This window comes from Chanos chanos, chromosome 3 (genome assembly GCF_902362185.1).
Source record: "Chanos chanos chromosome 3, fChaCha1.1, whole genome shotgun sequence".
Classification (NCBI taxonomy): Eukaryota; Metazoa; Chordata; class Actinopteri; order Gonorynchiformes; family Chanidae; genus Chanos; species Chanos chanos.
Genome location: NC_044497.1, coordinates 44751392 through 44885275, shown reverse-complemented (window position 1 = coordinate 44885275; position 133884 = coordinate 44751392). Strand labels below are relative to the sequence as shown.

The following is a 133884-nucleotide window of genomic DNA, read 5'->3' as shown; positions in this document are numbered from 1 at the left end:
TTTTTAAAAGTTATGTCTCGAAGGAAACGTTTTATTTATTTTTTGGAGGTTTTTTCCTCTCACTGATTGCGTGTTCTGAATGTCATTACAGGTTTGCCTCAGCAGGTGACGATGGACTTATACTGGTGTGGAATGTTGATGTGAGTGGGTTTCTGGAGCGTACCATGTTGTTTCACAGTTTTCTGAGTTGTGCAGTGTCTTTTTTTGCTGTACAGAAGGATTGACTGTGTATACTTTAGACAGGGGAGCGTCTGTTGGAACTGCGGAGTCGCTCTCAGCAGATCACTGCCATGATGGCCTACACCTTCATCAGAGGAGGAGGAGACCCACACACTTCACTCATCACTGCTTCCTCAGACAGATCTCTGAGTGTATCCTTACAAGCACAAACACAAACACACACACACACACAAACACACACACACACACACACACACACACACACACACACTCTCTCTCTATTTGCCATACGTGTGTCAGATGTGTGTGCAATTGTTCATATAATGTTTGGTTGATGTCATTGTTGAGTAGGACTAAACTGGTTGTCTTACAGTTGTGAATTGGACAAAGTTTTCTTAAATTGAATTCTGTAGCTCTGGGATCCAGACACAGGGAATCGTGTGCATACAGTGTCAGATCTACAGTCTTCTGTAAAGGTACTGATAGTCTTCCGTGCTGCATTGGCTGTCATAGGGTTGTGTGGTCTGCAACTGTGTTTTGTTTTACATATTGTGTGTATTTGTGTGTGTGTGTGTATATATTTATATATATGTATGTGTGTGTATATATGTATAGCTTGCGCGTATACTTGTGTATAAATGAATTGGTGAGTTGTGTGTATAAACGAATTTGTTTGTGTGTGTGTCAGCACTGACTGAGCTGTGCTTTCTCTCACAGTGCCTGCTGGCGTTGGAGTATTTGGATGTATGGTTGTCTGGAGGGAATGAGTTGTGTGTCTGGAACAAAGATTTCCAGCTGCAGTGTAAGACTGAGCACTACAGTGATGCAGGTAAACTAACATACATATGCTCCCAGAGTAAGTAACACAGACGCACCTGTGGCACAGAGCAACAATTCAGATCACATGACACACAGTCCCACGTGGAGCTGCTCTGTTTGGTATCACAGAGCCTCACACAATTACAGAACGGTTTGCGGTATATTAACTCAGACAGATTTAGTGTATTGATTTACTGAAGAGTGTTTTGATCAGCTGTGCATTGTACAACTTACTGCATCACTGAGGATGCGATGAGTTTTAAACTCATCAGAGGATCTGCTCAGCTCATGTTCGATTTCAGATCAGTTTGTCAAGAAAATAAAGGTGAAAGCCAGTCGACCTTAACCTATTAAAAAAGTGATGATTTTCACATTTAAAAATAATATAGTGGCAAAGATGAAAGAGTTTTTAAAAGGATGGTTTCACTCTCTCTCTCTTCTCTCTCAGGAATCACTGCTATGGTGGAATTACCGAAGAGCTGTATTGCTGCAGCGAAGGACAGAGAGATCGGTGAGCTGGTGTGACTTTGTTCCTCTTTGTTCAGTTGGTATAGGGAGAAAAATCAAAATTGACATTTTTAGTATCATATTTTTGCCTTTGACTGGGATTGAATCCCCTCATGTAAACTTAACCAGTGAACTTATGAATGAGTGTCTTTGTCATATCTGCTTCTATCGGTGCGAGTCTAAGGTCTCAGCATGGTGACTTTTGGTGGTTTTGTATGTTTTTAGTGATATTTAAAATCATTTCGACTGATTTGGACATGACAGTTGTGACTGTCAGATATCTTGCCGATCATCAGGACAGTATTCACGCCCTCATCAGAGTCAACGGTGAGATTTTTCACCCTCTCAGACAGAACACAACACACACACAAACACAAATGTCATAATTATTGGTCGTAAGTGATTTTCACTAAGGGAAAGAGAAACGTTGATCTTTTATTTTTCATGTATCTGTTCCACTAGAATAAATACATCAAAGGGTTATTTCAAATTTGCATGAATCAATGTCAATTTATTTGTGTTCAGGATGATAAAAAAAATAAATAAAAATGCTTACTTGATTTTTTTTTATTCAGATTGGTGTTAGTGAGGAATTACCTTTGCTTTCCCCATTGCTGTTTTGGATTTCATGAAGTTTCATTTTTTTTATTTTTTTTTGAAAAAACTAATCTTATCTGAATCATCACATGACTGTTCTTAATGTACTTAGCCCAGTCCTCTGACATGAAGATACTGGATACAAACCTTTTTTTTCCCCTCACACGGTTTGTCAAACAGTTATTAGCGATTGCCCCCTCCCAATCAGCCAGTCTCTTCATTTCATGACCACAGACTATTCACTTTAACTGTTAAGAACCAAAGACAGTGGGAGTGTGAGGAGGTGTGTTCATTTTTAATGAAATGTTAGTCTGTTGTCTTCTCTGTGTGATTTACTGAGACCTAGTGAGCACTGCTAGACTTCCTCCTTGAGGATGTTGTAGATGTACTTTGTAAGTCTTACACCTGCTTCCTGCAGTCCACGTTATTATGTTTAAAAACACCTCAATAAGTTGTACTACATAATTGTGACAAAATGGGATAACATCGATGTATTCTTATATTCTTCTTCTTCTTCTTTTCATTTATGTTTTAACCAGAGGAGCTGTTTGCCAGTGGCTCTCATGTTGGTGAGCTGATTCTGTGGGACTCGGCTGATTGGACAATCCGGGCATATGAACACATCTTGTGGGAGGAACGACCTGCTGACGGACAGGCAGAGATTCGAATGAGCATGCAGAAACAGAGTGAGATGTCTATTCAACACCTGACCTCAGATGGAGAGGTATATCTCTCTCTTAAATATGTTTTTACGCACCGTGTACAGTGAAAATAAATAAATAAACAAACAAATAGCCATGGCATGGCTAGCACTTGACTGACTGAAAGAGAGGCATTTTGCATTTAAGAGTCCGATGTTTACAGATACATCCACTGCTTAATATTGTTCTTAGTGCTCGGTGCATAAGGGTTCTGTTAATATCATTTTTTTTATCTCAGAACAGGTCTTTTGTCATTGTCCTTTTTCTATTCTCTCTCTCTCTCTCTCTCTCTCTCTCTCTCTCTCTGTGTCAGCTGGTTGTGGTTGCAGTGGGTAGTGGGTTGTATGTCTATCATGTGATGAGGAGGAGTGTGGTGGCATATCGGAAGCATGCCCATGACTCTGACATCCTACAGACCATGCTGCTGGACGATGGGTAAGGACACGTGTGCGTTGGTGTGTGAGGAGGTGTGTTAGAGCAGTTTGTGTCGGCGATGTACAGTACATATTGAGAGGTCGGACATGCTGTTGTGACATGGTTTATTAGGACAGTCTTTGTTTGCTGCATCCTTGTTCTGGAATGTTCTGTATTTTTGTGTTTATATAGTATGTTATCCATAGGGTGTAGGTGATAGGTATTTGCATGTCCTCGAGGGACAAAAGTATCTGTATGTGTTGATAAGAGGTTCTTGTGTGTTGTTATGTCCTTCAGTCAGTTGATGTCGTGTTCAGAGGATGGCAGTGTGAGGATTTGGGAGTTACAAGACCTACCTTTACCTGCTGAACCCGCCTCCTCAGGTAAATAGGACATACACATTCAAACAGCCACACCCACTGTAACCATGACGACACCTTTAGTACTTGGCATCCTCAGTAGAGAGAGAGAGAGAGGGAATGACAGCATAGCTTCTAACACTGAGAGGAATGATAACAGAGAAATAGTCATATATATATTCTTATGTTTAACAAGATTAGGTCTCCTCTGTCATTTTCCCCCACATTTCTCCTGCCCTTCCTCTTTCTTTTGCTCTTTCTCTGTTTCTGTCTCTCTTACTTTCTCCTCCAGCCCTGACCTCACGCTGTGTCTCCCTCCCTGTTTGTCTGTCTGTAAACGATCTGCTCTTGGCTTTTCCACTCCCTCTTCATCCATCACACAGCCTGAGAGCTAAGCTTGTGTGTGTGTGTGTGTGTGTGTGTGTGCGTGTGTGTGTGTGCGTGTGTGTGTGTGCGTGTGTGTGTGTGCGTGTGTGTGTGTGTGTGCGTGTGTGTGCGTGTGTGTGCGTGTGTGTGTGTGTGTGTGTGTGCGTGTGCGTGTGTGTGTGTGTGTGTGTGTGCGTGTGTGTGTGTGTGTGTGTGTATAATGTCCTGTGTGTAAAGTGTTCTCATATGTCAGACAAAGGTCTAGTCGTGTTGGCTCGTTTTGAACACTCTGGCACCAAATCATGTTACCTCAGACGAGTCCTTTCTAAACACCACAGCTATTTACGCTAAAAGGGAAAATATCTTTCATTTCTGATTCTTAGTGTTGTTTTATAGTTTGACAGAGTTTGACAGTCTGAGGACTACTTTTCTCTTCAGGAATGGGTCTGTGAGCGAAATTCTTACATTCACTGGCAAATCGCCAAACCCAGAGTTAGTGTGGGGTAGGATGATGTCATCTTTGGTCAGTTTACAGAATTTATGAGTTCACTTGCAGTGAATGTTAAGTGTGTTTTATTCATTTGTCTCTCTCTCTTTCTCTCTCTCTCTCTCTCTTTCTCTCTCTCTCTCTTTCTCTCTGTCTTCTCTCTTTGTTTTTCAGGGTTCTTTGGGATATGGTCGTTTGGAAGGTCCAGTAAGCCAACAGGTCCTCCAGCAAAGAAAGTCCTCGACGTTCCCAACCTTCGCACACTAGAGCTAATAGGCGATCTGATTGGCCACTCTGGTGCAGTGCAGGTGCTGTTTATTGATCATGTGACCAGATCCTAAGAAGTTTTGATGGTTTGAAATAATGAACTTAACTTTTTTTTTTTTTTGCCTCTGTCATCCGGCCTATTGTTAGTTGGTTACTGTAGATTAGGAAAGAATGTTTTTTTTTTCTCTATCAGGCAAAAAAGGTCTCTCCTTCCCCTCTTTATCTGCCACTAATGTTACTGTCTTTTTCTTTATTCATCCTCTTCTGTCATTTATTTTCTCTCTGTCACTCTGTCTATCGGTCAGATAGATCTTTTGTCTGAATTTCGGATCGTGTTCTTTTTATAGACAGTATTTTTAATTAATTTTAGCTGTGTCAAAAATAGTGATTTAAATATGAGATATTGATTTGTATGAGAGATGGCAGTCATGTAAATATTGATGTTTTTAACATCTTTTAAATTTAGGAGCCTGTCAATGTTCAACATGCCAGTCAAATTCACTATTGATTGTCTGACAGTAGCTAACTATTATTTTCACCAATGAGAGTTTTGGTCGTTGACAAGTATGAGAGTTTTGCAGGCAAGCACTTGAACTAAAAGCAGTTTTTGTACTTAATACCACTACAACTCCTTTACATAGCATTTACTGTCTGTATTGTTCAATTAGTAGGAATGCTAACATAACTAAATTATTTTAATTCAGATTATGCGGATTGGGACCAAGTGGTATGAAAAAAGAAGATATGTCCACCTAGGAACATGAGGCAAACATTTTTTCTCTCCATACTCTCAGAAAATGAAGTGAAAGTTCACCTCTTTGGCCTCTCTGTTCCTTTTCCCAGATGTTTCTTAACTTCCCGTTTAAAGGCCTGCTGACATGTTCCACGGATCACCTGATTATCCTGTGGAGAGATGGGGAGCGACAGTCTCAACTCCGAAGTCTTGCCCTTTTCCAGAAGCTGGATGAGAACCAGGGACTCTGATCATACCCAGTCAAGATAACTGCACACCCCTGCCGGTTCAGTCTTTCCACCTGTATGTCACTGGAGGCCCTGGTTTGTCTCTGCATTGCCATATTGAACCTATTCTGTTACACGGTGTATGAGTAATCCTCTCACCTGGGGAGACTCAAACCATCCAGGCTTACAAATGTATGTATGCAAGCTTGCATGCACACACACACACACACATGCACACACAGGTACATTTTAAGGTCCTGATGGATACCTGAAACAGTGGAATCAGGAGTGTTCAGAACATGGGTTTGAAGTCCTAGTCACCCCTTCTCATGTTTTTACTCACACACACACACACACACACAAACACACACACACACACACAGATTGTATGATTTCAGTGTGGTGGTGTGTCCTCATTTGTTCTTATGTGATGTTGGCAAGTGTTTTATGTGTCTTTTACTTGAATGACTTGAGTTATTTTATTGCTGACAAAAGTAATTGAAATTTGTGAACTGAAGTGGTCTTTTGTTCTATTACCCATGTTGATTACTAAGCTTGCCTGCAGTTGTTTGTTCTTGTTAGTCTGGGAAATCATTTGCAGAGATATGAGAGAATTTTAATTTTAGTTTAAAACTGAATTCATGTTGATGGTACATTTTATCCCATACTTGAATGTATGTCTTCTTTTAAATGCCTTTTTTTAAAGGTTTTTACTTATTGATCAGAACTGTTAAAGATGAGAGAGCAATCAGTGAATAAACTGCAACAAACAAGTTTATTGCAAGTTTTGTTTATTGTGTTTGCACAAATACAACAGTTTAAAAGTAGGAGTTTCCTCTCTACTCTCCATAAAGAACCAGCGGACAGAGTCTCAGAAACAGAACATGTACCCAAAATCAGATTTCAGTCCAAATCAGGAGGCGCTTTTATGTTCCATCCACACATACTTTTTAAACAACTGACATTAACAATTAAAACCCTTCAAAAAATACACAAAAACTGTCTAAATGGCCACATGGCCTTTTTTTCGCTCTCAGTGATAACATAGATTCTGTTTTTTTAAAAAATAGAGCTTATGTACATTTCTGCTTGCACTACCTTTATTGGTTGCTTTGCTCATAAAGTGAAGTTTAAAAGTACAGTAATTGGCACGGTCTCTGAGCCCTCCCCACGTGATTGGCTGTCAATGACAAGAGTCAAAGATTTGACCATATATGGAAAAGTATACATGAATGAAGTCTCATGTTTTTTGAACCATGAGTTCAGTCTTAGGAATCTCACATTAGCTCTGCCAGACATTACCACCCAACTTATAGCAAAACACCTGGAGCAGATTAAAGAAAAAAGAAATTAAAAAAAAAAAAGAGTAAAAAGAAAAAGAAATACTGATGGACAAATAGATCCCACATTACATGAAATGTCTCCAATGTACATTTGTATTTTAATGTTTATCTACAGAAAGATTACAAAAATGCAATGTACTGACATATAAGTGTACAGTATTGGTTTTTGCTCTTCAAAGTTCACTGTCAGATTTGTAACTTATTACACTGTACATTTGGAATACAATATAATATTAAACACCTCACTCTCAAGTTGTTCTGAAATTAGTCTGTCGATAGATAAACACAGTTTTTGGAGACATTTGTTGTATGATCCCACCAAAAACTGAATCAAGTAACAAACTCATTTCAAAATATTATCATGAACAATAAATGTCTTCTGAAATTAGGATGTTTTGGGATGAAAAATATGAGAGCTGAGACTCAAGGCCCTTGCACTCTCAGAGAGAGAGAAAGAGAGAAAAAGAGATTTTTTTTTAAAAAACCGGGAATGCATTCACACATACTTGCTTGGGTCCCATCCAGATTAAGAGGAACAAAGCAAAGGTGATATGAGTTGATAGGGTGATAAGAATCCAGTAGAGGTCAGTATACAGAGATTTCTGTCAGACACTTTGAAAGGGCAGTAGGTAGATTGTGTTCTGTAGCAGACCTGGAGTACAGCCACTTTATACAGTGTTTAAAACAGAGGAAGAGATTAAGGCATGTACCTTATCACGGTTATCATTATCATCAGCATCATTATCATATTAATATACTTTACAGTTAGAATCACATGGAAAATACAGCATCGGTAGAAACGCACATACACGCTCATACACTACTCACTAGCCTTGAAAAGAATGGACCTTAAAAAAAAATGCAGAATGACATTTTGCTGATGGTTCTGATTTCAGGACCACAATCCTCTGAAATGATTAAAAAGCATATTCAATGATAAATACAATAACACTTATAATCAGCTATAGATTCTGTGCAGACAACTCTAAGGTCCTGCCTCCATTCTGACTATACTACAGAGTACAGCATGACACCTGCTTGGAACAGACCATGCAGGACGCAAGGAGAGAAAACTAGCGAGGAGGAATTGAACAGGGCCCACTGAGTCTGCACTCATCAAACTCCATTATTTCCATTATGGCTTATTCCATTGGCCCTGTGCTGTGCCGCATGGGACCCAAAACAAACCCTGTCTGAGGAGCTGAGCTAAGTAAGGCACCTTTACGAAAGGTTACTGTGCCTTTGGTCAAAAAACATGATAGGAGAATGGAGCTTGGTCTAACGAATGCATACGCGCATACATACACTCACACACATATACACACACACACACACACACACAAACACACTGAACTTGCTGGCTGGGAAGCTGTCATAGCCAAAATCACAAAACTAGGAATGAACATTTACATAGGAAACGTTTATAATGTACAATTATCTATGGTTTCTATTTCTTTATAATCACACCATAAAAATGACAAAGCAGACAAACAAATCTCATGGAACATTATAATGTTCTGTTCATTACTTGTAAAACTGTATAAACTACATGTAGTTTGAAAAGTCCATTATTCGTAAAATTGTATTAACTACATGTAGGAAGAAACTGTTGGTGTAAAGTAATTAAAAAAAAGTCTGAGAGCATCAGTTGAAATTTAAACTTGTTAAAACACACATTCATAGTTTTCTGACTTTAAGGAGTGCCTGCAGTACTCAAATTCAACCTGTGGGGGGAGACAGTTAACCAATACTTTTCCATTGGCCTATACATTTTCCCAGGGACGTTACATATCAGTGTTTCTAGGCCTGTACTGGTCAAAAGCAAAACATGACTCTAGACAAAATCCTGTCAGTGAACTGTACTTAAAATAAGAACTGCATTCGTAGTTTAATAAACTGAATTAACCTACAAGTTCATCTCAATGGAACATTTTTTCCATAACGGACACAAACAGAGCTTGTAAGAAAGCCAAGGAAGGATTTGAGACTTACACTGCTTGTCTAGGACACAATATGCAGCGAGTTTTTAAGAGGGAGAGAGAGAAAGAGAAAAAGAGAGAGCAAGAGAGAGAGAGAGAGGGAAGAGTGTGAGAGAAAAACCTCACACAACACATGAGCCCACATTGAGTTGTCTCTCTCAGTAGCTCTGTCCTCGTCCACTTGCATCACAGGTAAATTGTGTAGCTGCTTCTAACCCTCACTGGTTCTGGAGCTCATATACTTAAAAAAAAAAATCAGACAGTGATAATATTTCAACACAATTCAGCACAGTCAAACACAAATACCTGACATTTCAGTTAAACATTATATTGCTAAGTGACCTAGTTCTGACACTGGTCCTAACTGTACTTCATTCTGTGCCCTAATCAACCCAAAACCGCATGACTATAAAACAAATCAAACTACACTCGCTCTCTCTTTTAGGTGGTCCAACAGTATTCTCAGTGGAAAAAAAAATAAATATGATTGGTACATTAACTTTAGCTTAGAGTTCATACACTGATTCAAAACACAATCACACCAACAGGGAAATACTGAAATCATTTTGGCTCTGTTTCTATTCAGCAATATGCACCACTGACTCTGTATTCCAAGCCTTTCAGTGCTCTCTTTACCAGCATCACAGCCAACAATAACCAACATACATCAGATCATGTTCAGATGTGTAACAGAACATTTTCCCCCTGAATGCTGAGTGCTGAATGCTTTGTCTTCAGAGAGTTCTGGAAAACTTGCGATAGAGCGTTTAGAAAAACGGTGATTTACACATGCAAAGTCGAAAACAAAATGAAAATACCTCTTAACAAACCAATAAAACATTTTTTTTTTCAGAGTTGCAAGCTAACCATGAAATGTTTTAAAAAACATAAATTTTCATTTCTTTGTTTCTCTACAGAAAAGTTCTAACACAAATCTGAGAACATTTAGGTTTCATTTAGGTTAGCTTTGAATACCTTCAGTTTCAAAACCGGAAATGTAGCACTTAGCTTTTGAAACTTTGAGTTCATACTGTCCCCATACTTTCTCTTTTTTACAGCCAATTCAAACATCAGAAAATTAACATCAGCAAACACCAACCCATCTTTCCTCAGATACATTCAACAGTCTTCTGAACAGAGGAGGAGTGTCACACACTGAGGTTGAAGGTGTCTGTATTAAAAAAATAAATTCTATCCATTCAATTTGAATACACACATTTTTACACCCCAACTCTCCACTTCCATGGTTACAGTTTGTGTCTTAAATACAGTTTGTCTGAAAAGTGTGCAAATATTTATACATTTTTTTTTTTTTTTTTTGAGTTCAACTCTGTTTTTACATATCTGTTGTGTCATTACTGCAGTCCATCCAGATTCAAAGTTGAGCTCACACTCAGAAAATGCTGGAATGATTACGTGCGTGAGTGTGCGGAAAAAAAAAGATCCATCATAACACCCTCTGATATCTTCATTACTGCCAATACTATACACTCTTCACCAATTCAGACAAAACCTCTCTCAGTATTCTCGTCCTTTTACATAAATGATAATAGTTTACGGTTAAAATTTGCCCCCTTTATAAAGGACTTAAAGCTCGGTAATTTTTGAATTCATCCTTTTCTGGATAAATGTTTAGAGAAAGAATAGCTTGCATGAAGCGATCAGCATTATGAGGTATGGAATAACGGCCTGTGAAGTTCTGTGACATATCTGTTCACCACAAATAAGATACTTTCTGATTTTCCAAAAGCAACTTATAATCCGTTTAGGAACATCTGTTCGGACTGATCGATTTTGTGAAGCAGCGACAGGAGAGACAGACTGAATCAATTGTCTGTCAGTGATATTATTTTGGAACGTTGAGAGGCAGTCCTAGGAATATTGTCCTTTAAACGATATTCCAAGGACTAAACAATGTCACCACATATTCAGGCACAATCCCATCATTAGTATGCATTTCCACCAATGTGTGTAAGAGCTGTAAGAGCATATTTTACTTGATCGAATCCCAAAGCTGACCGTCATACCCACAATGCTGCTCTCCCTCCCTCACACACACACACGCACACTCATGCACACGCACGCACACACACACACACACACACACACACACACACACACACACACACAGAGTCATCTGTTGATGTAGCAAGACTTCAAGCTGTCTGCGAGCCCTTTCCGTTGGACATATAATGTTATGTTGGTCCCACTCTGTTTTATGTGTCTCTGACAACTGTGCATTTTAACAATAAATGCTATCACAGAGTCACCTCAGTACAGATGGACGGATTCTGTCACGTCCAAACTGGAGCTTCAGGCTCAAATGAATGGGTGGTTACATATAGTATGGTAAGCACGTTACCTGCATCTACAGGTTAGTTTGTTAACGTTTAACTGGAGCCTATATGGATATACACTGTTATGAGGGACACCACAGATAGAGTGAGACCTTACATTTTTTTAAAGAGAGAGCTAGGCAGTTCTAACACTGGAGTCTATTTGTCAGAAAGCATACAATTCTTCCAAAGGTAAAACCTATACACAAACTCACAGGTTTGCTTACAGTGTCTTACACACTAACACTCACACGCTCCCAACACACGACAGAACCTCATGAGGAGCTCCTTCCCTCGGCTGGGCTAAGATAGGAGTCTCAAACAGCACGGGGAGTGTCAGGGGAGAGACTACCCAGGAAAGTGTGACTGAGACTGGTTGCCAAGCATGTCTGCTGTCCCTGGGTCTGGGCCGTGTGAAGCTCTCCTGTGGTTAACTAAATGAGAATAATCTGGACTCGTCAGAGCCAGAAACATTCCCCATTCTGACACTTCTAAAACCTGGCTTATCAGAGTTCATATACAAACTTCTGCCTAGCTCTTTCATACTCACAGTTCGCTTGGGTTTTCTTCTGAAATGTATGTGTGTGTGTGTGTGTGTGTGTGTTTCTTCAGTCCTCTGTCGAATAGAGTTTAGTCATTTGTATCCACTCTTCATGAGTCTTTATCCTATTACAGAACTTTATGAAAAAGAATATTAAAAACAGTCCAGACAACTTTTTAAAAAATGGCAGAAAAAAGAGAAAAAAAGAGACAAACCAGATTGGAAAAAAACACAGAAAGAGAGAAAGAAAAAAGAGAGGATGAGGTCTTTCTGCAGATAAAGTGCTCCGTCTCTCTGGTATGGTACCCTCAGAATCGGGGCAGATTGTCGAACAGGACCGGCCAGGGGACCCGGAACCTTTGAGGCCTGGGTTTTTGAGTAGTATCACAGTGGGGAGGCAATTAAGAGTGACACGCTACATTCATACTTCCTTTCCCTGACCCCTTGACCTGAGCGGGAGCAGGGTCACAGGGAGGGTCAAGGAGAGGGGTCACACAACATCACAGGAGGTCAGGGTGGAGGAGGAGGTCGTAGGGTCTTGCATTTCATCTCATCCAAAGTCTTCCAGTACTTATAGTTCTCTGACAGGTGCTCCATCAGACCAGGCAAACTGGCAAAGGCTGTGAGAGAAAGACAGAGAGAGAGAGAGAGAGAGAGAGAGAGAGAGACAGAGAGAGAGAGAGAGAAATGGAGAGAGAGAGAGAGAGAGAAATGGAGAGAGAGAGAGAGAGAGAGAGAAAGAGAGGAAGAGAGAAACAGAGAGAGAGAGAAAGAGAGGAAGAGAGGAAGAGAGGAAAAGAGAAAGAGGATGTACTGTCATGCACTGAGGATTTTTTTATTAAGACAATGCCATAATGTCATGTGGTGGAACTGCGTCCTACAAATCTTCTGCTCTCTGCCTCACACACATTCCTCCCTTCCACCCTCTCATAGACTGATTAGAAATGCCTGTCTAGTGGCGTGATACTCTAGGACCAGATACGGAGGATAGAGGAAGTGTGTGTGTGGTTGTGATAGAGAGAATGAAAGAAAGAGCGATGGAGAGAGCGAGAGAGAGAGATAGAGAGAGAGAGAGAGAGAGAATGAGGGAGAGACAGAAGTTCTGTGTATATAAAACTGTTTGTTTATGTGTACGTGTGTTATGGTTACTAGAAGGTTCTTTGGCATAGCCAGTTGAGCCCCCGCTGTGCGTGTTTACTATCTCTGTTTCCGACAAAAACTCCTACCCCTTCATCCAACCCTCCCATCCCCCCCATCCTGCGCCTCACCCTCTCTGCCTGTTAGCCCTCTCCATAATGACATGAGCCGGTGATGACCCTCTCGCGACCTCGAGAATTCAAACTTGTACAGGCCTCTATGCAAGTCTGCTGCTTCACTGCCTTCTGAACTGCAATCATGAACCCACTCCCCCCTAGATACACACACACACACACACATACACACACACACACACACACACACACTCACACACTGACACAACCCCTGTGGTCTTGTTCTCTGTTTTTTCTAATTTTCCGTGACATCATCAGGTCTCTGTGTTGACAGTAAACATGTTTGCTCTTGGGGTTCTACATACAGTGGGAAAAGGGGAACTAGTGACCTCACCCCCCACCCCCAAAAAACATTCATTCCACCAAATTCCAGACAAACCCCAGATGCACTTCTGCTCTCTCCTCACAACATTCTCATAACTGTCCTACAGTACAACCGCAAACTCTACACAACGCAACCGTGACCTCTCTACCACGCAGCCGCAAGCTCTACGCAGCGCAGCCGCAACAAGACCAAAACACGATGAAAACCCCTCCACAATGCTTTGTCACTACACTGCCCTCACAATCTCTTAACAACCTCATCTTAACATTTTTCTCACAATGTTTTAACAACGCATTCACAACATTGTCTTAACCTCCTCACAACGCTTACAACCTCTCAGTAATCCTCCAATGTGTGTCTCCACTTTCTGATCTCAGATCAGAATCCTGTGCAACTGACTTATCAGACCAGTTCATTACCCGCTCCCTCTTTCTCTTTCTCTTTCTGTCAGACACATCTCTTTTCTTGTTTCTTACTCTTCTCATATTACAATAATCACAAACTATTTGAGAGTGAACTTGGCCATGCGCTTTAAGAGCAGGAGTGAGTGTGGAACTCCTACCATCCCAGGCATCAAACATGTCTGTAATGAAGTAATCAATGAAGGAGATCTGGGATTTGGGAACGCTGCAGGTATTCCGGTCAAATACAGGCATGACCACGGGAAGACCCTGTCTTTTCTCCTCATCCGTCTGCAGAAAACACACACACACAATAGTACAGATAGAGAAACAGTTGAAAAGGCAAACACATGCACAAGCAAACACAAAAGTGTGTGTGTGTGTGTGTGTGGGCGCGTGCATGTGTGTGTGTGTGTGTGTGCGCGTGTGGGGATGTGTATGTGTGTGTGTGTGTGTGGGGGTGTGTGTATACCTGGGCAAAATACTCTTCAGAGATTCGTCCAGCCCACTCTATACACAGCTCCAAAGGCCTGCAGGGATTGGCCACATCCGCACATTTAATCATCATGCGTTTGATCAGCAGCCTGTTCTCTGGAGAATTCCTTATGTTGGCAGAGCCCTCACAGTCACTGCCTTCACTCTGTTCATCACACACACACATATAGATGCATGGCTTACAGATTACATTCAATCAGTCAAATAACGTGAAACTATCAAGGCTTCTTGGCTATTAAGGGTCATACACATTCATAACACACACACCAGGGTTATTATAGTTAACGAAAACTAAGACCAAAACTAAAACTAGCAGTAAAAAAAAAAGATTTTTTTTACTGAAATAAAAATGAAAAACAACAGTTTTCCAAAACACAAAAACGAAATAAAAACTACAATGAACAATGCAACACATACTAAAATGAAATAGAATTGCAGGTAAAATCAGCTTCGTTTTTGTTTCCCCCGTAGATGATTTGCACTGTGGTTGCAGTGCGTACCTTAAAATTTATTCCTTCAGGCGCCCCTCCAACCAATCACAGCAGAGCGTCCCTCCCCCTCAATCTAGCATCAACCACGTGCCAATGAGATTTTCTGAAAATGGCTAAAGTTGCAGGCAGAAAGCGGCACAGTCCAATATGGGAATACGTTGACCACAATCCCATAGTAGACAAAAGTAAATGTGTCGTGATGAAAAGCGACGGTAACATTTGTGGGATACCGTATTGGAAATCGGAGCGTATCAGGCGGAGCAAGGCAAAAATGAGATGGCGAATCCCCAACTTTATGCAAATAAGAACCACGCGAGAACCAATCAGTACAGCATGTGACCAAAGCAGGGACTTTAAAGATACTGCCCAGCTTCTTATATTCATTCAAGGGATCAATGACAATTAATAAGATGGAGGGTAATGTAAAAGTTGATACTGCATTGAAGTGGATGGTTTTATGAAAGTAAATCTTTTTATTGTAACCTCAGGGTACACCAGATTGACATAAAGTCGTAAAAAATGTCAGGCCTTCGAGTAGGCTGGCATACAGGCTACTGTAAAGTAATCTCTCATGTATATCAAATTCATATCATTTAACATAGCAGCACTATGTGTTTTACGTTTCATTTCAATTGTCCAATATGTGGCCGTCAGCTTACTTTATGAAAGTAAATATGGCCCTCTGGAAAAAAAAAGTTGTCCACCCCTGGTTCATGGTGTACAAGAATAAAAATTTTATGACTGTTTATTAAAGGTCCTATATTATGCAAAGCCATTTAATGGCTTTGTACAATATGGGACCTTTCATAAACAAGGGTTGTGTAAATCATATTTGATGTCATACATTCTTTCGTCCTGCCTTTTGCAGCTTCTATAAATCATGGCCTTCATAATATTTGAAAAACTAAAACTAACACTAAAACTAATTAAAAACTAAACTAAAACTAGTCAATTCCTCAAAATAAAAATAAAACTAAAACTACTTATGCATAAGTAAAACTTACTAAAACTAAACTGAAATCAAAAACCAAACTGAAAAACTAAATAAAAAATTAAAATTTCAAAACTATAATAACCCTGACACACACACCCACACACACAGCAGAGCTATGCCAGGTAGAGAGCCCTGTATATGTGTGCACAACTCACATTTGAGCTGGTTTCTTCGATGGCTGCCATGGGTTTGTTGATACTGTTGACAAACTTGTTGACATGTTCAAAATGTCGCGTCATCTCAGTAGCCAACACCATGTCTATGATCGCCTGCCGCAATGTCCGAAACTGAGTCCTGGAAACACGCACACACTCCCATTTGAAGGTTATCATTAGTGTATGCGTGTGTGTGTATGTGTGTGTGCACGCATGTGTATCTGTCCATGTTCTTGATGATATTGCTGTCTGAAGAGTGTGTCTTGGCATGACCACATTTGTGAGAACCTCTTCATGGTTTTGAGACCGTTCATTTATACAGTCAGTTCAGTGGTGTGCGTGTGTGTGTGTGTGTGTGTGTGTGTGTGTGTGTGCATACCTCTCCATGTTTTTGAAGATGTTACACTTGCTGTCTCGCACGGTGAGCTGAAAAGCGAGAGCAGCGTGATGACTCTCTAACACGGCTGTGTCGTTGTACAGAATGGCCAGCTCACTTCCTGCGTTACACAGGAAGGAGTTCGTACGACCCGGGTGATCCACGTCGTGCACCGTTGCTGCGATCAGTGCTGCCACCTCATCCAGCTGATCAAGGCTAGCCTAAACACACATCCACCCACCCACCCACACACACACACACACACACACACACACACACACACACACACACAGAGTTCAGTTCAGTTCAGTTCAATTCCTTTAAATGACTCAGTATAACTCTGGTTTTATTGAGATTAAATCACTGTAAATCCTTCGTTCAATTTTGAAATGATAATTTGCAGTGAAGAAAAATGTGGGTCTCTGTTAAACCCATGAGCCAAAAATAGATCTGTTGAGAAAAATACTGTCATTTACCACACCATTATTCATTTTTTCACCACGCAGCCATTCTAATATGATAATACGAAACTCAAATCATAATAAACATGCCAGAGAGAGAGAGAGAAAGAGAGAGAGAGAGAGAAAGACAGAGACAGAGACAGAGAGACAGAGACAGAGACAGACAGAGAAGGACAGAGTTCAAACAAAGCCTTCTTCCCATTCTGAAGAACATGTTATTTTATTTAACTCTACCTTGACTCTGTCCTTACGGAGGAAGAAGGCAGTGGCATGCAGGACGTCCGCAGCATGGGTGGAGTTATGGTAGGAGTTGGAGGCATGGTAATTTGCCTCCATCACCTGCAGCCAAGACCTGAGTGTAGCCTCTGAACAGTTCAGAAACTCACATACACCAAAACGCGCAAAAACCTTCAAGCCCAAGTAGGTTAACGGCCTGCAGATAAACACACACACACACACACACACAAACAAATGCACGCATATACACACACACAGACAAATGTCTGGTTGATAAACAGTTGACAGATTTACATATTTACCATTTTTCCCATTTTAAATCGTTACATTCTTATATTGATCTATGCTTTTGATCTACTTTCTTGTATTCTTTCATCCTATCCCTCTCCCCTTTTTTTTCCTTTCTCTCACTCTTTCTCCAACCTCCCACCTGCCCCAACCTGCCACCTGCCCCAACCTGCCAACTGCCCCAACCTCCCACCCACCCCAACCTCCCACCTGCCCCAACCTGCCACCTGCCCCAACCTGCCACCTGCTCCAACCTCCCACCTGCCCCAACCTGCCACCTGCCCCAACCTCCCACCTGCCCCAACCTCCCACCAGCCCGAACCTGCCACCTGCCCCAACCTCCCACCTGCCCCAACCTGCCACCTGCCCCAACCTCCCACCTGCCCCAACCTCCCACCTGCCCGAACCTGCCACCTGCCCCAACCTCCCACCTGCCCCAACCTGCCAACTGCCCCCATACCTCTTGTGTGTGACAGCCTCCAGTTCGAGGATGTTAAACTCCCAGCTTTCCTCATCGTCCAGCAGCTGAGCAATGGATGGAGGGACGTCGTTAAGTGTGACTGGAATGGCCAGATGAGTCTGACTGATGTCTGAGGAACCATCACAGGTTAGAGGTCACAAACAGAACTGAGGTTACATTTAGTCCCTAAACTGCTATTTATTTATATCTATCTATCTATTTATTTATTTATTTATACAGGAGAACTCACAGGCCCTGACCCCTCACAACAAAGATTTCAAGGGTGAGAACAAAGGTTAGTTTAATGAGATGAAAGTGAAGACAGTTTATTGGCCAGAAGGTTAGAGTAGAGACAGTTCATGGGATGGGAGACCATTTAGGATGTTAGACAGGGTAGAGCAGGTAAAGTGTATTGGGTTATAAAGCTGAAACAATGTCAGTTCACTTGGCATAAGCCTACACTGAGGACAGTTTACTGGGTGGGTGGTTGCAGTAAAGGCAGTGCACTGAGTACACGGAGTGAGAACAGTGTATTGGTTGTATGGGTAGATTAAGTTTAATTTGGGAAGAGAAATAAAAGTCTATCAGGCATAGAGTTAAAGCCTCCTGTTCTGGATGGTACAATAAATATGAAGAGAATATTAAGTTTGTCTGCTTAGGAAATATAAGTTCAGTACATGGTTCATTACATCACACACTGTGCCTCTACTTAGCATCCAGAGGCAGAAAGGTTTGATCTTTGAGAGAGGCTTGCTATCAATGAGTAGAACATTTACCAGATTACGCGATTAGAGAGCATGACTTGAACAAATGTAACTTCATTTATGCAATTATACATAATGTGCTTTCCGATTCAGATCGGTAACGTTATGCAAGAGATCATCCGGCAATTGGACGAAAAGTGTATTCTATCCCACTTTACATGTCTCAATTTCATGTAAGCAATAAAATGTCTGCTATTAAAAAAAAACAACACAACTCTTTTTTTCCAAGAATCTTGTTTATCAAGCCATTCATTGAATGTAAGAGAGTGTTTTACTAAGATATTAAAGTCATTTTGAAGCTAATGCTGTGCACTTACTTTGAAAGGAGCTTTTCGAGAAGACATACTCATTCCCTGACAGTCTTCTCAGACCATCCTAAGGGAAAGAAAGACGGTAGGAGAGAAAGAGCGTAATAAGAACTTCACATATTCATTTCATGCCAATGCAATCATTACTTTATCACATCATAAAGAGGTCTTGCATAGTTATTTTACCCACAATTCAACAGCTTACATGTCTGTTTGTCGTCTCTCTGCGGAAGAGATAAAACACTCCAGAAACCAGAGCCAAACTCTAATAACCACAAACAGCCCATAATTTAAACCAAGACCTGCATTAGACAGACCAGGCTTCAACTAATGGGACTTTAGATATACAAACATCTATTTACAGGGGTTACAATCACCACTCTGGCTAAAGGGTCTCATTCCTGGTAGATCACAACAAGCTCATAAGCTTTTGACCTTGTTCCAAAACCCTCTGAACATCTTCCAGAAAAAAATACGGCTGTCTAAAACCCCCAAGAAGTCAAACCAGTGTTCCCACACATAAAAGCGATGGTCATTCCCAATGTGATAAGGTTATAAATAAATGTCATTTAAGTTAAAAAAAAAATACACATGTTAAAAAGCTAAATGTGAATGAAGTAGGTTCCCAGACAAGATCCTACTGTCTGATGTAAACCTGCTTGGAGAAGCTGAATGTAATTTGAGATGTGATCCTTGGCTGGGGATCAGCTTTGATTGCAAACACGCAGCACAGACCAGCAGCTCTACACATTTGGCACCCATTGATGTCCAGACGTAGGTTTGGCTTTGGTTCAAAGCTTTCTCTCTCTCTCTCTCTCTCTCTCTCTCCCTCTCTCTTTTCTCTTCTCTCTCTCTTTTCTCTTCTCTCTCTCTCTCTCTCTCTTTTCTCTTCTCTCTCTCTCTCTCTTTTCTCTTCTCTCTCTCTCTCTGGGCCTTTTGTCTACGGCTTATTGCTATTCATATGCAATAAAAGACTGGTAATAATAATGCTGAGAACCAAAGTGAATAACTAGACACTACCCCTCTATTCCGACCAATCACAGATGTGATGCTGACAGACAGACAGGCAGGCACTGACACATACACACTTCATCGATTCTCAGTCATTAGAGTCAAGTCTGCTCTTCAAGTTTAGGAATTTTTCTGGTTCTTGTTTTAACAAACTGTTATATGAGTATGACTACGGCTCTGACTACCACACACTTTTTAGGGATTTACTTTATTCTGTCCCAAAAGAGAAATTTGTCTTGTATCACAGAGTCCTGCTGAAATCACACAATCACTAAGTCAAAACAGATGATAATTACACATATGATTTATTCCACACAAGGGGTGAGTCAGAGTAGTCGGTAACTAGATTGATTGTTCTGGAAAATCAAAGCTGAGGCTTGAAACAATTAATAATTTACCTGACCACACTTGATGATACAATTTGACTACCTCAATGCTGTGATTTATAGTTGAAGCTCGTATAATATGTATTCAGAAGATATTCAACTAAAATATCTTTTGCTTACCAGCATCTGTAAAAATCACAAAACAGGATACAACATGAAGCTTTCAGAAAGTAGTCAGCCATTGGATCCATATATGGTTTTGTGCTTGCCTCCATCAGCCCCTAATAAATAACTATTTGTTCACACCAGCCACCAGCCTATCTCCACTTTAACCCTCTGACTCACACTCATGAGCCCCCCGACGAGGTCGTTGGTGTGTGGGTCGTCCTCTTTGGAGGCCAGCTGTGGGGAGTATAGTTCGGTAGTACGGAGGATCTCCAGCACACGGTCCAGAGCTTCAGCCACGGTGACTGGACTGCTCTCCTGAGCAGCGTTAATGATGTTTATAACCTGTGCATGAGTGTACACACACACACACACACGCACGCACGCATACACACACACACGCACGCACGCAAAGGGACAATACAGACTTACTATAGCTTAGAGTCCTTTGAGACAGAAACAGGAATCAGTTTACACTACTCATTTAATGCAACTAAAAACGTTGAGCTAAGGATAGAGAGCTATGCTAACAACTTTGAACTGAGGGTAGAGGCCTGTGGTAAGAACTTTGAACTGAGGATAGAGAGCTGTGCTAAGAACTTTGAACTGAGGGTAGAGGCCTGTGGTAAGAACTTTGAACTGAGGGTAGAGGCCTGTGGTAAGAACTTTGAACTGAGGGTAGAGGCCTGTGGTAAGAACTTTGAACTGAGGGTAGAGAACTGTGCTAAGAACTTTGAACTGAGGATAGAGAGCTGTGCTAAGAACTTTGAACTGAGGGTAGAGAGCTGTGCTAAGAACTTTGAACTGAGGGTAGAGGCCTGTGGTAAGAACTTTGAACTGAGGGTAGAGGCCTGTGGTAAGAACTTTGAACTGAGGGTAGAGGCCTGTGGTAAGAACTTTGAACTGAGGGTAGAGGCCTGTGGTAAGAACTTTGAACTGAGGGTAGAGGCCTGTGGTAAGAACTTTGCGTGACTGAGCCCAGTGCACAGCCCAAACTAGATATAATGGAAAAGAACATTCCTGTAAGAATGATCATCATTGTATGATAATCCCTCATTAAATTAGAGTCCAACTGAATGCAATCATGTCTCTCATCTCACTTGTTTATACAAATACCCAGAAACAAAAAATTCCTTCAAAGGTCAAGCAAGGCTCTGGGTATGAGTTTGATTCTCACACAAATGATCTGTGGGCTTCATTCTAATTGAAAAATTTTGACTTGAACTGAACCATGTGAAGGAGAGTAAAAATGGTACAGATTGACAAGAAACAACAGCAAGTTTTGTCATTTACATTTTACTGGTGTCTACAAAGAGCTGGAAGTTATTTAAATGGTATAACCAGTAGGTGATTTGCTATTTTTTAACAGGGGGGCGGCCCAATGGTCACTGACACTACTCTATAGAGTATATAGGGGGATGGCAGGTTAACAGGAGGGATGCATTTTGGTCATTTTGTTAACAAGGGGGATTGCATCCCCCCTCATCCCCCTACAAATCGCCTACTGGATATAACATAACTACAAATCATATTACACATGATGCCATCACTAGCTTCAAAGTATCTTACAGTGAGAGATACTTTGAGATGACAAAGTATCTCTCACTGAATACAGTGAGATGAACTAAGAAAGTAATAGTGTTTTGTAATGTCTTCATCAGACATAAATCATTTGCAGTGGTAATACAGGTCCACTGGTACAGATTCACTATATCTATGGGTGAGATAAAGTTAGATATTTGAAATGAAAAGTGTTAAGTCCAATTTAAAGATGTAATTAAAAGTTGCACATCTTTACGTGCAGTTTGAGTATCTACGTCAGAGAAGTCTGTTACTACTCTATAACTATTACTAATCTATAACTATTACATACCTTATGGCAATAGGATTGTTCACTGTAGGGACAAACTGTGTTGACTGGACCTAATTTGCCAAAAACCAGTCTATTCATGTCATACAGGAGTAATTTCCAGACAAATCATCCATGCGTTACAGACTACAGACTGTAATATCTGGAGAGTGTGTGCGTGTGTGTGTGTGTGTGTAGTGCAGCATAAGCCTACCTTTGTTATGGGAGCCTCTATTGTCATGGAGTGGATTCTGGCCATGGAAGAGTACCTGCGGTTCTGTAGACTGGCTGCTAAGGAGACGGATACACAGAGGAGTGCTCCAGTCAAGAACTATAATGTTTCAGCTCAGAACTATTAGAGAAATGTCCCAAATCAGAATCATTACACAAACATTTAAATCAGGAACTACTAATGATTCCAGTTTAAAACTAGTAAAGAAACTGTTCCTGTTTCCTGTTCAAAATGTTTTGAGAATTTTTCCCATTAAGATTTGGCAAAGACATGTTCTCACTGAGGAATGTCAGTGAAGCGGGTCAGTTCAGATAGCTGAGGTCTGGACTCTGGAGAGATTGTCAGTGTCCCAGTGTTGAGACACTTAACATTGTCTTCACATGACAGGTGTTTTTAAAGTTTTAGGTGAAAAATTTATTAAAATAACACTTCTGAACCACTCAAGAACCATACATTCTCATTTTCTCTCTCAAAATCTCTCTATTCATACCTCCTCTTCACATCAATTTTCCTATTGGTTGGAAAACTCTTCATCATTTAAATGTTTTACACACTGCACAATGCACAATTAATCTCCAAAACAATTCATCATTAATTGCAAATGTTCATAACCCGGTTTTTATTATAAATATCACAGATGTAAAAAAACAAACAAACCTGTTTTTATATACATATAAGTCAAAATCAAACACAGGCAAATGCAAGGTGTTTGATATGCGGATAGATGTGAACTATTAGACTGAGAGAGAAAGAGACAGACAGACAGACAGAGAAAGAGAGTGAGGGAGAGAGGCAGGGCAGAGAGTGAGAGCGAGAAAAGAGTGTCTAAAAATAGCAGCAACTGCGTCAGACTGCACTGGGGCAGCGGGAGTGCTGATGTCATCAGTGACCGACGCGTCACACTGAGGTCTCTTCAGCTCAAGCACATCCCATCATGCAATCTAACTCAATGACTCATTCAACCCCCCCCCCCCCCCCCTCCATAATTCCCTCGTCTCCTCCCCATCACTCAAGCTACATTTTCATCACATTTACTCTCTTTTCTTTATTTATGTCACCTGTCCACTCTCTATATATTACATTCTGTGAGAACATGATTTATTATATCTGCTTATCTTTCTTCTCTCCTTCCTCTTTCTACAGCTATATTCACATGACCTTATCCTTCAATCCCTCTGTCTCTACCTGTGACCAGCACACTGTCTGCCCTGCATCTATCTCTGTCTCTCTCTCTCTCTCACATGCATATGTGTACAATCACACGTTCTCATTTTCTCCCTCAAAATCTCTCTACTTACATCTCCTCTTTTTACCAGTCTTCCTCTTACCCTTAGGCTGCATTTCATGATCATAAAATAAACAAACACACACACACACACACGGATATACAATAAACATACACGCGCGCGCACTCAAAAGCACACACACACACACACACACACACACACACACTCACCGTCACTGCTGCGTGAGCTGATTGACCTGACGTCCACTGACTCTTTCCTTCTGTCTTTGTGACGCAAAGAATGGCATTCTGAGGAAGAGTGTGTGTGTGTGTGTGTGTGTGTGAGAGAGAGAGAGAGAGAGAGAGAGAAAGAATGATATATTTATATATATATATAGGGAGAGAAAGAGAGAGAGAGAGAGAGAGAGAGAGAAAGAAAAATGGGTATTAATATCTCTCAGCTCCTGCAGGAGAAGGTTTACATTCTGACCTAAACAAAGTGCCATTAGTAGAGAAAAGCAGCTGTCACCAAACTCAGTTTCAAATGAACTGCATACAGAAAACCATAACCTAATAATTCATGTTGAAGTAGTTCATTTTTTTCTCTATGAGACAGATGGAACATTTATTAGTAGAAAGTGTCTTTCAAGGAAAGGTTCGCTCAGTTTTCATCTTTCCACCATCATGTTTGTTCTTTAAGTAGCCAAATCTTGTAGCAGAATTTATTCAAATGCAACCCTGCACAGTTAAGCAGGTCAACCAATAACATTCTCTCATTGTACTCCCACACACAGCCACATGCACACACACAAACACATACACAGACATGTGCATACCACCCCACACAGCACAAGCACACACTGTTACCCTGGTTAGTGTAAAAGTGACTTACTTAGTGAGCAGTGTCTCTATAAATGCTGCTTTACAGGACTGTATATCCAGTGTATTCAACAAATACAAATAACTCAAGCAATGTTAAGTTTTAAATTCAATTTGAGTTTCAGTTGGATTGTGTAAACAGATTTCAGGTAGTAAAGCAGCAAGCTACAGTTTCAAATATTCCCTCTGCACCATATTTTGTCCACAATGCTACTGCAAGCAATGCATTGTTTTACAACCTGCTTATGGTTATGTTACTGGGAGAGAATGGGCAGAATCTAAAGCAAAGGTGAAGCAATGATGATGTGGACTGTGGACTGTAACAAATAATAAAGATTATGAAGACCACCTGTCTGAGAGTGCTCTCCACAACACCGCTCCTCTCGACTGATCTTATGGACCTGTAAAAAACACATGCACACACACATGCACACACACACACACGCACGCGCACGCACGCATGCACGCGCACACACACACACACACACACACACACACACACACACAAAATCAATATGAAGGGAAAAAAAATACAGATACAAATTCATTTGAATACAACCCAGAAATAGACAGCATGGAAGCATGTCATGCTGTGTTGTGAAAATTAGACTAAGGATGTGCCATGCAATCACAAATTTTACACTTGTGAAAATACATAAATTGCGTTGACCATTCTAGCATGATCAGAGTGTGTAGTCTCAGTTGTTCAGACACTACTCAAATATTCAAATGGCATTTTGCCATGGTCACGCTCTAGTTCAATACATTTTTCAATGAGTAAATTGTTCTGGTATTTAAGCACAAATAATTCTCAAAATGCATGTAGAACCGGCCTTTTGAAATGCATGTAGAACTGGACTATGAGAGCATATCCGCAAAATTCGTGACTTGTACAAGTAACAGAGGGAAACCAACAAAACACTGCACAATATACACAGGTGATACTGTGACCATATATTTAACTGACTAGCTATCAGTATTTCAACCAGCAGTAATTAGTGACTTTCCACTTATCTACCCACAAATTATTAAGTGCCTTGAAATCTGTTCACCAATCAAATCATTTTTAAATCTATTTAGCCCTCCCCTGCACTCCACTCCTCTTTTTATGTCTATTTGAATGAGAAAACACTTGCACGAAGAGATTACTGAAAAAGTCTCTCCAAATAGGGCACTGGGTTATATTTGGGATTCAACATTTCAATCCAACTGTGCCAACCTACAGTTGGGAGTCCAAGGGAACTGTGTTCATTTGTACAGGTATATCAACAAAGGGTCACTTTCCCTGATATTGCTACATGGTTGTAAGGGTTGTCCCATGAATAGTACTTTCTTCTGAGCTCATTACATAACTTGACAACGCCACACAGCTCACAGCTGGACAAGACACCATGTGTTGTGAAGGATACATCTGTAAGTATCACTCACTATGTCTTATGTTTGGGGTGGGGTGGGGGAGGGGGGGGGTCTAGAGGATCATATGTGATTGTGTCCTTAAAATAAGAGAAAAAGGGAATTCTCAAAAAAGAGAGAAAATCTCTTGCGGTGCAATAGTAATGTCATCTCATGTCTTGACCCATTAATTCAAATGCTACACAGTCTCTCCTGAATACCCCTCAAACTTGTCCGTCAGGCACTAGTCCACAGTAAGGCAAGATGCGGCTGGATATTTGCCTGACACACAGGGCAGAGTATTCCAACCCAACACACACTTCCATATTCCATAAAGCCAGCGCCACAGACTCATGAGGGACACAGATGACATGATAACCACAGTGGACTGTGGGAATGCATTCCTGGGGGGGTGGGTTCCATTGAGAGAGCAGAGATGAGGAGAGAGGAGAAAGGCACAGAGGAAGAGAGACAGGAGGAGGAGTGAGAGATTCAGCCAATCCCAGAGGAGATATATGACCTTTAATCCAGCTAGTGAGCCTTCACATGGGGCATGTGGGATTACAGCTGTTCTCTCTATCTCTGTCTGCATCCCTCTGGCTGTATTAGTCTCTCTCTTTTTTCTCTCTCTTTGACCCTCTTTCATTTTGACGCACATCAAGAATCTGATCTTTCACAAAATTCAAACTCTATTTGTCTAACATCCAATCAAAAGCTGAACAGCACCATAACACCCAGTCAAAAATGTGGAAAACATTCTGTTTGACATCACACAACAAGAAGCTGCAATTCATCAATATGGCAACATTTCCTTTAAAGGACCATGTTGAAACAAGAAGACTCGTTCAGAAACAATACAACTGACTAAATCTCTGTACTTCAGAGAGACACAAGAGTAAACCATATGACCTCAACCAGGTCAAAGGCAGTCTTCTTCCAATCTGTGTACTGGAGACCGTGATCAGTAAATAGGATTGCAAAACAGTAAACATGAGTGATGGGACACAGCCGTGCATAGCATGCTCTTTCTGAGTTGAATTAAGTTCTGTATATAACCACTGACAGGACAAAGTATCCATGTTTACCCTCTTCAGCTTGGAAACATTATGAATTATTGTTAAACTGAGAGAACTGTGACCAAGCTTGTTTAATATTAAAAGAGTGCTTTTAACATCTGATTAGTTTTAGTCACAGTCAAAAATATCAGAAGTTGAGTTTAGAACACCACAAAACATTGCTTTGAACCACCCAATCAGATAAACAATCTATATTAAGCGGACTTGCCTGTTTAGCTTTTAAAGACGTGTCCACTAGAAAACAGTACATATCGACAGCTATCTTAGTGTTGCCAAAATGGAGATTTGTTAACTGTCTTTATTTAAATTTTATTGGGAAACAGAAAGATTAACTTTGGGACACAGGGAATGCTGCTACATTTTGTGAGGAGATTCCAAAGTTTATCTAACTCACTAAAAGTGCACTTAGGATGAAAGGAACTACTGTATGTGCTAAGACTAGGCCTATATCCCTCCATTATTCACACAAGAATAAACTCATTTTAAACCACTCATTTACACACAGGATGAATTCAGGAATGTGCTAACGCTAAATTTGTAACTTACAAAGGATGAAAGCTGTTACATGCTAATTCTGAACCAGCGACTTGCACACACCGGATGAAAGCTGCTATGCGCTAACGCTTAATGCTAAAGCTAACAGCATCTTTGTGCTGATATAAATAGTCCTGACGCCTGGCTGCCTGCCCTCTACTGTCTTAGCAGGGTCTTCTGCTGCTGCATAGCTTAGATAGCATTTCTCTCGTCCTGTCACCCTGTACACATCTTTAGAAGACTGGCGAATGACGAATTCAGTTACACTGCTCAGCATGACAAAGACTTTGAGGTCTGTGTAACACAGACTGAACTGCATGGATCTGAATTGAACTAAACAGAACAAAATGAAAACAAAACAAATGAAGCAAACTGAAAGCATGACACCAAGCTGGCAGTAAACAAAATTATACTAACAAAATGAAAGTCAAAGCCAGCACACAACATACTGACTGGAGGGCCTAACACATGTGTCAGGTCAAAGCTACTGATACCATTAAGTACACCAAAATTGCTGACAGCTCTCTCCAAACCAAGTGTTTCGTTTGAAAAGCTTATCACAGTCTGGTATATGTTATTAGCTGAGATACATGCTAAAAAATTTAAACATTTTAGCACCGTGCTAAGCTGGTCAGACACTCACCTGTCTGTTGTTGTCACTGTAAGGCCTCTTTATGGACACAAAATGGCGAATTTTTCTGTGAGATGGAATATTTTAAAGCATTAATCAGGGATTCACACATCCTTCCGTATGTCCTAACATAATTGTGCTTATCAATGTTTACATGTTTTCAGTTACGCCGGATTCACATGAATTTACATATTTGAACAAAACACACCTGTTTACATATTTCAAACAAAAAACAAACCAATATACAAAGGGTATAAGGTTTAAGATTTTGTTTGTGTAAATGAGCCTTACCAGACAGTATAACAGTGTCAAAGCGACAAACAGAACCGCAGATGGTCTTACCCTCCCTGGCCAATGACTGGCATGATTTTCACATGTTGCTGAATGCTGTCGCCAGATTTCCTCCTCGCATAGTAGATCCCCTGCCATTCCTGCAGAGAACACAGTTCCATACAAATGTATCAACATTTGTGTCAATGTATCAACACCTACATACAACCAAACATACCATTCATTGGCGAACAATCTGACACGGTCATTAACAATCAGGCTGCTCTGCTTGGCTCACCTTTCCTTTTTTGATGCAGGTATTGATGGTGTCCAGCAGGTCAGCTCTGTTCTTCTCACTCTTGGGCAATTCTGTCAGCTCTTTGCCAATAAGTTCACCCTTGTGGTAGCCCATCATTCTCTCAAACGCAGGGTTCACATACTACAACACATACACACACAGGCGTACGCATTAAAGACCATTTGTGCCTACTGTGACCAGATCCAAACAGGACAGGACACATTAGCCGAGCCACGACAGATGACTAAAATAAAACTGTCCAGTGTACCTGAATAACATGATCTTCACTGGTTATCTCCACAGCATCTTGACAATGTTCCAGTGCAGTGAAGACAGCGTTACATGCCCTGAAACACACATGACCGTCAATAAGCCCGAGATCCAGTAATAAAAGAGAGAATTCATATTCGCAAGTGTTGAGGTGGGATGAGGTCACAGTCGGGGTCAGGGGTTAGAGACACTCACCGCAGTTTAAACTGGGAGCGAATCTCACCATGCTCTATCTGAATCAGCTCATTATAGCAGGCTGACACACTGTTATTCTCCAGATACCTCTGAGAGAGAGAGAGAGAGAGAGAGAGAGAGAGAGAGAGAGAGAGAGAGAGATGAGGGGCAGGGTTGGGGGTAAGGGAAAATTAAGTCATCAGAAATCAGTGGGTTTGGCTCTGCGTACCATTACAGCACTAGATTCTGAGGAGGAATAAGATCGGTTCTTGTCTATCTTTGGCAGCCACTCTACAGGATTACACTTTGAACTCTCAATTCTATCACATAGAGCACCATACACACACAAACACTCATACAGATACTAACTCATACATTACTATGGTGTTGACAATTGTTCTCTCTTCATTTTTATGAGATTCTTCACCATGTGAAGATACAGACATGTTTTACTAGGCTCTCCTCCACTTTCACAAATTGAAACCAAGATCAAGCCTACATGCCAGAGAATAAATCTTTAATAAAGCAAATCTTTAATAAAGCAAAAGTTTTGTAGCCTAGACTGGTACATGTGCTTAAAATGGACTCTCATCAAATCTGAGGATCAGTAATGACCTTCTGCATATACTCTGTTGTTCTAATAATGTACTAATAGTCTTTCCTCACATGTCAGGCAACCTTTTCTTAACTGCCCTCTGTCTCGTATCGGAAAAGCTTAGACAGCATTTTATTCTCTCGTTCTGCCTAGGCTGGGTCATGGGAAAGAACAGCAAAACATAGCAAAATAACAGAACAGCCTAGACACAACATAGCCGAGCCAATTAAAGTGCCCCATAGCAGTGACAACAAGAACACTGTAAGGAACAGCTCAAGTCAGCCAGGGAGAGCAAAGCAGTTACTACCAACAGCAAAGAGCATATCAACACACATCAGAGTTACAAAATGCATATTTCTATCTGCACTTCAGGAGAATTCCAATTTGTATTTGAGGTCTATAATTGCAGATTATGGATGGACATTGAAAGCCCTTGAACACAGTTGAACAGGACAACACAACACAAGAAAGGACAGCACAACATAATGAGGAACAGCAGCGCACAGCAGCACAGAGAAATAGAGGACAAAACAGGAAAGGGAAAGCACAGCAAAGAAAAGAGTCATAAGCAGCAAAGGGTCACAACACAGCAAAGTAAAGAACGAGAAGAATCAAAAGAAACACAGCACAGTGGCAAACAGTACCTACCCTAGAGAATCCAGCACAGAGAAGAGGAAGGACAGAAGGCTCCTCTTGATCTGAGGTGCTGATGAGAAATAAAAACCAAAGCGGAGGATATGTCTTAATTAAAACATGACATCATTTTCACAAATTTCACATCATCTGAGTGAATTTCAAAGAAGAAAGATGGATGGAGGAATGGATGGATGGATGGATGGATTGAGGAATGGATAGATGGATGGATGGATAGACGAGGTAGGAACAGGAATGGATGGACGATTTAGAGCAGTGGAAAAGAGAGAGAAGGATAGATGGAGCAGAATAGAGAGACTTACTGTTGTGGTACAACAGCCAAAATGACTGTGTGTTCTGAGGGCTTTGTGGCTCGAATCAACCTAAAGAAAGAGAGAGGGATGAGTTGGGAGGGAGGGGAAAAAAAGAAAAACAGTCAGTTATCGCTTAAATAAACTACGAAACAAAATGTTCCCATACAATCAAATTAAGTGTTGACACAAAAGTGTACTCGTGCATTTATCAAATCACACAGCTGATGAAACTACTTTTGGCAGTTGGGAGTTTTAAGTCCTTATTTCACATTTTGAATAACTGTAGTGAGCACAAGTAAAGCAGCTCTGAAAATCAAGCCCTATTTAAACATGTGGATAGTGGGAGAGTGATGTAATAACCACATCAGAGGAGGGAAAAAAATTCTCTCTGCCCCACACTCACAGACACATATACACACGTGCTTATTCAAAGTTCAGTTGTTCCCAGCCAATCCCTCTCCTCAGTCTCTGCCAAGTGTGTGTGTGTGTGTGCATGTGTGTTTGTGTGTGTGTGTGTGTGTGTAAAGCAGCAAACAGAGTTGAAACTCTACACTAACTTTAAGGTCCTATATATGGGATTAATGTGCAATCATGTAATGTTTTTGATGGTCAACAAAAGCCAATCAGCACATATAAACCCGATATATTTTGCGGTGTCAAAGTCAAAACACAGCCCTACTAAGTATGTTACTGTAACATTCACTCAAGAATAAGTCCACACAAATCTTTGTGTTAATTGTTTTATTTGGTTATGCTACGAATGTTTCATTCTTACCGGCAAACAGCCTCGGCCTCAAAGTAACGTGAGTGTCTTCCATCGATCACCACAATCTCGTGATGTTTGTCCAGGAAACACTCAACAGCTGACTCAGGCGTACGTGCAATGTTACACCTGAAGCCAGCGCGGTCACACGCCCACCAGAACGCATCACTCTGGGAATCCTCTTTCGCAAACACCAACAGCACCTGACAAAGCAAGAGAACAAACACAGATTGTGTACTTCATGGCTTTTGTACTTCATGGTATACGTAATGGACAAAACTTCTCTTAAAACAAAGTGAGTTTAAACTCGGATGTTTTAAAGTGATGCTTGACAGAATGATTTCAAAGACTTTTAGGTTAGAGACCAGGGCAGCTCTATTGTGTGTTTCAACGCGTTCCCACCCACACACACACAATAATTCCTCCTATGCATGCAATTGTGTGACACAGTTGAACGTAAATCAAGGCTGCACTTCTATTCCGAAACATTACATGTCAGCATCATTAAAACATAACGTTTTCCAGACACTCTCTCTTTCCATATGGCACAATATACCCACACTAAATCAGGCAGAGTTTACAGTAAGACTCATGATTGGGCAGAGGCCAGGCTGTACATCAGCCAATCAGAGCTGTACGTTAGGCCGTGCCTTTGGGTTGGGGGAAAAAAAGAATAAATAAGAGAATAGGGAGAGACGGAGAAAAAGCGAGAGAGAGAGAGAGAGAGAGGGAGAGAGAGAGAGAGAGAGAGAGAGAGAGACAGGTGAAATAGAGAATGGTTGAGAAAGTGAAGCTTTTTAGGAATGCTTGAGTCAGAGAGAGAGAGAGAGAGTAGATGCAGTTGAACTTGCTCATAACGTGTTATGGGAGCTCTGTAGAAATTAGTGCTAGTCTGAAGCAGCAGCAGCTGCAGCCACTGCTAAACCAAAAGGCCCAGTATATTTTCCCTCTAACACTCACAGAGCAAAGCTTTGGAGAATTTCTGCAGACAGTAGGAGCGTGGGAAGCAGAGGAAATGCAGGATACTTGTTAATCTTTTTCAGAAGTTTGTTTCCAGAATAGTACAGGGGTGGGACACTTCTGAAACCGCTGACCAATAGCGAGAGGCTCTGAGGTTTGTTGGGGATAGTTTGTCATGATAGACTAGTTTTCCACCATGATTGGAATGGTCCCATCCATCCCCCACCCCCCAAAAATTGGCAAACATTTTACCTAAATTGGCTACATTGACAAAATTTTACCAAAAACTAATAAAACTTCCCAGCACATGTCACAAATTCATATTACCATGAGTTGGACATCAATGATAACTGACATCATGACTTCAGTATTTGACAGGCAGTTTACAGTCACAAAAGGTGTTGTAAAACAGGCTTGTATAACAATGATAATATGGAAGCCATCAAGAGTGTTAATGCATGTCTTAAATTAACACATTTGTTCAGTTTACACTGTGAGGTAAAGCTCTCCTGAAGTGGTCAGATGCATGTTTAGATCTGAGCTAACTGGAGCTGAAAAAACAAACAAACAAAAAAAACCAAGTGAAAATAAATTCATAGAATCAGATATTAATTACCCATTCTGACCTAACACATGGGCAGACAAGAACCTCCCAGGTCCAGTGGTCCAGTAATTAAAGTCACAGTTAGTGGTAGACCTTATCTGACAGTTGGCCTTAAATCCCGTCTCATAGTCCGTATTAGCCTTGGTGTCACAGTTGATATTGGTCTGAAATTTAAATCTTGTCTCATAGTCCGTATTAGCCTTGGAGTCACAGCTGATATTGATCTGAAATTTGCTCAGAGCTGAGTCAAAGCACAGATTAACTTAACATGGATGACAGGGGCTTAGTGATGCAGGAAACAGCCCAGGGTTGTGGGTTCAAAAATCCTGAGCATGAAGCATCCCTGCCTTCAGAGAGAAATTTATCCCAATGACTGTGCCTGAGGTTTGACCACTAAGAGAAACCAAATGCACGTGGCTCACTGTAAGCACATGAGCTAGAGGAGTAAATGTATATGTAACTGACTTTGATTGATTTACTAACTTGAAGCACTAACCGAGAGCTTTAACAGATATTAGACTTAAGCCTTATGAGGAACATCTGCTGTCTCTCAGTGGTTAGAAAAGGAGACAGCTCATCTCCTTCTTCTTTACACAGAGAGTGAGAGAGAGAGAGAGAGAGAGAGTGAGAGAGAGAGAGAGAGAGAGAGAAAGAGAGAGTGAGAGAGAGAGAGAGACAGAGAGAGAGAGAGTGAGAGGACAGGAAATGATGGAGGGAATATAAAGGTCTAAAAGTGTTTGGCCTGTTCCCAGAGTTAACAGATGGACACTGTCCCTCAGCACTATGGGTTGTGTGTGTGTGTGTGTGTGTGTGTGTATGAGTGTGTGTGCACGCATAATAGAGAAAAACGCTTTCCAAATATAACTCTTTGAAATGTGTATAAAATAAACAACCTCTACCAAAACCAGATTACATGCAGTCAGATAGAGTATAACCCTGTGTGTGTGTGGAGTGGCTGTGTGTGAGTGACTCTGTGTGTACTGTGTATATGTGTGGTCACTGTTCATCCATCTTATCAAACGTTCCTCAGGATCTCTTATGAAGCTTTGTTAGAAAAAAAAATCCACCATCTCTCTCCTTATGACACACACCACACTGCTTGTCTGCCACAGGCATAAAGGGAGGAGAGGAAAGACAGAGAGAGAGAGAGAGAGAGAGAGACATGGCATTGGTGGGTGTGTGTGAAAGGTCAACACTCTTTCATCCTTTACAGGGTTGTGTAACCATGGAGCTAGAGTGTGAAATTCTACATGGACCCTGTCGCACAGGTCCAGGTTCCCAAATCCACCTCACCAAAGAGGCCCACCATGCAGTACTACACAGGCACCTAGAGGGGGCATCCAGAACCCACCCCAACCTGAGAGGAGCTGGCAAAGATAATAACCAAAACCTCAGGGTCAACATTAGAAAAATGCAAGCTCGACGTTGATCTAACATTGAAACAACATTGCCATAATGCAAAGATTCAGCGTTGACTAGAAAAACAAAATAAACACTGAAACACCATACACAAAAAAAAGCTCACAACACAAGGCCCTATGTATATCTCCCTATCTATTATGCATTTATTGTATTTTAAGGTATTTCAGACAGATTTCCAGAACGTCTCATTGTATCTGGAACTAAAGCTCAATAATAAAACAAACAAACAAACAAACAAGCAATAAAAACCCCAAAAATCCTCAAATCCTGGCCCTTTTCAGTCACACACGCATGCATACATGCAGGCGCATACGCGTGCGCGCACACACACACACACACACACACAAAGATTTTTAAGAGTAAGTCATTTTCAAATCCCAATTCATCATTAACCAAACAGGGAGACAAACACAAACAAAACCATACACAAGCACCTCAGCCACATCCATAGCTACTGACACAGTTCATTCTTAGCTCACACATGTCCATACCAGCTAACACACTCCAGTACCAGCAAACTAACATTCTGCCACACCAGTTGAAATCCAGTTAACCAGCTAGCGTACACCAACACTATTTCAGTTCCACTGTGACCTCCAAACTACACCCTCAACCTTGACCCTTCATGTGAGAACAAAACAGAACCACACTCTAAAGGAAACCGCCCTGTGATCACAGAGATGTGAGCTTGATTTCTGAACATGTTGGCATTAATAGGGTCCACTCTTTTCCTTGACACTTTTATTCTAAGTGTGTGTGCGTGTGTGTGTGTGTGTATTGATAAGCTCTTTATCCAGGGTAGTGTCTCCTGTGTAGAGAGATTTATCCCCCGTTTGTCTCTGCCAAGTCTGACTCAGCAAGTCTGAAAGGTTAACCTGACCTGTTCGCACTTACACACACACACACACACACACACACACACACACACACACACACACACAGATATACGAATATGCACAGTGACACTGACACACATACAGGTCATATGCACCCACACACAGGCGCACAGACACTTATAGACAGACCAATATGCATATACACACACACACACCTCTCTCTTCCGCTTTCTCTCATACATCCTCCAAAGTTGGATAATTCCCAAAAATAGAGAAGCTGGTGTCAGTGAGTTGAGTGACTGTTTAAATGTATTAATCCAGACATGAAATGTCTGTGTGTGAGAGAGTGTGAGTATATGTATGCATGCTTGTTCTTTCATGTGTGCGTGTGTCTCTGAGTGTGTACAGGAATAGCCGTTAATATAGGAGAGAGAAGACAGAGGTGTCAAACCTAAACACACACATGCTCTCACACACAAATACACACACTGCCATAGTAACCATCACAATCATCAACAAACTCAAGCTCCTGCTGCAATGAGTCTTAGTTACAAAGGGTCAATTCACTTAAGGTCACACACACACACACACACACACACACACACACACACACACACACACACACACACGCACACACAATTCCTGTCCTTTGTTAATCATGTAAGCTAGTTTAAGCTAGGGTGAGATCTTGGCACTGCATAATGCACTACCCATACCATGATAAAGAAATGGAACAGAATTCCATTCAGGTCTGTTTAGAGTACAAAACAGTGTTTAAGTCATACAGTACAACTTTACATCCTTCTCTCTACATTTATATACATCTCTCACACACACACACACACACACACACATAGCTTTCACCCCCTGCCCCCTCATCTCATTCTGTCTTTCACATACCCTGAGCTCTCTCCCCTGTATCTGTTTTACACATCTCTGTTTTCCTCCACGCAGAATCTCTGTGTTTGATCAGAACAACTTCACTTGGGAGGAATGTTGCATCGTGGGTACTGAGGAGAAAAGGATCCTAGACGGTCTTACAGCACTCTTCATTTTTGAGTAAAATGAGTGTGTTTCCTCATGTCTTTATGAGGAGTGTTTTCTTTCCTTGCAGTTCAGTTTGTCCCTCTGTCTGTCATCCTAAATATTTGAAAGTGGATGTAATGTTACCACAAACCACAGAGTGGCAGTCTCTTAAGAAAAGCCTTTTAGTACATAACAGAACATCCTCTCTCTCTCTCTCTCTCTCTCTCTCTCTCCCTCCCTCCCTCTCTGGGCTTGTTGAGTAAGAACTAGGCCATCACATCCTCAGCATCTTGCTGTATTCCTCTGTAAATGGCATGATTTTCTCCCTCATAATATGGCTGGATTTTTAGAGACACTTCTCGTATTCCCTCTACCTGTGCATGACACCACCACAGAGAAGAATGACTTTTCATCCTTGGCTTCACATTGGACTAGAAGAGCAAAGAAACCCCAGAGAGAGCGAGAAAATCAGGAAAGACAGACAGACAGACAGACATATAGATAGATAGATAGATAGATAGATAGATAGATAGATAGATAGATAGATAGATAGATAGATAGATAGATAGATAGACAGACAGACATAACTCCCTTCATGTTCACACTGGAGCTGTGCCACATTGCGTGGATAAGCTGGATGATGAGGGCAGGGAAGGAGTAATCACTCTTATGATAATATTCAGAGCTCCAGGTACCAGACCGCAGGCCAACCTCAGACTTTCCAGGTTTAAATTATAAATGTAACATCAAATCTGTAAAAGCAACATACTACAATATCATAAGGCTTATTCAGGGTAAAGCTTATTTCCATGTTATGAAATGTCGCAAATGTGTTTCTAGCCCTGCACTGACACAAAGATGTATTGGTTGGAACAGAAATGTAACCAGCGGTAGAGGCCTGATCCAAATGATGAGCAGAATTTTTTTTACCCTCAATATTCTGACTATTTTCATTTTAACATGTAACGCACTGCTGAGCCTTTGGGTAAGTGAACCAGGTGTGCTAAAATTGGCAATGGACTAAAATGCATCAGAACTGGACAGGACTTCAAAAACAGACACTACCTTTGAAAAACAAATCAGGATTCACTGAAAGAAGTTCATGGAGAAATGCTAAAATATGACATTTTAGTCAACTTTGAGATCTCCCAATACAACTGGACATTAAGATCTCTCAAGATTCACTTCACAGTTATCAAAAAAAAGAAAGAAAGAAAGAAAGAAAGAAAGAAAAACATTTTTCATGCCTATACAACTGGGGATTTGAGAGTCAGGCTTTGACTTTTTCCCCTCATCTCTTCCTGATTTGAAAATGCCCAATTACCCATGATGTCTTGTAAGTCTTCCTTTCATAAGGTATTCACCTCAATCAAGGTGACTGAGGCTATCATTCAGTACCTCCATTTGAAGACAGCCATTCCATTTTCTCACACAATGAGCTGACCAGCATTCTTCAGCAATACAATGCAAAGGAGACTGCAATTTGAACAGAAATACCCACAACCACATACGGGCTTGACCCACAGTGAGGTCGTACGGCGAGTGCGGACAAGAGTGACCCTGGCCGCCACATCTGCTCAAAGGAACAAGGCCATGTGCTTACCCCTGGACTTCCAATCACAATTGGCAAACAGGGTACAAACCGCGAATTCGAGATGTTGGAAATGTTTTTCTCACTGTCAGATACTGTCTTACATGATTGTACAAAAGGCTACAAAGTTGTCCTTTCTCTGGCCACGAATCTCTGACAGGCATAGTAAACAACCCATTACCTATCCTCTTTGAGGAACACACTCTGCTGAGACAGTAAGACATAACTGTGCACACTGGCATATGTAATCTGGGCTTTTCCTTGTGCTCTCTCTGCCCTGTTATACAAGCATACTCCAAGTTAATTATAATAATGCCGGCTAATCTCACATCACTACAAAGAGTTCGTTCTGAGATTAAGCCCAGTCCAAGAGACGGCCACCCATAATCCAGGGTCCTCAGTCAGGTAGCGTCAGAAGATAATGGGTGGCTGTCCAATTTGCCTGATTAAAATACTAAGGAACGAAAGAAGCTGAGAAGAATGTTTTGTTCCTAAAGAATACTTTAAGCATTATATTTTAATAGCAGTTTTAACTACAGTTTTACTTTAACTGGAAACTAACTAAAAAAAAAATTGTAATGACAAATTTCAACTTTTGAATGATCTTGACAATGACAAAAGAAAAGCCCCTGAAATATTTGGGATGGATTTTTATGATAAACACACAAACAAACCCTGTATTCCTTTCCCACACACGTCAAACATGGCTCACTACTTTTCAGAGCAATAAAATGGAATTCAAGCCAAACGTCAAACAAATTGCTATTTTTATTTAGTCAAAAAGGCTTAACTGAAACCACTACTGTTGGGATAATCACCAGTGTAAAACAACAAACTCAAAGGTACGTTCCTTTGTGACTAAACTCTTCCTAAAGTGATATTGTGCTAAAGAGAAAATGACAGTCACCAACTTTTTTGAGCAATATCAAAATGGCCACCATTTCATTTCAACCATAGAGCTTCCACTACACTTTGACCGAATTAGTCTAGACCTCAGGAGCAACAGTGGTGCTCTAACTTAACCACTAGTACAAACTGACATGTCATTTCATAATTGAAAAAGAATTCAACAACACAGCTTGGACTTTTCAGTCTCTGAGGTGATATTTTAATCATTTTAAGCTACTTAATCAAATGTCTAGCAGCAGACATCAGACGTCTCTGGATAAGAAAAAGAAAAAAAACTTAGATGGCCTTTTCACAAGCACTACTGTATCACACTTCTGGAAGAAAGGATGATACGAAAGAACTAAAGAAAAAAAGAAAGAAAAGACAAGAAGGGATTTTCTGGTTACCTGAATAGGCTCTAGGGTTAGTCGCATTGGCCCAACGCATTCCTCTGTAGCAGACACCTGAAGAGAAGAATACAGAGGTTAGAGGAGCAGAGAGAAAGAAAGAAAGAAAGAAAGAAAGAAAGAAAGAAAGAAGGAAAGAGGAGAGTGTGAGTGAGAGAGAGAAATGGAGCCAGCATTTTTATTTACCCGCTCTGATCTTTGGAGGAGCATCTCCACACATTTGTCCTGTTTGTGTGTGTCGTGTGTTTGTGCAAGTTCGCAGAGTTATGAATGTTACCAAAGTCCCATCCTCGCCTTCAAGTCCTTATAAGTATTTCCCATGACAGACAGCACAGCGCAGAAGAGGAGAAACCATCAAAGTTCCTACAGTGACAGGTCTGTGTGTTGTCTTAGTGTTGCCAAAGCATTGTGAGGTAACCGGTGATGTTATCCTTCAGTGAAGTAATAAGATGGTCTTGAAGGTTGTATTAATATTATTCTGATGTGGAAAATTTGTCACAGGTAAACAAGCAGCCTTGTATTGTTGCAAACACAGGTTGTCCCAGTGTTATTCTGATGTTGTGGAAATGTTATAAGTAGGAAAGATGATCTGCCAGTTGCCCTGATGTGGTAGCAGTGTTTCTGCTGTGTTCTGTACAGAAGGCAGTGAGCTGAAAGCCTCCTTACCTGCCTGCGTCACTAAGACTACACTTAATCTCCTCAGCAAGGGATCCAAAAGACTCACTGCACACACACACACACACACACACACACACACACACACACACACACACACACAAAACCATTTCCTTATATACACAGAGGCACAGAAAGCCAATGCATACCAGACGTAAAGGTCACCGTCCTTAACAAATACACTTTAAAACGCAACAATACAATATCATAATCATCATAATCATGAGATAAAGGTAGCATACGTATATATTAGTCATGTGTGTTATACGTGTCATAATTGTTTATTAGTTACGTGTGATATAGGTCACAGAGCATTACTATGCTAAAACACACCCAGATCAAAATGATAGTATATGCTAACTGAGCTTTTGTCTTTCTGCCCCGAGGACAGAGAGTGCCTGAGTAAACAGGAGCTCAGTGTCGATCTCATAAGCGACTGTTTGGTACAGGTCATCAGCATTCTAAACTATCCACGTTAATTCATCCAAACAGCAGGACAGCAATGTAAGAATGGTGCTTCCACTCTTGAGATTTCTGAGTGCCAGTACAGCGGAGGATAAAATAACAAAAGAGAAACCCGAACCTGGCACATGTCTGTAGGTAAGTAGCCATCTCTGTCAGTGACAATTTCAGGAGCACACCGAATTTAAAGAGACTTCTGAGAAGACAAGATGCAACTTTCAGTAAGTCAGTCATTATAGAGTAGGCACAATACCAGAAACTTCAGCCCTCTCTCTCAACTGTGTCGTCTGTTGTCTGGAGTATCCCAGGGACTACAGTTCTTGCCGTAAAGAAGTCAAACAGATCATGAAAAAGCAAGATTTATCACTGATTATAACACACCAGGACATTTCAAGACAGAGCAGCTTCACATTTTTACCACAACTCTAAATGACTTTTTCACCCAAAAAAAAAAGGAGAAAGGAGAAAGAGAGACTAGATGTAGACTCTTCCCATTTTATCATTCAACAGAAATACACCAACTACCAGGTGCTATTTTGTGTTTTCATACACCACTCTATAAAAACCCCTCTCCCTGTCCTCCCTCATGTTCCTCTCTCTCTCTGGAAAATGAAGAACAGGGTATGAGGTCCTATGGGCTACAGCTGAATTTCTCGTGTGTGATGCCCATCATAGATAGAGACAATAGGCCGTCTGTTAGTGTTGCCTTTGAAGTCACAGCGCATACACTCAGAGTAAGGACAACAAGACGACTGCTCCCGCACCATGTGCCCCCCTCTCTCTCTCTCTCTCTCTCTCTCTCTCTCTCTCTCTCTCTGTCTTTCTCTCTGTTAGCTTTGTAACTCTCAAAGGGTAACATTTAGGTTTGAGCTTGTATTATGCTGGTTTCAGACTTAATGACTCCCTTTGATACAAGGAAAGCTTTCACACAGTACTCAGATCCTAACACACACAGACATACACACATGCACGCACATACACACACACACAAAAACACGCGCGCACGCACACATATGCGCACGCATGCACTCACACACACACACACACACACACACACACAACCACATAATATCAACTGTATATTTTAAGAGATGGTTGATTTAGTGGATCAGTCTCACAATATTTTATCAAAACAAAACAGAAATCCACAGCTCTGTCCTGCAGTGAGTGTTTTTCCTTAAGGGCGGGATTTTCTGTGTTTTTCATTCATTTAAATTTGGAATCTGTTTTGCTTTTGTTTAAAGACAGAAACTCAGTTTTTCCCTTGTTTTGAAATCAGAGTTCTTCCTCTCTGTCTGGTGCTGAGCCAGTTTCCTCTGGTTTTTCAGCGCTTTACATGCAGACCTTCTACGATTTCTACTTGTTTGAAGCGTCTCTGTTTCTTTTCATCTCTTTGTATTTTCAGTTCGAGATAGTCAGTTTCACTTTAAGACAATTTCTCTATTTTTCACTTGTTCAGCGCTGGAATTGGACAATTTTCACTCGTCTAGCATCCGAGTTTGGCTGTTACTCTTCTCTTCTAAGGCCCACTGTTGGTCTTTTTTGCTCTTGGGTAGAACATGGACGCTGTGTGTGACTGCTTAGTCATGTGTTTTAACAGGGGAACAGAACAGGACAGGGAACAAAGCCCCATCATAGAGCTACGAAAACAAGGGCCTCACAGAACGCTGGGTCACGGTATACCAGAGGGAAGTAACCATATTACCTCTGTATTGGATGAATATTTAGTTATCGTTTGTTACACAAGACGACACAAAGATACTGTATACACATCGAGTTACTCATGCGCACAAATGATTTCACCCCACTGTCGGAGAATGAAGTTGATTTATTGTCGTAAAGCAAACACGCAAAAAGCTACATAACATATGTGTGTTGCGTAATGTCACACCATTAACAATACTTACTGCTGTTCCTTACTTGTGTGTTTGTGTATTGCACTCAAATCAATGGCAATTCAATCAAAAGCACTGTGCAGATTTCTGACACAGATAACACGCCACAGCAATGCACCACCACACTGAATGGGGATCACAAAGAAAACATAGACTATAAACAGGTAAATAAACAGGTAAAAATATGCATACAATTTTGATCTTCCACTGTGAACAAATTATGTGTCCATACGATAGACTGTATCAAGTTTACGCTGTCAAGTTTAGTTTTGAAACAAGCATGCTAGACAATGGCATAGACTCACTGGAGTTGACATCACACAGTCCAGATAAATACAACATGTTTTTCTGGTGAATATCTGTCTTGAAATATCTTTTTTTCTATTACTAAAACATTTAGTATTAAGAAAATTGCACAGAATAAAAGTTTCACTTTTTACAGATCAGATTTATGTGTTAGAAAGATTAATGTGTTAGAAAACACCATGGACATTCTTCCTATTCCAGTCACTATTACAAAAATGCACGTCTCTTCTCAAAGGAGTCAAAAGTACAACCAGTCAAGGCTGTTAAACTCACTCTTAAATGAGTTAAACTCTTCAAATAGTAGCGTAAACTTTACTGATCCCCAACAAAAATTCAGTTTCCACCAGCAACGACACAACGCTGAAAAGGCACAAGACAACTACCCAGTCACAGTCTGTGTCACAAAGGGAACTGGCTGTGGGCGGGAAGCTGTTCTTTAACTGGCTACTTTTACAAGTAGACATCAGAAACTGACCACTGACAGCGCTGTGCTGATTCTGAATAGCACAGGAAAGTGGGAGAAGCTACCGGATGTTTCAGCATGGGCTTTGACTAAAGCTCCAAAATCCATGTCTCATCTTAAAGGAGTCAAAAGTAGAACCGGTTGAGGTGTCTGGTAATAACAGATAAAAGTCCTGCTAGATTAAACTTGCCACCCGTGATTGGGTGTCTGAGGGTTTTTGCTTTTGGCCTCTTGTTCTTTTGGGTGGGAGTGCCGGCCAGAGGTCGCACAGACAGCGTCAGACACTTCAATAATTGCAAGTATTATCACCCAAGTGGGTGCTTTCATCTGAGTGTGCTTTGCCACTAAATGATGCTACACAGCTTACAATGGGAAAACATGCCTTATCTAGCTTCACATGTCTTGGAGGAAGTGTGTACTAGCTTTGGAGTAATCGGAGAAAAATACATACATATATATATATATATATATATATATATATATATATATATTTTTTTTTTTTTTAAATGCAAAGTATAAAACTGACCTTCATTAACATCCATTTGTTAATACAATTGGCATGGTCCTTTTAAATGTTCAGAACCAAGACCAATGCACAGAACCAAACATCATGCAATAGTAGCCTACATTAGCTAAAATATGCATTAGAAAAACAACAACAACAACAACAACAACATACTAAATCTGTTGGCACAGTCATTTCCTTTGACAGGTAAATGGAGCATACACACCCACTGGTACACAACTGAGTTACTATCAACATTTTTATCAAATCCCCTGTCTTATGAATGCAGTGTATGAGGTCAGATCTTATCAGTAAGTTTATGATCCAAAGTTTATGTCCGAAAGACACTCAGAGTAGGGCAATGGTGAAACCAATCAACTTATCAATATAACACACCTCATCCAAACATAGCTTAACTAATACTCCCACGCAACAGGGACAAGATATACATCTGCCCTAATTTAGCAAGACAGAGTCTCCTTCATCTAATACGATACACCCATAAATTCAGAGTGGTTGCCAGAGCTAAATAGTAAAAAATGACAGCAGAGAAAAGAGACAACATTGTTTATTGAGTTCTGCATACAAACCCTTATCAACCAGAACCATCATGACTTAGATAAAGCAAAGGCTTGGACACACACTCTCAGTTCTCCTCTGTGTGTGTGTGTGTGTCTCTCTCTCTCTCTCTTTCTGTCTGTGATGTTGCAAGACGTGGTTTTATTCTATTCCATAATAAGCATCTCATTTGCCTCTTTTATTTCTGTGCGTATGCGCTGCAGTACATTTCACTAGATTTGTGTCATTCAACAAACTTTTTCACCTCCTGAATAACATGCTATGACTAATCAAAAACATGTGTAAATGTTACTGCTAATGTTTCAGAAATAACTTCAAGTTAGTTCATAAGGCTGTCCAATGCAAAACTCTTCAAAGGTCCTCAATACCGCAGCTAGTCGGTTTTGACAAGGTGAAAACTGTGAGTATGCTAATAAGTTGATTTTTTTCTCCCTTCTTTTCCAATAAATGCTGTATTCAATGCGTAGAGTATTTTTCCTTTTCTTCAGGTAAACAACGAAAGTTATTTTACCCAGAATGAAGACATTTTCTCTACACAGGCTAGCTGTCTCTCCTCTGGCCCAGACTGAGGTCGTTTCTGATAAGTGGAGGACACACAGAGGGTTTTGTGGGTTCAGTTTGCCCCAAGGCTGGAGCTGGTGATGGTCAGGTTTCCAAGAATGCCAGTTTGTTCCCATTCTATTAATAAACACCCTTGTGATGGGGTGCCTTTGTGTGGCAGATAAGCACTCACACACACACACACACACACACAGAGGTGGGTACAGTAGTTAAAAACCATATTTGTGTTAAGGCATGGTTACTTTTTTAGAAACAACAGCAGAAGCTAAAGCATAAGAAGACCCTCAAAAACAAACTTGAATGAGAATAATAAACTATGATTTTGAAAGTAAATTTTACTACTTGGGGACACAGATTTTTCTCTTTTACATTGAACTGTTCATTGTCTCCATGGAGACGTATGATTGATTTCTCCATATCTTACAAAGCCTGACGGATGCTCATTGAAAGGTACCCTTTTCTCGTAGTGACGTGTAGGTATCTCGTTGCGACGAGTTGGCAACAGGCAAATCTGAGTAGCGGGGAACTTGGTTTATGAGTTGAAACCCATTTTTACACTCATCTTTTGATGACAGAATATTCATATTTAGTGTGATAAACTGCTGGGAAATCTGATCAATTCTGAACACAGATATCATAGAGCACTCTGCAAAGGTCAGTACAGCAGTATCACCACTTTTGTGTCAAAACTAAAACAATTAAAAAAAAATTCACTAAAAGTCTGACAAAAAAAGATAGGTTAAACATTTGCCAACATATTGACAAATGACAACACATCTGTAACATCTGCAGAATGTCTGATGTTATTTTCTCACAGTTTAAAAGAAGCCTTACTCTCAAAAGTTGAACTGATAGTTTGATTGGGGGGGGGGGGGGGGGGGGGGGGGGGGCAGCTGATAAGTGATAACTGAAACAACACCACGGCCAAAGCCAGTGAGTGATCCAGTCATAACAGAGCCTTTGTACCTCAGGACAACAAACAGGGGGACTGTACCAGGGCCAAAGACAGACCAATAAATGAACATTAGTAGGACTTATAGAGTAAAACAAAACTGAAAAATAAAACTGGAATGAAGCTTTCTCAATATGGGAAACAAAAAGCTACCGCTCCATCAACCGAGTGCTGCAGTTAATACTAGCGGCATTGGTAAAATAGTTCATACATAAATAATAATTAATAAATCGATCAACTGCTGCCCCTCCCCCCATGTTATTCAAACCATGTGAAAAGAGATTTTAAACCTCTCAGCTTCCTCTCTTACACTGACTTTTACCACCAAGCTTGCAACTGGATTTGCACCTGCTTATTTCAGCAGAATCAGGTCTGTTTGCTGGAGTTTCTGATAGCAGGGGTGGTAAATTTATCTTTTTTATTTCTAGTCTGACAGGCTGCAACTGAGATACACAACAAGCGTATTTCTGCTTCAGGAAAAAAAAAATGTGTAGCCTACTGCTAGCTGTTCTTCAGATGTAACGGCAAAAAAAACATCCCCACTCCCCGATGGAGCAACATCTCCTTGGTCTATAGTCAATACCTGACTGGTTAACAGAAGAGATGTGACTGACAGCCAGAGAGAAATTACACAAAATAAAACATATATTTCAGAAAAAAAAACCCATAATAATAGGAGAGCGACAAAACATCAATGATTAAAAAAAACAACAGAATTCTTTATTTTTGCACGTCTACCTGAATAAATGAAAAGTGTTGTGTAGAAATAAGAAACACACAAAATCTTCAATAGTTTACTCATGTGAAATAGAATCAATGTACCATCTTGCTGCTCACTTCAACACACATGAATGAAGAGAGCATGGGAGGGAGTAGGGGAAAGGAAAGAGAGATATTCACAGGGAGAAGCTGAGAATAAAGGAGAGCGAGAGAGAGAGAAGGGGAGGGGGAGGGGGATTGGGTGGTATGGGGCTGTTTAGGACTGTGAGATCTGAAGGTCTTGAATAGGTATGTTATTTCTTTGCCCTGCTAGTGACCCTCTCTCCTCTGAGCTCACTGAGTCATGTCTGTCAGCCCAAGCTCTCTGTTAGATGGAGTGATATAGATACACAGCCAGATAGGAATCTATATAACTGCCCCATTACAAGGCAGAACCGGGGTAACCTGTCTAATTGTGAAACACTTTCGCTGAAGTCTTTACAGGCATGTGTTTTGACTGGGTGTTTTGTCAAAGACAAGACATCAGAAGGATGATGCAGACTAAAAATAACTTATTCTCAACTGTTTTTAGCTAGCAGTATTAGTTTCAGTTATTTTCTGCTTCTACTAGTGGATCAGAAATCAGCCTTTTACAGCTTGTTTCCTCACAGAGACAACAAAAAAAGAAAGAGAGAAAAAAACCCCGGATGAGCAATCTGATACATTAATGTGTCCATCCACTCTGTCCCTGAACACAATACAGAGAGAACGCAGAGATGGAATCGTGAAACAGAATGTTGAGATGGAACAATGAGTCACTGAAGAAAAAAAAAAACCTGCCCCATTATGACATCATCACATTACAGTGTAAAAATCACATGTCACAGATGACTGGCATGGAGACAGCTGGGCCGTGAACAACTTTGAACTGAGAGAGAGAGAGAGAGAGAGAGAGAAAGAGAGAGAGAGAGAGAAAGAGAGCTATGAAAACCTACCAGAGAAGTCCTTTGGACTTTCAATACGTACTGTCGACTAACAGCGTAATATAGGGAGCCTGCCGACATGCATAATGCTAAGAGATAAGTGTGAAAAATATGACAGCAGACTCTAATCGCTAGACATTTCAATGAGACTCTTTTTCTGGTCAGCTCTCAGGCCTTTAGCTTTATATGTACAAAGAACAATCCTACATTTACAAGTCCGTTTAATGTGGGTATTTTGATAGAATATGAGAACAACATTTGAAACGGTCCATAAATCAAACTCCAGATCCACATTAGCTCAGAAGCATAACTTTTATTGTAATAAAACTTACTGGCATCAAAAGTGGTTTTCTTTCATCAGAATATTATTATTTCAAAAGGAATACACAGCTCAAATACGAGCAGGCCTCGCGCTAGCTTGTTTGGCATTGCATCTATCAACGACATGGAGTTGCACATGCAATTTTATCTTGACCAATCTAGATATAAACATGTTTCAAACAAAACATCTGTTTTCTTTCAGTCAAAACATACATGCCTCAAAAAGCCTCTACAGCAAAGTTTATTTTACTGTGCCAGTTTAGGTCAACCTTATTATGCCAGAGAATTATATACAAACTTTAATATAACTGCTTATGAAATCCTCACGAGTGATAAACAACCAAACACTACCCCTCTTTCATATGAACCTTCTTTATAACTTGTCTTTTTCAGTAAAAGCTATGTATCTAAGTGCAGTGTTACTCAGCTGTAGGTAGACACTAAGTTGTCCTCCTACCACAAAAGAAAACGTCACTGGTAATTAGACATTACATTAGTGCCTGTCATAAAACTGTGTGAAAATGAGCAGCAGTTACCCCACGTCTGTGTTGCTTAAATGTAAATCGTTGAGGGAAAATGACCCTAACACAGCATTCAAACTCATAAATTCAAGCTGACATGCATCTGAAATGGTTGTTGGTCTGGTCAGAATACTGTATATAAGTGATCGCCTCACAGTAACGGCACTCCACTGACCTCCTCTTGTACATGGCAAAAAAAGAGAGTCAAAATCAATAATAATCAACCAAGGGACAAAATCCGGTTTTGTGTTGTCCCGCTGTTCAAATAGCTTTAATGTATCTTGACACAAAGTTTAATCCAATAAATATCTTCTGCATATAATTGCCTGGAAACCAGAGGTAAGAGTGAAGGTGAAAGAGAGAGAGAGAGAGAGAGCGAGAGAGAGAGAGAGAGAGAGAGTCCTCTATGTCATTTTGTCACTTCACAATTATCAGAAAAAAAAAAGATCACAACCAACTGCCCTGTGTGGTCTGAGTGCTATGAGGACGACACAGCGGATACCATTTAAGGGCATTCAAAACACACACACACGCTAACATGTGAGCGCACAGCTGTTTTTGTACTAACATATACACACCCAATTGGAAACCATGGTAACAGACACAGGTGTCACTCTTTCATCTTCATCAAGCTGCTCCATTCCACTTCACAAACAAACACACCACACTCTCTCTCTCTCTCTCTCTCTCTCGCTCTCTCTCTCTCTCTCACACACACAGTACGTGTGTGTGTGTGCGTGTGTATTTATAAATAGACAAACATAAATAAGGAATACATGATGACAACTACTGTGTAGAACAGATTCACACTACTGTGTCAACTCAGGTTGACAGATCAGACCCCCCTGAATACACACACAAATCAAACCTCTCCAACTATACACACACATACATAAACATATACACACCAGATCTCTCCAATTATACACACACACATACATAAACATACACATATCAGACCCCTCCAACTATACACACACGCATGCACACACACACAAACACATAAACACATAAACACTATATCCAAGGACACTCACCACACACAAACACAGAGACCAAATCTCTCTGATATACACGCACACAAATCCAACCTCTCTGAATATGTACTCACACAAACACAGAACTCAAAGACGCAGCAAAATACTACAGCAGGACCCCCAGGCAAGCTCTGACAGACAGATTCAGCTTAGGAATAGTCAGTAACCACCCCATTCTGTCAAACACTCTCTTAATTTCCTATGCGTTGTGTGTGCATGTCTGTGTGTCTGTGTGCACATTCTCAAATTTCCACAAGCAGAGGTGCACTAATGTGAGTGTTTATGTGTGCTGTAATGTTACTAAGTTTAGCATCGTGTGGAAACTCTGTACGAGAGAGTATCTGTTTCAGAATGCTTAGAAAGAGTTCTGCTTTCAGTATCAGCATGTGCGAGTATGTTTATTACTTTTGATCTCCACTAACCTTCAGCTCGACAGAAGTCTCACTCAGGAGCTTTCGTAGATGTGTCTTAGCAACCTGTGCGTGCATGTGTTACTGAAGGACACACTAACAGGTAGTATAACTGCACTCAGTGAGCCAACAGTTCGTATTCTGTATACCTATGAGCGCAATAAAACACATTAATGATGTCATTTCCTCTCTCCATTTCGCTAAATAAAGGTCACTTAAAGTCCTAAAATGTTGATATATATCACATTAATATCAATAATTAATCAGTCAATGATGTAACCATCTTTAAGGGAAAGATGCACAACCACACACAGACATCCGTTGTTAACCCAGTGCTATATCATATTTCCACTTGGTTTACATTAGGACATCTCAACTCATATACACAGGAGCAAAGGTCAGCATTGCTGACCCTTACTGCCTTAATGCACTGGAAGAACACCAGCATGCATGCCAAACCAGTGATCGGCACCGGCAATCCTCATTATCGACATGGTTTTCACAAACAGCCTGAATCTTGCTCAAGTCATATTAATTTAAATCCAACTATCACAGAATTATAGCCAATATATTCAGGACATGAACAGACAGAGTCACACCCTTCCCTCCTATTGATATTACATAACATGCAAGTCAAATAGTCTATATTTATGTCATCTTCCCTCAGGAGGAGATTTCATCTAATCCTTGACAAACATGTGGCTTTTCCTTTCCAACACACATATTAAGAGAGCAAAAATTCCAAAACACGTTTACTAGCAAAACATATTTACATAAAATCATCAAAGTTGTGTTAAAATATCAAATACATATTGAGACAATTTTCTAACTTTCTAAAAATGACAAGGTTTAAATGAACAAGTGAACATAGAATTGTCCAATGCTCTACTGGACTGGACTGGATTCTGATGAAGTTCTGTCTCCTGAGATTTGACTACTGATTATTTTCGTGGTACAAGGAATATGTCTCATAGGTTTTTGTCTCCTACACCATAAATCTGCTGTGTTACTCATGTTTAAACTCACAGGTGAGAAAGCAGACCCCCCCCCCCCCCATCTTGTCATCAACAAGACAATCAATAGCCATATTACATATATGGCTATAAATATCTGTGTGTGTGTGTGTGTGTGTGTGTGTGTGTGTGTGTGTGTGTGTGTGCACGTGCGCATATATATATATATATATAAGGTGATAGATAGATAGATAGATAGATAGATAGATAGATAGATAGATAGACAGATAGATAGATAATACCCAGACATTCTCTCTCTCTCTCTCTCTCTCTCTCTCTCTCTAACCTTCTCTAAGAAAAAAGAAGCAAACCATATGGATAGCTTTATCCTGTAAAAATCTGTAGGAGTGTATTGAACACATAATCCTCTCCACCAGCTTCTGCTTATTAACCCTTGTTGTTAAACAAGGGTGGATGTTAAAAACTACCAAATAATGTCTGGATGTTAAAAACTACAAACCTTTTTAAAAATTTGAAACTGGTCAGTAAATGTTGAATTAACATTTAAAGAAACCAACACTACTTATTAAATTTTGAATGTTGAATCCTGAAATATGAGCAGCAGGCAATCAAATTAAAGACAAAATCTGTTAATTTCACTACCAAGATGGAACCCTCACAGCTCATTACAGGCAACTCCTTCTCACAGACTGCTTTGCTAAAGGGAAAAAAAACCTACTTATTGGTACCCTTGATAAACTCTTAATCTTAAGTTATTGGATAGGCTACTCCATTGACCAGTTCCTCATGTGAGAAAAGTGGCTAACTTTGATAAACAAGAATGGCTTCCATCTAGTTTAGACTGACATTCATAATTCTGGGTTCATTAAATAATGATAATAATAATAATAATAATAATAATAATAATAATAATAATAACGCCCTCAAATTAATAAGCAATGCTTGGGGAATCATCCAATGGATGGTGGAGGAGATGCAGAGACTGGATCGAATGACACGGAACCTGATGACCATGTGTGGAGCCCTCCATCCCAAGACAGATACCACTGGCAACGAGGAAGAGGTCTCCGAAACATCAAAACAGCCATCAGAGTAGAGGAACTCAGTCTGGTTGAGTACATATAGTCCCCCAAGCAAGATCAGGACACAGTCTTCCAGGCTATCCGCCTGGGAGAAGTGTACCAGAAACCAAACAAAAGGAGACAAGGCCTGGAGGAGAGATCAAAGAAGACACCACCAGGACTTGGAGAGACAAGACCTGGCACAGGCAGTTCTGACTCCTGGTAGAGGAGCAAAACACTGTGGAAGAGGTGTACGGATGGATGAGGGAAACTGGTCTAAAGGCATCAACAGAAGCTCTCACAGCTGGGGTGCTGGACCAGGCACTGAACGCCACATTCATGAGGCAAGAATACCGAAGGTTACCCTTCAGCCAAAATGTAGACTGTGCAAGGAACAGGATGAGACAGTCACCCGTCTGCTGACTGGATCCCAGAAGACAACAATGTCACAGCACCGGTGCATAGGACTGTTAGGACTAATCCTAACACAATCCAGTGCATTAGAAGCCACGGCTGTATAAACCTGAACAAGTGACAGAGGATGACAAGGTACAAATCCCGTGGGACATCAGAAGTGACAGGAAGACCCCCACAAGGCAACTGACATTACAGTGTTTGATGAGGAAACCACAAGAGCAATGATCATCGACTCCTCAATTCTAGATGACAAAACAAGGAACAAGGAACTGGAGAAAATCAGCAAACACCAGGATCTGCAACTTGGTGTACAAAATATCTGGAACATGAAGGCACCAAGTCATCCCAGTAGTCATCTGAGCCCTGGGTAGCCATTACCCTGAGCTGAACCAACACCTAAGATGTATACCAGGAGCTCAAGGCAGCAGCCCTCATCAAACCAACACTGCATGGAAGTGGATACATCCTTAGCAAGGTCTGGATCTCCCAGAGGATTGTCAGGAACTGTGAGATCCACAAGAACAACAACCAACCCATGGAAGAGTTGTGATGAACAAACAACAACAACAACAACGATAACAACAACAACAATACCACCAACAATACTACTACTACTAGTACTACTACTACTAATAATGTTTATGGTTTTCTAAAAATTGACCAACTCTAAATAATTTAACTGTTTGGGCTATAAATTTTCAGATCCCTACACAAGAGACTGCAAATTCAGCAGAATTTTGACATGCTTATCAGGAATATTCACTCTACTTTCTGTCTGCACGCCAAGACAAGCGTCACATGTCTCTGTAAGCAGACAGGCTATTTAACCCCACTCTGACCTGCCACACTCTGTAATAAAAGGTCATGAGGATGGGGTGAAAAGACATTGGCTCCTCTTGTCTCTTATGTTTGGTTACCACGCTATATTTGGTACACATGCACACACACATACGTGCACACACACAGAAGCGAACACATGCACAAACGCATGATGAAACAGAGACATAACCTCACAGAAACATACGTCATCACACAAATCAACAGACACTCAAGGTCACACACACACTCATAGTTACACACACACACACACACACAAATGATAACACAGACACCCATTATCCCCATCGTCATCATCAGCTCAGCCATTTCATCTGACACCTGACCTCCACTCTCTTAAAACACACTCACATAACACACACTCCTTTGTGACTGGTCAAAAGTAGCTAGACAGCACGGGTATCATCCAGGTCTCAGCATCAGCCCTGCTGCATGTGATAACCCTCTGCTCCTCCTTCACCCAGAGGGGTAAACAATCCCTCTTTCCTTCCTCCTCTTAGAACCCCCCCCCCCTCCCCTGCAGTTCGGTACATCTCAGCTCAGTGATTGCCATGTCCATGGGGAGGGAACAAAGAGGGTGAGGGAGGAGGCTGTGGTGTCCCACCAACTGTTAGATAGTTAGATACTCAAAGGCATCGTTGAATTCCTCCATCTATCTCAGAGAGAGAGAGAGAAGAGAGGGAGAAAGAGAAAGAGACAGAGAGACAGCTGACCGCTCCCTGGTGCACAGAGACCACTGTCTAGTCCTCTCTGAACGTGCAAAAGTCACAAGCACATACAGACATACACATACAAAACAAAACTCTATAACAAACTCCATCTTTTCAAGTCATGATTCGAATTTGTGAATCGTCTTTAATCTGCCACGCTAAAATGTCGATATATTGCACAAAACTTTGCTGCATGGGCAAATAACCAGCACCTTTGTGACAACGGGATTACTTCTTCCAACCAAATGACAGACCCAGAATGACTGACAGGAGATACAGCCAGTGACACAAATTTGTTGATATTAGGGTTAAGAGAAGTGTGGGGCTATCAGAGATTGGGAAACTTCATTCAGTACTACATTCAGCATATTTAACTGGGTATAACAATCTAAAATAGCTCTTTTAGATTGTCTGTATCTATGTTTGTCACAGTTGTGAACCATTTTACAACTCAAAAATAATTATAGTCCATTTAAAGCTGATGTTCTGCCTGACAGGTATTACTGAGGTATCAGAATTTTTTAAGTCAACACAAACATGTGCATGTGTGTGTGCACACTGGCACACACACACACACACACATACATGCACCCTTTTTCTCTGTCTTACACACACGCAAACACGCATACACATGCACACACACATGCACACATGCATGCGTGCACGCACACACACTGAAGCACACACTCAAGGTAGTGCTATAACGGTCAGTTGCAAAGCCATTGTCTTTGAAAATAATAAAGTTTTTGATTTGTGGATTAATATTTCTATAAGGGCAGTGTTTTCTTTCTGCCTGCACACAGTTATGTGTGAATTTCACATTCTCACCCTCACTACAACGTTCCACCTACACGCATTTCAAAAACATGTGTCCTCGAAAGAATGTATTTTATGATAAGGCTGTGTGTTACATTGTGGATAATCTCCTCTAACATGTTAAACTGTTTCTTTTGCAACAACACTAAGACCATTACATAGATTAACACGTTTTATAATAAAAGTACTCATATTTTTTTAAAATGCATGGTGTTAATCTCTCTTCTTGTGTTCTGGTCTCTTCCTCTATGTGCATATGTATCCATCTATCCATTCAACTATTTAAGAGCTAAGATGAATCTGTTCCAACATGACATGTTATCTAAGGGTACAGGTGATGATGAGTGCCGGCCTGTTATGCAGCTCTGTGAGCATCTTAACAAGGCTCAGAGGAGCAATGGGCTACTTCCTTGAACTTTCAAGCAAGAAAACTTCAACCACAAAGTGACAACAAGTTATGCAAATTAGACCTAAACCACCCATATTACGACAAGTAAACAGAACAAAACGAAACTATACTTTGTTGGTTTATTTCAGATGCGAACAATTCTCACGAAAACCCCGCCAGCTTAGAAGTGATGCTTTACTGTAGGACTTCGAATTAACTCTGACATGAAAAAAAGATACTAATAATTTTAAAAAAACGGACGGCCAAGCTAAGTGTTTGTCGACAGAAATCAAACGGATTAAAACGTCACTGATTTGAGTTAACTCTGAATATCCCTTTACCCCAGGCCCTGGCTCGGCCCGGTACATACCTTAACGCTCGTGTGGCTGGTCTGCGTCTCCGCCTCAATGCAGATGTGGCCACCGCTGTTCTCTCTCTTTTCTCGGTGGGAATTGGTCCGTGTGTGCCTGCTCTGGTAAGCAATTACTGAGGGGATAGTGTCTGCCGCGTCGGTCTTAATAAAGAGACCGTGAAGAGTGGCCGCTGTTCCCTGGGAGATGGTGGTGGTCTGATGGGGAGAGTTTGACTCGTCCGAGTCCCTACAGTAGATCACGCCGCTCTGAGAGACGTGGATACTGGGCGCGCAACCCATGCCGCCCGCTGCGCAAAGGCCGATGGTGGTCAAGATAATCAACCTCTCTCTCACGGTCCCCTCTCTGTCCCCCGGTACCACCGCAGCCGTTGCCTGGCTGTTCTTACGCCGTCGTTCTCCGCGCACATCGGTTGTTAGCCACTGTTACTGCACCTCCTCCGCCTCTCCGTCGTTGTCCGTTTGAACACATCAAGAAGAAACCGCGAAATGTTTCATCACTTCATTTCGGAGCTTGTCCCGTTAATTCACACGCGAGGTGATCTCCAGACACATATCTTCCTCTCGGTTTCCACAGACTGAACTAGCATCCCGCTCTATCTACGACAAATGATGATTAAGATTTTAGTCAGTGACACTTCGGTAGTCCAACCACAGACGCGATCCGCTTGTGCCATTTCATGTTTGGGAAAAAATAAACCGCATAGCTCGAAAAAAAAATATATATAAGGACAAAACAATTAGCCTGCATCAAAAAACGAAGATACTAAGCTTGGTCCTGATGCTCCGTACCATGGTACTGCCAGATAGTCCAACCCTCCAGATGCATTATTTGGCATAAAACATATTGAACAGATTGTGGTAAAACAATCTAAACGGAGAGAGCACAATTCTGTTCAGGGTCAGCCCGCTGATACTATCTCCGAATACTCTGATCCGTGTAGAATCTCTCTCTCTCTTTCTCTCTCTCTCTCTCTCTCTCGTGCACGCCTCTAATTTACATTACGTTGGAGCACCTCGGCATCATCACTCCACAGAGACAGCACGGGCGCTCGTTGACAGTCCTATTCTCTGTTTTTTTTCTCCTTTAAGGCCACGCGAACCGTGCGTCCTCTGTGATGAATAATCAACACCTCCCGACGTCACAGCATCCATTTATACAGTGCATCAAAGGAAACCGACTCTGTATTAATAATCTATGTTTCAACGGTGGTAAAATAAACATAATCTCCGAGATTTAGTTGTATTTCAACGGATGATGAGCCTTCCGTTTTGGTATGAATGAAGGCAGATAAACCAAAAGAGTACGAAATTAGAGTACTAAACATGCCCGGAAAATGTACTTTGAAAAAAGAATGTCAGCCTGACCGTGTCTCTAGCATGGAGACAGATCAACATTTCGTCGGCTTTAACGCAATATTCTACGTCCGTAGAATGGCACAATTAGCCTGAACCAGAAGTCACAGCCTTGACAATCGACATATGAAAGGAAATCCTGTGGAAAAGTATATGTATATGTCTGTATCATATTTAATAGAGTAGGCCTGAGACTGCAGGTAGTAAACATTTTTGTGTCAGAGACATTCAAACCCTCACAGATCGCCTATATACTAACGTTTGGGTGTGTCAACCAAAATAAAATAGGACCAAAAGGTCAAATTCTGGATTCAAAACAAGACACGCTTCTTCTTCTTCTTCCTCCTCCTTTTCAAAGAGCTTTATGAATATGGCACACTTGAAAAGACTTTTCATAGACCCCTGACTATTATTTATATCTTGGAAGAGCGACAAAAGTACATTTTTGACCTTTTGTTCATCATTAGTGAAATGTGAAAGTGTTGAGGGTTATCAGACATAAAACTTTCCAGTTTTCAGGTAAAAATGTTAAGAGATTTCTCTCTCCACTTCTCATTAAATATGCACTCATTTAAGTCAGAATACCAAATATGGGCTTGTTAAAAATAGTGTAATGCAAGACTTCTTAAAACAGAATTTTGTTATGGTGCTAAACTTTTTGGAGATGCCACATCATGAAAGCAAAAGAGCAGCACAAATACAAAAGGAAACTTAATACTCCTTAAGAGCATGAGCTTTGCAAATGGGCATTGCATGGGCTTAAGAAACAATACAGTTTAATTTGTGGTAACAGTGGGATAACTTTATATTACCAAAGGTATTTGTTTAATCCTAACATTGTTCAAAGCCAAACGAAACTTCTTAAGGCTGCAGGAACTGCATGTTGACTCGCCCTTGACTGATAATAGTTTTACTCAGCTCTAATCGTTCCTCTAATATTTTCCATTCCTCATACACCGTAACTATATACTGTAGCTGAATAATGATACAATGTTTTTCTTACAGATTCAAACTAAGGCCTTTTTAAACCTTCCCATTCTACAGTAGACGCCTATGACTGCCCTCTGGTGGTAGGGTTAGCTCTGAACTTGTCCAGGTGAACTCGGCTAAAAATGCGGGACTCTGTTTTAGACAGAGACAACCGAAATCCCGTATCGTAACTGTGAGATAAAAGTAAACGTACAAATGCAGGATAGAATTTCGGAATATGAGTCTCCTTAACCTGTAATATTTATTTACCACACATTCATCACTGAAAATGAACATCGCGAATACAAAGTCATCAATTTCTGGTATGGAGGTATCTTACAAATCAAACTACCTAACGGACTTGAACCGAATTCTTAAGTGTAGCCTGCGTAACCTAACGGGCTTTTCTGAGTCCGAAATGAATGCAGATCGATCTTCTTAAAACAAACAAACACGTCAATGACCTTTTCAGGGCCATATAACATTAAATAGTATGTACCAGTCAGTATAAATGTCATCTGATTTATGCGTACTATAATCCGATACGGGAGACATAATTCATAACAGAGACAACTTCTCTTTTAAGTTACGACGGAGCACAGACGTCGTCATATTGGAAATTGATAAACATGTGATTTTACAAGACTCATCTGCTTTAAGCATAAAACACCTCTTTAAACCAAGACTGCATCAAAGCTTTACACGGAATCTCTAATGAAATTTGCCACTCTTTACTGCCTTCAGTTCTCTTATCATCAGTACTTCACTTCCTTGAGTATTAATCTTGTACATAGATTACTATCGCGACAGATCTCTATAAACATGTGAAAATGTAAGCGAGTGTCTTACCTCTGGCGAAGGTCCGTTAGACAGGTCTCCCTGTCTCTCCATACTGGCCTCACTCATTTCGTTTTAAGAATATTAGTTTCTCTTAAACGATACGTGGTTACGGCTCTGTAAACTCCAAAAAGCAGCGTGACAAAACTTCACCCAGCGGGTTTTCCGACACCATTCTTCTCCCATGAGTTAGTTAACCAGCAGGCGACCTGGGAACTTTCCGAGTTTCAGGTCTGCGAAGACTCTAAAGTTTTTTTTTGCACCCCCGCAAATAATGCGCAACGCCAGCCGTCGGAAAGGCCAGCACGGTCCTAGCGCCGTTGTGTTTTATTGAATCATAAATTTCAACTTCGATTTTACATAATTGCAGAAGTTTACATAGGAGCAGTAGCTCAACGGTTCACTATTGCTGTGTTGACTACGGATTTGCCCTAACTAAACAGTGGACACTAACTAAACAGTAACAGCAGCTATAGATGAACAGAAACGCGGCAACCAAGACGACCAGCTTAATCAACAGGTGGTAGATTTATCGGTCCAATTTACTAACGTTTATATTCTGGATTGCCTTTGGTGATTTATAGAATTATGATTCATATCACTGACGACGATGAAAGGTTGGAGCAAAACATTATTTCTATAGCAACAGTAGTTAGAAGGAGGAAAGAAATACAGACATATAATTTTTTCAGTAAGAAACTGCCTTTAATAATGCTCCCAAAACATGTTCAAAATTCAGATGTGGTGCATCCAAAATGCAGAACGCTTGTGTTGGCTCCACCTTTCAGCAACTGGAAAATTTTGTTGTTCTGGAGAGGATATCATCAGGTAGATTTATTTGAATTATGAATCCCTCCTTAACATTCAGTGAGTAGTTGTACCCATTCTCTGTTATTCAATGCAGGGAACCACTCCTTGGAAAAAAAAAAAAAGGTCATTCCATCCCTTTTGTGCTATAGAGCGAAGGTGTTAATGTTGAAGATGTCATAAAATTCTATAGAATGACTCACAGGAGAAAAAAAAATGAGTGTCTAAAACTTAAAGCAGTTGTTTTACGTACTGGTTCACTGGAATACATGACTGTTTTACAGAGAACAGAAACAACACATTCCATACTTCAACTGATGTGAAACATTATCCCCCCTACAGAAAAATCACCATCATTCTTTTAAAATGATAATTGGTGTTTTTTTGTTGTTGTTGTTGTTTTTAATTAAAGGAAGAAAGAATGGTTGATGGAACAACCAGTCCTTATTTCCGCTGAGTTGCTCGTTGGGTCATTCTGGGTCTTGACCTTTGATCCAGTGTTTGGGTGACCTGCCCTTGTCTGTGTGAGCGGCGGTTTCATATGTGTCTGCAAACCTCTCTCTGGCTTTCTCCCAGTTTTTCTGAGTTCTGGTTCTGGTCAAACTCCCATCTTCCACTGACACGGTTGCACTGGATCCTAGTCCTGACTGGGCCTTATGAATCTGCACCTGGATCTGAGTAATGCAGGAATACAGAGGGTAAGATACACGTGTTTGCGCACAGACACACACACGATTCTCCGATTCTATTTCTCTCAAAGCTACTCATTCACTCCATCACTCACTCATACACATACAATATACCTCTGTTTCCATCTCTCTTCCAAACCCACTTACTAACTCATAAACACATGCTCTCTTCCCGAATTACTCACAAAAACCCATTATGACTTCTCTTTTATTCTATCCTTCTAATCCCTCACAAACAGACACACAAGCTCTATATCTGATTCTGACCCTATTAGATTCCTTTACTCAAACACACAGACACACACACAAACCCTACTTGTCTGGTTGTAAGTCTTAGACTCACACACAAATAAATGGAAACTGCATCTTTGTTTTTAAGCTCACACACATACAAGCAAACACACACACACACACACACACACACACACACAAAGGAAATGGAGTATGGACATACCGGATCTTTCATTCCTGCTCCATCTTTTCCAAGTCCCTCCCCCTTCTTCCAACCCATTTTTTCCAGCATCTTCCGTCCTTTATTGGCTTCGTTGATCTCACTACAGAAACAACGTACACAAACAACACACACATTAAATAGCAAACTACCTCTACAACACAACAAATTTATGTTGTGATTTCTGCTTTTATAGAGGTCTCTGAAATAATCTTCCACAAGAATATGTTTTATGTATATTTTTCCTGGGGTGTTAAGGGTCTTAAGGGCACTGTTAAGGACAGGGCTGTTCAAATACAAATTCAATTCCAAATTCCAAAACCAAGCTGTCGGCTGGAAAGTTTTGGCAGCCTATTTGTATTTACATATTTACATTTATTTAATACATTTAATTTACATTTATTTATTTATTTAAGATACATTTATTTAATATATTTAATCTAACTTTGTCTGAGTAGCAAGATGTTCACGGCGCTGTCAAGTGGAATGACTTGTATGGTAAAACATGCCAGTACTGTTATACTGTATATTTGAACTAAGACGAACTAACTGTTGTTTAATTTGAAGTGGACTGCGATTGCCTCTGGGCTACTGGAGATCACTTCTGTGCTGGATTTAGCTCTCAGGCCGCCAACTAAATAAGTCTGGCTCAGGATATATTGTTATGAGTATCTTTACCATCTAAAAAAACACTGAGGAATATTTAACAGGGAGTAGGACTCAAACCAAATCCTAGAGCTGTTAAATGTTTATATTGGTAGTGATGTAATGGTTACAAAACAAAACTGTGAGTCAAATTTCCTGCAGCTGCCTTTCATAGTCACTTTACATTTCATTAGCAGATACAATTAACTGCTAACAGGGGCCTGTTTTTCAGTGCTGTCTGTTTGAGCGACTGAACTTGCTCTGGTGAGCGTGGATTATATGAACACTAAAAGGTGTTACTCTGTTGTTAAATCAGTTTAAAAATGGGTGAATTTGCTGGAATTTGTTTACAGAAAACTAGTCTTTATTGAGCACCACAGAGTTATGGCACTGTACATGGCTTTGGCAATACAGTATCCTGACAGTAGTGCCAATTAAGTATTACTGAACCAAGAGAGAGAGAGAGAGAGAGAGAGAGAGAAAGAGAGAGAAAGGGGGGGGGGGCAGAGGTGGTGTTGAATGGAATTTGGGATTGTATGATTTCTTAGCAGGGAGACACAAACATACACATGTACAGAGGCAGGGGCATCATCTCTCTGGAAGTTTCCTTCACTTCCCATCACCTGCCGCCTCGTCTCTGCTCGATCTTTATACTTGGAGTTCTTCAGGGTGGTGTTCTCCTCATATTCACTGTTCTGTTCAGACACACACACAAACACAACAGTTTAGAGCTTAAAAAAAAAAAATCACTGTATGAACACTTCATCTTTTCCACTGGTAAACACTATGACCGTCATAAGTATTATTAAGGAGTGGAATCTTGTGGCTGCTCTAGTGTACTGAAGATTCCCTCTTCACTGCTGTAAACACAAAGACAAGTTTTCCCCTCACTTCTCAATGGGACTTAGAAAAAGAAAAGTGATGACAGCTAACACTGCTCACACAGCCTTACAACATCACACTATAGTTGTACAAACTTATTATGTGTCTGTCTATCTGTCTATCAGCTTTCTTTTACATCTGTTATACCAACTTGACAACCCTTCACCAGCAGGGGGCAGTCACAAATGACAAAATGCTAGAAGTCCATGTTTAAGACTTATCCAATTTTTTAAGCTTTACATCTGATGTGCATTACATGCACAGTTCTAAAAATACCATATGATTTTCCTTTTTTTCTGGTAGCAAAGATGAAGTTACAGATATGTATAGTCAAATCTCTGCTATTTCGTGAAGAACCTAAATGAACATGATGACATGTACAGACTTACTTTAAGGCCATATTTGACCTTCATTTGTTTGAGCTCTCTCAGGCGTTGGGTCTCTTTATCCTCTCTGCTCAAAATAGTACCTTAAAAGTCAACAGAAAAATTATCATTATTTATAAAGAGATTATGAAGATTGTTGAGTTATGGCATGGTGTTCTTTGAGTGTTAAGAATAACATGCACTTAAGTGGGTGTGTAGATGTTATGTATGAGGTTAAGTCAAGCATGTGCCTGTGTGGTGTGTACGAGGTTCAGTTTTGTGGGTGTGTATGTGTTTTACGTGTTTACAGGATGAGGTTTGACCAAACAGGTGTGTATCTGTTGTGTTTTCCTAGAGGATGAGGAACAGGCATGGATATACTCTGTGTGTGTGGGCATTGTTTTTCTCTCACACTGACATGTCATTAGCTGATTAGGCTTGTATCTATGTGTGTCTCTTCGATTTTTTTTTTTCCCATAACACATTCTTTGACCTGTGCTACACCTCCAAGCAAGTTTAAATTTCTCATATCTGTGTGTTCATCGCTCTCGTGTTTGTTCTGGTTAAGTTCTGAGTCCATGTGTGTGTCTTTCTCTCACCTGTACCGTCTTCTCTCCTGTGTTTGCTCAGGTGAGCGATGACCTGCCCGGGTTCACAGCCATCACACGTGTCATTTCCTGTGTGGATGTGGAAGGACAACACCGTCTCACCCATTTTCACCTCATCCCCATGGGACAAAGGGCAAGGGTCACACCGCGACTTGGGCTGCAGAGGGAAGGAGGGAGTCTTATCTTTAGATACCACTGCACTGTGTTAACTATTTCACAATTCAACACATGAAGGAATGCATTCTACTGAGTCCTCAAACTCCTGGGCAGCAGAAAGATCCAGCCAGTCCAAGCACTGACACACAGAGCAAGACTCTAGGATGATTCACCGCTCAAGTCCCAGCTCCACAGACTGCGGCGGGGGGGGGGTCCAAGGGAACACAACCGTACGTGTTCCCTTAGGCACGTGTGTTGGAAAGAGTACTCTTTACCGTGAGGTTGGGCCCAAAAAGATATTCTGAGAAAGTTAAAGTGCTGCTGAAGTATTGCGGTGAGTGAAAAAAGAGCATCGTTAGGTGAGGTAGACCGTGAGCAGGAGACCTTCAAATCCTTCAAGTTCATTTGACTACTTTCTGATGAGACTGCATGTTGTGTGCGTGTTTTCATACCTGTAGAATACGGGTGCCGTTGATTACTGTGCCGTTCTGGCTGCCCTGGTCCACCAGCATGTAACACTGCTGCTCCTGGTCAAAGTATACCTCTGCATGGGACTACACACAAACATACGTATGTATACAAGCACAGAATGAACTAGACTGAAAACATACCTGAATCGAAGCAAACCACAAAAACTGATTCACAAAAATGATAAACAAATATTTTCTTTCTATGAAATCATATGAAAAATGATTTGTCTGAGGAGATGAAAAGGGCTTACCTTACTGACTCCTACTTCAGGGATTCTAATGGCATGGTTCATGTCCTTCTCTCTAGACACACAACAAAACAGAATATAAAGTGCTGCCTATTAGTGTGCATAGGACTATCTATATTCAACAGAACTGCAGACTATAACGTCTGCAGTAAAGGGACGTCCGTGTGTTGTAAAGTACCTGCGTCGTGAAATTCTACCTGTACTGACTAGAACTGCATGGTAAGTCACCATTTGTCTTGTGTATTTGTTATGACATACTGACCAGCTAATGATGAACAAAGTCTGTATGACCAGAAATATTAGCACATACTTTATTTTAACATATAATTCAACTGTAAACTCTCAGGGTAGTGAACAGGTGTGTAAAAAGTGATATGGAGGAATGTTGTCATGCATGTATGTTGTACTGTACTGAGTACATACTTAAACACTAGTGTTGAGCACGTGTCTAGTCTACTGTACTGACCGTCCAATAGTGGCTGTGGAATCTGCAGTGAGGATGAACAGAGTTCCTGTCTGTAACACAGGAGAACGAATCACAGTGACTCTCACACAGGGCGGCCAGGCCTCTTCAGCTACTGCAGGACAGAAAAAAAACAAAAAAAAAATCAAACACACACACGCATATATTACCACATAAATACAGTCATGCACACACATGTACTCTCATACCACGGCTCCAAACACACAGACAAAAAGAATGAACACTTCTAGGTCATACAAACATACATACAGATAAAATACACATGCAGTACAGAAAGAAAATGACTGTAAATCCACCACATTCCACAGTACCCCCCCTCCACCTTAACATCACCCACAGTGACTCTGAGGCCATGACCTTTGGCTTATGCTTTATTTACATATTGAGTCAAGGATCATCACTGTCAACTAAATAAAAATTTCATCTTTTACGGGTGCAGAAAAAATACCTGATGGCCTAAAATAAATACTCCGTATTTGGGTGCACACAACACCATGTTCCAATGGCTCAAGCTCCCCAGAAACTTCTGACAGGATAAATATTAAGTGCACAAAAAGTGCCCATGGAGAATCCACACTCTCGGTCTCTCCTCCTCCTCCTCTCTCTCCTTCTCACCTTCCTGTGTTTGCGTCTCCATCTCAGACTCTGGGCTGTGAGGGGAAGGAGAGATGGGAGGTGCTGCTGCTGCTGCTGCTGACGATGATGATGACGACGACGATGACGATGGTGATGATTCTCTTCCTCCCTCCGAGTCTGTGATCTCACCCTCCTCAGGCTCACTGGCGCTGATCGCATCGTCAGAGCGCGTCTTTCTTCGTCTTCCCCGACGAGAGCCCAGTTTTGACCTTTCTCTCTCCCGTTTTTCCTTTCTCTTCCTTCGGCTTCTGTCGTCAGAGCGCGACCTGCTCCCTCTTTTCCTTTTGCTCTTTTTCATTTTCGCCGAAGGCTCTGCGCTGCGGCTTCGTCGCTTCTTTCTGGACCTCTCCGAGCGAGACGGCCGCTCTGGACTGCTAGACCTCCGTTTTTCGTTTTGTGATGACAGTCCGTTTCTCCTCCCTCTGCGATGTTCCACCCACCTACCATCAAACTCCAGGTGTTCCTCCTCCAAAAGCTTCTCTCCATGGTCCTATCAAGCAGCACACAACCGATAAATGAGGACGCAGGACCTGGCTCCGGCATCTCCACTGGGATCTCTATTCATTTCTTCTTCTTTCCCTTTTTTTTTTTTCAGTTATGCGTCATGACTTCGGTCGGTTTTTCTGTGCCATTTCGAGTGTCAGTTTTGAAATACAAAGATGGAAACATGGCAGCGTTCTAGAGTATAACGTTCTACAAACATTTTCGAAATGTCTCACCCAGCAAATAGCTTCAGCATATTTATGTTGTCAGTTGATTCATCAGTCTAACCCAACCCATACTTCATATGCGACACACAACCCAAAATGCATCCTTCGATATCGCTCAAGGAGAAAGTAGCAAATAACTAAAACACTCCATCTTCACCAGTGCCTATCAATTACATCTATGAAGAGTCGTGATATCCCAGTGTAAATATCCAACCCATCTATACAACAACCTAATAAGACTGAAAACTACACTGACCTGTTCCTGGGTTCTAGCACCAAAACTGTATGTTTAATCAATGCCTACACTGTTGCTAGGGATGCTACATTCTCATTCAAGTATGGGTGAGACTGCAGTACCTCTCCTGGTTGCTGTCCTTCCAAAATGGCCTAGCTTCAATTTAGCCAAAGACTTAGTCACCTCTTGTACCTACAGCCAGAAGAACAGCAAACAGTCAACTACACTGACAAACCTGATATTCAACAAGTCCCTCAAGCTAAACCTTTACCAGTCCAACAGAAAGCTATCTGAGATGCATTCAAAATGAGACTGTAACCTGCAATTCAACTTGTCTAAATGTACTGAAAACTGACTCGGTAAATGGCACTAAATGTCATGATTGAAGTCCTTTTCACACCAGGGTTTTTATACATAGAGACCAATGGAGATGCTGGAAGTGCAGGTCCAACAGAAACAAACGAAAACAATCCAGATGACAAACACAAAAAAAACAGAGCTGCTTGCTAAAAGATACAGTCATTCATCATAATTAATCATTAATTATAAGAAGATCTATGTAATGCAAACATAACATTTATATATCTTCTAGCTGAATGACTTGTGAAGGAAAGTTCAGTTAGTATTTACAAGGAGTATTTTCACTTAAAAGAGTCTGGCCATTGAATTACTGTGAAGGAGATCGCATTCAATGTTACACTGCATCTTAACTGTAAGAAGAGGACTGAAGATTAAATTACCCCAACATCCTGACGTGATCCCTTCCCCGAGTTCTTTTTGCTCCATTTTTTGCTTTTGCGGTTCTGGTTCTTCGTTTCTTCACTTGGTTCTGTGGCTGGCTGTGCAGCAGGTAATTCCACTCTGGAGTGAAACTGGTATTTTCCGCTCTCTGTGTCGTAGTAGTAGTACATACCAGTATTGGCATCGTAATATAACTGACTGCTCTGGAAACAGATAAGAACTAGTCAGGGAACATTAAAAATCTCATTTAAAAAAAAGACTTCTTCAAAGATTTGTGATAACACTTCATACCAAAATATAACATGTTGATACTAACACTAATAAAATAAGTTAGAGTATGTACAATACAAAATATACATACAATATAACATTTACCTTGTGATAAAGGCATTCATATTCCATTGTATGATGCGGCACTCTACACAGTGAACCACATTTTAATAATAAAAGTGTAGCTAATTATGTAATTAGCGTATGGTATGATGTTCACAAAAACCAAGTCAGGAACCCCAGTATGAAAAGTACAGAAATCTGAAATAGGTTTAAGATGTAATGACTCTAAACAGTTTCTTTCTCTCTGTGATGGTTTGGGTTTGATGACAGCCCTATAAATATAACTTACTGAGTCATAGTAGAAGCCACTGGTGTGGTCATAATACAAGCCAGAGTTCTCATCAAACACAAAGCCTGTTTGATTCAAAGCCGCTTCTGCTGTAGCTCTCAGCATATCTGCAATAGAAGAACCATCTCCACTCCCACTCTGAAAAAACCAACAGTGAATTATAAGAGTTATAAAACAGTAAGGAGCTACTGTCTGGAGCAGGAATTCTTTCTCTCTGATAATCCCTTTAAAAATTCAGTATGGGTAAAGGGAACATTGAATTGAAAAGGCATATGAGTCTTCACCAATGTTGGAGAATACAAACAGTGATTATATAAAAGAGATTGCACTTGCTATTTGTAGATGAATGTCTGATTGTACAACTTAGCAGAGAAACACTCGTGTTCTATAACTACATCAGCATAGACAAACACACACACATACACACACAAAAATACAAACACAAACACACACACATACCTCTGCTTGGGGTGCGCTGTTATTTTCCTCTTGCTGTTCTGTGCTGACTGTTGTTGTTTCTGCCATGGAATATGGTTCAGTGGAACTGGAGGTCTCCTGGGTCTCCGTGGCAACAGGAGCTTCCTCCGTTCCTGTGGTCTCTGTGCCAGTCTGATCATAGCTGCCATAGTAGTAATTATAATAATCTGTCAAAAAAAAAAAAAACAGAACATATAAGTACATAACTTATGAACAAATATTCTGCTAGTCAAAGGTGAGCCAAAGTAGCACTGACTCAAAAAAAACGGACTGATTTATTTCATTAACTGTGACAAAATATTTTAAAACAAAATACAGAAATACAGCAGACAGAAATACAGACCAACCTGTTTCTGTCCATGTGTACTCATCAGTTTGAGTCTCTGCGTCAGTTTTATCTTTCTCCTTTCTTTTTCGTTCATGAATCTCTTTACTGAGTCTGTCAACCTGAAACATAAGACAAGTACCATTACAAAAAAAAAAAACTGGCTCAAATAATAATTTAGTCATTCACTTGATACAATTGGCTATACTTTCTACTTCGGTAACTCCTTAGGCAAAACTCAGGAACACTGTGCAGTGTTTAGCAGTGCTTTGTCAGTACCTGCTGTCTTAAGTCTTCATTGTAGCTCTCTGCAGTTTTCTGTAGACGTTCACTTTGACTAAGTTGTTTCTGTAGCTTTTGAAGTTCATTTTTACACATTTTTAGTTCTTCTTTCAGGGTCTCCACTTGTGACCGCAGATCTAAAAGCTCCACCTCACACCCATCTTCTCCATTAGTGGTCATCCTTCAGGATGTCTTATCCTCAGGCCCACTCACACTGGAGACTAGAACGACAATGATTTGTACTTAGTTTAGTTGACCATTCACACAACACAACTGTTCTCTAGGTAGAACGGAGCTCTGGAATCCATGTGTATTTTACTCACGATGGGCGGAGAACACGCAAAGATTACATGAACGTCTCTGTATTATTTCTCTCTATTAGTTTTTTATTACTATTATGTATAACAAAATAAATTAGAAATCTTACCAACTTATCACATGCAAATGCACAAGCATTCGCAGACTTGGGGTTCGAGCACAGAGCATGCTTTTGATTGGCGGGAAGTGTTCCTTCGACAGATAACTTCATTGCTAATAACTAAAATTGCTAAAACTACTTTGTCACTATAGCATCTGTAGTGTAAATGCAACAACTACACAGAGCTGGACTAATTTTCCAACAGTTTTCGTCTGATATCGAATGACTAACTCACCAAAGATATGGAATAATGCACTAACTATCCGTGATCTCAAATACGCACGGAATAATCTACCCGAGACACAAGCGATATATCGTCATCGAAAACATACATGTACTTCGAGAGAAAACGTAGAAGAAAAACTTATGTGGTCATTAACGAACCTACTTTTGTTCAGCAGACCAACCTAGAAGGTGATGCCTCATACAATACATAGGACTCTACTTACTTAGATTTTGAGTTACTACCCACCATGTTAACAACAATAACACTGGTATCTTCAAAAACTTAATTAGACGATCATTAGAGTTTTCGGTGTGTACAATTCTCACCGATTTTGCCTCTTGCATTCCTCCGATATCCCAGCAAAACTCCGATACTCCAGCCTTTCCACCCTTTGGATCAACCTGTAAATTAAAGATAAACATCTCATAACCACCCTGCATTCGAAACATACTCGAATACAAGTTTGTTTGATCATAAAGTAAGTTACAGTGAGTACAGCTGATGTGTTTACATCCCACCCCAACGGAGGCCTGCATTTTTAAACAAGCTAATACGCATTTCTACTTCACATAATTTTTCCCGCGACGAAAACAAGCCTTCTCGCCTCAACACTGCCACGTAGAGTCATGGAATGGGTAATACACAAAAATAGAAAACAAGTAATAGTAGTAGTATTGCTATTACAACGTTACTTCAGCCCTCAGCTGCATATGACCAAGCATATTGAAAGTGTCTAATAATCATGACACTGTACGCTAAAAAATGAAGGATATAGCCATTAAATGTTTGTTATCCATAGAGCGTTTCTGGAATCAAATGGGCCTACTTTTAAATAACACGCTAAAGCGACCACATTTACCAATATTAATCAAACCACTTTATTCAGAAAACATCTGTTCAACCATACAAAGCCAGTGTCTCCTACTCAGCTTTTATTTTTATTTTTATTCACATTTAATCAGTTTGTTCTAGCAGGAATGAAGAGTGAACATTTTTCCCCTGCCAAATACATAGAGGGATGCCTCAGATAACTTAAAACACGAATTAAACAGTTATATTTATTAAGTTACAAATCGGACACAAACTAAAAATAAGTGCCATCAAAACAAGTGTGCAACGACAGCGAGACAAAACATGTTCTAGACAATTCCTGCAGGGGGCACTAAGGCTATTCAGAAGAACGTTGCTTTACCCTCCATACTGTGCATGCAGCCTGTGTCTTTGGCATATGGCATTTTAAGTGTTGAAGTGACATATGAAGGAGAGTAGATATTGATTGAATGTCTAAATTTTTGAAGTACATTTACAATTATGCCTCTTGAGTCATTCACCTGTTCATTATAAAGTTCTCAGAAATAAACCAACCAAACTTTTCAGTAACTCTTTGAAATACCCTTTCGCCCCCAGTCGACACATGGAAATAGTGATTCATTTAAGTCTGTTACTCCCCAGCAGCACCTGTGTCTCTCATTGTGAAAGTAATTGAGAACAGAGGGGTGAGTGTAGATCCTCCGGTTTCTAATACAGAGACATGGAAGACGGATAAGACGCGAACTCACGCACTCCCGGTAAAGCAGATGTTCTAAAGAGGGCTGTAATTGTTTGTGTAATTTGATTTTAATGGTTTGGGTTTAATTTATAGGGAGCGATAATAGTGGGTAGTATAGGCAGAAGCAGAGTAGTTTCAGAGAAGGACGATAGATGCTTCTCCTCACACTAAGCTAGCTGTTAAATGAGTTCAACCTTAATTGGCATTTGCATCAACGGCGTGGGAGTGCACAAAGGAAAAGCACACAGATGCACGCACGCACACACACACACACACACACACACACACACGCGCGCACACACACACGTGCATATCCACACCGAAAATGAAACATGCCCTTACAACCTACACAAACACACACTGACTGACAAACACACTGACAATACACATTCTGGGACATATCTACCCACACACACACACACACACACACACACACACACACACACACACACGCACACACTCAGGCACCACACACTCAAAAACAAACACACATACATAATTATGAGCCCCACAGAAAAGTCTAAACACAGCCTTCAGTAAGAAACACAAACCTTTAATCAAGTTAGCTGCAAATCAGTGACAAACTTTTGACCTTGGTAAGCCCGCTATTTTTCAGAAGTGGTTCAGCTTTCGTTGAAACGACATTGCTATACTAACACCTAAAGAATCTCTGTCACACTTCCCTGGACATGACAGTGTCACTGCCGTCACATTGTCACCTCTCATACAGTGTCATGCCACTCCATGACCAGTGACATTGAGTGCCCGTGTTGTTTTGACACGTTTGGATTATCACATGCGTGATGTAAATGGCATGAAGTTACTGTGTTGGGTCATGTGTTTGTTGTGTTATAGTGATGACTTTGGTTTTGTTATAGTAAAACATGGATGCTTTTGATGGGTTGCCACATGAATGACAATGAAATTCCACACTGTCAAATATTAGATAAAGTATAACCAAACTGTAAAGAGAGTAACCACCACCTGTAGCACATTAAGCATCATGTGGTTGAATATGAAGAGTGGTGTGGGAGAGACTGCCCAGCCCGGGCCAGATATGACTGGGTCCCACAGCCACACTTATTTGCTTCTCTTTTGGTGCTAAATCTTCAATGAATTCTAAGTTTCAAAAAAGCAAGGAAGTCTTGAAGAGTCTGGCGCAGTATAAGTTTGTTACAGCCACTTGAGAGCAGCTTACAACAAACTGAGTCAGGTCCCGGGAGTTGACTGGCTAACCGGCACACATCACCTATAGTTGTACCAAAATCATATCAAAGATTATCCAATGATAGTCATGACAGTCATCAGAGGACTTCCCACCTTCTTTGCCTATCTTGTTGGATGCCATCATTTCCTAATGACATAGTCAGAAATTGACACCTTTGACCCGGGTCAAAAATACTTGAGGATATTGTTTTTACATTAGCACCTGCATTGATAAATGAACAAAGCTGAATCAAGGTCTTGTGTCTTACACTAACATGTGCGATGATAAAATACAAAAATTACTGAGAGCTTGTTAGAGAATACAAGGAATAAGTGAAGATGATGTTTCCTGCTATTGCTTATGATGATAAAAGATGAAAGCGCATACTCAGAATAAATGTAAACATCATTGTACACTTAATTCACACCTGCTTGGTCTCAACTAAGAGTAAATTAGAATACTGTTGGAAATGCAAAAAATAAATGAGAGCACCATTTCATCTTATCTTAGCGGCCTTGGCTATATTCCAACACAGTCAGTCTTCTGATTTCCTCCAAAAAAGGCTCACACCACGTAACCTTGAATGTTTGACCATCAGCACTCTCTGCACAGAGACAAACTGTGCAAAGTGACTTACAAAAGAGCGTAACGAACAGACTTAAAATCAACATGTCTCGGCACAGAAAAATTAGTGGTAATAATCATACCAATGATTGCTCGTCTCTTAGTTGTAACTATGACTCAGAAAACCTACAAAAACACAGCAAATATGCAAAATTAAAATAGCTGAAAGAGTGTTTACTGTGGATTGTACAAATACTGTACGATGTATGACTCATCAGAAAAAAATGCTTTGTGCCATATGCTCTTTGTAAGTTTCTGCAATAATCTAGGTGTTAGTGTACGTAAAATAAGCCTGAAATGAATTTCGTATTCGAGTTTGCACTGGAAAATCAACACTCACAGATTTGTGAGTGTCTGTGAAAGCAATTGTTTTTAAAGGGTTCAATAAGCATTTGTTGAAGAGATATACTTACTTAAATGCAATAAATGAAACAAACGTTTGCTAAAATTAAATGCATATTTTGAAGTTCATTTGCACAGATAGAATGGCATAATTGTCATGTCCTCATGATATTAGTGTTAACTCCTTATGAAAAACATTTAGAAGCCTCAAGTACAAGTAAACAAGATACAAACAGCTTGTTTAATTTTTTTCCCCACTCAACCACATCACACATGAGCACACACGTTACACAAACTGACACACTTCCTCAAAGACTCTCTCTCCCACTCTCTCTTTCATTGTGAACCCCCCACCACACACACACCCACACCACCAACCTGCCAGAATGTGAGGATTCTGCAGTCTGACCAAAGTGTCTGAACAATAACACATAGAGATGCCCCAGGTGTGTGTTGAGAGTCCTCTCTCGTCTCCTTTATGGACATTTAACATAACAGGTGCATGGGAGAAGTGCACTCCTGTCTGGTACCCTTTACATCTGTCATGCCAGCACTCTGGTCCTCATAGTCACACACAGATGTGTTATTGTCAGTTTCCATTCCATGTTCAATTAAAAACTTTGGCTTTAACATGTTTTAGACTGCACTGCCACCTAATCAGGAGATCAAATACACATACTGCCATGAGTGGATTGATTAAAATATGCTGTAGGTTTGTGGATAAGTGTGGGAACACAGATTTGGCATGCATGGCATGGACCGGGCATCATACAGAGTGGTAAAAAATATACTGGCACACATACATAACCATGCAGAAGATCTGGAGCAGGAAACAATCATTTTGACTGATCTTGACTTTCAAATACTGCCCTTTTTTTCACAAGCCATTAGAGACTCAGTGAGCCAAAGTATGTGAGATTCTGTCTTCGTTTATGACCCAGATTCACCAGTGATTTCAAACGGCCTTGAGAGTTTGTAAGGCATTGAATCCCCTCTTTGAATCCCCCTCTGACCCCTGCTGCACTCGTTTAATTCTTCCCCTCATCCTCGCAAAGAAGATCACAGGCTCAGTGACGCACTTGGCAGGTCTGAGGCTGTTGTTTCGGTGTAAATCTATCAAGTCCCAGTGGGCGAAACTGAGTCCAGCAGTTGAAGTCCAACACACACTCACACACACACACATACACATGCACACAACAGAGCGCAGATGATACTCCAGTGTCCAAACACAAATGTATTCACATGATGTGTTTCATGACAGGTGAGTGCAGATATACATTTTGAAAGGATATTACATTCTGCCCATTCAACTCTGGCTGGTATATGGTTTACAGTTTTTCTTCAACTGTTCACACAGAATTCTTGAACCAATATGCTATTCTCTCAAAACTATTATTAAAATGCTGAGAACTAACGGATCATTCTGGAAAACATGTCGTACTCACTAACCAAATACACTGCTCATAGTTCAAGTAAGCAAAAACACACACATGCACTAATATTTTTTATTCCTGAATTCCCCTTTTCTGCTTTAAATATGATGAAAGGTTAATTTGAAACTACTTGTCTATTGACCAGTGTCATTTTACATTTGATAAGTCAATGACTGAACAAGCGTTCATCTCTTGTATTCAGCTGACCTTCACCATCTAAACAATTACAAATTCTTGTTTTAGACGTGGAGTTGATGGTGCTCTCTGGGCAAGCTAAACGTACAGTACAGTTTGGCAAAGGAATAACCTTTTTTTAAACCGTCGTTTGTCTACGATCAGCTTCTGTGATGTGCATAGTAATCGCGTAACAGGTCAGCAAAGCATTCTCATTTCTCAGAGTCTAATAGGAACTACTCTAACGTGACACGAAGGGTCCAGTTTACTAAAATTCTGCCGACGTTTCAGTACTTGGAAAGGTGTGGACAGAAGCGAAAAAATCCTGGGAGCTGGTCTATTAAACTGGCGTAGCGAGGTTTCCAGGTCTTCAGTCATCTACCTGCCTTAGTTGTGGATTCTTGCGTGAGTACTCCAACTGATATGTAATTTTGAGCGGGGATTGTCAATGGATGTCAGGATACTTTTGGACCGGGCAGCACAAATAGGGAACTGGAAAGCACATAAACTAAATTTCTTTACGCGTTTAATGTTATTCACTTGATCATATTTGTCAGGTGTGTTAGTGCTTGGACTATTTTATATACAGGGGAGACAGGTGCAAACTTCCAAGCAGTGCGTAAAGATTGCATTTACTGTTGGGACAAGAGGGCTGCACATCATAAATTAGCGAGAACGTTCACCACGTTTGTCATTGTACAAGTCACAGAGGCAAGTGTATTAATACTGCAGTAGCCCTCGCGGCGAGGCGAAGGTTGGATATTTTACCGCTTCGTATTCCTTTGTATTATGAATAGTTACATCTCTCTATGGATAACGAGGACAGAGTCTGGACATTACTCTTGTATGAATTTGGAAAAACAAGACGAAGACATTACGCTCTTTCTCTCTCTCTCTCTCTCTCTCTCTCTCTCTCACACTCACTCACTCACTCACTCACTATTGGGACTAGTTCTCTCTCTCTCTCTCTCTCTCTCTCTCTCTCTCTCACTCACTCACTCACTACTGGGACTAGTTAGACAGAACTCCGGCAAGGGAAAAGTTCACAATCTGTTGTTTTGGTGCAGTCGCATACAACCCCCGGGCTGCAATAAAAATTCGAATATTTACTCCTGTTATGTTACAACAACAAGCTAAATTATCAAAGAAACGCAACAATATTACTAATATATTACTGTTGTTGATTTTGTTACTGTTCAGACACACAGGCGTTGGGGAAGAATTTCTCCAAATGTCTCAGTTTGCGCAGATTCACTTATTCAGTCTATTCGCTCGAATATGTTCAAGTACCACACGAAAACACTTCATTTAAAGTTAGATTGTTCACGACAGGTATCGTTCCTTAGTAGGAAGATATCGTTCGTTGGAATGTATCAATGCACATTGCACGATGGGATAAAGCAAGCTGGAAGCGAGCGGTTTTGCAGAAATGGTATACTGTTGTGAGAGGTCATCTAAAACATTTGATTGATGTGTATGCAATTAGGAAAACTGTAAGTGAACTCTGTCGCTCTGTCATGCTGATGAATGGTGTTTTACAAGAGCCAGAGTTCAAAAGCTGGTTCCAAGTATCTGATCCAACAAACACAAACTATGTAACCATGCACCTACCCCTCTCCCCTCTTTTTGGTTTCACTCTTTATCCCTCTGTTACTCTAGTTTCTTGCTCCACCTTTGCATCCATCCAAATTTCTCTCTCACTCTCTCTCTCTTCTTATCAGCAGCTGCATCCAGTATCTCATCTCCACCACCTGTTGAAACAACAATGTCCTTGCATCTCTCTCTCTCTCTCTCTCTCTCTCTCTCTCTTCCCATGGCCTTTAAAAGAAACCAAATGCCGGTTAGACTCTGAGGCCAGTGAGAGACCAGAATGAGAGCAAGGCCTCGAGATGACCATTTTTCAGGCATAATTGTGTTGCTCACGTCTATTAGGATAATTGTGTAGATGCTCACTCTAGGCCCCCTCTATCTCAATCCCCCACCCCAGCCCTCTCCCAGTCTCACGCTGAGGACAGGCTGGAGAGGATGCTGCGTTTCTGCTCGGATGGAGGGATGGATTCCTTTTTCTTCCCTCCTAGAAGGATCTCTTAATCCTCTCTAATAAAAAATGTGGTGTGGTTTGAGGCATGTGGGCTTTTTGGAACCTTCCCAAAGGTTCCTGTCTGTTTTGATCTATTTTCTCATCAGATTTGGACACAGTTTCAATCAGTGTGTTTATTTTCACAGTGCTAAATGGGTTTGTTCAGCGTTTGGATCTGAGATACAGATGTGAGCATTGTCATCATATGCTGAGCAGAGGGTTTTTGAGAGATATGGTGGCTCTGTAAATGGTTCAAAGAGACTGCGATCACCAAATAGGCCCAGTAACACAAGAGAAAATGGAAGTTCTAGGAGCAGAAACATATAAAGAATTATGCAGTATGCCTCAGACAATATATACCAAATTTATAATTCTATCTACTGCAAATACAAAACAGACACTGGACGCAGACCTATATGTATCCACGTCTGATCGTATCTGCCTCATTCATTTCTTGGATCAATGTTCCAGTTATGGTCAGATAAGCAGGTTACTTATTTACTGAACTATGTAATCTTATTCAAATGCATCTAGATCATTATTCAAAAAATCTAGTTATGAATGCTAAAATTAGACCTAGAGGGGCCTGAAAATACAGATCTCTTCAGATGTGTTCATTTGGTGATAATCATGTTGCAGTGGGAAGCTAAGCTGATTGAGACGGCTCTCTGAAGATGGCCATGGAAGCTAAGGATGGCCTCAGAGCAGTGATGATGCTGTGTGATGAGGTCACACTCAGCCACCAAAGAGGTAAAGGCTCATAATCTACTGCTACAAAATCACGTTATTAGATATTTGAATGGATGACGTGAATCTTGATGCAAATCCACATGGTTTCTTTCCTGCATCTGTGTGTGTGCTGTGCGTTGTGTGAGTGTGTGTGTGTGTCTGTGTGTATCTGTGTGATTCATTGTTCTTTGTGTCTTTTGTTGCATCAGAATGCCCATTAGGTTTGATTTTCAAGGGGAAGAGGACAAAGAAAGTACTCTCTCATATGCAATTTAGGAAAGAGCGCAAAAAATAAAAGTGAGAGGGAGACAGACAGACAGACAGACAGAGAGACGGACAGAGAGAGGAGTGTGTAATATGCATAAACACATTCAGAGTGGCACAGAACAGAGGGAAGAAAACAAGGCTGTACTGAGAATGAATTGTGATTGCTATGATTGTGGTGATGACACACTGCATCTCAGAGAATGTGTTACAGGATATGTCCACACACACACACACACACACACACACACACACGTTATGGGAAAAATATCGCTTTGCACTATGTTTGTAACTTTTTGAAGGAAAATGTTCCTCATGGCTATTGTCATGATGAAGTATTAATATTATAGGGACCTGCACTTGCTTAATTGCTATATGCTGCAAAATATATCTGTGTGTTTGAATAATGAGCATTTATTACGTAGAAGACAAGGCCTCTGTGTGTCTGCAACACCTGGGAGCAAACACCAAGTATCCTGTGCTCCATGAGAAAAATGATCTTGTATACCCCCACACATGTCCTTGGAAGTTTGCATCACTGTATGAAAAGCTTGACACCCCTTAACCTCAGTGAGAACATACATACACATACACACACACACACACACACACACACACACACACACACACACACACAAATACTTATTATTCATACCTACATTATAATTACAGTTAGTGGTTTATGGGTGTACCAAACACTCTTATACCAGACCACAAACGAACAACCTCTGGAAGCTGAATGCTGACAGTCATACAGAAATGCAGGCATACTTTAAGACATAACAGTTCACTCAAAGTGCTTTCTGCTACAATAAAACACAACCTGGAAAGTACATCAGTCAGAAGGCATTTGGATTTCGCTGTCTCTCTCTCTCTTTCTCTCTCTTCCTCTCTCTCACTTACTCTCTGTGCTTGAGGCAGTGACAGCATGGGTCCCAGCTGTGAGGCAGGGTTAGCCAACATCACACCCCCAAAACATCGCCCCAAACATTTCAACATCTCTCAAAGTGTGTGGAGTCTGCCAGGATCCCTCAGGTATTAGAGGAGACAGGCTGTAACCACGGGACATTTTACAAATCTGTGCAATCAGTCTCTGAAGAGGTCAAAAGGATGATGGAGTGGAGAATCAGCGTTCTCATCCACACTGAGAGCTCTTTGGTTGAACAGTACAACAGGAAAAAAAAATCAGTAAAATCAGTAGTCTTTGCCTAGGCTTTTTACATTTTTTGGAGGGTTAAAAATTTAACAGGGCAGATTGTGCAAAGAACTGTGTCTGGACAGACACACACACACACACACACACACACAAGGCCATCATTGTAAGGTTACTCCAAAGCTCTTTGCAGCACTAGCTTTTATGGTGTCTTCAGTGATATGCTGTTGGGAGAAATGTAACAACCTTATTTGGGGCATGTTAAACGAAGGGTCTGACGAGAAAGGCCATGGGTCATGGCTCTCTCTGTCACACACACACACACATGCGCACACACATGCGCACACACACACACAAACACCCACACACACGCGTGCACACACACACATATGCCGTGACTTCTGTCTTTTGGCAAAGTGAATGATGAATGGTGGCATGTAGAGGATGTGGAGTTATATAACATTGTGCAGAGAGAGAAAGAGCATGACTGGGGAAAGACTGCACAGCTCTCATGAGTTTAATGGAGCAAACCAAGAGGACAAAATCTGCAATAGCCCTTGGCAATGACACCCTCCCAATGTGTGCATGAATCTGCGTATGTGTGTTTGTGTGTGTGTGTGTGTGTGTATGTGTGTCTTGTGTGTGTGTTTTTGAGAGAGGCAGAGAAAGAGAGCTCGTGTGGGAGTGGCACAAAGACAGAGAGAACAAGAAGAGAGTGTAGAGACCATGGGGTACATGTCCTTTTTAATTCATCTGAAAGGGTGAAATGAAGTAGGCTCTAGGATGATTAATAGGTCTTCCTGACAAAAATAATTACTTCATAACACACATAGCGAGTGTTTGTCTTCCTTTTGACAGGAAAACTGAATGGCTGCAATCTCATTGACTTTCTGTGTGATGTCTTTGGAATTTTAGTTGACATTTAATATTGAAGTATTCCAGGGAACATTCAAACATTCTAGAAAATATTCTCTCGACGTGTGTGGCAGTATGTGTGTGCATGTGTGCATGTGTGTGTGTGTGTGTGTGTGTGTTTATTACTGTTAACAGTGCCCTGTGATGTCAGTAAAAAAAATCTTCATTCAGTAAAATGTCACTCTTTCTTCCTGTAGTGTTCCCTCTGAATAACATGAGTTGACAAGGGTTTTTATCAATGCCAATTCGATAACTGAATCCAGGCTCTTTGTGTCTGCCATTCACTGCTTGCTCTTTTGGCTGTGTTTGAGTGTGAAATTTAAAGATAGCATTTGAAGTGCTATTGACTTTTCTCTCTGTGACTCTGAGTCATATTTCTGTCCATGCAGAGCAGATGTTCCTCTTTGCTTAGTGTTGGACTTACTGTAATTATTATAATAATAATATGGTTAACGCTAACGAAGACTGATGAGAGTGTGTAGACTTTACTGCAATGTTGTTTACAGTCCAATCAGTCTTTGGTAGAATAAAATCACGATACTCCTGCTTCAGGGTCTTTTTACTTCATTAGTCATGGGCAATTGGCCTTTAGCCTCTCTCTTTCTCTTTCTCTCTCCCTCTCTCTCACACACACACACGCAAACATGCCCACACTGACACACATAGTGTAACACAACACAAACTCAGATGTTTGATAGATTGGAGTATATGATGAGCAGATATTGTTAGTTCTGCTCCAAGTAAATGCAGTAATTAAAAAAATGTACTATATATACGCAAGCCTTGAAATAAGTGTCTCTGAGGAGTTCTTCTGTGATATTAAAGCTCTTTCAAAGATGCTCTATCAGCACACATGTGAATTGTACTGCTATGAGAAGTTGGCGAAAAAGATCTGTGAGCGAAAGTGATTCAGAGAGGCAGGATGTCATGAGTGCTTTTGGATATTAAAACCAATCTCATATTCATCATTACCCTAGGCCGTTTATATTACTGAATTATGAAGGATCATTTTAACGTGGGTGACATGTTCCCGTGATGAATGGCCCTGAAAGAGAAAGAAAAAGAAAAACAAACACACGAAAAAGACACAATCAGCTGCCCCTGGCCGATTACCTTGAAGAGGACACAGGGCTATTCCATAGCATGCAGTATTCACATAGCACACACACACACACACGCATGCACGCGCGCAAAGGGGCAGGGTGATTATTGAGGGTGCTGCAGAGAGAAGGAGAGAGTAAAGCCGCTTCAGTAAAAATGGCTGAGGGCCACACAACAGCAAGGGCACAGGGGAAATCAATCACAAGTGTCAGGACTTTTGACAGGCATTTGATGACTGTTTTTTTTTTTGGGGGGGGGGGGGGGCATGTGTGTATGAGTGTGTTCGTGCATGTGTGTGTGTGTGTGTGTGAGTGTGTGTGTGATATTATTTATTCTCTCTGAGTTCCTGAAATATAACATCACCAGGCTCAGCTCTAGACATGAGTGAAGGTTTGAATTTCAGCCACTTTCAGAAAGATGGTCTAAGCCTTCCAGTATCCTGAAGCAAATCATATGTTAATTCTTATTATTTGTTAATTTCATCTGTTTGTTTACACACTTGGGTCAGTGGGTTAGGGGACATTCGGGTAAATAAAAGAATAAAACGGATTGCTTTACAGAGCACACAAGCTCGCAAACACCCAAAATATCCCCAGTCCCATTTGTCCTCAGGCCCTTACAGACAACCAAAAAATATTTGCCGAAATAAATTAGACAGTAAGTCATATGCGGAAGAAACGAAATTCAAAAAAGTTTGCCTCTGCTGTAGTCTGATCTGATGCTGAAGTAAAAAGAAAAGAAAAACAAACAAAAATTGGAAAAACAACTTGAAACATGAAAGCGTGAAACAACTTCAATATGCATCCGGTGGAAGAAACATACCACAGGGAGCTCTGTTATCTTATTCTCACCAATCATGCCTGTCTCCCCTTCCCCTCCAAAACAGATACATTTTAATAAAAATTTCTCTCCAATTTTGAATGTACCTCACTGGGGAAATCTGAGATGCTCTTGCGTGATTTTATCGCACGCTTTCTCAGTGGTGCAGCACGGGTTCCTGTTCGGATGATGTCATAATTGCGTAGGAACCTTCATCACTCAGACACAGAGGTCCTGGTTTCTCCTTCCATCCGTTTTGTTATTCTTGGCTCCTTTGGACTAGCTAATCTACACACACACACACACACACAGACCAGATTCTCCAGATCCTTAGCAAACATGTTGAGGTGAATCAGTTCTCCATGTATTAAGGGTCTATATAACTCTTAACTTCCTGCAGTGCTATGGCAGCAGAAGAAACGGAAATGCCCTGCACTTATTTTATGATCTACTGTAATGATAAGCTTTAGAGCACAAAAAACAGCAACAATGAAATTTCTATTGTGTGTGTGTATGTATGTGTGTGTGTATGTATGTGTGTGTGTGTGTGTGTGTGTCAGAGAGAGAGGATTTTTATATACTGAAAAAATAAATAATGTCTGTCTATTCTTATTAGTTACATATACAAGGATTAGATAGAAGTGAAAGAGGAGTGTTGCATCCTCACAAAGTCACCGTGTCCTCACATTCTGATGGTTTGGTCAGAACTGCCCTTGACAATTTGAAGTGCTCTAGTGTTTAGTCAAACAATAGAATACATACCCTAAACACACACAGATACACAGACACACACACACGCACTCATACACACACTCACACTCTCTCTCTCTCTCTCTCTCTCTCTCACACACACACACACACACACACACACACACACATGCACTCAGACTTAACCAAACCCGATGCAGAGCTACATTCCACTTTAAATGCAATCAACAGCATTATGGTTTCCTGTAACTATAATCACAGAATTTTAATTGAGTGTAATCTTGGATGAGAGCGGAGAGGTTGAAGTCGTGACATGACGAAAAAATAAACATTGATTATTCAATGAGCAAATCAATGCTCAGCTTCAGAGAGTTTAAACCGTGTGAGTCAGTCAGCATGACAAAGTCAATATGAATGACAGGGACAAAATCTGAAATCTTTAATTCTCCCTTTCCGTCTTTCTTTTACAAATTTGCCTCTGTAACACAACTGTTAAGAGTCGTAAAGTGTATGACAATCACTCAATATTCAGCTGTGCAGCTACACGGAGAAACTACTCAACTGTAATTAATTTAAAATGGATACAATCAAGTATCATACTTTTTATCGAAAGTAATCTTAAGTAATGTATTCGTTAATGCGTTTTTTTAAACGAATATATCCCAATTCTCTGTTCCTTGTTGATACAGCCGTATTACGCAATTTGTCTCATTCTTGAGCTTTGGTCACCAAGTGCATAAATATTTTCACGATGTGGAAGCTCTGCTGCCATTGTCTGTGCTAAACAAGCTTATGGACTACTTGAGCCCGAATGAACTCTGACGTCTTAGTGTTGTCTTAAGCCGGAGGGCTGCTGTCGACTTCTAAAGTGCGCGTTTCTGACAAATAGTCGAACCGTGCTTCCCCTCCACGCCCTCGTCACAGCCACGTACGTTTAGCAGTCTAGCCTATGGTGACTGTAGTCATATCCATTGATCTTTACGGGGGAGTTGTTTTTTTCCTCTAATAAACGCGGGAGCAGCGTCCTATAAAAGGAGAGGTTTGGGCGTTAGAGCTATTTTTCCTCTGCCAAGCAAGATCCGGATAAAGTGGACAATGTCGGGGACTTTCAAGACGCAGTTGTATTTTCTCTTGTTGAGTGTGACAGCTCTCCGGGGGCACAGCAGGTATTTGGATGTACAGGTAAATTCTCAAGAGGACTGTACACTCTTTTTTTAAGTTTTCTTCAAGGGAAACTGTAGATTGAGGAAAAAAGAGAGAGAGAAAGATGAAAAATAGTTGAAGCGATAGATTTGAAAGTCAAAATTAATTTGGAGATGTATGCATATGTGTACTTAGATGCAAACTTTGTGATATTGGAGGGTTTTGTTTCTAGTTTTATTTTTTCAAAAAGCTCTTGAGTTTTCAATATTTCAAACCTTCTAATTTCAGGAAAACGAGATCACCGCAGAAGGATTCTTTTCACTCTTAAACTCGGAACTCAAAAGAGAATTACCGGATGAGTATATTTACCGTCGACCCCTCAGTAAGGCATCAAGTTTAAGGACATGCTATTATTATTATTATTGTTATTATTGTTATTATTATTATTATTATTATGTTTCAGAGGAGAGATGACGTATGGATGTTTAATCTACATTTTCTAAACCGAGAACGTGTGAGCCATAATAAATAGTACTCTAAAGGACGGACAACAATAGCCTTCATAAATATGAATATGATATTGTTGGGTTTTTTTAAATTTAGAATTTATAAAAGTTATTTAGAACACAGTTTACACAATGTTATTCTTTCCACAAAATACCATAAATGTGATCATTTTAGGAGACTTTGATCTTACATTAGAAAAGCATTGATGGATAACTTAACTTAATGAAACTGAACACATGATGTCCACCAACATTGTCAAATCTTAGTCTGGGCCAGTTTTCACTTTGGATTGGCCTTTTTGCTTACTTTAAGATTTTCTATCAATTCTTATCAATCTCTCTCTCTCTCTCTCTCTCTCTCTCTCTCTCTCTCTCTCTTGATTTAACTATCTCTCTTTTAGGATGTTTGGATATGGTGGCTGTAGAAGGCCAGTTCACCTTCACTGCAGATCGTCCACAACTGAACTGTGCTGCCTTTTTCATCGGACAGCCCAGTGACATTATCAGTGTGGAGTACGATTCCATCAACATTGACTGCCGAGCGGGAGACTTCATTAAAGTAATGCTACACACACAGTCGCTACTGTCAAATAGGATGGTATTTATTGCAGAACCTAGTTCACAGAAATACACGCACACAAACATTCTCACACACACACACACACACACACACACACACACACACACACACACACACACACACACATACACAGATCTGGCACATGTGTACTGCTTCCACTTTGAGGGTGAATAGTAATCTTCTTCTACTGCTCCTACTCTCAGAGCTCAAAAAAAAAAAAAATTACAGAAATTTCTATTTCTTTTTCCATTTATTGTGCTTTTTTGCAAGGACATACTCACAGGACTTTGTTTTATGTGTTAGTATAGTACAGTGTCCTACAGGCTAGTGAACAGAACATTTTTGTTCTAGTCATCCTGAGCTGATCCCACTACTAAAGGTCTGCTTGCATTGTTGCTGGGATAGGACAAAAATTTTTAGTTTAGTTTATACACAGCTAAATAAGAAAAGGCAAGTTAAGCCTGTCAACGTGCTGTGGACAGGTCAGAGAATGACGTAGCATGTAAGCCTCCTAACAGGCTCGTTCCGTAACAGCTAACAACCGGAAACAACCAGATTACAAATGCTGCATTCACTTGCACAGCACCATCTGAATCAACCTTAAAATGTACAACGTGAAGGACACATTGTCTACCTGATGAATGTCACACTCAGAGCTTTAAGGACGAAAATGATGAGGAGAGTTGCTGCTTAGTTCTGCTTAGTTCAGCTCAGTCTCTCATAAGGACACAATCAGTCCACAATGCTCTGTTCTCTGCGTTCCTATTTTACAGCAGCTCAGTGGATGGGGATCCGATTCATTCCACTAACTGTGACAAAAATAATTGCTAATTGTAACTGATGTTTTTTTTCACCCTCCTAACACTAGTCTTTTGGAGAAAGTGGAACTAGACAAAGTGTGGTGTCATAAGAGTGGAGAGCACTAAAGTCATACCCACAGAATTATCTTGAAATAAGAACACGTGACAGAAACTAAAAATAAAGGTGCACCTTTCCTTTAAGACACTAAACCCTAACACTCTCTCTCTCTCTCTCCCTCTCTCTCTCTCTCTCTCTCTGTCTGTCTCTCTCTCTCCCAGATGTTTGATGGTTGGGTGATGAAGGGGGAAAAATTCCCCAGTGCGCTGGATCATCCTCTTCCTCTTTATGAGCGCTATGTGGATTACTGTGAAACTGGGGCTGCCCAGCGAACTGTGCGGTCTTCTCAGAATGTAGCTATGATCTTCTTCAGGCTCCATCACCCTGGCAGCAGTTTCACCATCACCGTCCGCAAACTGCCTAACCCTTTCCGTAAGTTAACCACTGGAGACTTAGAATGACGGAAAGTGAAAAACCATGACAGGGAATAAGGAGGGAGGGATTCCTAAATGAGGAAAGAAAAGGGTGAAATTGGATGGGGGAAGAAATGTGTTATGTTTCAGTGTCTGGATGTTGGACACAATGCATGTGTTCCAGAGACTTGTAAAACATGCGGAGATAAAATGTAAAGAATGGCTTTGTGGTCGAAATCTGGATTACATTTTGATATATTTTGATAGAAATATAATAATCATAAGTATCTGATTGAGGCAGCCTGAAGCAGAGGTGTGTTTCCATGTTATTGTTAGTGTTAGAATGTCAGTGCACACCTATTAATGAGGTGCAGACATAAATACTGAAATAAAGCTCTTTTGAAGAAGGACATGAACTCAACATTCTGATGTAGGACAACCTTAATAAAAACACCAGCGTTTTGTCAGGAATCTTTGGAAGCCCAACAGAATGCGTTTTGTCAGGAATCTTTGGAAGCCCAACAGAACCTCCATCAGTATAGTGTTAAAAGAACTGACTGGGGTTCTAACCTGTAAACCACAGCCCTCTTGAAGTGGAAGTCTGAAATATCCATGTGTTCACTTAATTTTGTAAAATGAAGATTCATTTACGCACGAAAAATCTGTCTTCACGGACACCTAATACCTAAACTCTTCACAAGTTCTTTCAGAGCAAAAAGTACATCTACACTCACTTGTTGTTCTCATCTCTTTCTCATCTTTTTTTTTTTGTCTTGATGTCCTTCTGATTTTCCCATTTCCCTTTAATTTTTTTGTACTTTACCTGCTTCTAACTCTCTCCATCTCTACTCTCGCTTTCATGTTCTCTTCTCTGCTCCACCCTTTCTTTCCTCCTCTTGCTCTCATGTCTTCTGTCTCCACGCTGCCTCACCATCTGCAGCCTGTAATGTCATCTCTCAGACCCCAGAGGGCAGTTTCACCATGGTGATCCCACAGCAGCACAGGAACTGTAGCTTCTCCATCATCTACCCTGTAGAGATCCGAATCGGAGAGCTCAGTCTCGGGCACCTCAACGATATCAAGGTGAGATGAGATACTGCACGACCCAGGTTTAATCCAATTTATACTTAAACAGCTGAATGGGGCTCAAAGAATCAGTTCTACAATCACATCTCTCTCAGTAGTATCCAATATGATCTTACGTGACAGAAAAGTCTGAAATTTTCGCCCCTGGGAATTGTCAAACTTGTGGGTGGAAATGACCAACTTATATAAATGATTCTTTCCAAGAGTGGAATGTTTTAGTCACTCCAGTCCCTTCCACAGAGATCCCTCCCTGGGTGTGCAGGAGCGGGGGACTTTGTCGAGCTTCTTGGAGGAAACGGCGTGGACACGTCCAAAATGTTTCCCGTGGCTGATCTCTGCTACTCTTTCAACGGTCCAGGTAAACATCTTTCTGATTTGTTCTCATCCCGCTGTAGTTCTGTCTCTTCTAGTTACACTTTGCTTCCTCTTCTGGCTCTGACATGTGCGAGGCATTAGCTCAGTGTGGTGCATCAAAGACAGGATTATGATTGGATGTCTTACAGAAGATTGCTCTAGCTGGATTCAGCCGGTACATTAGAATGGTCAGGGTATGAATCCTTTTCTCCTGCTCATATGGACTTTCATTCTCTCTCTCTCTCTGTCTTTCTCTTGCTCTCAGCTCAAATGAAGATTGGCTGCGATAACACTGTCGTGAGGATGGTATCAAGTGGAAAGTTTGTGAACCGGGTCACCTTTCAGTACCGGTTACTGGATAACAAGGAGCTTCAGAAGATCCGAGGAAACAGTGTGGAGGACTTGTGTATAAGCACCTGAGAGTTCTCTACCTCTCTGCGTGTCCCAAGGGAACCTGAGGAAGCCAACTCTGTCTGCAGCTGATGCAGGAGAGCCTGTGGGTTCCTGACTGTACATTTTCCATAGAGATTATTTATTTTATACCTCATATTTCTCTTTCTTTATTTGCATTTCTTTTTCTTCTCATCGAAAGTGTTGATTGAGTTTGTGACCAATGGAAACTTAATAAAATGTTATTTTGTGTTGGTGCACACTGCTAATGTTTTGTTCAGTATTTTTGAGATGTAAAGGTAAGACAAAGATAAAGAAAAGTCTTTGGAGGACCGCTATCACAAGAGAGAGATATTCTCAACATCTTCATGTTTGATTCTTAAACCATCGATTACAGGCGGTCAATTTCCAAACACAAAGTCCAATGCAGTATTTTTATTTGTATCAAAGAATGTTTTGTAATAAAATGAAACAGCATGAGCAAATTAAATTCCAGGGTTGCTGATTTCTGATTCTCTTTGAACTTCATCTGATAAAGACTCCTGTGGTCTAGAGAAGTGAAATAGCTTTTCTTTAAAAAGGATAATTATTTTTTAATTCTTCTAATTAGCTGCAAAACTGTTTCCTATAATAATACAATTATACATATGTCAGTGGGTAATTGTAGAGAATCACTCTGTATAACAGTGTTGTTGTACCATTACACATAACACAGCAATAGTATTGCATTGATGCCGTCGGGCTGCACACTTGCTGGTTTCTACCCTTGCTGTCAAATCCAGGTCTGATCTGTGACTGAGAAAAACATGTGCTGTTAAGCTTATAAGTGACATACAGTGACCAGCAGAAACAAAACACTAGTGGTCTTCTCTGTTCAACAATCAGAGTTGAAGAGGGTTATCCCTCTTATACAGGGTTAATAAACTGCATGAACATGAATGCTTTTCAAAAGTTTTTATTTTTTTTTCAAAATCATGCTACAGTCTGGCAGTACATGTGTCTTGAGCATGTGTCACATCCTTACAGTGAAGATTTTCATGGAAAATTTCATTCACAGCAAACACTTTCTCCAAGTTTTTGATCATCAACTTTCAGTGTTTTAAAGGCATTGTAACTTCGTACATTTACACATTAAATGTTCTTTGTAGATCCGCACATTGTACACGCATCAACTGTTCATTGCGTCTATCTTCATGTTTAAAAAGCATCATCGTAGCTGACGTTTCTTTGACGTAGATTTCCGTCATAGCTTGACTTTGATCTTTGAGTAGCAATTTGGGTTGAAAATAAATGTACCTGGGAAACCTGATGTCATTTCACCCATGCCTAAACATTCTATAATACAATTCATCCTTCACTGAACACACACACACACACATACACACACACACACACACACACACATTGACACCACACACTCAAACGAACACTTACACCCACACATACATGCAAACACACCTCACACACTCGCACACACACACATGTACACTCCTAAACACATCCAGAAAACAAAGACACAGACATACACTTTGAATACACACACACACATACATAAACATTCACATTTAATAGGCCCGTGTGACTATGAGTGCTAAAGTAATTTCCAAAGGTGGATGATTTTTCCTCTGGAGCACACAGTGGGATAGCAGCACAGCTGTGCTTACCTCTACAAGCTCCCCACTGGGAATTCCAGATCGTTATCAATTATCCTGCTAAGCCTCTGTTGGATGCCTGGTTCCGACTGGGATAATGTGAGTCTCGACCTTTAATCAAGCGTGAGGTGATGTTTCTCATTAAAACCTGCAGAGAGAAAAGAGAGAGACACTGTCACACAATATCAGGAATTCAATGCGTATTTATTTTCACATTTAAATGTCATGTTTTCGGTGTCAGGGGAATCATTTTGAAACAATGACGACATTTTCATATATTTTGCATGTAACTGAAGCGATTTTAGCCCACACTTAAGTCTAGTGTTACATATTCTTATTATGAATGCCTCTATATTCGCTTGCAAGCGTTGACCTTTTTCACTTTCGATTAAGAAGCACTGTTTTGTTTTGTTTTGTTTTTGCCCTTCCTTCATACAAAATCCCTTAATGTCACATTACCCCACACTTAATATAAAGAGAGATGGCAGAGTTGGCATTAAACAAGGTGATTACCACTAATTTATACACCCACATATTTTCAAGTGGATCTTAGTCCACTAGAAACCAGTTGCCTGCTATTAGATAGCTTGGCTGAACAAATGTATGTTTATACCTCCCTATCATAATACCTGTTGACCACTGGCCAATGTTGATCATCACCTTAACACCAATAATACACTACGTGTGTTGGATTCGTTTTTCTTTTTAATCGATTTTTTTTCTGAACGTTATCTGTGAGCAGTCTGAGATATGTCTCAAATGTCTTAACATTGTGCAAGAAGCTGCTAAGCAGTTCGTAATTTGTAAATATTTAACAAGGCAGATGAAGATCTGGGTGCTGCATGTGTCTCTTGGGTCCTTCCCCAGTTTTAGGTTGGGCATCATACCCATAAAACATCATTATTCATAGCCCATCCCTCTCACTATGTCTGAGTGTCTTCACCAACATATGGGGTGAATGATATATGATCAGAGCTGCATTTTCTTTCAGCAAACCTTTGAAGATGTCATAGGCCATATCGATGCAAGACTCCAGCATACTGTGAGTGTCAAAATCATCGATATAATAACGTTAGATTATATTGTTATATGATTACAATTATATAATATAGGCTAGTTTCTCTGGAAATATAACTCATAATTTATATAAATTACAACACATAATTCATATAATTTACATATACTATGTAATCTGATCAGCTGGTATGTTACCTGTATTTTTAATCTCACAGAGTGCAAGGCAGTATTGTGTTTCATGCATGAAGTTAACTGGCAGGGAGACCAGTCCAGCACCACCTCAAAGAGAACTCTGTAGAGCTGGAGTGTGTTGTAATTTTATGTATATGAATAGGCTAAGTCAGCGAGACTGACCTAGTTTGGTATTAGCTAGCTTGCTAAATGTCCAACTCTTTACTTCTTTTGGGCAAGCTTCTTTGATCAAATAGGGACTTGCCCAAGTACCTGCATACCAGAATTTTTGCTGTTCATTTTTAAATAAGTATGAGCAATATGCAACATTAATCTCAGCATTAGACATCTCATTTCTCTTTGAAAAATAATCCCTAAAGATCGAGCTGCCCTTTCTTTTTGACATCATGGTTAGGTACTGCTTTACCTGGCTCTGAAGTCACATTCCAGTGTTTGGAAGATATCTTGGAACACTCTGACCTCTCTTGTTCAGCCCTTATTTAGGTTGTGGATCACAGAGTAATAGCAATACTATGAGAAAAACTCAAGGAATCAAAAAACACCATCCAAAGTTCTCAAGGGGGATCAAACAACCAATTCCACCACCCCATAAACTGATCCTTGTCATTGTTATACACTGAAAATGATTAGCTTACAAACACTCATAGTGTATAGTGCATGGTAAATTGACAACGAAATGTAGGCCTAAATATTTCACATCACAGTTCCTCCACCGTTACGTGGTGTGATCAGAACTCATTAAAAGTTCTTATGGGAAGGTCGGGTCCACTGCCAGCCATCGGTTTCTTTCAATAAGGCATTCATGTCATAATGAGACAGGGATGAATTAGGGTCAAGTCAGAAAACCAGCTAACTCTGGAGAGAGTGGCGTCCACCACACGTAATTTGTTAAGAGTTTACATAATTGGAATGACTCATTTGATTAAAAAAAAAAAAAAAAAACACGAAAGAGACACAAAGAATTTTGTATTAGTGTCTGGCGGGGGATGAAAAATTATGAGGAGAAAAACTCTGATTAGGCTAATAACACCCGTCTTTTTTATCACAATACTACAATAGATGCTAATATTGCCGCTAACACACTCCAGCTTGCTAGGGTTAATGACATTAGCAATAGGATTGGAACTCCCATTGTTACAATCACAAAGAACATACCTGTCTAATGGATATGCCTCTTCCAAATGCTGAGGGTAATCTGCTTATCTTTGTTCTGTTCATTGTATTCCTCCAAAAACACTGTGTCCATTTGTGTCCTAATGCAGGTTTTGTACCAATGATGTTTCCAAATTTCATGACCAATGAATTGTCGTCCTTGGGTGGTTGGATGCGCTTGGCAGTTCCATTTTTTGAAATGTGATCGACAGTAGAAACTCATCACGGTAGGTCATCAGCAGGAGACAACCAGAGTCCTGAATTTAGAATTACATCTAGCAGTGCATTTATGTTCGCATAGCAGCCTGTTACATGTTCTATTCATCTTCATCATCCAATATGCAAAACACAGTTGGAAAACAGTAGGAGGCACGCTTTAATCAATAGAAACGTGAAATTTCTCTGTTGGAGTGTGAGATGATGTGTTGTGAGAGGCATAAGTATAGGTAGCCTTCACATAAAGAATATAGATTATTTTGAACATTTTGTACACGATAAACCCTTTTAAAAGTTTCTGTATTCAGATCAGTTTTTTCATGAACTGGTCTGAGACTTATCTGAACATTTCATATGCTTCATGACTTGAGGTTGTTTATTTATTTATTTTCCAGAACTGTGCTTCGTCCTCTCCTGTCTCCTGCTGCAACCTTTGCTATCAGCGTGCATGATTTTCTTGGAAACACTTGGGCTTTTATCCCCGTTTGCCTTCCCTATCTATGTCCTCAGATGGACTTCGGCCGTGGATCTTATCGTCACTCCGAGCCGAGGCTGGTGTGGCTTTTTGACTCTGAGCCACAGGAGAAATAAACTCTCAGAATTGAGTTCTTGATCAATGTCATAGAAAATGGCTCAGGTACATGTAACTAACCTGGGAATATGCATTAAACTCTAACGCACTGAAGTCAAGAGAGAGAGGCAGAAGGTTAACTGTAGGTCACGGGGAAATGGTTTGAAGATGGCAACTGAAGGCTTCATGGAGTGAGAGGCACTATTCTTCTGAGGGACAGGCTGTTATTTCATAATCATTTTGGTTCATTTTAGGATTTAGGCAAGTTTCGGTTTTAGCGTCTTTTTTCTTTTCAGTCCTGCCAGTAGAAGATATGATACTACCATGATTCATCAGGACCCCTTTCTGATTCATACCTTAATAAAGTCTTTTGTTTTGCATGACTGTTCAATCATTTTGAAATTGCACAATGTTTAACATGTGTCCTATTTGTGCGATTTACATTTGCTCAATTCAGTCACAAGCTAATATTTTCAAATAAAATTTACTTTTTTTTCAGAGCTTAGAAAATGATCCTGCAAAAACAAAAACAAACAAACAAACAAACAAAACCCCCAAACGATCTTGTTTTTACTATAGATATGTAGGTGAGAACTTTTCCTACATGTAACTGTCTGTGCAGGAGATAAGATTTACTTCTTATTAACAACTGACATTACTCACATCTTTGGAATGCTGCTTTGATTCTTGACTGCAGTTATGTCCATTGCTCTTGCCAGAGAACCTGCAGCGATGATCATCTCTATAAACAAATCTCCTAATGCTTGTGTTTTGACGTCATGAGCTATGCCAAACGTGAACGAGATTGCATTCCGCTGAGCAGCCAACGAGTGGCAGATGTGAGTTTGAAAGAGGTGCAAAGTGTTGCGTAACCGTCACAAGCTACTTGGCTCAGCCTGGAAGAATCTGGAAGCTTTGTTTGCAAATGCACTAATATATTGTGAAGGATAAGACGACTGGCTCGTGCATGGTGGCATCATCCATCACTTCAGTCTGCAAGTATGACCAATGGGATCAGAAGAGTTAGGAAACAACCCAACACTCCTTCTCACGTGTTGTTTATGAATGGATAATCTGACATCCACCTGCTGTGGAAAACCACGGAGGTGTGAAAAAATGACTCGAACTGACGTCTTGTGTCTCTGGCACAGCCAAACTCTTTCCATCTGCAATCCCAAAGGGTAAATCCAACAGAGAACAATGTCTTCTTCACAACTTTTCCTCCTCATCTCCATCTTTGTCTCATTTTGATGGCTCATGTTGGGTACAGTGTCACATAAACAGACGCTTACGGGGAGGACTTTTGAGTTTCAGGTCCCTTAAACTGAAAACTGCTATGTAACTGATTATTATTATTATTATGATTTTGTTTTTTTCCACATAATTGCCCCCCCCCCCATTTTGGTGTTTAGCTAGCCCAGAGGCTGTCACGAGTAAGCTCATGCTTATGAGCCTTAGAGCACTTGGAGCACAATTACCTATGGCTCTGATCCATTGCAAGCAACTTCTACTCATGATGATCCACTTGGAAAGTACAAATAAATCAGAGCTTATGGCTTTCCCCATAGTCAGTGTTTTAGGTACTGATTCCATTGCTACAAAATCAAGACTCACCCAAACACTTAAAATCACAATCAAAGAGCTGCTACATCACCAACTCTGCCAGGACATAAACACAGATCCTGTGTTCAACAAGCAGAAAGAAATTCCTCACATTAGTTTGGATTAAAAAAAAAAAAAAAATGAGCACAATTTAAATGACAGCGTCAATGTAGTGTAAGATTTTTCATTACGTTAAGCCATAAATAGCAGCTTTGTTATCATCCTGACCGGAAAATGTCATATTTTGTGCAGTGTCTATGGGTAGCATAAAGCCCAAAGACTGAGTTTACTAGCGACTGCAGTGCTTTAGATAGCAGAGTCACTAGGGTTTGAGCATCACACACTCCCCGACTTAGAGGACCATAACTCAGGTCTTAAAACAGATTACCTGTCCGTAACAATGACTGCACAAGATCGATGGTGCCCACCGGCGCACAGCCACATCGCTCAGTCCTAATGAGGACCCTGAGGTGGAGGGAGTGACGCAGGGGGATGACAGTGGAATGGTAGGAAGGTGTGTGAAGAGATAAGAGTCAGAAAGTAGAGTTTTCCCTTTTTTTAAGGTGTTTTACTCTCTGATAAAGCAAAATGAAAAGTGATGATTGTAAGCTCACGCTCTCCCCCCTTGCTCACCCTCAAAGGTTTCTCTTCTATCTAAAGAAACAACCGCCACGTAATCAAACTCTTACAAGTGAAAGGAGCTATTGCTTTTCTTCACAATTCTCACTTTTTCTTAAACTGCTTGTATGTGTGTGTGTGTGTGTGTGTGTCTGTGTGAGTGGGTATGTGTATAAAGTTTATGTTTTTACACTGCTGTTTGCAATAAGAAGCACTCCACACTCTGTCGCTCCCTATTTCTATCCTTCTATCTTTTTTCTCTCTTTTCCCCCAGTCCATTTTCTCTCTATGTGAGTGATGAGAGCATGTTTTTATGATCGGATGCAGGCGACTGACACTGTCCTCCAACCACACCCCCCCCCCCTCCTTCAGGCAGAGAGGAGAGTGAGGCAGACAGAGAACGATGTGTTTTTCTTTTTTTTCTCTCACAACACTCGTATGTGTCATTGTCTCTGAACAGGTTCTGAGATTGTCTGCACTGATGTGCCCTGTGTAATTTAACCACACAAAAGACTCTCATCGTGGGACCTGGCCCATCGTGCCGAGAAACAGGCAGTTGCCCTTATCTCTCCGACATCTCTCACATCCTGTCCCAGAATGCCCGGTGGCCAAACCTGCAGTGACGCAACATGATTGTGTGTCACCGGCAAGACAAAAGCTCCGGTCTGTCTCTAATCAATAAAAGACCTGTCGCAAAAAACCCAGAATTCAGAGTGTTCTGGCTTCTTTCTCTTTACAATTGGTTTAGTTACGTTCAGCATATCTGGTTTAGTTTTTTTTTTTTTTTATGTTTTATTTAACCTAGACCATATCAGTTATGCCACAGTTAACGAGGTGGTTCATTCGCAACTGCATCTTCCTTAGAAACACGGCCGGAACTACCTATGAGGACCTGTCTGTTTGTTGGCATTGCAGGTTTTTTATGATTAACCGTGCATTTGAATGAAACACATAAAGGAGCAGTGTGCAGCGTGTACACTTTAGAAACTGGTATGCACGTTCAGCAATGTGTTTTTCTTCACTATGTCTACACCACACCTCTCCATTACAGACCTTGCTAGAATTTTGATCCTGGTTACAGCCCTGCTTACAAACTACAGAAAACACAATCTGGCAACCATCTTATAAGTAAGTTTCAGTGACTGCACACACACTGGGAAGTGAGCAGTGAATTTGTCCTCTGCATTTAACCCATCCAATACACCAGTAGTGAACACACACCAGACACAGGAGCAGTGGGCAGCCTTCCTTGGTGAGCGCCCAGGGAGCATTGGGGTTAAGTGCCTTGCTCAAGGGCACACAGCCGTGGATTTTGGGCCTGGGAATCGAACCGGCAACCCTCCAGTCACAAGCCCGGTTCGCTACCCTTTAGACCACGGCTGCCCCACATATCCTCATATCATCTCCATTAGTTAAGTCCAGGTTTTTTGGAAATAAATTACTGAATAGGTACCTTGAATGAGTGGACGACAATTTTTGAACAGAGATCTTGTCCTTGAACTCAACGAAAATTGAAATTGCTGTTATCCAGGGCGACGACTGAAATCTTCTTGCTATGTCACCGACACAATTTACGAGGTCAGCGGTGCAGCACTTCTCTCTGAATGTTCCCTACATGTTGTGGCAAACAGTTGAGACGGAGAAAGAAATGATATATCTCATGATTCTTTTTTAAACTCTTTTGTAAATTACCTTCAGAATAGAAACGGAGACAAAGCGGGTGGGAGAGAAAGTTCTGGAGGGGAGAGGGGATTCTGTGGGTTATACAAGCACGAACCTTTTAATGAAAGGAAAAGAAGAGGTGGAAAAGATAAAATAATGAATCATGGACAGAGAAAAAGAGAGAAGAGAAAAAGAAGAAAGCTCAATTTTAGCAGAAAGTGAAACAAACATGATTAAATGGCTATTATGGGAAAGTACAAAAAAGAATAATTATCGCATCATATCCACTGAAGTATACTCATCATCTCACACAATTACAGCCAATTACATTTGGATTACCTGTAATGAGTGGGGGGATGTCTCACTTTGAGGATAAGCACAAAAAATAGGAATGAGAGAGGAGAAAAGGATCTACTCTTTAACTATTGGCCCTGTTTTCTATTCAAAGATGATATGTGCAGAGTACTAATTGGGTTATTGTGGTACCCCACAAACAGACAATGTCTAAAGTAGGCAATGAAACAGGAAGATGTGGGTGCTGTGTTTTCAAATCATGGCTGATCATCAAGGGTATTCATTTGTCCTGCAGTGCAGAAAAAATGAGAGGGGTATTGACTAACAAGCCTTGGAAATGAATACCTGCAAAGCTATGACATCAGCACTTACATTAAAAAATTTGGAGAGATCAACTTGACCTGTCCTTCAGAAATTTTCCGGAAATTTCTACTGTGCTAGCACAGCCTGCTGCATGTCTACACACACACACACACACACACACACACACACACACACGCACAAACACACTTTTAAAATCCTTGTTTGTGTGATTTGTGTCTTTTTTTCTCATAAAACACATACAGAATGACATACTCAAATGAATATGTAGAAGTAATATGCAGGAGTATATTTATAAACCTACACGCGTCTTAGTGTTATGACATGGATTGCTTTTTATTATCATGTTATCTAAGCACACACACTCACACATCAGAAATACAGAAAATATCTGTGTAAATTATGCTCACGTAAAATTATAATCTGTCTGCTTTATGTTCATACATGTAACCTCCAAAATACAGAACCCACCAATGTAAAACATTGCAATAAGATCTTGGGCCACCATCTTCTATCAGCACAGTTCCACTGTGGCTTGGCATAAATTCCACTCGTGTCTGGCTGTCTGCTGAGGGGTTGCAACATCATTCATTCAGTGGTGTTTTGTTGATGATAGTAGAAAACCCCGGTCAGGTGCAGTTCCAGGTTCTCTCATTAATGGTAAAATGGGGTGAGGTCTACTGACTGTGAGGGCCATTTCAGTATGGGGTTACATTGTTTTTTACGCTCATTTCAACAATGCAATGACAACTCATCCATGTGGATGAGGCAACTGTCATCCTTGAAGAAACCACTATATTTAGAATGGACATGTTTTGCCTTATAAAGATGAGTTTTACATGACAAGGAAAAGGCAGCTTGTGCCAAAACAGATTCTGCGGAACTCTTCATTTAGGAGGACAAACACTTGGGTCTGTAAGTTTCATCTGCAATTCGCCACACAGGCGCTCACTCCCTTGTTGAGAACAGGCTGGACGGTGACTCATTTAACTGCGTGACTTTTTATGCTGTTTGATATAGTACTGCCTGTATTTTTAGATATAATAACAGACGTTTACTCATTCCGCCTGACCACAGAATATCTCTCTGTGTGGAATCACTCGGTTTCATTGCTGTACCTCTCATTTTTCAGTTATTTCCTATATCTTGGCAATTGCTTATATCTGCTGAAGTAGTTGGCGGTACTATGTGCTTGCTGATAAATTTGACACCACTTGGTTTATTTTAACAATATGATTGAATGATGTAACTGTATGATACATTTAACATATGTTTCTATGTTATATGTTAATCTACAATGATTTTATGATGTATATGGACATAATAAGTGAATTTTTAAATGCATGATATCAGGACATGATATACAATATTAAACCAAAATGATTGGGACATCCAGCCAATTAGTTGAAATCATCCAATCAGTCAGTCAAAAAACAGTATGCACCTTGTTAGTCAAGGACATAAGCTGTTCAACCAACATTTTAATCAAATAAAGCATTATTCTATTTTTTAATCAAGCGAACAACCAATGAAAAAGCCAGGCAGACTTTGACCTAGATGGAAAATATGAAAAGAGGCAATTTTAGGCAATTTAATGTTGTTAAATTTGGTATCAAATTCTTGAACACGAAGAACAAGTTTTATTAGGACTGAAATTAACAAGAATCAGAGACAACGTCAGCACACGCACACACACACACACACACACGTTCACTCTCTCCCTATCTCTCTCTGTCAAAATCCACCACACACAGACACAGACACACACACACACACACACACACAAAGTATCATTATACAGGAAGCAGATAAGATCTTGGTTAATAACATGGAGCTACATTTTTAGTAGACAGGTTAATGAAATGAAATGGGTTAGATAAAATAGAAGAGATACATATTTTTCAACTCAATTTAAATGAGGAGCTGGCCTTTACAGATAAATAATCGATGATCCATTAGCATTAATAGACCTTGGAGGGGCTTTTTCTGACACAGCAAAATGGCAGTAAATTGCAACTATCATAGCAAGGCTGGAAAAACTTAAAAACATGCATAAAACAGCAGGTTAAGTTTCCACTGAAGGATTTGTATTCAAGGATCAAACACAACTTCAGCATAACTTCATTTAGACACAGATTAAATTAGCCATAATTAGAAATGACAATCAAGTTAATGAAGAAAAAAAAGACAAAGAGTCAGAGACAGCATATTTAGTTTGGAGGTAAATTATCATAACTTTACCAAAGTCAAATCCAAGTATCTGACATAATTTATTCTTAAATATCATGCAAACAATTCAGATATATTATTCGACTTCAGGATTTTAAGCAAATACGACCACTGTTTTATCATTATCTCATTATGAGCAATCATACAATTTCACGCCAGTCATATAACTTGTTACAGTCTAATAACACAACATTTATATCGCTTTACGTGTATTTGACCTGGCATTCTACACATTGGCTTTAAGTAAAGTTGTGCTACAAACTCATCTACATATGAGAAAACTGTATTTCTACTTGTTTGTTTGGGACATCATTCTTTTGTTGTTCTTCTTGTTGTTGTTGTTTTTCGTTTTTTTCTAGGTTCCTCTCTTCTTTTGTTGTTCCTGGAAGAAGTCATTGCAGGCCACAGTCAAAGCTGCCACCAGCACCACAAACTCATTGAAGTCCACCTCATTATCCTTATTGGAATCCAGATCATTCATAATCTTCTCCACCAGCATGGGGTCCTTCTGGGACTAAACACAAGAAATTATCATTTGTTAAGAAAAACCACAAACGTAAAGGACCTTCATTTGACCTTGACTCCTCTAGACACTAATCTTATGTCTCATATTTGTCTGTCTGAAGCATGAAGTTGGACTCATTCCAGAAAGCTTTGGGTCTGGTAGAATCTGAATATTAACCATTAAACTGAGAACAGTTGATTTTAATCTGAGACTAGAGTTACCATTTGATTTTCTGCTTGTTTATGAGGTAAAACCAAAGGTTTGCATGACTGACTCACAATCTCTTTTCTAGAATGGAGGAATAGATCTTAGAAGGACAGCGAGTGAAGAATAAGGCATTCTAAGAACCAGTGGAGTGATATCTGAGGCCTGAATGTCAATCAGTGGTACCTAACGTCTAACTGGGTATTACGTATGATGCTAGACTAGGAGAATAAAAAATATAAAAGTGATTTCAAAGATAGTGATGTCAAAGAAAACACTATGGGCCCGTCTGAATACTATGTTACTTTAGCTGTCAAAGCAGTAGTTCCTTTTTTTAACTGGCTCTTTAATGCTCCTAAATGTCCAGAGCTTCTTTTATGATGTCACTGCCTTCTTTTTTATACAGTTCTTCCTGGTCTCCTCTCCAGTCACGTGAGCTAATGATCTTTCTAACATCTGACTTCACTTGACTGACTGCTATAAGGTTCTAATCTTTCTAACAGCTAACTGACTGTTCTCTTGTATCTTTCCTCTTGGGATCAATCAGATGGCTCTTCCATCTGGAAAACAAAGCCCTTTCTGGAAGGGCCATCACAGACTCCATTATGTGGTCGTTGTTCGTCTGACTGTCGAAGAGGATGTGTTCAATCATGCGCAGCCTACTCACAAAGTATAACCCACATTCAAACACATACGCCTCCTCATCTCCTCATTAGGGAAACAAACTGTTTGCTAGTTGTGGCTATATGCTCCTGTTCAATGGTGTGTGAAGTCAGTAGTAGAATAATTCCGTTGGCCACGGATAGACCTCTATCTGGTATAAGCCTGGGTCTTAACTTTTAGTAAAGAGTTCCAACACACAGCTTATCTCAAAAAGACAGAGAAAGCAACAGAGAGACAGACTGTGTGTGTGGAATGTGTGTCTATGTGAAAGGCTTTGAATGACAGATGAATGTGTAGATAGAGGATATGGTTACTGCCAATGCTATCACTGAGGTTATCTGGGAGCCTTTTTGCAAACAATGCAAAGATACAAATCCTCCTCTCTCTGTCTGTCTCTCAATGCTTATCTCTCTACTTATGGTGACTGATGGAGTATGTATGCATTTAGTATTGTCCAAAAAAAAGTTGCAAAGTTACTATAGTGATAAGTAATAGCAGTGGCTTTAAAGGAGTAAGAGAGAAGGGGGGGGGGGGGGTGGAGGGAATGAAGGATCTATATTTGGAAGTGTTCTGGGCTGTGACTGATGATGTGTAAGTAACAATCTACCCTTGATGATGCGTACACAGCTGAGACTCTTATCCATGGAGGGAGCAGAGGCAATTTACTCTTATCCAGATTTACACACACACACGCACATGTACACACATACACACGCACACACATGCATGCGAGTGCGCACGCGTGCACACACACACACACAAACAGAAAGAGAGTGAGAGAGAGATACATACAGATTGTGCTCATTCAGAGACAGGCTGTAAAGCAAGCCTGCTATCTACCTGTGCAGGTTTAAACACACAGTGACAAGAAAAACCCACTGAAGTATGGAGTCTGGACGAACAGGGTTGTGGGTGTTACTTCTGCTACATAATATCATAGAAAATGGAAGAACAACTCTTGTTCACACACACGCACCCACATGCACACACACGCACATACTCACACACAATAATATCTATTATGTAGGAAACAAGTTAACTGAGAGAAAGAAGCCGAAATGTTCAAAGCTCTCTAAACCAAGTCGTCCCCAACAGTCAAAATTGTAAGCTATGCCATATTTGGTTTCAAATTTAATACTCAATATTATTTCAGGTTGAACAAGAAATGAGAAGACAATTAAGCCAATTTATGTAGAAAGATATCATGTTCCTGGATGGAAAGAATATCATGCTGTGATTCGATGTTTCCGAAATCCCTCATCAAACTACTAATTAACATGCATTTAGTCTTCTTATATGGTCATTTTTTGTAACATATTAAAACATTTTTATTAATTCCGTTAATTACAATATATGACACCAGGAATGAATTAATTAACCACAACCTCTAAAGCATAGCCTTAAGACTAGTTCAGCATTGAAATACAGATATCTGTGATGGGGTGGATTAAGAATTATCAGTGAGATTTTCATTGATCGTGAGGCCTTACCGTAAGGAAGTCAGTGAGTTCACTGTTCAGAAGCTCTTTCAGTTCGCCTTTGTTCAGTTTGTACTTATCTCCCTCGTTTCCAGAGTAATTGTGAAAAACCGTAATCAGCGCGTCCATCGCGCCCTCCAGTTTGCTCGGCATGACGGTGGATGCTTTAAGATAGTAGACCTGAGGTAAAAGAGAGAGTCAGTATCTCAGTTTTAATGACTTATGTTCAGTCTCTGAAAACCAATATGAACCGTTTCAAATATCAGATATGCGGCATAAAATATCATAAACCTGAGTTGCCAAGGATCAACAATTAACCTCCTTCTTTAGGGAAACCTACAGACAATGCCTGTTGTGATAAATTGAATTTAAACTTGACGAAATAGGTCACTGAAAATTAAAATCCTCTTTCATGATTTTTGTTTTGTGACTTATGAAGGTCGAGGTACAGTTCACATGGTCGAATAGAAGAGAAAGAGACTTACGTGGTTGGAGTGCTGTGGAGCTGAGGTGTGTAAGTCTGTGTAGGGAGTCTAATTGTTTATATTAAGTTATCTGTAGCAGATGAAGGTCCTCCTCCATTGCCATAGTGACATTCACTTTCTCAGGTGAGACACCCATGGTTACTCTCTCTCTCTCTCTCTCTCTCTCTAACTCTCTCTTTGCTACATCAGTTTATACAAAGATCTTCTTTGAAAACACACTCCAGTAACCTCACAAAGTAAATGCACCATCCTCCCTAGAGTACTACAAACACACAATCAACTGGGTATCAGGGCAAAAGAAACAGTAAGGAATGTTCTAACCCTCAGTTTTAACAAACAAATATTTACAAATACATTCACACACATACATGCAATGCCAATCATATCTCTCCAAATGGCTAATCTGTAATTATGATATCTCTCTTTCCATGAGACAAAATCATCAAAGCTTTCTGGATGTTTCTCAAGAACACCCTCTTACCAATCCAGATTTCAAATCTGCTGTGAAATACACAGAAGTAAACAATAGTGAATAAACATATTGAATAATTATTTACTAAATAAATTTAAAAAGACTTAAATCGTGACCTTGGCCCAGAGGACACAGTTGCTCTGGTTGTTCTGATTTCATACATACACATCATAACATTGACTCTGTGTTTCCGCCAAACTGGTCCCCCTTTCACTTCTCCCTCCTCTAACTCCCATCCCTCCATCATTTTTCTTTCACTTCTCCCTCCTCCGACTCCCATCCCTCCATCATTTCTCTTTCACTTTTCCCTCCTCTAACTCCCATCCCTCCATCATTTCTTTCACTTTTCCCTCCTCCCATCCCTCCATCATTTCTCTTTCACTTTTCCCTCCTCCCATCCCTCCATCATTTCTCTTTCACTTCTCCCTCCTCCCATCTCTCCATCATTTCTCTTTCACTTTTCCCTCCTCCCATCCCTCCATAATTTCTTTCACTTCGCCCTCCTCTGACTCCCATCCCTCCATCATTTCTCTTTAAACTGACTTATTCCAGAGGGTACATATAGGCATAGTTATTATGATATAGTTTGTTTTAGTTTGGTTGGTTTGAAATGTAATAAATTGTTTACTTCTGTTCAGTTTTGTTTCTCAAATGAAATGTAATGTTTGCACAGGTATTCAAACAAAGTGGACCTTACTTATCTTAAACGAAAGACTTAGTGTAAATCAGTCCTCAAAACTAAACACTCGAATACCCCTATAGTTTACACTATAAAACCAACTTCTGGCCATTTTCCATTACTTCTGTTAAGGGAGGACTGCATAAGCCAGAACTAACTCAGATAAAAAAAAAACAGCAGAAATGAGATAAAATGTACATATTCACTCCTTTAAGAGAATATTTGGCCAAAACTAAAGCTCTCTTGAAAACATCTAGGATAAAAGTGCATGTCTAACTAACAAACAAAACAGATACTATCCATACCATCAGCGCTGTATGGATGTTTCGTCTGTTAGTTCTGTTTTCCACAACTAATGACCTGTGATGACATCTAAGTCATGCCCTCAATGCTGCAGTTCAGACAGTGCATCTATAAAAATAACATCCTCATGACTCGAGAAAACAAGTGGTGTCAAGGCTACGCATGCTACGTGTGCTACGCTGGTTCCGCTGTGCTGATGACGTGGATCATTCATTTGTTTACTCAAAAAGGTGAGGTAATCTATGAAGTTCCTCTTAAATTTCAAACACCAGTTTGAAAAAGAATGCTGACGCAGTTTTAAATGTGTTTGCAGGTCAGTGGTCATCTCAAAAGTCCAGTTTTCTTCTGCTCAGGTGCATTTCTCTACCTTTCTAGGTTTCTTTGGATCTATTTTTTGCTCCCTGGTTTGTACCTGTGGGAGGCAGGATGTTCAGGTGTGTATCAGGTGTGTGTTGTACCCTGTCCTGGAGTTAAAAGTGTTTTCCGTTCATTAGGGTGATGAAACCCTTTCCCATCTGAGCATCTGTGGCTAAATGGCTGGGCGAAAGAAGAAAGGAGAAGAAAAGGAGATGACAGACGGAGGGGCGCCATGTATACTTGTGATTTTTTACAGCTAGAGGGTACATGGATGTGCACACACACACACACACACACACACACACACACACACACATATATATATATATATATATATATATATATATATATATATATATATATATAATGTGCATGCATGTGTGTGAGTGGAGAGAGAGAGAGATAGAGAGAGAGAGATAGATATAGATATACAGTACATATATGTAGTATGTATGTAAATAGATTTTTATCATTGTTTGGCTTAAAAGAAAAAGTTGTTTTTTAATTTTAAGATTTAAATGTTTAATCATAAATACGTTATTTCATAAATATTTTCAAAATGTGTTGAATGTGGATTCATATAGCCTATTCTAATACAATGTATACTGTGGAAGGTCTAAGCAATGACAGCACTTGCTTTGTTGTTATGTAAAGTAGTTACTCGGTCGACGTTGTCATTAAAGCTGTTGCGGATGTCCACTCAGTAAAAGCATACGCGCACCTCGTGAAATGCACGATGCATATGTCAGAAATGAAAATAAAAAGAAAAGGCGTTACGGCCTCAAATTATGATTGACATCATTCTTAAAGATCAAAAGCATAGTGTGGGATGTTCTGCTTTTCTTTAAAAAAAAAGAAAAAGAAAAAGAAAAAGTGTTCCCTCTGAGTTGAGATCACGTTCGGAGGACAAAAACACTGTCTTATGAAAGCTGAGTTGGAAAAAAAAACTCTGCAGTTCACTACACACAAACCGTGAACCAGAAACCGACGGAACCGGGGCTTTCAGTATCGGCACAAAAGCACTACACCCCTTATACTCTACTCATTTGTATGGCTAAGGGGAAAATTTGTCAACCTGTTGTGTCTGTTACGTGTCGGTCACTCACAGCATGTTCCGGCTGATATTTATATGTTTTGCCTTGCTGCTCTTAAGGAGACTTTGGTGTCAAATCTTCTAAACTTCAACTTCTGTATTGCCGATTGCTCATGGTTTCTGTGAGACTGTTTTATTCATCACACTAATGGCGATGATGATAATGATGCCACAAATGCTTCTGACACAGTAGGAAATCAAATATAATATTGTGCTTTGTTGTATGTGTTGAGAGATTATGTTTCCAGTAAGGGTCATTTCATTCCAGAGAAAGAGAGAGAGAGAGAGAGAGAGAGAGAGACAGACAGAGAGAGGAGCACTATGACTTCTATATGGCATCATAGCCACCCTCTCCACTTCTTTTTCTTTTTCGTGATACTGATGAGAGAGAGTCATGATTGTAAACACAATAATGTCAAGAATGGAACAGAGATCTAGTTCCTAGAACTATAACAATGCTCTGTAGTGGAACTTGGTTTCAAAAAACCCCAGGGCCAGTTTCAAAAACAAAACCCAGAACTACAATATAAAATTTGATTTCCTACTGCTGATGATGTTGTGTCAAGTGGGGTAAGCAGGTAAACTGTGGTCATGCTACAATCTAAGGAAATGAAGAAGACTGTAGTTGAGACCAAGTGCATTGTGTCTCAAAAAATGATGCATCTCTGTCCCCTAGTGGTTTGTTTTGCTATTGCATAAATGCAAACGCTTGTTTAGACCTGTCTAGTTCAAATCGAACACAGAGGCCATAAAATGGCCACACTTGTTTTGAAAGCATTGTGAAGAGGGCTGTACACATCTCTCCTTCATATTTGCATGTGAATATGAATGCATAAGAACGTAATGAAAGAAGTATGACTCATTCATAACCAAATGTTGCAAAGAAATTACATTTCACTCATAGACCTTAAAAAATGTGACATGACAGCTTGAAGAACATGCATGACCATATGTTGCGTTAGAAAAATCATGACATCATTTCATGTCATATGGGATAACATAACACATGCCAGTGTGAACTGTAATGGCATAACATAGGAACACAGGAAGCCAATATTTGCAAAGTCAGGCTTTATGTGCTGCATGATGGCTTCATAGTAATTCTTGATAACTGCAGGTAGGAAGAGACTAAAGTTTTTGTCTGTGTCACTGAGAATTCAACATTTTCCCCTCATCTGAGTGGTGAGACCCCCCTGGCCTCATGCTTTTGGGAATCAGTGAATGGAGACATCATCATTTAATAAATATAAAATGTTGACAACAGCATGTACAGGAAAACACGATGCCTACGTCCATCTATTGTTAAGGGTGATTCAGATTGCTTCACAGTTTGTACAAGAGCTTTAACCGAACAAAGCAATCAGCAGTGGGGACAAAGGACAGCGCTGTTTGCTACCTCTTTGTAATGGAAATGCGAAAAGAGTGGAAAGTGCCGGTTATTCCAGAAAGTGCTGCGGTGTGATACAGAGTCTTAACGACGGGGATGTTCTCCTAAATCTGAATTACACTAAGCAGTCCCATTAGAGACGGTCCAAAGCTTTCTCTGCATCTGTTGATAAAGTGGCATGTGACTCCAGTTCCACACCTGGCATATTCTGATAAATAGAAGTCTGTGCACGTTCATGCTAAGTGTCTTCTCTGTCTGATCGTGTTACCTATGTCTGCATCGTCTAATGTGGTTATGAGAGACATAAAGACATTTTAACACACAAAACGCACCTTTGGATTGAACTGTATCTGTCTGAATGTGGGCGCTTTACATTTCCTGGTTTTCTTGAATACAGAAGTCAATCATACTAACCCACAGTCTCTCAGAACCATTGGGCCTGATCAATCTACTGGTGCTTCAGCAAGAATCTAGCCCAAAGAAGGTACAATAATGAGAAAAGTTGTTTATCGCCTGTCCCAGTCCACATTCAGTTATTAACAGTTATTAACATGTCTTGACACCACTTAAAACCTGTGAACAGTATTTTGAATGTAGTGCCACTCGCCAGGGACGCCATTTTGTTGGGGTGTAAAAAAAATGTCACAGGGAGGAAAATGGATATGAATAGTCAATATTAAAATGTCTGACTGATTACTATGGTGGACTCTTCCTGTTTTGGGTTTTTTTACTCCACTGTGAAATCCAGCGACTCCCGGTACGTCTAATTTTCCTCTGGACACAACTAATGAGATCCTGTCAAAGACACTAAGTATACCCATTATATTAGCCAAAAAGAATTATGCTTTTCCTTGCAACTTTAGCTGATATATAATTTTGTCACTTTTCTTTTGACCTTTTCAAAATAGACTAACCAAACACATCTACATATTTTGTGTGGAATTCTGTTGTACTTCATTTGAAGCGAAAACCCTTTTCAGCATTTGGAACTAGATCATGAAACATACAAATGTTTAATGTGCAAACATCTTACACTTGTTTTGAAGAGAATAGTTTGTGCAGTCATGATATAATTATTTCAAGTGTCAAACTTTTTAGCATTCATAATACTTTTTTTGTAGAAGCATGTTACTCTTTTGCAGTAAAATCTCTTTCAGCCCATACAATGCCAAAGTACTGCTGTATGACAAGACTTCATTATTTAGAGAGTAATATGACTTAAACTACATAGTAAACCGTTTGCATATTTGCTATACAGAAAGCCCTTATGCTTCTGTCATCTAGGCCTTTCTAAATTATGCCGACAGCTTTTATTACCTCACCTTTGAATAAAGTGTCATCACAAAAACCCAGCAAGAACAAGTTCAATCTACCTGTATTTAGGAGCTGTCAAAACAAGTCACGTTGACTGAGAGGTTTTTACTAGAAATATATGGAATATTTGGTTTGGGCATTGTTCAGGAATGTGTCTTCCCTTTACCAGCTATCTAAATGTTTTATTGTGTTATTCTGTCATGTGTAACTCCTCGTTAAACTTCCCTCAAGACACACCCTGAAAAATGTCGAGCATGGAAATCAAGAGCTTTGCCAAGAAAACGCATACTTTACATGTAAACGTCAATGTTTTCTCTCAGAATTTCTAAGGCTCTGTGCAGAGAGCTACTGTTGGACAGTGTATTACATGTGCTCATTGTGATGTAATATCATTAAGCAAGATGGCACTGCCTTTTTGACGTTACGTAAATTCGGAGGCACCTCCAGGAGGACTGTCAGTATTCTCATACGCACAGACCACAGTACTTCAGTGTGTGAGGAGCTAATTCTAGTGTAGAGTGTGTGTGTGTGTGTGTTTGTGTTTCTTTGGATCACCCATGGAGAGCTTAAACACCATCGCTTTCACAGAACGCAGATGTGGCAATGACGTGAGTAAAATAATGACACACACAGCGTTACCTGGGCAACCTCTCCTACAGCCAGTGTGGGACTATCTCCGTGACAATTATCCGGATGCTTTGAGGTCACCGCTGCTGTCTGTCTTCTTATCCGTCTCAACGTACTTCCTGTCCTGTCTGTTTTTCAGTGCTTTGGATGCGATAAGCACTGTTTCCCCAATTGTTAACCAATACCGGATTCACCGGGAGCGTCCGGTAAAGAGCACTGATATTAACAGAGCGGTTGGTCTGACGCTCTACCATCAGATTGTGTTGGTGTTGCCTGCAAGCGTAGCTCAGTGGTGGTGGAGGCCTCCATTGCTTTTAGAAGATTCTGCCCCTTCCATGTGGGACTTAATTTCAGGTGTGCTTGCTTGCTTTCTCCTCTTTGACTTCCAGTACTTCCTGTGGCATCTGCTTCACCATTCATCTAGGTGGCTGTATGCCACTTTTCACGCCATACATCATGAGTACTCCCGCCCATTCTGTTGGGTCACTCAGCACATGTCGGCCTGGGAGATTGTGAGTGTGGGTTTATGGACTACCTTCGACCCGCACCTGTTGGGGTGCCACACCCTGACCGGCTACACCTTCATGGTTTTGAACGTGTGGGCATCCGTGGATGACCACAGCGGGTACGACTTCCCCTGGGCGCTGCATCGACTGGTACCCTTTGGTTTGTGGGGAGGAGCACTGAAACACGATTTCCACCACCAGAAGCCTGGCACGAATTTTGCCCCCTATTTTTCCCACTGGGACTGGCTGTGTGGCACTGATGCTGACCTGGAGAAGAGGAGAGAGTGAAAGAGAGAGACAGACAGAAAGAGAGAGAGAGAGAGACACACACACACATCATCTCTGGTGACAGCACTGATTAAGAAAATGGCAAAACTTGACCCCCCATATTGAACAAGAGCTGTACTCATGGGAGAATTTGTTTTTGCCTGATTGTTGAATATGCCTCTTTGTTATATAGAATTTCATTAGAACCCTAATTACCTTACTTTGGTGTAATGTGTGCAGTGTTAAAAGAATATGTTTGCAACGCTTTTAAAAAGTGGTAACTGAAGTGCAAAAAAAATAGATAAACATCTCAGGTATTCAGGTATTTAATATACAATCCAAAATGATAAAATACAGTATGGTTACATCATCTCAACTTCAAGTAGTTCCAGGCACTTGTGTAACTTTGTTGGCGCTTTTCTTTTAACATTGCAAGATTGGAGAAAATTCTTGTAACTTCTGCTTTGCTAAATAATAAAGGAGAAAATGTCATTAGTCTGAAGAGAAATTTAAAGTAATTTTGTACATTTGGGATTTTTGTTTTGAATTGTGAGCAGAGAGAAATTTCTGAAACTTCTTTTTTTTTTTTTTTTGGTTAAGTCTTCTATGGTTTCTTAGGGTCTAGTCATGTGTGATAGAGTGAGTAATGGGACGTTTGCTTGAATACGCAGAAGTGCTGTTCACTTGAAAGCTCAGTAATACATTCTGGTAATCCTGCCGGTGTAAAATAATGTCCTTTGATGTATTTGATCTTAATTGAAATGAAGTGATGTGTGAAAACATGCCCCTCTCATGCTCCTGCTTGAAAATAACACACACACACACACACACAAATGGAAAAACTATAACAGCATGTGTGTTTGGAGGCACGTCATAACTTTTGAGGGGTCCAAGCAGTGAAGCTGCTGGAACCCTATTGTATTAGTTCTGATTTTTTATTTTTATTATTACAATTATTTTTCTGCCCAAAAACTGTTTGCACAGCAAAAACTGTAAGGGTTAGACCTATCAAACTTGGCACCTTGGTTCCTAGCTTGTTTTTTTTTTTGTCTTTGACCCTTCAAATGTAGTTTGATGTGAATGACTAGTCTGATGACTACACAGAGTCTGTATTGAATGAGAGGCGGATTGTTTTAATAATTCCTTAACTCCATAGAAACCAGCGCAGTGGTCATATGACCTTCTGAGACCTTGCCTTTTCTCTTTTGGAATAAACAAACATTCTTCGTGGGATGATTTATGCGTGGCCGCAGTGCGCTTGGTGAAATGCACTTCCTCAGCTGAATGAAATAAAACAAAACAAAAAAAACCCCCAATGCATCTGATCACTGTTTGTTCCTGACATCAAATCTATGATTTATTGCTTTTGGCACACACATTAGAGAGCCTGTGAGAGGGGTTGGGGGTGTGTGTGTGTGGGGGGGGGGGCATATATTATACAGTCAATAGGTGTCATAACATTATGTAAATGTTATGCAATGCATCATTTACATAATATGGAAATTTGTAGATTGCAAGTGTAAATTGTTTTTTTTTTTAGTTTGTTTTAAATTTAAATGCATTTAAATTTCGATGGCGAGGTTGGAGAGAAACCCGTCTGTGCTGTTGTGACATCCTGTTTCTGTGTCTCTCGCACATATTTGGGTCAGAAATCAGTGGAGCTGTGACCAAAGAACTCTGCGCTGTCTGGACACATATGCATCCCTGTTAATGAAAGGATGAAAGAGGGCCTCACACTTACATACAAACAGAGTGAGAGAGTGAGAACAAACAGAGTGAGAGAGAGAGAGAGACAGAGGGAGAGAGAGAGAGAGAGAGAGAGAGAGAGAGAGAGAGGATGGGAGTGAGAAAGCTAAGCGTTGGCTCTCAACTCTCTTGCAGATGTGGGAGGTGGCGCTAAGACATGCATAAGAGGCGCTGCTGTCTGCCCAGCCTGGCACCATCACATCCAGATTATTTGCAATTACAAAGCCACAGACGCTTTTTAAAAAAAGGGACTGTGGAAATTCTTCACAAACCAGATTATCAGACAGGTAATTAAGGGGCCAGCACATAGGGGCAACGGCCCTATCACAAATCTCTACAAGAAAAAAAAAACAAACAAACAAAAAAAACCCCACAAACATCGCTCTTATTTGATCCCTGCCAAGTATGACTAGAGGCAGTTGGACCAGCGTAGCAAACAGTGTTTGGGACAAGACGAACTTCTCCTGGGCTTTGCCTGAACATTCTCTGCTACAGCCTGCCTGGGACTACCTACAGGAGCACCATCACGCTAGCTTACGCTCTCCTCTCTTTCCTGTGGTTCTCTCCGTCACCACCTACCTCCTCCTGGTGGTGCTGTACACTGCTCTGGATCTCCTGGCTCCCACCTGGCCCTCAATCAATAAGTACAAGATCCATCCTCATCGTCCCATCACCTGGCCGAAAATCTGGAGCACGCTGGGCCTCACCACCTATAACCACCTGGTGTATATCTTCCCTGCCGCCGTTGCTCAGTGGCTTTGGCGTCCGCCCATTCCACTGCCTCGCGAAGCTCCCACTCTGACTCACTTCTTATTGGGTATTCTAGGATGCACCGTGGTGTTCGACTTTCAGTACTACCTGTGGCACCTGCTTCACCATCGTGTGGGCTGGCTGTATCGCACTTTCCACGCCATTCACCATCAGTACAATGAGCCATTCAGCCTGGTTACCCAGTACCTGTCTGCCTGGGAGCTGTTCAGCGTAGGTTTCTGGACCACCGTAGACCCTCTCATTCTCCAGTGCCACTGTCTTACTGCGTGGGGCTTCATGGTCTTCAACATCTGGGTGTCGACGGAGGACCACTGCGGGTACGACTTCCCCTGGGCGATGCATAACCTGGTACCCTTTGGATTGTGGGGAGGGGCACTGAAACACGATGCCCACCACCAGAAGCCTGGCACCAACTTTGCCCCATTCTTCTCACACTGGGACTGGCTTGGGGGCACATCGTTCTCTCCGTCTCCATCCAAGACTCTGAAAGGGAAGACGGATAAAAGAGCCTAAACATCTCTCTCTCCCTCTCTCTCTCTCCCTCTCTCTCTCTCACTCCCACTCTCGCTCTGTCTCTCTCTTATGCACACTGTTTTACGCTCTTTGTCTCTTTTAGCTTTGAGCTGTGTTGCTTACTAACGTAAACGAGGTGGGATGCATGGGACTAAACTGAACATTCCAAGGGAGAGCTCTGTTTTTATGCGATTATATATGCAAATTGTCTGTGTATACATGTGTGTGACACATATATTTTTCTAAATCTGTCTGTCTCACAGTTTGTTTAGTTTTTACAGGCCCCTCTCAGGTTAGTTGCTTGGCCTTTAAAGTGTTCCAAACATTAGACTCCTGTTAGCTTTTGAGTAATTTCTGTGGAACTTTTTTCATGGAAAATGCAAATTGTATGTACTCAGAGAGCTGTTTACATGATTATTGTGTCTTGTTTAACTGTACTTTTGGCAAATAAATTGTGGTTTGCATTTCATGTTTGGTGGTTGGCCCCAGATAGTTTGCATTGAAATCAATTATTGTTAATTGTTGTTAGTCCAGGTTATTGGTAATCTTAACAATAACCTGGACTAACAATAATTAACAATAATTCTGTGACACAACAAGTACTGTGATTGTTTAAAACGATTATTAGTAAAGTAACATTGAAAGGAAACAACGAACTGAAATACCCTCAGGTTAGTGTAATTGAAAACGTGACGAAATACATGTCAAACAGAATGCCATTATGGAGAAGTAGCCAACAGGCGAAATCGTTATGGCCGTTACAGTACTATGATGTAAGGAGGGGGCGCGCACATCATTGATCAACACACCATCTGAGTAACGCGGCCGCCACACTCTCTTCGCCAGTGTTCTTACTGAAACATCCCTCATTTCTGTAGCAGTCAGTGCCTCCTTCCACTATTTGACAGGTATAAGCTGGATAGAATATCTAATAAAGGCTATGATCCTAAATTCACATTCGGAGGAAACAAATGAGACCATGCGAGTGGTGACATGCCAGTGCTAATTAATTACCCTCTCTCAGTTTTCGGCTGAGCTCTCACTACCATGTACATCCATATGTGTTCTTCTCGTGAAGTTTAAACAACAAGAGGGAACATCTAAACACTATGCTCCCCCTTTCCCAAGCAATTACCTGTTACTACATGGGTCATTTTGCATTTGTCTGCGGAGCTGGAGATGAGGAGGCGAAATATCATATGTGTGCTTTTAGCTGTAGATAGTTTTTAGGCATACGGCGCCATCTGCTGGTAGCAGTGAATGACGTGAATGGGTGCTGCTACTGGCGAAGGGGTGTAAAATAAACATATTAGGTAGGTGAGAAAAGTGGGAGTCTACCAAAAGTAAATACCAAAGTTAGTTTACATCAGTTATAAACATGAAAGACACGATCTCTTTCTTGTTTAGCTCTATTGCCCCTCTGCAAAGAAGAGACTACTGGCATAAAGAGTATTTCCAGTGGAGGGTGCAGGCTTTGAGGGGGAGATGGTTGGACTCCAGCCAGGGGCCCAGGGACAGAAAGAAAACTTAACATACCTTAAAAGCGAGTCCAGAGAGAGAGAGAGAGAGAGAGAGAGAAAGAGAGAGAGAGAGAGAGAGATGTTGGCTCACAATCCCAAGCATGACACATCAGACACCTCCTCTTTTGGCCTGTAAACAGAGAGCTTTTTAAAGAAATCTGGGAGCTGGGGTGAAATGTGGTCTGTGTTTTAATTAACTTTGATGATACTGGAATGATAAGCAAGCTAATGAAACAGGCAAGTTTTCTGATGTTGAAATAAAATAAAATACAGGGACAGACAACAGAATAATATAAAAGAATAATACAGTCAACATGTATCAGACACAGAGTATATCTTAATGCATTCTGTGAACAGAAAATATATTCAGAGTGGTGCTGGGTTTCTCATATTTTTGCCAGACACCTGCTTTTGCAAGTCATGTGTGTCACTTTAGCAAACCATTTTTCTGGATGAGACTATGTTCAGATGTGAGCTGGATCCGAACACTTTTAAAACAACATATTTTCAAAACATCATATTAATCTGGCCCTGACCTTACAAAATATCACTGAAGTATATCACAATGTGTCCAGCAGGTGTCAGCAATACACAAAATGGCCTTATCAGTACAGCTGCCTGTAAATGGAATGGAATGGAAAGGATGTAGCACATATCATGGAATTACCTGGAATTATCTGGGTATTGTACATCTTCACACACACACACACACACACACACACACACACACACACACACACACACACACACACACAAACTCAGAGAGAGAGAGAGAGAGAGAAAGAGAGAGAGAGAGAAAGAGAATAAGGCCTCTTAAAGTCAGATTAAGATCCATTATATTCAATCAATAGACATTTGTCATTCAAAAGTCATTCAATACCCACGTGGAGCTACTGTTCTGAGACAAACCCACAGTGTAATACAATCTAGGTAATCAGATCATTACAGTGAGAAACTCTGGACTGAGTGATAATGGTATGCCTTAATCAAACACACGAGGACACTTTAGAATCAGGGTTATTTATTGATCTAATGTGCATTTGAACATGAGAATATCACAGAGTGAGTGACAGAGAGAAGACACCCTCCAGTAAGGAGCCTCATAAACACTGCCATTCCCAGCAGCTAAACGCATTTACAAGCAAATTTGGTCAATGTTTTACTTATCAGCACATGATGAAACAGTGTTCACCAGCCCCACAGCGAGGACTGAATTTCCATGTGGGCACACGTACTACACATTCCGCACTCCTGTTAATTTGGCTCCTCTGACTGTGTAACAGATAGGAAGTAAGTCAATCAGTTAGTGCATTGTGACATGCCTACCACATGGTACACGTAGATTACTGTGTGACTTGGCCTTCCAACAAATGCCATGTCACAGTTCAGAGTAGAACACCGCTCATGATGGAATGTTATGTGGTAAATAATACAGCATAGCTGGTGTATCTCACACACCTATTCTCAGAACACCGTTGGCTTTCGGCTCAGTCGGCACAAGCACAATGACTGGGTTCTCTGCAGGACTTCTTCAAACAGACAGGTGCTCTCTGGTTTGTTTAAAGGTTGTCTTTCCACTGTTTACTCTTTTCGGTTGTTATGTTCACAGCTTATGTTTTTGTTTTTTATTTTTTTCACCACCTCACATAACTGCTCTCTCTCTCTCTCTCTCTCTCTCTCTCTCCCTCTCTTTGGACTTTTGTGGAATAAAAAGTGTAACTAAGCATTGATCAAAATAGTCAAAACCTTTTCTTTGCTATTTCAGAGGCATCTATGGCCTATAATCCCATGACCTCACTTTAACTGTCAGTCATGAATGGGCAAGTAATTCTTCACCTTAAGAAAAATGCAACAGATTCATGAATTCCATGTCAGCTGGAGTAGGATGGAGACTAACAGTGTATGGTCCTTCCTGGTCCCTGCAATACAGTAATATAGTACCCAAGCCCACAATATCAAACTAACTCGCAGTGAATATTTACTTCTTCAGTTCAAAGGTCAGAGGCATGGACTGGGTAATATGTGAGGGATGGTTCCAAGGCCTGTACAGGTCAACACTGTCAAACATCTTAGTCACTCCATTACATAAAGCTTAGGTGCAACTGAATATTTCTTTATGACTACAGGCATAAAAAGCAAAAAAACCCCAAAAACTACTCGGTAATAAAGATGTATTCACTCCTGGGGTCAGAGATCAAAGCCACTAATAGGAGAAAATATGTGAGGTATGGGGTTAAAGAAATATGGAAACATAGAAACAAGCTCATAAAATATGCTTTCTCTGTATCCAAAAGTGATTGGTTCTGGAATGTTCAATCCGTGTCAGTGAAAGACAATAAGATCTAAAAAGGCTAGAGTAATTGTGTGTCATAACCATGTGACCTATTGTTTTGTTACTTTTATGAATGATAAAAAAGTTCCTAGTTTTCTTCACGGAAAAGGAAGCTGTTTTCTTTTTTTTTCTTTTTTTTTGCTGCATACACCCAGCTCTTGTAGATTTTTTACACCAATTTATGCTTTAAATTTGGGTGTGTGAATTTGTCCAGTCTGGTGGGAAAGTTTGGGTGTGTGTGTCTCTGCGCACTACAGATCAGAGACAGTGATGTGAGTCTAAGATAATGAGAGTGGGGGAGACTCTCAGGCTGGAATGTGTTTGCTCATATAAAAACACTAACCCAATGGACTGCTCTAATAGGACTTGTCAGGGTCCCAAATGTCATTAGGCCACTTAAACAGAAATTTAGAGGCATTGTAAATACAGCTAAGTTATTTGCATGTGAGCACAATAGAGGCAGCTGTGGCCTAATGGTTACAGCAGTGGGCTCATGACCAGAAGGTTGCTGGTTTGATCCCCTGGGCTGGCAGGACAAATGTTGCAACACCCTCCCTCAACATCCATGGCTAAAGTGCCCTTAGGCAAGGCAGTTGCTCCACAGGCATGCTGCCTACTGCCCGTGTGTGTGTGTGCGCTCAAGTTCTAGAGAAGTGCATAGAGCTTAAATGTTTAAACAACTCTTCTAGAAAGGACCATAAAAGCCTTGATAAGCTTGCTTGAAGTGAGAATGTAATGTTTTGTGCACTGTAGACTTGCTTTTGTCTTGCAAAATGGAGAAGCAGATAGCGACTTTCTTAGACAGGGGAACTTTGTGTTATATGGAAGAGAAATTTCTAATCACTGCTACAGATCTTTTATCATCTGTGCGCTCATACGCAACCCGTTCCCACAGACACTCTTCTAACCCACTCTGCATTTAAAACTGCACGTAAATAATTTCTGGGTAAACTCTTTCAACCGGTGTAACTGGTTCAGCAACTCTCAGTTAGCTAAAACTAAAGGGGGTTGGGGAGTTGGGGAGGGGGTTGCTGAAACATGAGAAATATGCAACGTTTTTGTGAAAACCGGAAAGTAACACACGTCATAACAATGGAAAAAAAACTTTGTTGAGAGCCACTGTGAAATTTGAGATGCTGTGAGTATTTTTTTTCTTTTTTACTTAAAGCCAGTATCTCAGATTTTGAGCTGTGAACTAAAGTAATTCTCCAGTCTGTTTGAATTGGTAATGGTATGTATGACACAGGTCAGGGACAAGCACAGTCTCGCTCTACTGCATTCTACTGTAGGGAATTCTTAGAGTTTGATGTGGGTGACGACATGATTCTGTTTTTTAGCCTTGGACGAAACCTCTGCCAAAATCTAGTTTAAAAAGCAGACACAACATACATGGAAAAAATGTAGGAGATTCATCAGATTACATGAGTAAACTGAAACTACTACAATAGAAGTGTTTATTGAATAAAGCAATCACATATTTTAATCAGAAATAGATTAACACAACCTTACAGGTGCTTTAGGAAAGATTGTCACTAAAAAAAATACAAATAAAAAAATAAAAATATAAAACTTCTACAAAGAATATTGTGACTCCTTCCTTTTAAACACATATCACTGCCTTTTGGTAAAAAAAAAAAAAAGGTTAGGTTAGCAGACTCTTCACTTGCGTAACATTTTCAAAGCAACACAGGTCCTGACTTTTATCATTCCTGAGAAATAACTGAATTTTATATTTTGGTAATTTAACTGCTCTGCTAACCTGTGTCACACACTCTCCAACTACTTATCAGATATTGACAGTTTTATTTTTTAATATGGAAGTTCAGAGTATATCAGAATAATACTTAATATTTAAAATATCAACTTAGCAATATTCAACATTACATTACATCATGATGTGGTGATCCCTGGGATTTGATTGGATAAGATGCAATCTCTTTGCCCAAAAATGAGATATAACAATCCAATTTCAAATTAAAGTCAAATTACCACAAAGACATCTTAAATGCATCTGACTTAGCACTCAGATACATACGTATATACCTACATATCATTAATTAATTTACACAAAACTACGGTCAAGACAAAACAAGTGTAACAGTAAAAATATGCATGTTATTTCTTTTGGCATTACTTCTCATTTCCAAATATTTATTACTCATTCACATCACAAAAATTGCAACTTTCAGCTGATCAATCATTTTCACAGTAATATCTAGTAGTCACATAGTTTCAGAATGCTGCCTACGTACCTTAATTCAGAAAGAACAAACAGTGCAATCCAAAAGATCTTAATGTCACCAGTGTTATATCTACAAACAAACTTAGGCACAATCTAGCGTTCCAAGAAGGGGGTGGCCATAGTCAATAGGGACTGAATACTCCAGTGAGCCATAGCAGGTAGGACTTCAGACACCCCCCGTGTAATCTCACCACTTAACTTAGTCCAAATTAAGAATCATGTCACTGAGATACCTTACTCAACAGGAGCTAGTTTGAGTCTCAGATGTGTATGTGTTGGTCCTCTTGGAATATTTCATAGAACTGAAAGACACCTTCATTCTTTTCACGGTACGGTCACTCCTGCAAAGAAGGGTGTTCTTCACGTGATCACGGAAGTCCTCGGACACGTAATAGTAAATGAAAGGGTCCAGGCAGCTGTTGAGACTACTCAAGCACAGTGTTGTGATATAGAAGCCATAACCATGATTTTTTACCCCATTCTTCACAAGAACATAGTGGATCACCAGCGTCACATTACTGGGGATGAAACACACCAGAAATGTGATCAGAACCGTCACAATGAGGAGCACCGCCTTCTGACGTTTCTTATTGCTGCTCACGTCCATCTTAGAGACTCCCAAAGCTCGGAGGAGCAGGACATAAGCCACAATGATCACCAGAGATGGAACGAAGCATACCATGCCTGCCATTACCATGAAGTAGTAGTATGAGTGCTGGATATACTCAAAACGTTTTTCATATTCACCCAAGGCATCCTGGGCAGGGTCTGAGTGGATGACATTCACATCGTGGCAAGTGGTGATGTTTGGGCTGGTGAGTTGGGCAGTTTGGGGAGTGAGATACAGAGGGGTGGTACTGACCCAAATAAAAACCCAAATACACACAGAGGCAATAATGGCCACCGTGTTGTTCTTCCTCTGTTGAGAGAGAGGGTGTGCTACAACCCAGTAGCGCTGAACACTCAAGCAAGCGATAAAGAGAATGGAGCAGTACATGTTCCCATAGAAGAATCCTATAAAGACTTTGCAGAGTTCTTCTCCAAAAGTCCAATTATTCCCATTTAAGTGGTAAGCAATCTTCAGAGGGATCCAGATCACAAAAAGCAGATCTGCCAAAGCCAAGTTGGCCATGTAAATAGCAGCCGGATGCATTTTGTTTGTTCTGAAGAGGAATACCCATATTGCCATAGCATTAGTAGGCAAAGCCACCGCAAACACGACGATGTACACAACTGGGAGGAACACCGTTGTCAGACTGCTAGTGAGTACCTGTTCAGTGATGTCATCAACGTCGACAGTCCGAGTCTGTTGATTGTAATAGCCTACCATTGTTCGGGCGTCTCTTCCTGAAGCTGAAAGCACAGTTGTTCAGAGTCAGTGTTTACCAAGATGCCGTGAATTATTTATGAAGGATAAATAACAATGAAAATAGACTGAATTAGTTTAACAGTTTCAATTTGTTTAATTACATCGTACTCTTAAACTGCTTGACTCGACTTTCCTCTCATACTTTTTGTTTTCATGGAAAGCTCCTTTGGAGAAAAGCCCAGTGATATTTATATTACTTATTTATATTGCGTACTGAATTTTTTTGCCGTGCGATCTACAACATGAAAACCAACTCTGGTACATGTACATAGTATAGTTTGTGGTTGACCGTGCCAAACGAAACTAGTAACGACAGCAGTTAACAAATGTATTGGAGTAAAAAGTATATATGTTCTTCATTAACGTAGTCGAGTGGATAGTGAAAGTTGCTCATATTATTGAAAGTTGCTCATATTATTGAAATCCACCATTTACCTACTTAAATACAATAACGAAGTGCTCTTACTTCGTTACTTACCACACCTGATAAAAGTTTAAAGAACTCGACCGCAAGGCTTACCACAAAGCCTGCTTTCCATTTAATTCTGTGTTACAATCAAAAGACTTGATTGTACTTTTACAATACTTTTATACAATTAATTTCAACTCTCGTATACTTCAGTACATTATAAAGCAGGAACGTACGTTAGCCATGGAATAATGTGTTAAAGGGACACAGAACAGAGGGCACAGCTAACTGAGACTCCCACCATGTTGAAAATACCTAAAGGGAGACCGAACTTGTCCATCGGAGAAGACTGAAAAAGACATTGCTTAAGCCACTCACTCCCTTTTCCCGGTTCCATGATTTAGTCATTTGCAAAATGTTCCCCACATATCCAGAATCATCTCATCAGTATTTAAAGGTTCATTAAACATGTGTGAAACTGGAAGAACGGAGTTTCCATCTAAACATCAAACCAAAAATATTTATTTTTCAGCTTCATTTTTCATTCTTCATTTTTCAAAGTCATCCTTTATAATATAGATATTTAACTTAACCTATGATGAAAAACTGTAAGGACATCCAGTACACCACTGTCCAGGTTAGGTCCCTGTTCACAGTTTACAGCAGTTTAAATCAGGACACACGCTGTCCTGATACAATTTGTATTTCATCGTGTAATTACATTATACACCACCGCGGATTAAAAAAAACCCACTAAAAACATCTTAACAGAGGACTCCACGTGAACTCAGGAAAATGGAGTTGCTGGAGTACGGGGAACGCAAATGGGTGTTATTTTAGACACAGAAGTAATGGACGGAAAATAAGAGTTTACCTGGCTGCACAACAGCCATGAGGGCTCCAAATAATATCCATAATCCAGTCAATCGAATTGAGGCCATAGTCCGTGAAGTACGAGTCGTTCGGTAATATCCGCCTTGTGAAACAGTGCCTAGTCTCTTTACAAATGAAATAGGATTTTCACCTCTCTTGGTCACCATTCAGACAGACACCTCCTTTTCACAAAAGACACACCTTCCGGTACAAAGGAACGTTGATGCTATCAGATAACAAACAGGTTAACTTCGCGTCATTGTACACTTCCAGTATCGTCCTCCCTCGTTTCTCAGTATCGAGTTACTCAACCATTTTCGACCCAAATATAGTTCACAACACAGCATCGCCCCTCTCGTTGTCTGAAGGATAAACAAATAATTTCGGATTTGAACAGTTCCAAAAATGGCAACGTAGAACAAATTATGTAAGGCGTGTTGCTATCCTCGGGCACAGCAAGAGTAGCATAAACTGAGACTATGTAAGGCGTGTTACTATCCTCGAGCACAGCAAGAGTGGCATAAACTGAGACAAGTATTCAATCGGATTCGTAGTGAAACAACGATTATGACGGTCACAGAACCAATATTCTTCATCCACTTCTATTTTAACGTTGTGTTGAAGCGCAATATTTTTAAAGCTAAAACTCCTGACGGTTCCAGGATAACCATTTTCAGTTCAGCAAAAATCTCTGGTGCTGACATTAAGTCGATATCACTTATCAAACATACCCATGAGACCAACATTATTAAAAAGACATTTGAACATGTTTTTAAACAAGATTTATTGACAAATAAAATGTCACTTTTAAACCGTTAAAAGATCATGATTTACAAAGAGAAGCGTTAATGTCACACAATATAGACAATTCACAGTTCATATAAACTTTCAGTCATACAAACTTAAAAACTTAGTCATGATGATATGGAAATTTAAAAAATAAATAAATAAATCTGGCAACATAGAAGCTGCTAGGTGCACCATATCTGATTCAGTAGCAGGAGAACTTTATTATCTCTGTAGAATGAGAAAATATATATATATATGTGTGTGTGTGTGTGTGTGTATGACAAAGTGCTAACTCAGAGGAACACAGTGCTTTTAGACACATGTGAGCAACGTGCCATGATATCTTGATCTGTATTTTGTTAACACTCAAATACTTGTTTAAATAAAATATGTTTAACTGAAACGTACAGATAACAATAAATACAGTTTTAAGTACAACAGCAACGCAAATAAGAACTTTAACCTTAATTTAAAATAAAGCACTGAGCAATGCATACAGTTTGAGTCAAAATGATCCATACCTAAATTAAAGCAAGAACAGACAGGAGAAAGGAATGACACATCCCAGAGAGGTTTCATGTAAAGGTAAGCACGACCACAGCTACAGTACTTTAAATATGGAAGATGTGGCCTGGTAACAATACAGAGAGGAATCATCCTCTACTTGTTTCCTTGCTTTTGAGAGTGCTGACCCACCTGTTGAATAGGAGCAAACAATCTAATCTAAGTTTCCATGATTAAGCTTTCACTCATCAAGAGTTTTCATGAAGGTGGAGAAATAATGTGAGATTGAACAGCTTTGGAACATAGTCTGGGTGTGTCTGTATGTACATTTCTAACTCTTCCTCCCATAACTACACCATCATACTTCTGACCTTTAGCAGGAGCTGCTCTGAGTGTTGTTAGAATCAGATGTATAGGTACTGGTCTTCTTTGAGTATTTCAAAGCACTGAAGGAAACCCTCATCCTCTCTGCTGTGCGTTCGCTACGACATTTCAGCATGTTCTTCACATGGTCCCTGAAGTCTTCCGAGATGAAGTAATACACAAATGGATCCACACAGCTGTTTAGACTAGCCAGACACAGAGTAGTGATATAAAACCCATAAGCATTATTCTTCACATTGTTCAGCAGGAGTGAGTAGTGTACAAAAAGCATAATGTTACTAGGTGCAAAACACAACAGGAACATCACCAGAACTGTAATGATGAGAATCACTGCCTTCTGACGCTTCTTACTGATGTCTTCGGTTGTCATGGAGCACCTGAGGGACTTCAGCATCTGGATGTATGCCACCACACAGACAACAGCAGGGATTACAAACCCCAAAATCCCCATGGTCAGAAAGTATCCAGCTGGAATTTTTGCTTGGCTGGTCCTGGTAATGTCATGACAAGTGAGGATATCCAGATTGGTAGCTCTAACTGTTTGATCATATGAGTAGAGAGGGATAGTGAGAAGCCAAACCACCAACCACACTGAGACGGAGATGCCGATGGCAATTTTGTTATCCCTTCGACGATGAGAGAGGGGGTGGACAACAGCCCAGTACCTCTGCACACTAATACAAGCGATAAAAATGGCAGAGCAGTACATGTTCCCATAGAAAAAGGCCACCAAGACTTTACAGAGTGCCTCACCATAGATCCAGTTATTCTTGTTGAAGTGGTAAGCGATTTTAAGAGGGATCCAGACAACAAACAGTAGGTCTGACAAAGCCAGGTTGGCCATGAAAATGGAACCTGGGTGTTTCTTCTTTGTCCTGAAGAGGAAGACCCAAATGGCCATGGCATTGGTAGGCAGACCTACCGCAAACACAACAATATAGACAATGGGAAGGAAGACTGTGGTCAGATGACCCGTCAGCACCATCTCAGCCATTGGTGGCACCTTGACACCCTCATTAGTCTCTTCACCGATATATCCTCGGGTTTTTCCTTTGGAGAAAAACAAAAGAAAGAGATTGTGTTATTCTGGAAGAACATAAAGCACATTTTTTTAGGATCTGAATTCTTTGTAAATTTGTATGCCCAAAAAGACAGAAGATTTTTTTTCTCAGTGGTTTTCCTGGTGAGAGCTTTGTGTCTGCGTAATGTTTTGTGTCAAATTGCAACACTGTCCAATGTCTTTTTCAAGGTCATGTGAACATTATTACCAATCAAAAGTTCCAGTTCATAAATTTCAGTTCATAAACGAATGTACAAATGAATGAAATATGAAAGTATTTTATCGGAAATTGGTTTGAATATGTTACATCTGCATATTATTTGTGTAGACATAGTTTTTGATTCTGAGTTGCGCCGTTTTCACTGTTAAGAATGTGCGCTCTACTGAGGTTGTACCTTTGAGGGAACACACAACAACAAGAGCTGAAACTGTTTTTCAACCACTTAACCTACTTTATTAAGTTTGTTTTTTTTTTCCTTTTGTAATCATCTCAATCCAAACAAATACTTAAGTATAACATTGGGATATACTGATATATAGCTCTTTATAGTTTGTTTGCTCTTTAATACAAAGGCATTACTGATTCCATAAGCCTAGCCTTTCCACACATCATCCAGTTTTCACTCATCCATCTTCATTTCTCATTTGTTCAGTCTACACAGAGACTGCAAGAGAAGGTAACGTGTTAAAACCACCCTGTATCTGGGGTTTATGGGATATGGCTTATTAACCCGAATATCTGGGTGGAGAAACTTGGAAATTTTTGTGCAAATCCACAAAATTTGAGCCCCAAAAATTCTACCAAAAGTGAAATGTAAAATGTTTAAATATTCTAAGCCCATACTGTAGTAATTCACAACTGAGGCCTGGATTGAATTTGTGAAATCTGTAAAAGGGAAACTGAATTTTTACCCTTTGAATTTTGGAAATTTACATGTTTGTCATGTGAATTTTGAACAATGGAAACAACCTCAATTTTAAAACCGTAAAATTTAAGGACAAATTCAGATCAAATTAAATTTTTTAAATATACTGAATTCAAATCTTTTTGAAAGCATACTGCTCACATAATGACTTACATTCTCTCGTTTGCCAGACAGTAGTACCACACCTTCATAAAGGCTTTGTTGTCATGGTTGACATAAATAAAATGGGTTGACAGCAAAAAGCAGGCACCTTTGGCCTTCTGGACGGCTTCATTGTGCAGTGGAAGATTTTAAAATACATTCTGATATAATGGTGTTAATGTTCTTCACTCCTCTCCAACTATTATTAAGAATAATTCCCAGTATTCTTAATTTGACCTGGCCAATATTTGGAATTCAGATGAATCCAGACCATTCTCTCTGGTCCTAACAGTTATCGGTAAAGCATCTTCTTCACATATTATTAATCTCTCGAAGCACTGTGTCTTTTAAGCAGGAGCACACAAACAGTTTTTATAATAACAATAATGATAATAAAGTTTATTTAGAGCCCAATATCACTATTTATATTCTCAAAGGGCTTTACATGTCCAAAACAAAGTCAAATCAAAATTATATTATCCATAAGTTAGAGAAAATAGATAGGTCTTTAGTCTTGTTTTAAAAGTATGAAGAGAGAGTTTGCCTCCCTAATTTCTGTAGGTAAACCATTCCAGAGGAAGGGAGAGCGGTAGGAAAAGGCTCGGTTGGCAGGGGACTTCTTTTTAACTCTTGGAACGACTAATAGTCCAGAATCTTGACAGCGCAGGGTGCAAGGGGAGTTGTAGGGTGTAATTAAGTCAGATAAGTAGGCCGGCACAAGCCCATGTAAAATTTTATATGTTAATAAAAATCTACCCTTGCATGAATTGGAAGCCAATGAAGGGAAGCTAGGACAGATGTAATGTGGTCAAACTTCCTTGTTTTGGTCAGGACTCTGGCAGCAGCATTCTGAACCAGCTGAAGACTTTTGGTAATAGAGGCAGGCTGGCCAGAGTACAAAACATTGCAGTAATCGAGGCGAGACATGACTAATGCATAAACAATGGTTTCTGCATCAGCCATACTTAGAGAGAGCCTAATTTTAGCTATGTTATGGAGGCGATAAACGGCAGTTTTGGTGGTGTTTTTGACATGAGTGGCTAGCGAGAGACTAGAGTCAAAAATCACACCAAGGTTTTGAGCTGTAGAGTTTTGAGAGATGATGCAGTTGTCAAAATTTAGAGTTAGATCACTAAAAAGACGCTTATGCGTAGGGGGACCAATGACCATCATTTCAGTCTTGCCTGGGTTAAGCATCAGGAAATTTGAAGACATCCAACCCTTAATACCACAAAGACAAGCCTCAACTGACAACTGACAATTGACAATCTATCATTTTCAAAAAACTGCTAAAAGATTTCGTTAAACTAATGTATTTTTTCAGAAAGAACATTCCTTTCGCATTACGTAGGGTATCTTGTCTTACCTTCTGTCGTCATATTTACGCAGATCAAAATCAAACTGGAAAGGTACTTTGTGCCTCTTTTAGGATCCCAACCAAACCAACCAATTGTAACAAATTCGACTTATCCTCTTTTTAAAATCGTTTTTATAGTTTTACTAAGCGTGTAACAGTTTCAACTCTGCTGAGATCGCCGTGATTCCAGACTGCGTCCACGCCCTAAACAGGTGAACTCACGTGACGGTATTTTCCTGTTTTTCGACATCTTTAGTCAGTCCCTGAATGTTAGTGGCTTGTTAGTCGGCGTAATCAATTATGCTAATACGACTTCTCAAACCGCTGGATAACATAATAGCCACGAGTAGACCTATAGATTGTCCATTATTTCCATCTCCTTTGAGCGAACGGAAAAACACAGAATTTTTAACCTACTTACTGTCGGAAAGACAAAAATGCTGATTAGCATAAATTTCCTTTTCCCATTTGAAAGAAGGATTCAGTTAGAATGACAGACTGACAGAATTTTACCCTTAAAAACTGAGATTACGCTGATCTTGCCGCAGAGGTTTTAGTGGTTAGAGCGCAACTCATATCGTATCACATACCAAACGGTTGACTTTCTGGTTGGATGCTTTGGTATGAGTATTGACTGTAGTCTCGTATTTCCCATGTTTCAATGTGTAGGCCTACCTGAACTGAGCTCTACCAAATAGTGAAGCATGTGACGACCAAACCGTTTGTATGGCCAATAAGTGCGTAAAACATCACATTTAGTGCGTTAATCAGAGTCTAGGTTAGGACGGGCTAGATGTTCACTCACAGCGAACATCGCCTGAGTTTTCTAACCAAACAAGTCATTTCCCTTTATAAAACATTACAAACAGTTTTTTAAAACCTATTTTGCAAACGGACACTTCTTGTGCGCATTTAAAGGGGCTATGCAAAATGTAAGCCCCGCTATCCAAGCGCCTTTGTGTATTAATTTACATAGAGTATAGGAGTAGAAAGGACAGTTTATCACCCTGAGGGTGTTAATGCTACCATTTGACATTTGCCTTGAGATCAGGTATCATTGACAGAGAACAATTGCGGCTCAATGCATCTTTTCTTCATTTGTATTTTTTTATTTTCAAACACATTACAACATTACAATACCAAACATACTATTCACACGGTAGTCTACAGGTAACAAAGTGCACAAACACAGACAGAAAACAAAAATGAAAAAAACAAAAGCTAACACAACAGCACGGCACTATGGGTCACAGCATCGCCCCCTCCCCACAACACACAACACCGCATATGACACCCACTGAGGCTTTCAATTACATGTTATCTAATGATCCCCACCATTAATAAATCTCAGGAAGCTACCCCACCTTTCAGTGAATTTAGACACAGCATCTGTCAGTTTGGCACTCCACTGATCACTGACTCATTTGAACATTCATTTTATCAGAATAATGTGTGAGAGACATTTTAACTATGAAGCCAAACACATACCAAAATGTAATTCCACTAATTCAAAAACTGAATGCCATATCCCAATAATGACAGACTCAACACGTTCTGCTTATTAAAACATTACTAAAAGCACTTGCTGTTATGGACTATAATTTGCACAATCCATTTCAGACACCACAGGGGTATTCCAGAAAGCGGGTTTAGTGAAAACTCAGTTAACTCAGAGTAAGTGGTAAACCTCCTAATCAAAGAGACCTATGGCTTCATTCTCCTAGCAAAACAAAGCCTTCTATTAGAAGGTTTACTACTTGCTCTGAGTTAACTAACTCAGAGTTTTCACTAAACTCACTTTCTGGAGTACCCCCCAGTAGTTTGTATGAAAATCATTGGTCAGTCTGCCAAAAGTCACATGTACTGAAGCATAGACAAATGTAATGAGCATGACCCTTCTCAGGGTGAGCATGACCCTTCTCAGCATGTACTGTGATTATGTGCAGATCCAGATGGGTGTTTTTCTGTCATTATCATGGTGTTTACCTCATCTTAGATCAGTGAAAGCTGGCCTACTCTTCATATACAAAGTGAAATACAGAAATAATGGGGATGCAGCCTTCCCTTCTGTTTATATGCAGCAAACTCTGGAACTCACTGCTGCTTTTTACCAGACAGTCAACATCTTTATGCATTTTTAAAAAAGCAGCTAAAATCATATCTTTTCAGCATTGTTTTTAGTCATCTCTTAAGCTGTTTTGAGCCATTTTGAGTTTTTTATCTCTTATTTTATCAAGTCTGTTTTTTTAGTTTATTTGTTACTGTATTTAAATGTAAGTTTTTCCTTTTTATTGAAATGATTTTTACTTTCATTACTATTTTTGTGATACTGTCTTGCCTTGCACTTTGAATTGCATCATTGCATGAAAGGTGCAACATAAATAAAGATTATTATTGTTATTATTAATATTATTAATATTATTATTATTATTATTATTATTATTATTATTACTACACACCTCTCCCCTTATCAGCAGTCTTGGCTGTCTGGCATTTGGAATGTTTTACTTGTAACAAGTAATTAGATTACTTGTTGTAATCTAATTTTTACAACTATTCCAAGTCCATTTATTCAGATCTACAGAATCTCTGTTGTGCTACCCTCATTAACCATCAAAAAGTAGCCATCACATGCCGGTCAAATTAACTCACTGGCTCCAAACTAGGCCGGAGCCTGAACTTACTGAAAATATTGAATTTTTAATATTGTCTATGTGTCAGTAAACAGTTGTGGGCATGGCTGAATGTAATATTCTCCAAATATGGTATACATACTGTCAACCTGCTTACAAAGCACTGTGTAATATTTGGTAAATGTCTGTAATTGGGTGGGGCTAGACTACAGGAATCTTCCAAAGATTTAGTACCAGTCATAATCAACCTTATTGCCAAGTGTATATGCACCAGTAAGTTGTCGTGGTGTAGGTGTCTACACTTAAAACAGAGGATAAGGTATACCAGCAGAGTAATTATAAATACTGAGATGCAACAGATAAAACACACCAGAAAACACAATATAGCAGAAACACATAGACATGAAACAACAGACTAGTTGAACAACTACAGATACGACAGTATATAAAACAGTACAGAAGAAACACAACACAACAGACTACTTCAGCAACCAAATCAAAGAATAGTTGATTGTATACAGATTTGTATTTACAATGGTTATGCAAATGTACCAGGATGTGCAAAGGCAATAGTGCAGCGGATGGTGGGAAAGGAGGGAAATATACCAGAATGATTAAAGTGATCAACAGTGCGGCTGGTTATGGGCAGGGTGATATGTGACAGTGAGCATGTGTCAGCTCAGCTAGAGTCTTGGTGACAGAATAATCAGTTGGTGAGTGTTATGACTTGAGGGAAGAAGCTGTATGGTGGCCTATAGTCCTGGTTGTCAGTACCCCCAGCCTCCTTCCTGAGGGGAGGCATATGAGGGTGTGGTGTGTCCGCCACGATTCTCCCTGCCGTTTTGCTTGTCCTTAAGTAGCACAGATCAGCAGCTGGGTGGAGCTGGCGTCGGGTGATCTTCTCAGCACACCGCATAAAGTGCTGTAGTTTACAATTACACGTATTGAGGCAGGGGCCAAACCAGACGACAGTGCATGGTGGGAAGACAGATTCAGTTAGACTGTAGAACTGGACCAGCAGCTTCTGAGACGGCTTGAATTTTTTCAGGTACCGTGGGAAGTGATTGACTGCCAGGGCTATTTTGGGATTGTCCCACTTGAGCTCCTTGGAAATCATTGTTGGCAGAATGATTAACGACTCTGTTTAGGCTATATAAGTGCTTATTTCTTGTGCTGTAATTTGGTTGAGGTGTTTATTGAAGTTGATGATGAACTCCATGGTCTCGGGATCAGGAAAAGCACAGCCTCCAAATATGGGGACTCATTGGAAAGGAGGCCACCCAGGATGTTATTTCCAAAGAACTTGAAGAGACGGAAAGAATCACCGTTTGGAGCACAGTCACTGGTATAAAGGGGGAACAGAAGAAAAGAGAGCACATAGCCCTGAGGTGCACCAGGCTGTTGTTGAAGGAAAAGAGTTTGGAGACATGGTTGTCAATCCTGATTTACTGCCTCCTGCTACCTGTTTCAGCTAGTTTTGAATCACCAATTCCATGTGTTATCACAAGTGCCTTGTATGGCACACTTGCATAAGCCCCAAAAGGTGAAAACATTGTAAATGTCTGATGTAGGCAAAGTCAGCCACCACTCTTTTTCACCTTCCCTTCCCGAATTTGCAAGCTTGTCCACATGTGTAGAGCATATGCAAACCTATATCTCCTAGGTTCTCCTGCAACAGTGCAGGTGTCCCATTGACACTAAGAGTTGGCAAAGTGTAAGGTCACGGAGAGCACACTGTTTGGCTGACTGGCCAGTTATGTTCTGTGCAGTGTGTGATCCACTCTGGGACATTGCTGATATCTGAACTAGCCACAGCCTGCAATGTAACTTATTGCCACAGCAACTGAGCGCCCAGTGATTTTGCTGTTAGTTTTTCATAACTACATTTGTTTCTATGGTATTGTTTCATAACTGCCACCTAAGCTGTGATACAACTCACCAAAGACACAGATAAAAAAATCAGTCCTTAAATGTGATCAAATCAAAGGTACAGCACACTGAATCTTTTTTTCAGAGATCTCACAGAAATAACTAAGGTTGTATGGGTAATGGTAACATGTGCTTTAGGAGCTAACCTCAGCAAACAAGCCTATGGCACTAAGCATCTACACTATAAAACTTAGATGTCAGGTTTGTATTACATTTGCATGTTCCCTCTTTCTTGTGCAAGCAATTTCCTTGGGTTTTCATCGTGACATACCAAAACACAAACAGTTAAATACGGGTGGAAGGGATGTTTCACTGGCATTGTTTCACCCAGGTGGGAAGACAAACACAGGCCATGGATCATCATAGGCAGTCTCCAAAAGGTCATAGAGACAGTAAAGGGAAGCTAAAGAAAGTGCTTCCTCTAGCTTTTTCACTCTTTTTATGCTATGCTGAGCTGGGCTTCCTGGTTGCAAAAGACATGTCAACATCCCCAAATTTGCTTGAAAAAGTGGAACTACTGCAAGGGCAGATCAGCATGCTATGAACTAAAATATTATGAAACTATTTTTTTTTTTTTCACTGTAAAAGCATTTAGCTGACTGCCCGCAGCAATGCATGAGACTGCGATGTGACCAACTACTCCTCCCTCTGTAAATGTAATACTGCCATCTGTTGGAGTCATTCTGAAATGCAGCTTGTTTTGGCAGTCAAAGAGAAATTGTTCCAATTAATCTGATGACAACAGATGTCAGATTCTTTTTTATTGTAATTAAAGATTAAATCAACAAAACTAATCCTAAGCACATACAAAAACATATTTACAAATGACTGGTTTCACAGCTCTGTCAAACACATTGATTCAAATTTAGCCCCACCATAGACTTTGTTACTCAAGACAGTATCTACTTTGTCATGTCCACACCTACATGACTATCAAAGACGCACATAGGAGAACTTACTCTATTTTTCACATCATAAGGTCAAGCAAGGCACTTAACAACGTAAAAGGAAACTAGGACAGGGTTTACCTGGCCCAGTCTAAAGCTGACTGCCTGTCACTTTCTTCAATATGAATATTTAGCACTTAGCATCTGTCCTTTGTATCAATTAATTTCATACAGTACATTAACTACTGTCATGTTTAGATTAATTAACTGACCTTTACATTTCAGTTCAAGTCAAAACAAAATCTGTCACTCACATTTCAGATAAGCAATTTTAACACAGAAAACAACATACACATGGCACATCACAATCTGAAACATATGTTTTACAGTCACCATGGATTATAATACTGTGTGGTAAATATCACAAAGTTAAGCCTGAAGCTTTTGGGATTACAGAGGGCAGGATGAGTAAGAGAACAGCCCTTTCACAGGGCAGCAGAAATACATAGTTGGCTTACAGAAAAAAAAAAGGAAATATTTTTTCATTCCCTTTCTCTCGCACTGAAATATTTATATACACACATTGTTCCGCTGTGTGAGACACATCCTCCTAGACTGATTTCATCAGGCCAGTAGTTTCTTGTACTGGCTGCTATCGTTGACCGTGCGAGTGGCGTTTCCTTTACTGCTGGATTTAGAGGATTCTGAGCTGAGATCAAATGAATCATTTCCAGAACTGCTCTTGCAGCCCAGGAGCTCTGCAATCTGTTTCTGGCACTGTGATGAGCCATAGTAATACAACATAGGGTCCAGACAGGTACTGACACTACCCAGGCAAAGGCTCACCAAGTAGGTAGCATATAATGCATCTACACCTCCCTCCTCTGGTTCATCGCCCAGGCCCAAACCCACGCAGTGCACCAGTAGGATGATATTAGTAGGTACAAAGCAGGCCACAAACTCTATTGCCACAGCTATCGACATCATTACAGCCCTCCTCCTCTTTTTCCAGTAGATCGTTGATGACAAGGCAACGCCATTCCCGTGTTTGGCAGACTTCACGCCAAGCACCCAAATGAAGCGGGCATAACACGTTGCTGTGACAACCAGTGGCACAAAGAAGAAGAGACATAGCAGGACAGAAAAGTGGTATACGTATGCGCCGCCACTCGGATTCTGTACATCGTGGCACGTGGTAATGTTTAGGTCACTGAGATACATAGTCTGGTTCATAGAGAACATGGGCACTGTGCCAAGGAGCGCCAACACCCACATGCCAGTGCAAACCAAGCCAGCATTATGAGCGTTTCGCCACGACACTGAAGAGAAGGGGTAGGCCACTGCTAGCATGCGATCCACACTTATACACATGATTAATAATATGGTGCAATACATGTAGCAGTAGAAAGCCACTGTGACCACCTGACACAAAGCTTGGCCAAAAAGCCAGTCATTCCCACTGAGGTGGTAATGGATCTTCAGAGGCAGCAACAGGGTAAACAGCAAGTCTGCAAAGGCTAGGTTCAGCATAAAAATCACGGCTGGTTTCTTGGTTTTTATCCGACAGGAGAACATTGCCACAGCAAATGAGTTAAGCAGCAAGCTGATAATGAAGACTAGGCAGTAGATGGATGGTATGATTTGCGTGGACAGAGATCCGGTCAGGAAAGCTGCTGCCTTATCCTTTACATAGTTAATCTCGATTTGTCTGGACCTGTTTCTAAAGCCTTGAGTGGTTTGAGAAATGTTATCAGAATAAGGATAGTCAATTGGCTCATCTGTAACCACTTCTGTCCGTGTGTAAACGGCAAAAGCACGTCCTCTAGGCAGGCTCCCTAAAATAAAAAAAATAAAAAAATCACACATTAACAGACACCCGGACAAATGTTCACATACATACAAGAATAATGTATTGAAAGATGAGTACAACAAAGACAACATTTTCAATAAAAACACATTTTAATTGTGATAAATAAATGGGTTTGTGTATTAACAAACGCGGCTTCTTAAAGCAGGACAGTGAAGGTTTCCTTCTCTTTCGTCCAGGTTCCTGTCTCGTAATAAATATATTCGCCTAGTGTAGACAGATTTGTCCCGCGTCTGGGAATGTGCTGGCTGCTACTCAGTTCCCTATTAAAACAAAGTCACCGTGTCTGCGTCCCAGGACAATACCACGGAGCCGTAACTAAGAAAACAGTCTACCTCATCGAATTTACGTAATATTTTGTTCTTCAGTTGGAACGTGATTGACGTGTGCGATATTTCAGACTGATAGTCAACCATCCGCATCCGACTGCTGAGCATGAAGGGAAATACCATGTGGCACAACAATAAAACTGAAAAGCAACGAATATTCACACGCTGAGCTACA

At 40.4% G+C, this 133884-nt stretch overlaps 10 protein-coding genes across 10 annotated transcripts in view; 4 read left to right on the top strand and 6 right to left on the bottom strand.

The window, feature by feature from the left end:
• The window catches only part of wdr41 (WD repeat domain 41), a 7503-nt gene extending 1630 nt beyond the window's left edge, over positions 1-5873 (top strand). Inside the window, exons 3-13 of the mRNA XM_030769583.1 lie at positions 92-140; positions 240-371; positions 594-656; positions 898-1009; positions 1448-1510; positions 1732-1833; positions 2643-2827; positions 3118-3239; positions 3516-3601; positions 4605-4738; positions 5541-5873. Of these exons, the coding sequence (XP_030625443.1) occupies positions 92-140; positions 240-371; positions 594-656; positions 898-1009; positions 1448-1510; positions 1732-1833; positions 2643-2827; positions 3118-3239; positions 3516-3601; positions 4605-4738; positions 5541-5681 (1189 nt within the window). The 3' untranslated portion in view covers positions 5682-5873. The remainder of the gene's footprint in view (positions 1-91; positions 141-239; positions 372-593; positions 657-897; positions 1010-1447; positions 1511-1731; positions 1834-2642; positions 2828-3117; positions 3240-3515; positions 3602-4604; positions 4739-5540) is intronic.
• Positions 5874-12366: 6493 nt separating this feature from the next.
• pde8b (phosphodiesterase 8B) lies at positions 12367-55477 on the bottom strand. The gene is made up of 22 exons (XM_030768768.1): positions 55196-55477; positions 39254-39310; positions 31532-31722; positions 30766-30825; positions 30458-30515; positions 29236-29324; positions 29039-29117; positions 28771-28911; positions 28545-28633; positions 28215-28269; positions 24919-24970; positions 23922-23999; positions 22448-22524; positions 20565-20729; positions 18892-18949; positions 17811-17940; positions 17060-17258; positions 16368-16585; positions 15989-16127; positions 14326-14493; positions 14015-14144; positions 12367-12476 (listed from the first exon to the last, which is right to left on the bottom strand). Exons 1-22 carry the CDS (start codon positions 55475-55477, stop codon positions 12367-12369), a joined length of 2625 nt encoding a protein of 874 aa, XP_030624628.1.
• A 3851-nt stretch (positions 55478-59328) lies between these two features.
• On the bottom strand, positions 59329-69374 carry aggf1 (angiogenic factor with G patch and FHA domains 1). The gene is made up of 16 exons (XM_030769144.1): positions 69322-69374; positions 69161-69235; positions 68188-68411; positions 67931-68030; positions 67566-67750; positions 67107-67244; positions 66484-66687; positions 64778-65288; positions 64145-64256; positions 63682-63733; positions 63413-63514; positions 62796-62961; positions 62221-62300; positions 61517-61644; positions 60308-60407; positions 59329-59838 (listed from the first exon to the last, which is right to left on the bottom strand). Exons 3-16 carry the CDS (start codon positions 68368-68370, stop codon positions 59635-59637), a joined length of 2265 nt encoding a protein of 754 aa, XP_030625004.1. The 5' UTR covers positions 68371-68411; positions 69161-69235; positions 69322-69374; the 3' UTR covers positions 59329-59634.
• A 13653-nt stretch (positions 69375-83027) lies between these two features.
• crhbp (corticotropin releasing hormone binding protein) lies at positions 83028-87292 on the top strand. The gene is made up of 7 exons (XM_030767936.1): positions 83028-83114; positions 83364-83457; positions 83983-84140; positions 85241-85451; positions 86373-86515; positions 86759-86876; positions 87138-87292. Exons 1-7 carry the CDS (start codon positions 83028-83030, stop codon positions 87290-87292), a joined length of 966 nt encoding a protein of 321 aa, XP_030623796.1.
• Positions 87293-99143: 11851 nt separating this feature from the next.
• On the bottom strand, positions 99144-101791 carry s100z (S100 calcium binding protein Z). Its single transcript, XM_030767935.1, has 2 exons — positions 101651-101791; positions 99144-99302 (listed from the first exon to the last, which is right to left on the bottom strand). Exons 1-2 carry the CDS (start codon positions 101789-101791, stop codon positions 99144-99146), a joined length of 300 nt encoding a protein of 99 aa, XP_030623795.1.
• Positions 101792-108285: 6494 nt separating this feature from the next.
• On the top strand, positions 108286-109149 carry LOC115807073 (cholesterol 25-hydroxylase-like protein 2). Its single transcript, XM_030767933.1, has one exon. The coding sequence runs from the start codon at positions 108286-108288 to the stop codon at positions 109147-109149; it is 864 nt and encodes a 287-aa protein (XP_030623793.1).
• Positions 109150-111279: 2130 nt separating this feature from the next.
• On the top strand, positions 111280-112158 carry LOC115807072 (cholesterol 25-hydroxylase-like protein 2). Its single transcript, XM_030767932.1, has one exon. The coding sequence runs from the start codon at positions 111280-111282 to the stop codon at positions 112156-112158; it is 879 nt and encodes a 292-aa protein (XP_030623792.1).
• A 6332-nt stretch (positions 112159-118490) lies between these two features.
• On the bottom strand, positions 118491-119582 carry f2rl1.2 (coagulation factor II (thrombin) receptor-like 1, tandem duplicate 2). The gene has a single exon (XM_030767931.1). The coding sequence runs from the start codon at positions 119580-119582 to the stop codon at positions 118491-118493; it is 1092 nt and encodes a 363-aa protein (XP_030623791.1).
• Positions 119583-122569: 2987 nt separating this feature from the next.
• f2rl1.1 (coagulation factor II (thrombin) receptor-like 1, tandem duplicate 1) lies at positions 122570-129814 on the bottom strand. Its single transcript, XM_030767930.1, has 2 exons — positions 129472-129814; positions 122570-123630 (listed from the first exon to the last, which is right to left on the bottom strand). Exons 1-2 carry the CDS (start codon positions 129812-129814, stop codon positions 122570-122572), a joined length of 1404 nt encoding a protein of 467 aa, XP_030623790.1.
• Positions 129815-132087: 2273 nt separating this feature from the next.
• Positions 132088-133884, bottom strand: part of LOC115808256 (proteinase-activated receptor 1-like) — a 2020-nt gene continuing 223 nt past the window's right edge. Inside the window, exon 2 of the mRNA XM_030769574.1 lies at positions 132088-133348. Coding sequence (XP_030625434.1) covers positions 132138-133348 — 1211 coding nt within the window. The 3' untranslated portion in view covers positions 132088-132137. The remainder of the gene's footprint in view (positions 133349-133884) is intronic.

Bases quoted from the DNA above. Each gene is read 5' to 3' on its own strand.
- pde8b (XM_030768768.1), bottom strand. From the start codon at position 55,477: ATGGGTTGCGCGCCCAGTATCCACGTCTCTCAGAGCGGCGTGATCTAC. The intron at 22,525-23,921 runs GTGAGTGTGTGT...CCGTCTCCTTAG, and splicing joins CAGCTCACGCAGCAGTGACG to CAGCCAGTCTACAGAACCGC. The intron at 18,950-20,564 runs GTGAGTCAGAGG...TCTTTCCCTTAG, and splicing joins TCGTCGGGGGGCTCATGAGT to GATGGTCTGAGAAGACTGTC.
- aggf1 (XM_030769144.1), bottom strand. From the start codon at position 68,370: ATGACCACTAATGGAGAAGATGGGTGTGAGGTGGAGCTTTTAGATCTG. The intron at 67,245-67,565 runs GTATGTGTGTGT...TGGTTTTTTCAG, and splicing joins ACAGCGCACCCCAAGCAGAG to AGTGGGAGTGGAGATGGTTC. The intron at 62,301-62,795 runs GTGAGAGAAAGA...TTGACTTTTAAG, and splicing joins CAGGAGAGAAGACGGTACAG to GTACTATTTTGAGCAGAGAG.
- crhbp (XM_030767936.1), top strand. From the start codon at position 83,028: ATGTCGGGGACTTTCAAGACGCAGTTGTATTTTCTCTTGTTGAGTGTG. The intron at 85,452-86,372 runs GTAAGTTAACCA...CACCATCTGCAG, and splicing joins CAAACTGCCTAACCCTTTCC to CCTGTAATGTCATCTCTCAG. The intron at 86,877-87,137 runs GTAAACATCTTT...TCTTGCTCTCAG, and splicing joins CTACTCTTTCAACGGTCCAG to CTCAAATGAAGATTGGCTGC.
- s100z (XM_030767935.1), bottom strand. From the start codon at position 101,791: ATGCCGAGCAAACTGGAGGGCGCGATGGACGCGCTGATTACGGTTTTT. The intron at 99,303-101,650 runs GTAAGGCCTCAC...TCTTGTGTTTAG, and splicing joins AACTCACTGACTTCCTTACG to TCCCAGAAGGACCCCATGCT.
- LOC115807073 (XM_030767933.1), top strand. From the start codon at position 108,286: ATGGAGAGCTTAAACACCATCGCTTTCACAGAACGCAGATGTGGCAAT.
- LOC115807072 (XM_030767932.1), top strand. From the start codon at position 111,280: ATGACTAGAGGCAGTTGGACCAGCGTAGCAAACAGTGTTTGGGACAAG.
- f2rl1.2 (XM_030767931.1), bottom strand. From the start codon at position 119,582: ATGGTAGGCTATTACAATCAACAGACTCGGACTGTCGACGTTGATGAC.
- f2rl1.1 (XM_030767930.1), bottom strand. From the start codon at position 129,814: ATGATTTCCAAGGAGCTCAAGTGGGACAATCCCAAAATAGCCCTGGCA. The intron at 123,631-129,471 runs GTACTGACAACC...TTTTCTCCAAAG, and splicing joins CCTCAGGAAGGAGGCTGGGG to GAAAAACCCGAGGATATATC.